Source organism: Triticum urartu, chromosome 7A (assembly GCF_056163025.1).
Source record: "Triticum urartu cultivar PI428250 chromosome 7A, HENAU_Tu73, whole genome shotgun sequence".
NCBI classification, from domain to species: domain Eukaryota; kingdom Viridiplantae; phylum Streptophyta; class Magnoliopsida; order Poales; family Poaceae; genus Triticum; species Triticum urartu.
In genome coordinates this window covers 40,313,396-40,457,574 of record NC_141879.1, presented here as the reverse complement: position 1 = coordinate 40,457,574, position 144,179 = coordinate 40,313,396, and the positions used below count along the sequence as shown (strand labels likewise).

The following is a 144,179-nucleotide window of genomic DNA, read 5'->3' as shown; positions in this document are numbered from 1 at the left end:
TGCTGCTCAGGAGAAGAAACCCAAGTCTGGACCTAAGCCTGAAACTGAGTGCTTCTACTACAAGCAGGCTGGTCACTGGAAGCGGAATTGCCCCGAGTATTTGGCGGATAAGAAGGATGGCAAGGTGAACAAAGGTATATGTGATATACATGTTATTGATGTGTACCTTACTAGAGCTCGCAGTAGCACCTGGGTATTTGATACTGGTTCTGTTGCTAATATTTGCAACTCGAAACAGGGACTACAGAATAAGTGGGCACTGGCATAGGACGAGGTGACGATGCGCGTGGGAAACGGTTCCAATGTCGATGTGATCGCGGTCGGCACGCTACCTCTACATCTACCTTCGGGATTAATATTAGACCTAAATAATTGTTATTTGGTGCCAGCGTTGAGCATGAACATTATATCTGGATCTTGTTTAATGCGAGACGGTTATTCATTTAAATCAGAGAATAATGGTTGTTCTATTTATATGAGTAATATCTTTTATGGTCATGCACCCTTAAAGAGTGGTCTATTCTTGTTGAATCTCGATAGTAGTAACACACATATTCATAATGTTGAAGCCAAAAGATGCAGAGTTGATAATGAGAGTGCAACTTATTTGTGGCACTGTCGTTTAGGTCATATCGGTGTAAAGCGCATGAAGAAACTCCATACTGATGGACTTTTGGAACCACTTGATTATGAATCACTTGGTACTCGCGAACCGTGCCTCATGGGCAAGATGACTAAAACACCGTTCTCCGGTACTATGGAGAGAGCAACAGATTTGTTGGAAATCATACATACCGATGTATGTGGTCCGATGAATATTGAGGCTCGTGGCGGATATCGTTATTTTCTCACCTTCACAGATGACTTAAGCAGATATGGGTATATCTACTTAATGAAACATAAATCTGAAACATTTGAAAAGTTCAAAGAATTTCAGAGTGAAGTTGAAAATCATCGTAACAAGAAAATAAAATTTCTATGATCTGATCATGGAGGAGAATATTTGAGTTACGAGTTTGGTGTACATTTGAAAAATTGTGGAATAGTTTCGCAACTCACGCCACCCGGAACACCACAGCGAAATGGTGTGTCCGAACGTCGTAATCGTACTTTACTAGATATGGTGCGATCTATGATGTCTCTTACTGATTTACCGCTATCGTTTTGGGGTTATGCTTTAGAGACGGCCGCATTCACGTTAAATAGGGCACCATCAAAATCCGTTGAGACGACGCCTTATGAACTGTGGTTTGGCAAGAAACCAAAGTTGTGTTTCTTAAAGTTTGGGGCTGCGATGCTTATGTGAAAAAGCTTCAACCTGATAAGCTCGAACCCAAATCGGAGAAATGTGTCTTCATAGGATACCCAAAGGAGACTGTTGGGTACACCTTCTATCACAGATCAGAAGGCAAGACGTTCGTTGCTAAGAATGGATCCTTTCTAGAGAAGGAGTTTCTCTTGAAAGAAGTGAGTGGGAGGAAAGTAGAACTTGACGAGGTAACTGTACCTGCTCCTTTATTGGAGAGTAGTACATCACAGAAATCTGTTTCTGCGACACCTACACCAATAAGTGAGGAAGCTAATGATGATGATCATGAAACTTCAGATCAAGATACTACTGAACCTCGTAGATCAACCAGAGTAAGATCCGCGCCAGAGTGGTACGGTAATCCTGTTCTGGAAATCATGCTACTAGATCATGATGAACCTACGAACTATGAAGAAGCGATGGTGAGCCCAGATTCCGCAAAGTGGCTTGAAGCCATGAAATCTGAGATGGGATCCATGTATGAGAACAAAGTATGGACTTTGGTTGACTTGCCCGATGATCGGCAAGCAATTGAGAATAAATGGATCTTCAAAAAGAAGACTGACGCTGATGGTAATGTTACTGTCTACAAAGCTCGACTTGTCGCAAAAGGTTTTCGACAAGTTCAAGGGGTTGACTACGATGAGACCTTCTCACCCGTAGCGATGCTTAAGTCTGTCCGAATCATGTTAGCAATTGCCGCATTTTATGATTATGAAATTTGGCAGATGGATGTCAAAACTGCATTCCCGAATGGATTTCTGGAAGAAGAGTTGTATATGATGCAACCGGAAGGTTTTGTCGATCCAAAGGGAGCTAACAAAGTGTGCAAGCTCCAGCGATCCATTTATGGACTGGTGCAAGCCTCTCGGAGTTGGAATAAATGTTTTGATAGTGTGATCAAAGCATTTGGTTTTATACAGACTTTCGGAGAAGCCTGTATTTACAAGAAAGTGAGCGGGAGCTCTGTAGCATTTCTGATATTATATGTGGATGACATATTGCTGATTGGAAATGATATAGAATTTCTGGATAGCATAAAGGGATACTTGAATAAGAGTTTTTCAATGAAAGGCCTCGGTGAAGCTGCTTACATATTAGGCATAAAAATCTATAGAGATAGATCAAGATGCTTAATTGGACTTTCACAAAGCACATACCTTGACAAGATTTTGAAGAAGTTCAAAATGGATCAAGCAAAGAAAGGGTTCTTGCCTGTGTTACAAGGTGTGAAGTTGAGTCAGACTCAATGCCCGACCACTGCAGAAGATAGAGAGAAAATGAAAGATGTTCCCTATGCTTCAGCCATAGGCTCTATCATGTATGCAATGCTGTGTACCAGACCTGATGTGTGCCTTGCTATAAGTTTAGCAGGGAGGTACCAAAGTAATCCCGGAGTGGATCACTGGACAGCGGTCAAGAACATCCTGAAATACCTGAAAAGGACTAAGGATATGTTTCTCGTATATGGAGGTGACAAAGAGCTCACCGTAAAAGGTTACGTTGATGCAAGCTTTGACACTGATCCGGACGATTCTAAATCGCAAACCGGATACGTGTTTACATTAAACGGTGGAGCTGTCAGTTGGTGCAGTTCTAAACAAAGCGTCGTAGCGGGATCTACATGTGAAACGGAGTACATAGCTGCTTCGGAAGCAGCGAACGAAGGAGTCTGGATGAAGGAGTTCATATCCGATCTAGGTGTCATACCTAGTGCATCGGGTCCAATGAAAATCTTTTGTGACAATACTGGTGCAATTGCCTTGGCAAAGGAATCCAGATTTCACAAAAGGACCAAACACATCAAGAGACGCTTCAATTCCATCTGGGATCTAGTCCAGGTGGGAGACATAGAAATTTGCAAGATACATACGGATCTGAATGTTGCAGACCCGTTGACTAAGCCTCTTCCACGAGCAAAACATGATCAGCACCAAAGCTCCATGGGTGTTAGAATCATTACAGTGTAATCTAGATTATTGACTCTAGTGCAAGTGGGAGACTGAAGGAAATATGCCCTAGAGGCAATAATAAAGTTATTATTTATTTCCTTATATCATGATTAAAGTTTATTATTCATGCTAGAATTGTATTAACCAGAAACATAATACATGTGTGAATACATAGACAAACAGAGTGTCACTAGTATGCCTCTACTTGACTAGCTCATTAATCAAAGATGGTTACATTTCCTAACCATGAACAAAGAGTTGTTATTTGATTAACAAGGTCACATCATTAGTTGAATGATCTGATTGACATGACCCATTCCATTAGCTTAGCACCCGATCGTTTAGTATGTTGCTATTGCTTTTCTTCATGACTTATACATGTTCCTATGACTATGAGATTATGCAACTCCCGTTTACCGGAGGAACACTTTGTGTGCTACCAAACGTCACAACGTAAATGGGTGATTATAAAGGAGCTCTACAGATGTCTCCAATGGTAGATGTTGGGTTGGCGTATTTCGAGATTAGGATTTGTCACTCCGATTGTCGGAGAGGTATCTCTGGGCCCTCTCGGTAATGCACATCACATAAGCCTTGCAAGCATTACAACTAATATGTTAGTTGTGAGATGATGTATTACGAAACGAGTAAAGAGACTTGCCGGTAACGAGATTGAGCTAGGTATTGGATACCGACGATCGAATCTCGGGCAAGTAACATACCGATGACAAAGGGAACAACGTATGTTGTTATGCGGTCTGACCGATAAAGATCTTCGTAGAATATGTAGGAGCCAATATGGGCATCCAGGTCCCGCTATTGGTTATTGACTGGAGACGTGTCTCGGTCATGTCTACATTGTTCTCGAACCCGTAGGGTCTGCACGCTTAAGGTTACGATGACAGTAATATTATGAGTTTATGCATTTTGATGTACCGAAGGTTGTTCGGAGTCCCGGATGTGATCACGGACATGACGAGGAGTCTCTAAATGGTCGAGACGTAAAGATTGATATATTGGAAGCCTATGTTTGGATATCGGAAGTGTTCCGAGTGAAATCGGGATTTTACCGGAGTACCGGGAGGTTACCGGAACCCCCCGGGAGCTATATGGGCCTTAGTGGGCTTTAGTGGAAAGGAGAAAGGGGCAGCCCAAGGTGGCTGTGCGCATCCCCCCTTCCCCTAGTCCTATTAGGACTAGGAGAGGTGGCCGGCCCCCTCTCTCTCTTTCCCCCCTCAAGGAATCCTATTCCAACTAGGATTGGGGGGGAATCCTACTCCCAGAGGGAGTAGGACTCTCCTGGCGCGCCCTCCCTTGGCCGGCCAGCCTCCCCCCCTCTAGTCCTTTATATACTGAGGTAGAGGCACCCTAGAACACACAAGTTGATCCACGTGATCTATTCCTTAGTCGTGTGCGGTGCCCCCAGCCACCATATTCCTCGATAATACTGTAGCGGAGTTTAGGCGAAGCCCTGCTGCTGTAGTACATCAAGATCGTCACCACGCCGTCGTGCTGACGGAACTCTTCCCCGACACTTTGCTGGATCGGAGTCCGGGGATCGTCATCGAGCTGAACGTGTGCTCAAACTCGGAGGTGCCGTAGTTTCGATGCTTGATCGGTTGGATCGTGAAGACGTACGACTACTTCCTCTACGTTGCGTCAACGCTTCCGCAGTCGGTCTGCGTGGGTACGTAGACAACACTCTCCCCTCTCGTTGCTATGCATCACATGATCTTGCGTGTGCGTAGGAAATTTTTTGAAATTACTACGAAACCCAACACCCACACCCTGCTCACGAGGGTGAGGGCGCGCCCCCCTCCTAGGGCACGCCCCCTACCTCGTGGGCCCCCTGGTGGGTCTCCGACATCCATCTTCTGCTATATGAAGTCTTTTGATGAGAAAAAAATCAGAGGGAACCTTTCGGGACGAGACTCCGCCGCCACGAGGCTGAACCAATCTAGAGCTCCGGCAGAGCTGTTCTGCCGGGGATACTTCCCTCCGGGAGGGGGAAATCATCACCATCGTCATCACCAACGTTCCTCTCATCGGGAGAGGGCAACCTCCATCAACATCTTCACCAGCACCATCTCATCTCCAAACCCTAGTTCATCTCTTGTGTCCAATTCTTGTCTCAAAGTCCGGGATTGGTGCTAGTAGGTTGCTAGTAGTGTTGATTATTCCTTGTAGTTGATGCTAGTTGGTTTATTTGGTGGAAGATCATATGTTCAGATCCTATATGCATATTATTACCCCTCTGATTATGAACATGAATATGCTTTGTGAGTAATTACGTTTGTTCCTGAGGACAAGGGAGAAGTCTTGCTATTAGTAGTCATGTGAATTTGGTATTCGTTTGATATTTTGATAAGATGTATGTTGTCTAGCCTCTAGTGGTGTTATGTGAACGTCGACTACATAACACTTCACCATTATTTGGGCCTAGAGGAAGGCATTGGGAAGTAATAAGTAGATGATGGGTTGCTAGAGTGAAAGAAGCTTAAACCCTAGTTTATGCGTTGCTTCGTAAGGGGCTGATTTGGATCCATATGTTTCATGCTATGGTTAGGTTTACCTTAATACTTTTGTTGTAGTTGCGGATGCTTGCAATAGAGGTTAATCATAAGTGGGATGCTTGTTCAAGTAAGAACAGCACCCAAGCACCGGTCCACCCACATATCAAATTATCAAAGTATCGAACGTGAATCATATGAACGTGATGTAAACTAGCTTGACGATATTCCCATGTGTCCTCGGGAGCGCTTTTCCTATTATAAGAGTTTGTTCCGGCTTGTCCTTTGCTACAAAAAGGATTGGGCCACCTTGCTGCACTTTATTTACTTTTGTTACTTGTTGCTCGTTACAATTTATCTTGTCACAAAACTATCTGTTACCACTTATTTCAGTACTTGCAGAGAATACCTTGCTGAAAACCGCTTATCATTTCCTTCTGCTCCTCGTTGGGTTCGACACTCTTACTTATCGAAAGGACTACGATAGATCCCCTATACTTGTGGGTCATCACAAGCCAGTTTTGCACACGCAGAATACTCAGGTTAAACTTGACGAGCCTAGCATATGTAGATATGGCCTCAGAACACTGAGACCGAAAGGTCGAGCGTGAATCGTATAGTAGATATGATCAACATAGTGATGGTCACCATTGAAAACTACTCCATTTCACGTGATGATCGGTTATGGTTTAGTTGATATGGATCACGTGATCACTTAGATGATTAGAGGGATGTCTATCTAAGTGGGAGTTCTTAAGTAATATGATTAATTGAACTTTAATTTATCATGAACTTAGTCCTGGTAGTATTAGCATATCTATGTTGTAGATCAATAGCTCGCGATGTTGCTCCCCATTTATTTTGATATGTTCCTAGAGAAAAATATGTTGAAAGATGATAGTAGCAATGATGTGGACTTGGTCCATGATCTGAGGTTTATCCTCATTGCTGCACAGAAGAATTATGTCCTTGATGCACCGCTAGGTGATAGAACTATTGCAGGAGCAGAAGCAGACGTTTTGAACGTTTGGACAAAAGCTCGGTATGATGACTACTTGATAGTTTAGTGCACCATGCTTTACGGCTTAGAACCGGAACTTCAAAAATGTTTTGAACGTCACAGAGCATATAAGATGTTCCAAGAGTTGAAATTGGTATTTCATACTCATACCCGTGTCAAGAGGTATGAGACCTCTGACATTACTTTGCCTACAAAGATGGAGGAGAATAGCTCAACCAGTGAGCATATGCTCAGATTGTCTGAGTACTACAATCACTTGAATCAGGTGGGAGTTAATCTTCCAGATAAGATAGTGATTGACAGAGTTCTCTAGTCACTATCACCAAGTTGCTAGAACTTCGTGATGAACTATAATATGCAAGGGATAACGGAAACGATTCCCAAGCTCTTCATGATGCTGAAATCGATGAAGGTAGAAATCAAGAAAAGCATCAAGTGTTGATGGTTGACAAGACCACTAGTTTCAAGAAAAGGGCAAAGGGAAGAAGGGGAACTTCAAAAAGAACGGAAAGCAAGTTGCTGCTCAAGTGAAGAAGCCTAAGTCTGGACCTAAGCCTGAGACTGAGTGCTTCTACTGCAAAGGGACTGGTCACTGGAAGCGGAACTGCCCCAAGTATTTGGCGGATAAGAAGGATGGCAAAGTAAACAAAGGTATATTGGATATACATGTTATTGATGTGTACTTTACTAGTGTTTATAGCAACCCCTCGGTATTTGATACTAGTTCAGTTGCTAAGAGTAGTAACTCGAAACGGGAGTTGCAGAATGAACAGAAACTAGTTAAGAGTGAAGTGACGATGTGTGTTGGAAACAGTTCCAAGATGATATGATCATCATCGCACACTCCCTATACTTTTGGGATTAGTGTTGAACCTAAATAAATGTTATTTGGTGTTTGCGTTGAGCATGAATATGATTTGATCATGTTTATTGCAATACGGTTATTCATTTAAATTGGAGAATAATTGTTGTTCTGTTTACATGAATAAAACCTTTTATGGTCATACACCCAATGAAAATGGTTTGTTGGATCTCGATTGTAGTGATACACATATTCATAATATTGAAGCCAAAAGATGCAAAGTTAATAATGATAGTGCAACTTATTTGTGGCACTGCCGTTTAGGTCATATTGGTGTAAAGCGCATGAAGAAACTCCATACTGATGGGCATTTGGAATCACTTGATTATGAATCACTTGATGCTTGCGAATCATGCCTCATGGGCAAGATGACTAAGACTCTGTTCTCCGGAACAATGGAGCGAGCAACTGACTTATTGGAAATAATACATACAGATGTATGCGGTCCGATGAGTGTTGAGGCTCGCGGCGGGTATCGTTATTTTCTGACCTTCACAGATGATTTGAGCAGATATGGTATATCTACTTAATGAAACATAAGTCTGAAACATTTGAAAAGTTCAAAGAATTTCAGAGTGAAGTGGAAAATCATCGTGACAAGAAAATAAAGTTTCTACGATCTGATCATGGAGACAAATATTTGAGTTACGAGTTTGGTCTTCAATTAAAACAATGTGGAATAGTTTCACAAATTCGTGCCACCTAGAACACCACAGCATAATGGTGTGTCCGAACGTCATAACCGTACTTTATTGGATATAGTGCAATCTATGATGCTTCTTACCGATTTACCATATAGTTTTGGGGTTATGCATTAGAGACAGCTGCATTCACGTTAAAAAGGGCACCATCTAAATCCGTTGAGATGACACAGTATGAACTGTGGTTTAGCAAGAAACCTAAGCTATCGTTTCTTAAAGTTTGGGGCGGCGATGCTTATGTGAAAAAGTTTCAAACTGATAAGCTCGGACCCAAATCGGAGAAGTGTGTCTTCATAGGATACCCAAAAGAAAATGTTGGGTACACCTTCTATCACAGATCCAAAGGCAAGATATTCGTTGCCAAGAATGGATCCTTTCTAGAGAAGGAGTTTCTCGCGAAAGAAGTGAGTGGGGGAAAAGTAGAACTTGATGAGGTAACTGTACCTGCTCCCTTATTGGAAAGTAGTTCATCACAGAAATTTGTTCATGTGACTCCTACACCAATTTGTGAGGAAGCTAATGATGATGATCATGTAACTTCAGATCAAGTTACTACCGAACCTCATAGGTCAACCAGAGTGAGATCCGCACCAGAGTGGTACGGTAATCCTATTCTGGAGGTCATGTTACTTGACCATGACGAACCTACGAACTATGAGGAAGCGATGATGAGCCCAGATTCCGCAAAAAAATGGCTTGAGGCCATGAAATCTGAGATGGGATCCATGTATGAGAACAAAGTGTGGACTTTGGTTGACTGCTTCCTCTTGAGCTTGCGTTGGATTTCCCCGAAGAGGAGAGGATGATGCAGCAGAGTACCGTAAGTATTTCCCTCAATTTTTGAGAACCTAGGTATCAATCCAGTAGGAGGCCATACTCAAGTCCCTCGTACCTGCACAAAACAATAGCTACTCGCAACCAACGCGATTAGGGGTTGTCAATCCCTTCACGGTCACTGACGAGAGTGAGATCTGATAGAGATAATATTTTTGGTATTTCTGGTATAAAGATGCAAAGTAAAAAGTAAAAGACAAATTAAAAAGCAAAGCAAGATTAAAGTGATGGAGATTGATATGATGAGAATAGACCCGGGGGCCATAGGTTTCACTAGTGGCTTCTCTCAAGAGCATAAGTATTCTACGGTGGGTGAACAAATTACTGTTGAGCAATTGACAGAATTGAGCATAGTTATGAGAATATCTAGGCATGATCATGTATATAGGCATCACGTCCGTGGCAAGTAGATCGAAATGATTCTGCATCTACTACTATTACTCCACTCATCGACCGCTATCCAGCATGCATCTAGAGTATTAAGTTAAAAACAGAGTAGTGCTTTAAGCAAGATGACATGATGTAGAGAGATAAATTCATGCAATATGAAATAAACCCCATCTTGTTATCCTTGATGGCACCGATACAATACGTGCCTTGTTGCCCCTTCTATCACTAGGAAAGGACACCGCAAGATCGAACCCAAAGCTAAGCACTTCTCCCATGGCAAGAACTACCAATCTAGTTGGCCAAACCAAACGGATAATTCGAAGAGACTTGCAAAGATAACCAATCATACATAAAAGAATTCAGAAAAGATTCAAATATTATTCATAGATAGACTTGATCATAAACCCACAATTCATCGGTCTCAACAAACATACCGCAAAAAGAAGAAGATTACATCGAATAGATCTCCACAAGAGAGGGGGAGAACATTGTATTGAGATCCAAAAAGAGAGAAGAAGCCATCTAGCTAATAACTATGGACCCGAAGGTCTGAGGTAAACCACTCACACTTCATCGGAGAGGCTATGATGATGTAGAAGCCCTCCGTGATGACGGCCCTCTCCGGCGGAGCTCCGGAACAGGCCCCAAGATGGGATCTCATGGATACAGAAAGTTGCGGCGGTGGAATTAGGTTTTTGGCTCCGTATCTGTTTGTTTGGGGGTACGTGGGTATATATAGGAGGAAGAAGTACATAGGTGGAGCTTCGGTGGTCCCACGAGGGTGGGGGCGCTCCTGGGGGTGTAGGGCGCGCCCCCCTACCTCGTGCCCACCTCGAAGCTTCCTTGGCGTAGGGTCCAAGTCTCCTGGGTCATATTCGGGAAGAAAATCACGTTCCAGAAAGGATTATTCCGTTTGGACTCCGTTTGATATTCCGTTTCTTCGAAACACTAAAATAGGCAAAAAAACAGCAATTCCGGGCTGGGCCTGCTGTTAATAGGTTAGTCCCAAAAATAATGTAAAAGTGGAAAATAAAGCCCAATATAGTCCAAAACAGTAGATAATATAGCATGGAGCAATCAAAAATTATAGATACGTTGGAGACGTATCAGGCATCCCCAAGCTTAATTCCTGCTCGTCCTCGAGTAGGTAAATGATAAAAAGAGAATTTTTTATGCGGAGTGCTACTTGGCATAATTTCAATGCAAAATTTCTTAATTGTGGTGTGAATATTCTGATTATAAAGATTCAAGACAAAAGTTCATATTGACATAAAGAATAATAATACTTCAAGCATACTAATAAAGCAATTATGTCTTCTCAAAATAACATGGCCAAAGAAAGTTATCCCTACAAAATCATATAGTCTGGTTATGCTCTATCTTCACCACACAAAGTATTTAAATCATGCACAACCCCGATGACAAGCCAAGCAATTGTAACTTTTTCAAAACTTTTTCAATCTTCACGCAATACATGAGCGTGAGCCATGGATATAGCACTATAGGTGGAATAGAATGGTGGTTGTGGAGAAGACAAAAAGGAGAAGATAGTCTCACATTGACTAGGCGTATCAATGGGCTATGGAGATGCCCATCAATAGATATCAATGTGAGTGAGTAGGGATTGCCATGCAACGGATGCACTAGAGCTATAAGTATATGAAAGCTCATCAAAAGAAACTAAGTGGGTGTGCATCCAACTTGCTTGCTCACAAAGACCTAGGGCAATTTTGAGGAAGCCCATCATTGGAATATACAAGCCAAGTTCTATAATGAAAAATTCCCACTAGTATATGAAAGTGACATAACAAGAGACTCTCTATCATGAAGATCATGGTGCTACTTTGAAGCACAAGTGTGGTAAAAGGATAGTAACATTGTCCCTTCTCTCTTTTTCTCTCATTTTTTTATTTGGGCATTTTCCTTTTTTTCATGGCCTCTTTTCTTATTATTTTTTTATTTTTCGTCCGGAGTCTCATCCCGACTTATGGGGGAATCATAGTCTCCATCATTCTTTCCTCACTTGGGACAATGCTCTAAAAAATGATGATCATCACACTTTTATTTTTCTTACAACTCGATACTTAGAACAAATATGACTCTATATGAATGCCTCCAGCAGTGTACCGGGATATGCAATGAATCAAGAGTGACATGTATGAGATAATTATGAATGGTGGCTTTGCCACAAATACGATGTCAACTACATGATCATGCTAGCAATATGACAATAATGGAGTGTGTCATGATAAACGGAACGGTGGAAAGTTGCATGACAATATATCTCGGAATGGCTATGGAAATGCCATGATAGGTAGGTATGGTGGTTGTTTTGAGGAAGGTATATGGTGGGTGTATGATACCGGCGAAATGTGCGCGGTATTAGAGAGGCTAGCAATGGTGGGAGGATGGGAAAACGTGTGTATAATCCATGGACTCAACATTAGTCATAAAGAACTCATATACTTATTGCAAAAATCTAGAAGTTATCAAAGCAAAGTATTACGCGCATGCTCCTAGGGGGATAGATTGGTAGGAAAAGTCCATCGCTCGTCCCCGACCGCCACTCATAAGGAAGACAATCAATAAATAAATCATGCTCCGACTTCATCACATAACGGTTCACCATACGTGCATGCTAAAGAATCATAAACTTTAACACAAGTATTCTTTAAATTCACAACTACTAAACTAGCATGACTCTAATATTATCACCTCCGTATCTCGAAACAATTATCATGCTTCAATCTTCTCTTAGTATTCAACACACTCAAAAGAAAGTTTCACAAATCTTGAATACCAAGCATATTATTATTAAGCAAATTACCATGCTATTAAGACTCTGAAAATAATTTAAGTGAAGCATGAGAGATCAATAGTTTCTTTAAAACAAACTACCACCGTGCTCTAAAAGATCTAAGTGAAGCACATAAAGCAAAATTATAACGCTCAAAAGATATAAGTGAAGCACATAGAGCAAAACTACATAGCTCAAAAGATATAAGTGAAGCACATAGAGTATTCTATCAAATTCCAATTCATGTATGGCTCTCTCAAAAGGTGTGTACAGCAAGGATGATTGTGGCACACTAACAAACAAAGACATAAATAATACAAGACGCTCCAAGAAAAACACATATCATGTTGGTGAATAAAAATATAGCTCCAAGTAAATTACCGATGGAAGTGGACGAAAGAGGGGATGCCTTCCGGGGCATCCCCAAGCTTTGACTTTTTGGTGTCCTTGGATTATCTTGGGAGTTCCATGGGAATCCCCAAGCTTAGGCTCTTGCCACTCCTTGTTCCATAATCCATCAAAAGAATTCACCCAAAACTTGAAAACTTCACAGCACAAAACTCAATAGAAATCTCGTGAGCTCTGTTAGAGAAAGAAAACAAAAGACCACTTCAAGGTACTGTAATGAACTCATTCTTTATTTATATTGGTGTTAAACCTACTGTATTCCAACTTCTCTATGGATTATAAACTATTTTACTAACCATAGATTCATCAAAATAAGCAAACAACACACGAAAAACAGAATCTGTCAAAATCAGAACAGTCTGTAGTAATCTGTAACTAATGCAAACTTCTGGAACTCCAAAAAATCTACCAAAATTAGACGACCTAGAAAATTTGTTTGTTGATCAGCAGCAATTGGAATCAGTATTTTATCACGTTCTGATGATTTTTAACAATTCTGGCACTGAACGCAAAGTTTCTGGAAATTACAGCAAGATCAAATAACTATTATCCAAGAAGATCCAATAGGTCTAGCTTGGCACAAACACTAATTAAAACACAAAAACACATCCAAACAGAAGGTAGATGGGTTATTTTTTCCCTAACAGAAGAAAAACACAAAAAACTAAAAATAAAATTGGGTTGCCTCCCAACAAGCGCTATCGTTTAACGCCCCTAGCTAGGCATAAAAGCGAGGATAGATCTAGGCATTGCCATCTTTGGAAGGCAATCCATAAGTGGCTCTCATGATACTTTAGTATGGCAATTTTATTTTCTTTCTTGGAAAGTGTTCCATGCCCTTTTTTAATGGAAATTGGAATCTAATATTCCCTTCCTTCATATCAATAATCGCACCAACCGTTCTAACGAAAAGTCTACCAAGAATAATAGGGCAAGAAGGATTGCAATATATATCAAGAACAATTTAATCTACGGGCACATAATTCCTATTTGCAACAATAAGAATATCATTAATCCTTCCCATAGGTTTCTTAATAGTAGAATCCGTGAGATGTAAGTTTAAAGAGCAATCATCAAGATCGCGGAAATCTAGCAAATCACACAAAGTTTTGGGGATGGTGGAGACACTAGCACCCAAATCACACAAAGCATAAAACTCATGATCTTTAATTTTAATTTTAATAGTTGGTTCCCACTCATCATAGAGTTTTCTAGGGATTTCATAAGATTGCATCAAGGCATCAACAATATGTTCGGTGAAGGCTTTCTTTTGACTATAAGCATGTGAAGAATTTAGCACGGATTGCAACAAGGAAATACAATCAATCAAAGAGCAACTTTAATAATTAAATTCCTTGAAATCCAATATAGTGGGTTCAGCAACATCTAGATTTTTATTTCCTTCAAATCCACTTTCATCAATTTCATCATAAAGATCTAAATACTCCAATTTTTTAGAACACCTTCTAGGTAAAGGAAGATCATATTCAGTTTCATCAAGATTCATATTGCAAAACAAAGATTTGATAGGGGACACATCAATAACTTTTAGATCTTCATCTTGATTTTCATAAGAATTGGAAGAACACGCTTTAATAAAGGCATCTTTGGAAGCACGCATCCTAGCAGTTCTTTCCTTGCACTCATCAATGGAAATTATCATGGCTTTGAGAGACTCATTGATATCATGCTTAGGAGGAATATATCTAAGCTTTAAAGAATCAACCTCAAGAGAAATTCTATCAACGTTCCTAGCCAAATCATCAACTTTAAGCAATTTCTCTTCAAGCAAAGCATTAAAATTCTTTTGTGAATTCATAAACTCTTTAACACTATTCTCAAATTCAGAGGGCATCTTATTATAATTTCCATAAGAGTTGTTGTAGGACTTTCCATAATTATTAGAAGGATTACTAGGATATGGCCTAGGATTAAAATTCCCTCTATACGCGTTGTTACCAAAATTATTCCTACCAACAAAATTCACATCCATAGATTCATTGTTATTCTCAATCAAAGTAGAAAAAGGCATATCATTAGGATCAGAAGAAACACTCTTAGTAGCAAATAATTTCGTAAGTTCATCCATCTTTCCACTCAAAACATTGATTTCTTCTATCGCATGCACTTTTTTATTAGAAGATCTTTCAGTATGCCATTGAGAATAATTAACCATAATATTATCTAGGAGTTTAGTAGCATCTCCTAAAGTGATTTCCATAAAAGTGCCTCCCGCGGCCGGGTCTAAAATATTTCTAGAAGCAAAATTCAATCCGGCATAAATTTTTTGTATAATCATCCACAAATTCAAACCATGAGTAGGGCAATTACGTATCATTAATTTCATTCTCCCAAGCTTGTGCAACATGTTCATGATCAAGTTTCTTAAAATTCATAATATCGTTTCTGAAAGTGCGTTATATCGACTAGGGGGGTGAATAGGCGATTTTTATGAAAGTCTTCAAAACGTGGAAGTTATGAAGACAAACAGTAGAGATATGCCTATCACTATGCAGCGAAAGTTAGATTACACTAGGCAAGACATGGTCAAGTATTCAATAGAGTGAAAGCACAATGACAAGTAGCTGTAGTGTAATAAGGATCAGGTAGGAAGAAGTTATGAAGCCAATCAAGTCATACAGTTACGTTGTGAAGACAAAAGATATAGCAAGCATGCAATGGCTTCACAATGAGTAACAGTAAGTAAAAGGAAGTGAAGATGAAACCAGTGACTCGTTGAAGACAATGATGTGTTGGACCAGTTCCAGTTGCTGTGGCAACTGTACGTCTGGTTGGAGCGGCTAGGTATTTAAACCTTAGGACACACAGTCCCGGACACCCAGTCCTGAACACGCAGCTCAGGACACCAAGTCCTCACCGTATTCTCCTTGAGCTAAGGTCACATAGTCCTCGCCCAATCACTCTGGTAAGTCTTCAAGGTAGACTCCCAAACCTTCACAGACTTCGTTCACTGGCAATCCACAATGTCTCTTGGATGCTCTGAACGCGACGCCTAACCGTCTGGAGGATGCACCGTCCTCAAGTGTAATAAGTCTTCAGATCACACAGACAAGAAGACTTAAGTGATGCCCAATTTACTCTGGCTCTGGGTGGTTAGGGCTTTCTCCTCGCTAGGAATTTTCTCTCAAAGGCTTCGAGGTGGGTTGCTCTCAAACGACAAAAACCGTGCACTGAAACCTGAGCAGCCAACCATTTATGGTTGTAGGGGGTGGGCTATTTATAGCCACTTGGCAACCCGACCTGATTTGTCCGAAATGACCCTGGGTCACTAAGGAACTGACACGTGTCTCAACGGTCAGATTTCAAACTCTCATGGCAACTTTACTTGGGCTACAAGCAAAGCTGACTTGTCCGGCTCTGGACAAGATTCGCTCTCATTGTCTTCACTCGAAGACATAGGTTTTTGATTTAGGCATCACTTCAGTCATTCTGACTGGTTCTCCTGGACCCCACTTAACCGTACGGTGGTTCCTATGACTCAACACAAAAGAAAAAGAACTACGAAAGATCTAAGTCTTCGAGCTCCATTGGCTTCATAACGTGTCTTCTTTTGTCATAGTCTTCAATGTGAATATCTTCATATACCACCTTTGACTTCAATGTCTTCATACATTTTTAGGGGTCATCTCTGGTAGTAAAACCGAATCAATGAGGGACTTCTACCTGTGTTATCCTGCAATTCTCACAAACACATTAGTCCCTCAACTAGGTTTGTCGTCAATACTCCAAAACCAACTAGGGGTGGCACTAGATGCACTTACAGTTTCTAAGAGAGATGATCTTAACGGGAGGAAAATACTTAGAGATAAAAGCATCTTTGCACTTGTTCCAAGAATCAATACTATTTTTAGGCAAAGACGAAAACCAAGCTTTAGCATGATCTCTAAGCGAAAAAGGAAATAGCTTCAATTTAACGACATCATTATCGACATCTTTTTTCTTTTGCATATCACATAAATCAATGAAGCTATTCAGATGAGTAGCGGCATCTTCACTAGGAAGGCCGGCGAATTCATCTTTCATAACAAGATTCAACAAAGCAGTATTGATTTCACAAGATTCAGTATTGGCAAGAGGAGCAATCGGAGTGCTAAGGAAATCATTATTGTTGCTATTGGTGAAGTCACACAATTTGGTAGTATCTTGAGCCATCGCGACAAACAAGCAATCCAACACACGAGCAAACAAAAGGCAAGCGAGAAAAAGGCAAACAGAGATGGAGAAGGAGAAGGAGAAGGAGAAGGAGAAAGAGAGGGCGAATAAAACGGCAAGGGTGAAGTGGGGGAGAGGAAAACGAGAGGCAAATGGCAACTAATGTAATGCGAGAGATAGGGATTGTGATGGGTACTTGGTATGTTGACTTTTTGCGTAGACTCCCCGGCAACGGCGCCAAAAATTCTTCTTGCTACCTCTTGAGCTTGCGTTGGATTTCCCCGAAGAGGAGAGGATGATGCAGCAGAGTAGCGTAAGTATTTCCCTCAGTTTTTGAGAACCAAGGTATCAATCCAGTAGGAGGCCACACTCAAGTCCCTCGTACCTGCACAAAACGATAGCTACTCGCAACCAACGCGATTAGGGGTTGTCAATCCCTTCACGGTCACTTACGAGAGTGACATCTGATAGAGATAATATTTTTGGTATTTTTGGTATAAAGATGCAAAGTAAAAAGTAAAAGACAAAGTAAAAAGCAAAGCAAGATTAAAGTGATGGAGATTGATATGATGAGAATAGACCCGGGGGCCATAGGTTTCACTAGTGGCTTCTCTCAAGAGCATAAGTATTCTACGGTGGGTAAACAAATTACTGTTGAGCAATTGACAGAATTGAGCATAGTTATGAGAATATCTAGGCATGATCATGTATATAGGCATCACGTCCGTGACAAGTAGATCGAAATGATTCTGCATCTACTACTATTACTCCACTCATTGACCGCTATCCGGCATGCATCTAGAGTATTAAGTTAAAAACAGAGTAACGCTTTAAGCAAGATGACATGATGTAGAGAGATAAATTCATGCAATATGAAATAAACCCCATCTTGTTACCCTCGATGGCAATGATAAAATACGTGCCTTGATGCTCCTTATGTCACTGGGAAAGGACACCGCAAGATCGAACTCAAAGCTAAGCACTTCTCCCATGGCAAGAACTACCAATCTAGTTGACCAAACCAAACAGATAATTCAAAGAGACTTGCAAAGTTAACCAATCATACATAAAAGAATTCAGAAAAGATTCAAATATTATTCATAGATAGACTTGATCATAAACCCACAATTCATCGGTCTCAACAAACACACCGCAAAAAGAAGAATCTTACATCGAATAGATCTCCACAAGAGAGGAGGAGAACATTGTATTGAGATCCAAAAAGAGAGAAGAAGCCATCTAGCTAATAACTATGGACCCGAAGGTCTGAGGTAAACTACTCACACTTCATCGGAGAGGCTATGATGATAAGCCCTCCGTGATGACGGCCCTCTCCGGCGGAGCTCCGGAACAGGCCCCAAGATGGGATCTCGTGGATACAGAAAGTTGCGGCGGTGGAATTAGGTTTTTGGCTCTGTATCTGTTCGTTTGGGGGTACGTGGGTATATATTGGAGGAAGAAGTATGTTGGTGGAGCTTCGGTGGGCCCACGAGGGTGGGGGCGCTCCTGGGGGTGTAGGGCGCGCCCCCCTACCTCGTGCCCACCTCGAAGCTTCCTTGGCGTAGGGTCCAAGTCTCCTGGGTCATATTCGGGAAGAAAATCACGTTCCAGAAAGGATTATTCCGTTTGGACTCCGTTTGATATTCCGTTTCTTCGAAACACTGAAATATGCAAAACACAGCAATTCTGGGTTGGGCCTCTGGTTAATAGGTTAGTCCCAAAAATAATATAAAAGTGGAAAATAAAGCCCAATATAGTCCAAAACAGTAGATAATATAGCATGGAGCAATCAAAAATTATAGATACGTTGGAGACGTATCATTGACTTGCCCGATGATCGGCAAGCCATAGAAAATAAATGGATCTTCAAGAGGAAGACGGACGCTGATAGTAGTGTTACTATCTACAAAGCTAGAATTGTCGCAAAAGGTTTTCGATAAATTCAAGGTGTTGACTACGATGAGAGTTTCTCACTCATGTCTATGCTTAAGTCTGTCCGAATCATGTTAGCAATTGCCGCATTTTATGAAATCTGGCAAATGGATAAACAAAACTGCATTCCTTAATGGATTTATTAAAGAAGAGTTGTATATGATGCAACCAGAAGGTTTTGTCAATCCTAAAGGTGTTAACAGAATATGCAAGCTCCAGCAATCCATCTATGGACTGGTGCAAGCATCTCGGAGTTGGAATATACGCTTTGATGAGTTGATCAAAGCATATAGTTTTATACAGACTTGCGGTGAAGACTATATTTACAAGAAAGTGAGTGGGAGCACTACAGCATTTCTGATAAGTATATGTGAATGACATATTGTTGATCGGAAATAATGTAGAATTTTCTGGAAAGCATAAAGGAGTATTTGAAAGGAGTTTTTTTAAATAAAGACCTCGGTGAAGCTGCTTACACATTGAGCATCAAGATCTATATAGATAGATCAAAATGCTTGATAAGATTTTTCAATGAGTACATACCTTGACAAAGATTTTGAAGTAGTTCAAAATGGAACAGTCAAAGAAGGAGTTCTTGCCTATGTTTTAAGGTGTGAAATTGAGTAAGACTCAAAGACCGACCACGGCAGAAGATAGAAAGAGAATGAAAGTCATTCCCTATGCCTCAGCCATAGGTTCTATAAAGTATGCCATGCTGTGTACCAGATCTATTGTACACTGAGTTAAGCAAGGGAGTACAATAGTGATCTAGGAGTAGATCACTGGACAGCGGTCAAAATTATCCTTAGTGGAATAAGAATATGTTTCTCGATTATGGAGGTGACAAAAGGTTCGTCATAAAGGGTTACGTCGATGCAAGTTTTGACACTGATCCGAATGACTCTAAGTCTCAATCTGGATGCATATTGAAAGTGGGAGCAATTAGCTAGAGTAGCTCTGTGTAGAGCATTGTTGACATAGAAATTTGCAAAATACATGCGGATCTGAATGTGGCAGACCCGTTGACTAAACTTCTCTCACAAGCAAAACATGATCACACCATAGTACTCTTCGGGTGTTAATCACATAACGATGTGAACTAGATTATTGACTCTAGTAAACCCTTTGGGTGTTGGTCACATGACGATGTGAACTATTTTTGTTAAATCACATGGCGATGTGAACTAGATTATTGACTCTAGTGCAAGTGGGAGACTGAACGAAATATGCCCTAGAGGCAATAATAAAGTTATTATTTATTTCCTTATATAATGATAAATGTTTATTATTCATGCTAGAATTGTATTAACCGGAAACATGGTACATGTGTGAATACATAGACAAACAGAGTGTCACTAGTATGCCTCTACTTGACTAGCTCGTTGATCAAAGATGGTTATGTTTCCTAGCCATAGACAAAGAGTTGTCATTTGATTAACGGGATCACATCATTAGGAGAATGATGTGATTGACTTGACCCATTCCGTTAGCTTAGCAATTGATCGTTTAGTATGTTGCTATTGCTTTCTTCATGACTTATACATGTTCCTATGACTATGAATTATGCAACTCCCGTTTACCGGAGGAACACTTTGTGTGCTACCAAACGTCACAACGTAACTGGGTGATTATAAAGGTGCTCTACAGGTGTCTCCGAAGGTACTTGTTGGGTTGGCGTATTTCGAGATTAGGATTTGTCACTCCGATTGTCGGAGAGGTATCTCTGGGCCCACTCGGTAATGCACATCACTATAAGCCTTGCAAGCATTGCAACTAATGAGTTAGTTGCGGGATGATGTATTACGGAACAAGTAAAGAGACTTGCCGGTAACGAGATTGAACTAGGTATTGAGATACCGACGATCGAATCTCGGGCAAGTAACATACCGATGACAAAGGGAACAACGTATGTTGTTATGCGGTCTGACTGATAAAGATCTTCGTAGAATATGTAGGAGCCAATATGAGCATCCAGGTTCCGCTATTGGTTATTGACCGGAGACGTGTCTTGGTCATGTCTACATAGTTCTTGAACCTGTAGGACTCCCCACATTTGGCGCGCCCCCTCTAGGGCCGGCCTCTCCCTTGCTCCTTTATATACGGGGGCAGGGGAGCACCCCATAGACACAACAATTGATCCCTTGGATCTCTTAGCCGTGTGCGGTGCCCCCCTCCACCATAATCCACCTCGGTCATATCATAGAGGTGCTTAGGCGAAGCCCTACGTCGGTAGAACATCATCATCGTCACCACGCCGTCGTGCTGGCGGAACTCTCCCTCAAAGCTCGGCTGGATCGGAGTTCGAGGGATGTCATCGAGTTGAACATGTGCTGAACTCGGAGGTGCCGTGCGTTCGATACTTGATCGGTCGGATCGTGAAGACGTACGACTACATCAACCGCGTTGTGCTAACGCTTCCGCTTTCGGTCTACGAGGGTACGTGGACACACTCTCCCCTCTCGTTGCTATGCATCACCATGATCTTGCGTGTGCGTAGGAAATTTTTTGAAATTACTACGTTCCCCAACAGTTTGATCCTTCAACTCATTCTTTTTTTCGCGCCTTACCAACATAGGTCGTTTTGGTGCCTACCAGTGGCCTAGCCCAGACATGAGCTATTGTGCGTTCCACGTGCTATTTGACGATAAAAGAGAATATATTGGTTGGCTATAATTAAAAGTAATTATGGGCAAGTGAGCGCTAAAATAATTAAAGAGAATACACCATGGTAAAATAAGGACTACATGGTTATGTGATGATTATGCCAATGAAATGGGATTTACTGCAATTAGTAACCCATCCGGTTACACCATCGTAGGAGAGATTGGTTGAAGCAACTTTGCCCCGAAGGTCGCCATGCAGCCACAAAGTGAGGAGGAAACCACAACCTCGACACAAAGGCAGACCTGGAGAAAAAAAGGCACAAGTTGGGTGGTGGCCGCCAGTCAGACCAACCCCACCACTATCCAGATCTCGCCGGGCAAACATGACCCGCGAGAACACCGCATCTCCTCGCTCTGTTGCCCCACCGCCGCTGAGACCGTTTTTATGGACACATCAATTATCTTTCCCGATGCTTCTTGCAAAAAAATATCTCTCCCTTTGCAATGCACAGGCATATATGCTAGTATATATAAATAGAAGTACCATCTGATCATGCACCCATCGCCATTGGATCGATGTCATCGCAACAAGAGTCAAATTTTCCATACTTGTGCTTCAAAGTAGCACCATGATCTTCATGATAAAGAGTTTCCTATGTTGTCACTTTCATATACTAGTGGGAATTTTTCATTATATAACTTGGCTTGTGTATTCCGACGATGGGCTTCCTCAAATTGCCCTAGGTCTTCATGAGCAAGCAAGTTGGATGCACACCCAGTTATTTTTCTTTTGAGCTTTCATACACTTATAGCTCTAGTGCATCCGTTACATGGCAATACCTACTCACTCACATTGATATCAATTGATGGACATCTCCATAGTCCATTAATTTGCCTAGTTGACGTGAGACTTTCTCCCTCCTTTTGTCCAGTACCACCTTCTATTCCATCCATAGTGCTATGTCCATGGCTCACGCTCATGTATTGCGTGAAGAGTTGAAAAAGCTGAATCACGTTACAAACTATGAAACAATTGCTTGGCTGACACCGATATGGGCATGATTTATACTTTGTGTTTAGAAGAGGGAGCATAACTAGACTATATGATTTTGTAGGGATAACTTTCTTTAGCCATGTTATTTTTGAAGCTTCATAATTTGCTTTTTAGTATGATTGAAGTATTATTGTTTTGATATTGATAAACTTTTGTTTTGAATCTTATGGATCTGAACATTCATGCCACAATAAATAAGAATTACATTGATAAATATGTTAGGTAGCATTCCACATCAAAAATTCTGTTTTTATCATTTACCTACTCGGGGATGAGCAGGAATTAAGCTTGGGGATGCATGATACGTCTCCAACGTATCTATAATTTTTTATTGTTATATTATCTGTTTTGGATGTTTTATATGCATTAATATGTTATTTTATATTATTTTTGGGACTAACTTATTAATGTAGAGCCCAGTGCCAGTTTCTGTTTTTTCCTTGTTTTTGAGTTTCGCAGAAAAGAAATATTAAACAGAGTCCAAACGGAATGAAACTTTACGATGATTTTTCTTAGACCAGAAGACACCTAGGGGACTTGAGATCCAAGTCAGAAGAGCCACGAGGCGGCGACAAGGGTGGAGGGCGCGCCCTAGGGGGGTGTGCGCGTCCCCCTGCCTTGTGCCCCCCCCCCCCCCATGACTCCACTGACCTACTTCTTTGTCCTATAAATTCAGAAATATTCCAAAACCCTCAGAAGCATCCACGAAAACACTTTTCTGCCGCTGCAACCTTCTGTACCCCGTGAGGTCCCATCTTGGGGCCTTTTCCAGCATCCTGCCGGAGGGGGATTCGATCATGGAGGGCATCTACATCAACTCTATTGCCCTTCCGATGTAGCGTGAGTAGTTTACCACAGACCTATGGGTCCATAGCTAGTAGCTAGATGGCTTCTTCTCTCTCTTTGATTCTCAATACCATGTTCTCCTCGATGTTCTTGGAGATCTATCCGATGTAATCTTATTTTGTGGTGTGTTTGTCGAGATCCGATGAATTGTGGATTTATGATCAGCTTATCTATGGATATTATTTGAATCTTCTCTGAATTCTTATATGCATGATTTGATATCCTTGTAATTCTCTTCGAATTATCGGTTTGGTTTGGCCAACTAGATTGGTTTTTCTTGCAATGGGAGAAGTGCTTGGCTTTGGGTTCAATCTTGCGGTGTCCTCACCCAGTGACAAAGTAGGGGTAGCGAGGCACGTATTGTATTGTTGCCATCAAGGATAAAAAGATGAGGTTTTCATCATATTGCTTGAGTTTATTCATCTACATCATGTCATCTTACTTAAGGTGTTACTCTGTTCTTTATGAACTTAATACTCTAGATGCAGGCAGGTGTCGGTCTACTTGACACGGATGTGATGCCTATATTACATAATCATTGCCTTGGATATCGTCATAACTTTGCGCTTTTCTATCAATTGCTCGGCAGTAATTTGTTCACCCACCGTATTATTTGCTATCATTAGAGAAGCCTCTAGTGAAACCTATGCCCCCCGGGTCTATTTTCTATCATATAAGTTTCTGATCTACTATTTTGCAATCTTTTACTTTCAGTTCTATAAATCAAAAACCCAAAAATATTTTACTTTTATTTATCTATCTCTATCAGATCTCACTTTTGCAAGTAACCGCGAAGGTATTGATAACCCCTTTATAGCGTTGGGTGCAAGTGTTTGATTGTTTGTGTAGGTATTAATTGGTGATTTGCGCGTTCTTCTCCTACTGTATTGATACCTTGGTTCTCAATTGAGGGAAATACTTATCTCTACTTTGCTGCATCACCCTTTCCTCTTCAAGGGAAAAACCAACGCAACCTCAAGAAGTAGCAATATCCCGCCCTCTGATATGCGCATGTGCCACGGGCGTCGGCCCAACGCTGAGTCAGCATGCCACCTTAGCGCCTGTTACGGCTGGAAACGGCAGAGTGACCAGTTTGCTCATAAAAGTGAGTGTTGTTACCGGTTCATCACATTTTGAGTGAGGAATGATCAATGTACTCATCTCACAAGAGTTCAATGACCAATGATGCGTTTATCTCCTAAAAGTATTAGTGAGGTATGGGATGGTGAGGTCCTTAAACTTACGTTTAGGAGAAACATTGATTACAGGCTCATGGAGCAATGGTACCAAATTGTAGAGATTGTTGGGGGGATCACCTTCAGAAATGACCCAGATGCCCTCATCTGGCAACTAGAAAACAAAAGGGGTTTATTCTTCTAGTTCTTTATATCATGTGATCAATTTTAGGGGTGTGCAGCCTTTGTTTCTGCCAGCTGTGTGGAAACTGGCAGTGCCCCCCAAGATTCATGTGTTTCTCTGGTTGTTTTCCCAAAATAAGCTGATGACCAGGGATCACCTGAGGAAAAGGCACATAATCAAATCCCTAGATTGTGTGTTCTGTGCTGATAATGAGTCAAATCACCATTTATTCTTTGATTGTGTAGTTGCCAGGAATGTATGGTCCTTTGTTAGCCATCATTTCCAAATCGAGATAGGCGCAAACTTTGAGTCTGTTGCTCGATTTTGGGTTTCTAACAAAAAGAACTTGGCTGTGAACATTATTAGCTCTGCTATCCTATGGTGTTTGCGGAAATATAGTAAATCTATGTTTTTTAACAACGCCGGTTGGACCTCTATTATTCATGTGTGGAGTCTGATCCTCGAAATGCTCAAATTCTGGATGATTTTGACCCTAGAGGCCGGCAAACCAAAGATTGAGGCGTTCATGAGTGCCCTGACAAAACTTCTCCAACAACCCTTGAGGATCTTGAGTGGCTGAAGATGAAGGCCACAAGATTTGAAGTTGATTCTGGCTGGAGTAACCTCAGGATCTCAGAAGAAAAAGGATGCTTCCAATCCCCTGTCACGAAGCGAGACAAATGACAAGGTCGCCATGACCAGCCTGGTGTCCACCCTCGCCATCTGCTAGTCACCCCAAGCTGCACTGGTGCCGCCATTCAAGTTCAGAAGGCGTGAAGATATGATCGCGCTGTGATAAGGGGCGGGTGCTCGCTGTACCCTGGCCCTCATGTCTCTGTATCACTCCCTGGCAGATCATTGGACTGCTCGAGGGTAATAACTTGATCTTCCCATGTTTTTCTTTTTCTACCGTTTAGCATCAGCTTAGCTATTGCGCGCATGTGTACTTCTAATAAGGAACCCTCAGACACAAGTGGGCTGTATTCGGATGGTTTCATTCTAGTTAATGGAACCGGGGAGAGGCCTCCCTGTTCATCTAAAAAATTGTGGGTATGGCGGATCCCTTTTACCACAAGGTAAGTTTTGTATGCAGATCAACTTGCAGCTTTCGATCCGTAGGTTTTGGTTTTGCAAAAGGTCTTCAATCTATAGTGTCTATTTTACTGTGTGATGACCCTGTTGAGGTAACTTTTGACTAATTGCCATTTATCATACCATCATCGAGCCCTTCATATCAGAAATAAGTGACCTTTTACGCATGTTGTACTCAAACTTGTAGACTTTGAATACGAATATCGTTTTATTTATTCAGACTGAAGATGCACACACTATCTTCGTAAGTCAGTTTGACCTAAGTGCGTATGAACAATGTAACCACACCACGTCATGACATGTCTAGTCTATTTAATGGTTGATGCATCTTATTCCTGACACTTATGATAAGGACTGTTACCCTTTTACCTTGATCGGCGAGGCCGAAACCACTCGTTCGTCCTGGCCGGCGAGGCTAGTACTCTGTATTGTTTCCTTTAACTGTATTTTGGTTGTGCCTGCTCTCCTCAACTGTATTTTGTTTGGATCTGTCTGCACTGTTAATTTGGAGCATTGAATGTTATGCCTAAAATTGGTACTCACTATAGTCTTTTTTTTTGACATCACGGTACTCACTAAAGTCTGTTGTATGCACGTGTCTAAATTAATTAATAGGGCACGTATATATCTTTTGGATTAAGATGAGTCTAAATTCATTTGCAATATGGACGCCGATATCCATCACACGTGTGGCATTTAGAAGGCATGTGCCGCACGCCCCGTGTGGCATCGACACAGGCTCGTCCGCACCCGCGCGTCCGGACACACCCCGCCACAGCCCGCACGTCCGGTGTTCGTCACGTTCGCCCACACGTCCGGGTGAGCGACCCCACGGCCTGCACGACCTCTCTCGGCCGTCGTCCCTCCCCGCTTGCGAGCCACACGCCCCACGTGACAGTCACCACACGTCCCCGCAGTTGTCATGGTCCGAACCTTTTTTCATGTTCGTTTAACTGCAGTTGCCATGTTGCTGAGCTACAGTTGCCATGTCTGACAACTACAGTTGCCATGGTTGCTCAACTGCAGTTGCCATCTCAGGTCAAGTGCCAGATGCCATTTTTGGACAACTACAGATGTTGTCATGTATGGTCTGGTCTACAACAATTGTCATGATTTGAAAATTTTAGGAGTTGCTACCTACTAACACTAGGCAGTTGCCATGTAGCACTATAAAAAGACATGGCAAAATAACATGTTCGGGTAAAGAGAGAGTTGTCATCTGCTTAAAAGCACACTAGGGCAGTTGCCATGTACCCTGCAAAACACATGGGGCGTGTTTGGTTTCATGCATAGCCTCACGCTGCATTGCATCCACTATCCTGGGTGAGTCTAGCCTGGCTAAGCTGATGGAAAAATGGGTTGAGATGTATGTTTGGTTGTGTGCATGTTGAGGGACAGGTCAATGTGAGATGGCGTTTGGAAGCTTGTATGAGAAATCAGCCAGCTCCTGCACCACCAGCTCCCCATGAGGCCATGACGCCGCCGCGACCACGGACAGTCTGGCCGAGCCGTCGCAGGCGCGCCTCCCCTTCCGAAGCAAGTCTTGCCAAGTAGATGCATCCAGGCGCCGGCCGGCGAGGGGCATGGAACTCCAGCGGCGGAGTCGCCACGGACTATGGAGCTCGGAGCGATGGCGAAAGAGGGAGCTAGGGTGGCGGGGTCGAGGACGAGGGAGCTCTGACAGTTGCGGACGAGGTAGTCCTGACCGGTGGCACAAGAAGGAGCTCCCGACGGCGGCGGCGGCGATTGGTTTGGGTCCTCGATCTGATCTGAGAGGAGATGAAAGAGAGTTGCGGTGGCACTTTTGAAATAATTCTGGTAAATATCAGGGCCTATCCCGTGTACCGGTTCGTTTTAAGTGGAAGCGCGGGTGCAGGCACGAGGCTGCATCGCAGGAACGCCCGATTCCTGTGTTCCTCTCAGCCTGGCTGACGGGCCTCTGTTTGCATCAGTTGGGCCAGGCTGAGGAGGCCACACAGGACACCAAACAGGCCAGATTATGCATGTGTGGTGCGATGCAGGTGCGAGCCGACAAACCAAACACGCCTATGGCAACTGACAACTTGATGTGTGAGAGGAGACGAGCGTGTGGATGAAGGTGGTATTTTTAGGAGTTGTCACCTACTAACACTAGGCAGTTGTCATATAACACTAAAAAAACACGGCAAAAATAAAATGTTTGGGTAAAGAGAGAGTTGTCATCTGCTTACAAGCACACTAGGACAGTTGTCATGTACCCTGCAAAACACATGGCAACTGACAGCTTTGGGTGTGGGAGAGGAGACGGACGTGTGGGCGAACTGATAAACACCCATACACCAGCCCCTCTGCGTACATGAAAACCGACGTGTGGGCGAACTGCTAAACGCGCACATACCAGCCCCTTCACGTGCTGAAACGGACGTATGGGCGACCGGACGTATGCCTACACACCAGCCTAGTCTTACGTAGCATAAAAAAATCTAACAAAACATACCAAGATTCATGCAAATACAAATAAACGTTGATCCATGCGTATAGACGAGATGTAAACGCCCACATATATGGACGTTAGTGTAAAGATGAGTCTAAATTAGTGATTTAGTACTAACTTTCCCTGGCCTCGGCGCAGCTATAAATTGCGCTCTCTAAGACTCAAGAAAGACCCCGGTCGAAAGCTTTCCTCTTCAGTTTTCTAGCCGCGGCCGTCGCGATGAAGTCACGCGCCGGCACGCCGCCCGTCCTGTACTCGTACGCGTCGATGCAGCAGCGGAGCGGCGGCGGCATGAAGTGGCGCGAGTGCGTTGCCGTGCTGGGCGCCGCGGCCATGGTGGTGTTCGTCGTCACCCACTCGCTCCTCCCAGGGGCCAGGGTGGGGGGTCTGGGCAACGTGGTTAGCCCGGTGCTCCGTCTCCGGAGAGCCAGGCGGGAGGAGGCGGCCGTGCCGTCGTCGGAGAAGACGGTGGGGGAAATCGGCGATGAGGCCGATGGCTTCCCGTGGAGCAACGCCATGCTGCAGTGGCAGCGCACCGGTTACCATTTCCAGCCGGAGAAGAACTACATGAACGGTATGGAATCCATTACTTCCGATCATGGAATTTTTAGATGCAAATCCTCCTGTGTTCTTTCTCCTCGCCTTGCTCTATGTTTGGAGGAAGAAACTGACTGGCAATGGCTAGCTGCCTTTTTTGCTATCGTTTTGTTTGTTTGCTTGGCGGAGAAAGAAACTGACCACCTTTTGCTTACGTGCTCCGGCGACATGCATGCATGTATGCATGCAGATCCAAACGGTGAGTGAGTAGGATCCTCATCACTTTTAATCCTGACCAGCTGTCGTCTCTCTCTATGTCTAATGTCTATCCATTGGCAAGGAACTAGGAGTACTGATTAATTGAAACACGAATAACATGCAGCTCCAATGTACTACCGTGGATGGTACCACTTCTTTTACCAGTACAACCCGGAGGGTGTCACGTGGGGAAACATCTCGTGGGGCCACGCCGTGTCGCGAGACATGGTCCACTGGCACCACCTACCCCTAGCCATGATGCCTGACCAATGGTACGACATTAACGGCGTTTTGACGGGCTCCGCCACCATACTTCCCGACGGCAAGGTCGTCCTGCTCTACACAGGGAACACCGACACGCTCGCCCAGGTACAGTGCGTCGCCGAACCTGCAGACCCTCATGACCCTCTCCTCCGCACCTGGATCAAGCACCCCGCCAACCCGGTCCTCTTCCCGCCCCCTGGGACATACAAAAAGGACTTCCGTGACCCCATGACCGCATGGTTTGACAAGTCCGACAACACATGGCGCACCATGATCGGGTCCAAGGACAACAACGGGCATGCTGGCATCGCCCTCATGTACAAGACAAAAGACTTCGTCAAGTTCGAGCTCATCCCGCGTCCGGTCCACCGCGTCGAGGGCACCGGCATGTGGGAGTGCATCGACTTCTACCCTGTTGGGGGCAATAGCAACTCATCACAGGAAGAGTTGTACGTCCTGAAGGCGAGCATGGACGATGAACGACATGACTACTACGCATTGGGAAAGTATGACGCAGTGACCAACACATGGACACCGCTGGACCCAGAAGCAGATGTGGGAATCGGACTGAGGTACAATTGGGGAAAGTTATTTGCGTCCACGACATTCTATGATCCTACAAAGCGGCAACGTGTGATGTGGGCGTATGTTGGTGAGACAGATTCCAACCGGACCGACCTCGCCAAGGGATGGGCAAACCTCCAGGTATCTTTATTGTACATACATTTGATCTGTTTTACCACGTGTTTAGCATCTATCATCAGTTCCATTCGCTATTTATGCATGCTCGATATATATATATATATATATATATATATATATATATATATATATATATATATATATATATATATATATATATATACATGTTTGATAGATTATTTGTATGTTTGATAGATAGATTCTCGCTTCGTTCATTATTATAAGATGTTCAAAAATTTCCTGATTCAGATGTATGTAGACATGTAGTAATTATTTGTATTTGTGACTTCAAAAATATTTTGGCTATGCTTTTTCTCCGACTCATTTCACTATTAGGCTCTCTGAGAAGATCGAATCTAACTCAAAAAGGTTGAGATTGAGCATTTCCATCACGTTTGTGTTATAAGCCAGCTTGTACTTTTTCGCACATAAGAGAACCTTTTAAGTTGCCTGCTGAATCCATGAGCAGGCAAGAGATCATCTGACGAACAGAAACATCTTATTAGCTAGAAGAAAAGGTTGTGGTTCTTGATATCAAAGTGCCATCATGATCACCGGAATTACCTAGCTTGAAATTAAATTAACTCTCTAATTAATGGTGTATGATGTAGGCGATTCCGAGGACGGTGGCGCTGGACGAGAAGACCCGGACGAACCTCCTCCAATGGCCGGTGGAGGAGATTGAGACCCTCCGTCATAATGCAACTGACCTCAGTGGCATCACCATCGGCACTGGCTCCATCTTCCCCCTGCATCTCCGGCAAGCCGCTCAGCTCGACATAGAGGCCTCCTTCTGCCTCAACACTTCTGACATCGCAGCCCACAACGAAGCCGACATCGGCTACAACTGCAGCACTAGCGGTGGTGCCACCAACCGGGGTGCGCTCGGCCCCTTCGGCCTCCTCCTCACCAACGGTCACAGTGAACAAATGGCAATGTACTTCTACATGTCTAGGAGCCTTGACGGGGACCTCCGGACCCACTTCTGCCATGACGAGTCCCAGTCATCGCTGGCCAGGAATGTTGTGAAGCGTGTGGTGGGCAGCACTGTTCCGGTGCTCAACGGAGAGGCCTTATCCGCTAGGATTCTTGTGGACCATTCCATTGTGGAGAGCTTCGTTATGGGCGGGAGATTGACGGCGACGTCCCGAGTGTACCCGACTGAGGCCATCTATGAGGCGGCTGGGCTGTACGTTTTCAACAATGCTACCGGCTCCACTCTCATCGTCGATAAGCTCGTGGTGCATGAGATGCATTCAACACCGATGCAACTAGATCTTTTTGCACGAGATTAACTTCCAACCGGTTTCTCTTTACTAAGTTTGTTTTCTGATTATTTTTTTCTAGTTCTGTCAGACGGATCATACATTGTTACTGTCTGCTCGTTTATGCAGCAGATCATAATATTTTGCATTGTCCAGTGGGTAGCAAGCTGGGCAGTACACGAGTCCATCCCGTAGGGTGAGGCCGGAAACTCCATTAGCTCGTATGTAGCCTGGTAGCTTGACTCGGCGCTGTTCTCAAAAAACAAAACTAGACTCGACACATTGGCCTGGCCCAAGCTGAAGTGGAGCCCCTCACCTGTATGTCAATCCTTTACCATTTCTTTTCCGAACAGTTTCTGAGCTAGAGGTTTAATCATGTGTAACTCAAGTTGGCTTTTCTGCAAGATCTCTGTGATTATTTCACTACCTACAACCTGCAGATCAATATGACATATAAGAGGTCTATTATTTTGCATACATATTAAAAATTGAAGTATACATATACCATAACACATCACTTAGAAACTTGCAGCCCAGATTCTGATCGGAATTTCTGATTTTAGGTGTATACATTATACGAGACACGAGGAAATATCGATCACTGAAATTGTCCTCCAAAAGAATGATACAACTTGCTTGCAGTTGCAGAATTTTTTGAGGCATCAAAACTTATGTATGCAACCCAACTTGCACCTTCAATCGGTACATTTTGGCTTTGTTAAACATTTGTTGTGCATGTTTAAACCTGCAGTGTCTATTTTGTTCTGTGATGACCATGCTGAATTCAGACTTGCCTTTTTCCTTGCTATCTACCTTATCATCAGCACTACTCCCTCTGTATCATAAATATGTCACTTTTTGAACATGGTTGTCAAAATTTCAAAATTATTTTTTCACTAAAAAACTATAGTTTTTGTTTGGGTTGAAAAATTGAAAAATCATACATAGATATTTGTATATATAAAAAGCCAAGTGGTGAACATTCTCCATTTCACCACAAAATAAAGAGGCTAAGTCCTCAATATATATTATGTATCTTACCTAATTTATCTCTATTCGAAAACTGGTCATTAGCAACAGGCAATTCAAACATGAAAGTTGGGAGGAATAGGAATCTTCCAGAACCACTTCCAAAAAGGGGCAAAAACCCCACCAAAATTAATCATATCTAGAAGGATTTGGTGGTATATGTTCTGGATGCTTCCACCAGCCATATAAGTTGGTCGGCGTTAAAATTGGGAACAAAACGTTTCACCGTAAGCCCAAACATGTGAGATAGAGCAATTATGTGAAGGAAATATGCCCTAAAGGCAATAATAACGTTATTATTTATTTCCATGTTCATAATTACTGTTTATCTTTCTATGCTATAGTTGCAATGGTCCTGGCACAAAAATGAGATTCAGAGGAAAATCTCATTAGCATGTGTAAAATAATAAACACCAACTAGATCCCTAGTCTCAGTTTTAAAACTATACCATGTATTGTTGACGATCATGTTTTCCTGATCATGCGCATTGTCAAAGTAAGAATGGATGTCGGGAATAATGTAAACACATTGTTGGTGGAACAATGGTGTTGACATACCCAACTTAATGATATACTTCTCGATCACATCGTCATATTTTTATAAGTATAATCATGCAAATGTTTACGTATACTCACTTACTTAGACCATGATAATATCAATGTACCTTCGTGTCGGACAGAGACTTTGGGGTTCGTGCAACGTTACCCGTAACAGGGTGATCATAACGGCAACTTTGGGGTGCATCAAAAAAGTATCTCAATGACTCGATAGCTAAAGATTGAGATTTGCTCCTTTGGCGATGGAGAGAGATTCTCCGTGCCCTCTCTGTATTATGATATCAATCATCGTCTATCTAGATACAACGTGATATGATCACGGGGACGCTAGAATACGGAAACAAGAAAAGAAAAGAAATAAAATTGGTAACAAGGATTACTTGGTTTAATGATCAAGACTTGCTTCACATGGATACCGATACGCCTCGCATCAAGTTTTGTAAAGTATCACGAAGAAAAGGAATTTTGTACGGGAAACTAAAGTTCAGTCGAATAATAATTCATACAAGTGTAGGGGTCAATATGGATGTCCAAGGTTTCGCTATTGATCATTTACCGATGGAGTTCCGGGTCATTTCTGCACTTTACGAAACCTGCAGGGTCATCTGCTTAAGGTTCACTACTTTGTTAGTACTATAAGTGTTAACTTCTTGAGCAATTCACCGAGAAAGTTTCGAGCAGATAAAAATCTTTCGGCGAAGAACAAAAAATGTTTCGGAGCAAAACTAAAGTGTTCCACAGAAAACTGGAGAAGTTTTGGAAAACCAGGAAAGTCCAGGAAGACTGAAAAATCACCGGAAAATCAAGGAGGGTTTCAAAGTGTTCTGGGACCTCCCAGATAAATATATATGGTGTCATGGATTTGTCAACTTGGCAAGCCCAAGTGGGGGGGGGGGGGGGGCACATGGCCCTAAAAGGCCCAAATAGTGGGTGCCCCTTTTTGCCTAGGGGCCAAGCCACTTGGACGGCTAGGCTTTGGTAGGGCACCCACCTCTTGGTTCGCCGGCCCAATGAGGAGGTGCATCCTCCTCCAATGCAGCCCCACCTCCCACGCTCCTATATATATGTGAGGGGCAACCCCTAGATTGCATCCAATGTGGCTCAAGGGCTCCCACTCTCTCTCTCTCTCTCTCTCTCTCTCCATGGAAATTGCTTGACCGTCGAAAGGCTACTCCACCCTATCTCTATTTCTTCGGCATAGCTTAGCTTTGGAAGATGAATCTCTATTGAACTGTAAATTTTGTATGCGTTGACACTTGATACTGACAGAGATATCATGCTTTTGATATTTGTTCGAGGTGGGAAATTCTCATGGTTGGGAGGTTGTAAATCATAACTATGGGAGTCTACACCAACGATCTACGCGAGCACATCTTTCGTCGCACTCTTGTTTGTAAATATCAGATCCAATCTAACTTGAATCTTCATACTTATCTTGGGAGTATGATTCGTAGGACGAAACAATACTTTCTACTACATTTCGCAACATTATGTTATTGATAGTTCTCAAAAACTTCCCAAAACTAAGTTTTCAAAGTAGTATCACAAGCTGAAATGTCATGCCAAAAACTAATGCCATTTCCATTACCAAGGTCTAACAATAGGAAAAGCCTGCCCTTGTAAATTCCTTCCAAATGGAGAACCAACACCCTGTTTGCACCAAACAATGTTGGTATTAAAAGTGCTATATTTATGATCCACAAGAATCTACTAGTTCTATTTCCACAAAATATATTTTGGCCCAAGAAGCTAATAAAGAAAAAAATTCTCTCAAATTAGGCAGATCCAATCCCCAAAAAGCTTTTCTCTGAGACACCAACACCATATTTTTCAAGTGGTATCTATGATTATTGCCACTGTTTTCGCAAAGAAAGTGAGCCATCTGGGAAGTAATGGCATTAATATCCCATTTAGGGAACCTAATGATAAGCATCAAATACATGGGAATACTTGATGCATGTCCTTAGTAAAATAAGTTTGGCCTCCTAACTGAGCAGTTTACCCCCATTAGTGCAGAATTGGGCTTTAGCACCGGTTCGTGAGGCCCTTTAGTGTCGGTTCTATAACCAGCACTGAAGGGTGGGGACTAAATCCCCCCCCCCCCTTTAGTCCTGGTTCAACATGAACAGCCACTAAAGGGTCACCACGTGGCTGTTGGGGAACGTAGTAATTTCAAAAAAATTCCTACGCACACACAGGATCATGGTGATGCATAGCAACGAGAGGGAAGAGTGTGTCCACGTACCCTCAACCCTTGTAAACCGAAAGCGGAAGCGTTAGCACAACGCGGTTGATGTAGTCGTACGTCTTCACGATCCGACCGATCAAGTACCGAACGCACGGCACCTCCGAGTTCAGCACACGTTCAGCCCGATGACGTCCCTCGAACTCCGATCCAGCCGAGTGTTGAGGGAGAGTTTCGTCAGCACGACGGTGTGGTGACGATGATGATGTTCTACCGACGCAGGGCTTCGCCTAAGCACTGCTACAGTATTATCGAGGTGGACTATGGTGGAGGGGGCACCGCACACGGCTAAAAGATCAAACGATCAATTGTTGTGTTTCTAGGGTGCCCCCCTGCCCCCGTATATAAAGGAGCAAGGGGGAGGTGCGGCCGGCCAGGAGGAGGCGCGCCAGGAGGAGTCCTACTCCCACAGGGAGTAGGACTCCCTCCCTTCCTTGTTGGAATAGGAGAAGGGGGAAAAGAAGTGGAGGAGAAGGAAAGGGGGGGCGCCGCCCCCTTCTCCTTGTCCTATTCGGACTAGGGGGAGGGGCACGCGGCCCTTGCCCTGGCCGCCTCTCCTCTTCTCCACTAAGGCCCACTATGGCCCATTAACCCCCCGGGGGGTTCCGGTAACCCCTCGGTACTCAGGTAAAATCTCGATTTCACCTGGAACACTTCCGATATCCAAATATAGGCTTCCAATATATCAATCTTCATGTCTCGACCATTTTGAGACTCCTCGTCATGTTCGTGACCACATTCGGGACTCCGAACAACCTTTGGTACATCAAAACTCATAAACTCGTAATATAACTGTCATCGAAACTTTAAGTGTGTGGACCCTACGGGTTCGAGAACTATGTAGACATGACCGAGACACGTCTCTGGTCAATAACCAATTGCGGAACCTGGATGCTCATATTGGCTCCTACATATTCTACGAAGATCTTTATTGGTCAGACCGCATAACAACATACGTTGTTCCCTTTGTCATCGGTATGTTACTTGCCCGAGATTCGATCATCGGTATCTCAATACCTTGTTCAATCTCGTTACCGGTAAGTCTCTTTACTCGTTCTACAATACATCATCCCGCAACTAACTCATTAGTTGCAATGCTTGCAAGGCTTATAGTGATGTGCATTACCGAGTGGGCCCAGAGATACCTCTCCGACGATCGGAGTGACAAATCCTAATCTCGAAATACGCCAACCCAACAAGTACCTTTGGAGACACCTGTAGAGCACCTTTATAATCACCCAGTTACGTTGTGATGTTTGGTAGTACACAAAGTGTTCCTCCGGTAAACGGGAGTTGCATAATCTCATAGTCATAGGAACATGTATAAGTCATGAAGAAAGCATTAGCAGAATACTAAACGATCGTGTGCTAAGCTAATGGAATGGGTCAAGTGAATCACATCATTCTCCTAATGATGTGATCCCATTAGTCAAATGACAACTCATGTCAATGGCTAGGAAACATAACCATCTTTGATCAACGAGCTAGTCAAGTAGAGGCATACTAGTGACACTTTGTTTGTCTATGTATTCACACAAGTATTATGTTTCCGGTTAATACAATTCTAGCATGAATAATAAACATTTATCATGATATAAGGAAATAAATAATAACTTATTATTGCCTCTAGGGCATATTTCCTTCAGTGGCACGAGCCAGCGCCGGGGGCTGGGAGACCTTTAGTACCGGTTGGTAACACCAACCGGTACTGAAAGGTTTAGGGGTTTTGGTTTTATGATTTATTTTTCCTTTAATTTTTTTCCATTTAATTTTTTTCATTTGCTGGTATTTTATGATATTACATATTGTACACGTTATGCATATATATAAATAGAATTTCTCATAGAACCGATCATATATATATATATATATATATATATATATATATATCATCGAATGTCTCGCACCACCATTCACACATACACATGTATATATACAATTTGGTATATACAATTTCTCCTACAATTTGCAGATCATTACATGGAGGCATTATAGCGGTAGCGGGTAATAGAATTCTCCTTTGGGATCTATAACCTGGCCGAGCAAAAATCCCGCTATTTCCTTTTGAAGTGCTCGTACGCGAGTATCCGGTAGGACCTGATCCTGCATCTCCTTCATCTTTAAAGAAGAGATCAAAGTATACATGTATTATTAGTTGTGTGTATATATAGTAGGTAATGATGTAAAAATTATGAATAGTGTTCTGGCAAACGTACCCATTGGTCTCTATCAGTTCTAGTCCTTTCGGTAGTCATCATGCGAATGTTCTCGCAAACATAGAATACACATAAATCAGTCCCATGCACCTGCTTCAGGGCCTTTACAAGAATAGAATTCAATCAGATAATAATTAGTTAAGCATGATAATTAATGGTATTGAAATTAGAATTAAAGATATGCATGGTAGCTAGCTGGTACTAGCTACTTAATTAATTACCTTGGGTCGGATCAATTTCAGCTCTTTTATCCGTGGGCCTTCAACCTGTTTGATGAACTTTTGTCAAGCCCTGCCCGCCGGCAAATAAAATGAATGAAGGAGTTTTTTTTTAAACTGGCATAAAGGAGTTATTAATTAGTTGGTATCAGGAAATGACGACCTAAAAAGAGGCCGACATATAGTTGGATAATGATTGAAATTACCTGTTGACCATCCCCTTCACGATTTCGTAGTTAGCAGCTTTTTTAAGTAGTGAGTCCAGTACTTGAACTTTTCCTTTGTCAACTTCAATGATTAACAAGATCCAGTGAAAACTGCATGCGCACACGTTTGCATATATAATTAAGCGGACATGTGCATATATAACTCATCAAAAAATTGTGGAGAGTCATTGCTGAAGTTTTTCAGTTTATTTCCCCTACTAATATATCTGAATTACCTGATCTGTGGAATTGAAGTAATAACTTGATTGGTATGGCATGTATTGCATCCATCTGGAGCTTATGGACATTGCGAAATGATTTGTGTTTTCAAGGAGTAGTGTGGAAAGATATATGGATTCTTCTGGAAAAGCAAGTGTGTCGCTTCATCAATGGAAGATTCTCTGCTCGGACACTCAATCAAAATTGATGAAGGAACACATGCTTCTGCTAGATCGGAGAAGAGGATTACCTCGAGATGAAGAATAAAGTGAACACCAGAATTGATCAACATGGCATCTATCTGAGGTCCCATTCCAGCTGATGTTGATGCTTATGTGATAGTTAGCTCCTGTATGAATTTCCTTATGCTCATGATGTCGGTCGGTCTGAGAACTTACTAGCTCAGGTACTTCGGTTTAGCCCCAGCGTTGTGAATAGTCATTATGTGTTTCTTTTTTGCCTCGTTTTTAATCAAAAGGGGCGGGGGACCCCTTTCGATCAAAAAAAAAACTTAAAAGAAGAGATAGAGCAACCTACAGCGATTGCATAGGTGTCTACGAGCACCGAGGACAACCAACAAGGAGCTATGCCACAACTAAACAAAATACCAAGCGATACATACATACATACATACATATATACATACATACATGCATGCATGCATGCATACATATGAGTATTCCACATATGTGCAATGGTGGTGCAATGAACATAATACTAAGATAAGACAACAAAGTGGCACCACTACTAACTAGTAACTACTCCCTCTGTCCCATAATATAAGACGTTACTACATCCAATATACTCACATGTTGAATGAGATAACATCTTATATTACGGAAGGACTAATTCATGGGAACCTCACGCTTGATACTTAGGAGTATTCCACAAGATACGTGCATCATCAAAGGACAGACGCGGCAGTGACCCCCCGTGCTGTCGGCCACATCACGAGCAGGTATACGATAGAGCATGGACTGGCCCCATTATCTATACCTAATTAATAATAAAGGGGCTATTGCTTCTTGAAATACGTCATGGAAATGGCCCCCAAAATTGTAAAATATTACCCACCAACGCCACCTATAAGTGATAAAAAAACGCCTCACAAAGGGAATCCCTCGCCTGGGTCGGCCCATGCAGTAGGGACCTCCTATACTGCGCCTGCGCACTAGGAGAAGACGCAGCGCACCCATTTGGGCCGGCACATGTCCATGCGGCCTGTTTTTAAAATTTTATTTTTATACTTTAAATAACTTTGGGCTTCAAAAAATTTCAAAAATTAAAAAAATGAGAATTTTGAATAAAATATTTAATAAACCATACAATGTTTGTTGATTCACAAAATGTTCGTGTTTTATGTAAAAACTTTGCTTATTCAAAAAAGTTCGAAATTTTGAAAACAATTTTTGGGAAATCCGAAAATGTTCATGGGTTTTATAAAATTCATGTATTAAATAAATTTTAATGAAATTGAACAAAATTTTGCCAATTCAAAGAATGTTCATGAACAGAAGAATATCCTAAAAATTCAAAAATTGTTCGTGACTTACAAAATAGTGTACTCATTCGTAAAATATTCGCTGATTCAAAAAATGATCATGCATTTCAAAAAATGTTCATGAAATTAAAAAATGTTCGTTAAATCAAAAAAATGATCATAAATTTCAAAAATTGTTCCACCAATTTCCAAAACAATGTTCGTCCATTCTAGAATTGTTCGCCGATTCAAGAAAATTGTTTTAAAAAATGCAAATAGTATAAAATGTTCATGAATTCAAAAAATGCTCTTGATTTTAGAAAATGTCAAAAATTCGTAGAAGTGTCCATGAAATTGAAAAATGTTGACGATTTGCCCAATACTGACAAGTGCTGCTCAAGCGATGATAGTAGTGCGTGATAGTGATGGAGATGCCCGTGCGGCTGGTGCCGGAAGGATTGCTCATGTACGTATTGTTTACAAGACACAAGGACACAAGGACACATTTCCTGTCCTGCATTCACATGATAAACAAAAACATTGCACGACTAAATGAATGAATGGCCGACTGAAAACGAAGCTCTGGCTACGCAGAGCCAGAAATGAAACCAATGGACATCCATAACACATTGTGCAAACAAACAGCCGGATGGTACTTTGCCACACACACACACACACACACAAAGAAAAAGGACGGTTGCGATTATTCCAACACAAGTCCATTGACGTTCATCTGGGGAACTGTCGGGGGCGATTCTCAAGGATTGCTGGTCTTATGCATCTCACGGGGGGAGGCATACAACACAAGAAGGGAAAGCGAGCAAATTCGTTCTTTCCACTAGATAGATGCTAATTCTGCTACGGCTGCTGCTTACGGACAGTAGTAGCGTGGCGCGGCGTGGGTCGGTCACATGGCGTTGATCATCCGCTTCATCTCCGCAGTCCTCCTCGGGTCAGGGTCCGCAATCGCCCGCTCCGTCAGCACGTGCTTGATCTGGCACATCGATCTCTTCACCTGAAACAAACAAACAAACAAACAATAGCGGGGCGAGTCAGGTTCTGCCGCCTAAGGAACAGAAAAGATGAATTGGAAATAAGACGACACTCATGTGCGCGCTGGTAAGTAACTTTCAAGTCCTGTTGTTGACTCTTGGCAAGAATCAAATGGGGGCCGCGGTACCCTATGAAAGCAGGTCATATCTCCATACTGAAAAGATCACCAACAACATACTGTTGACTAACTGTTTACTCACTATTTCCTGAAAATCATGTACCCAGCGCTAAACAGAGTCCTAACAGAAAAGATGTCTTGAACAAAAAAATATGCTCATGACAAGAAAGAACGGGTCACGTCGACACTTAACAAGAACCACGTGGAAGTTATGAAGACAAACAGTAGAGATATGCCTATCACTATGCAGCGAAAGTTAGATTACACTAGGCAAGCCATGGTCAAGTATTCAATAGAGTGAAAGCACAATGACAAGTAGCTGCAGTGTAATAAGGATCAGGTACGAAGAAGTTATGAAGCCAATCAAGTCATATAGTTACGTTGTGTAGACAAAAGATATAGCAAGCATGTGATGGCTTCACAATGAGTAACAGTAAGTAAAAGGAAGTGAAGATGAAACCAGTGACTCGTTGAAGACAATGATGTGTTGGACCAGTTCCAGTTGCTCTGGCAACTGTACGTCTGGTTGGAGCGGCTAGGTATTTAAACCTTAGGACACACAGTCCGGGACACCCAGTCCTGAACACGCAGCTCAGGACACCAAGTCCTCACCGTATTCTCCTTGAGCTAAGGTCACATAGTCCTCGCCCAATCACTCTGGTAAGTCTTCAAGGTAGACTCCCAAACCTTCACAGACTTCGTTCACTGGCAATCCACAATGTCTCTTGGATGCTCTGAACGCGACGCCTAACCGTCTGGAGGATGCACCGTCCTCAAGTGTAATAAGTCTTCAGATCACACAGACAAGAAGACTTAAGTGATGCCCAATTTACTCTGGCTCTGGGTGGTTAGGGCTTTCTCCTCGCTAGGAATTTTCTCTCAAAGGCTTCGAGGTGGGTTGCTCTCAAATGACAAAAACCGTGCACTGAAACCTGAGCAGCCAACCGTTTATGGTTGTAGGGGGTGGGCTATTTATAGCCACTTGGCAACCCGACCTGATTTGTCCGAAATGACCCTGGGTCACTAAGGAACTGACACGTGTCTCAACGGTCAGATTTCAAACTCTCATGGCAACTTTACTTGGGCTACAAGCAAAGCTGACTTGTCCGGCTCTGGACAAGATTCGCTCTCATTGTCTTCACTCGAAGACATAGGTTTTTGATTTAGGCATCACTTCAGTCATTCTGACTGGTTCTCCTGGACCCCACTTAACCGTACGGTGGTTCCTATGACTCAACACAAAAGAAAAAGAACTACGAAAGATCTAAGTCTTCGAGCTCCATTGGCTTCATAACGTGTCTTCTTTTGTCATAGTCTTCAATGTGAATATCTTCATATACCACCTTTGACTTCAATGTCTTCATACATTTTTAGGGGTCATCTCTGGTAGTAAAACCGAATCAATGAGGGACTTCTACCTGTGTTATCCTGCAATTCTCACAAACACATTAGTCCCTCAACTAGGTTTGTCGTCAATACTCCAAAACCAACTAGGGGTGGCACTAGATGCACTTACAGTTTCTAAGAGAGATGATCTTAACGGGAGGAAAATACTTAGAGATAAAAGCATCTTTGCACTTGTTCCAAGAATCAATACTATTTTTAGGCAAAGACGAAAACCAAGCTTTAGCACGATCTCTAAGCGAAAAAGGAAATAGCTTCAATTTAACGACATCATTATCGACATCTTTTTTCTTTTGCATATCACATAAATCAATGAAGCTATTCAGATGAGTAGCGGCATCTTCACTAGGAAGGCCGGCGAATTCATCTTTCATAACAAGATTCAACAAAGCAGTATTGATTTCACAAGATTCAGTATTGGCAAGAGGAGCAATCGGAGTGCTAAGGAAATCATTATTGTTGCTATTGGTGAAGTCACACAATTTGGTAGTATCTTGAGCCATCGCGACAAACAAGCAATCCAACACACGAGCAAACAAAAGGCAAGCGAGAAAAAGGCAAACAGAGATGGAGAAGGAGAAGGAGAAGGAGAAGGAGAAAGAGAGGGCGAATAAAACGGCAAGGGTGAAGTGGGGGAGAGGAAAACGAGAGGCAAATGGCAACTAATGTAATGCGAGAGATAGGGATTGTGATGGGTACTTGGTATGTTGACTTTTTGCGTAGACTCCCCGGCAACGGCGCCAAAAATTCTTCTTGCTACCTCTTGAGCTTGCGTTGGATTTCCCCGAAGAGGAGAGGATGATGCAGCAGAGTAGCGTAAGTATTTCCCTCAGTTTTTGAGAACCAAGGTATCAATCCAGTAGGAGGCCACACTCAAGTCCCTCGTACCTGCACAAAACGATAGCTACTCGCAACCAACGCGATTAGGGGTTGTCAATCCCTTCACGGTCACTTACGAGAGTGACATCTGATAGAGATAATATTTTTGGTATTTTTGGTATAAAGATGCAAAGTAAAAAGTAAAAGACAAAGTAAAAAGCAAAGCAAGATTAAAGTGATGGAGATTGATATGATGAGAATAGACCCGGGGGCCATAGGTTTCACTAGTGGCTTCTCTCAAGAGCATAAGTATTCTACGGTGGGTAAACAAATTACTGTTGAGCAATTGACAGAATTGAGCATAGTTATGAGAATATCTAGGCATGATCATGTATATAGGCATCACGTCCGTGACAAGTAGATCGAAATGATTCTGCATCTACTACTATTACTCCACTCATTGACCGCTATCCGGCATGCATCTAGAGTATTAAGTTAAAAACAGAGTAACGCTTTAAGCAAGATGACATGATGTAGAGAGATAAATTCATGCAATATGAAATAAACCCCATCTTGTTACCCTCGATGGCAATGATAAAATACGTGCCTTGATGCTCCTTATGTCACTGGGAAAGGACACCGCAAGATCGAACTCAAAGCTAAGCACTTCTCCCATGGCAAGAACTACCAATCTAGTTGACCAAACCAAACAGATAATTCAAAGAGACTTGCAAAGTTAACCAATCATACATAAAAGAATTCAGAAAAGATTCAAATATTATTCATAGATAGACTTGATCATAAACCCACAATTCATCGGTCTCAACAAACACACCGCAAAAAGAAGAATCTTACATCGAATAGATCTCCACAAGAGAGGAGGAGAACATTGTATTGAGATCCAAAAAGAGAGAAGAAGCCATCTAGCTAATAACTATGGACCCGAAGGTCTGAGGTAAACTACTCACACTTCATCGGAGAGGCTATGATGATAAGCCCTCCGTGATGACGGCCCTCTCCGGCGGAGCTCCGGAACAGGCCCCAAGATGGGATCTCGTGGATACAGAAAGTTGCGGCGGTGGAATTAGGTTTTTGGCTCTGTATCTGTTCGTTTGGGGGTACGTGGGTATATATTGGAGGAAGAAGTATGTTGGTGGAGCTTCGGTGGGCCCACGAGGGTGGGGGCGCTCCTGGGGGTGTAGGGCGCGCCCCCCTACCTCGTGCCCACCTCGAAGCTTCCTTGGCGTAGGGTCCAAGTCTCCTGGGTCATATTCGGGAAGAAAATCACGTTCCAGAAAGGATTATTCCGTTTGGACTCCGTTTGATATTCCGTTTCTTCGAAACACTGAAATATGCAAAACACAGCAATTCTGGGTTGGGCCTCTGGTTAATAGGTTAGTCCCAAAAATAATATAAAAGTGGAAAATAAAGCCCAATATAGTCCAAAACAGTAGATAATATAGCATGGAGCAATCAAAAATTATAGATACGTTGGAGACGTATCATTGACTTGCCCGATGATCGGCAAGCCATAGAAAATAAATGGATCTTCAAGAGGAAGACGGACGCTGATAGTAGTGTTACTATCTACAAAGCTAGAATTGTCGCAAAAGGTTTTCGATAAATTCAAGGTGTTGACTACGATGAGAGTTTCTCACTCATGTCTATGCTTAAGTCTGTCCGAATCATGTTAGCAATTGCCGCATTTTATGAAATCTGGCAAATGGATAAACAAAACTGCATTCCTTAATGGATTTATTAAAGAAGAGTTGTATATGATGCAACCAGAAGGTTTTGTCAATCCTAAAGGTGTTAACAGAATATGCAAGCTCCAGCAATCCATCTATGGACTGGTGCAAGCATCTCGGAGTTGGAATATACGCTTTGATGAGTTGATCAAAGCATATAGTTTTATACAGACTTGCGGTGAAGACTATATTTACAAGAAAGTGAGTGGGAGCACTACAGCATTTCTGATAAGTATATGTGAATGACATATTGTTGATCGGAAATAATGTAGAATTTTCTGGAAAGCATAAAGGAGTATTTGAAAGGAGTTTTTTTAAATAAAGACCTCGGTGAAGCTGCTTACACATTGAGCATCAAGATCTATATAGATAGATCAAAATGCTTGATAAGATTTTTCAATGAGTACATACCTTGACAAAGATTTTGAAGTAGTTCAAAATGGAACAGTCAAAGAAGGAGTTCTTGCCTATGTTTTAAGGTGTGAAATTGAGTAAGACTCAAAGACCGACCACGGCAGAAGATAGAAAGAGAATGAAAGTCATTCCCTATGCCTCAGCCATAGGTTCTATAAAGTATGCCATGCTGTGTACCAGATCTATTGTACACTGAGTTAAGCAAGGGAGTACAATAGTGATCTAGGAGTAGATCACTGGACAGCGGTCAAAATTATCCTTAGTGGAATAAGAATATGTTTCTCGATTATGGAGGTGACAAAAGGTTCGTCATAAAGGGTTACGTCGATGCAAGTTTTGACACTGATCCGAATGACTCTAAGTCTCAATCTGGATGCATATTGAAAGTGGGAGCAATTAGCTAGAGTAGCTCTGTGTAGAGCATTGTTGACATAGAAATTTGCAAAATACATGCGGATCTGAATGTGGCAGACCCGTTGACTAAACTTCTCTCACAAGCAAAACATGATCACACCATAGTACTCTTCGGGTGTTAATCACATAACGATGTGAACTAGATTATTGACTCTAGTAAACCCTTTGGGTGTTGGTCACATGACGATGTGAACTATTTTTGTTAAATCACATGGCGATGTGAACTAGATTATTGACTCTAGTGCAAGTGGGAGACTGAACGAAATATGCCCTAGAGGCAATAATAAAGTTATTATTTATTTCCTTATATAATGATAAATGTTTATTATTCATGCTAGAATTGTATTAACCGGAAACATGGTACATGTGTGAATACATAGACAAACAGAGTGTCACTAGTATGCCTCTACTTGACTAGCTCGTTGATCAAAGATGGTTATGTTTCCTAGCCATAGACAAAGAGTTGTCATTTGATTAACGGGATCACATCATTAGGAGAATGATGTGATTGACTTGACCCATTCCGTTAGCTTAGCAATTGATCGTTTAGTATGTTGCTATTGCTTTCTTCATGACTTATACATGTTCCTATGACTATGAATTATGCAACTCCCGTTTACCGGAGGAACACTTTGTGTGCTACCAAACGTCACAACGTAACTGGGTGATTATAAAGGTGCTCTACAGGTGTCTCCGAAGGTACTTGTTGGGTTGGCGTATTTCGAGATTAGGATTTGTCACTCCGATTGTCGGAGAGGTATCTCTGGGCCCACTCGGTAATGCACATCACTATAAGCCTTGCAAGCATTGCAACTAATGAGTTAGTTGCGGGATGATGTATTACGGAACAAGTAAAGAGACTTGCCGGTAACGAGATTGAACTAGGTATTGAGATACCGACGATCGAATCTCGGGCAAGTAACATACCGATGACAAAGGGAACAACGTATGTTGTTATGCGGTCTGACTGATAAAGATCTTCGTAGAATATGTAGGAGCCAATATGAGCATCCAGGTTCCGCTATTGGTTATTGACCGGAGACGTGTCTTGGTCATGTCTACATAGTTCTTGAACCTGTAGGACTCCCCACATTTGGCGCGCCCCCTCTAGGGCCGGCCTCTCCCTTGCTCCTTTATATACGAGGGCAGGGGAGCACCCCATAGACACAACAATTGATCCCTTGGATCTCTTAGCCGTGTGCGGTGCCCCCCTCCACCATAATCCACCTCGGTCATATCATAGAGGTGCTTAGGCGAAGCCCTACGTCGGTAGAACATCATCATCGTCACCACGCCGTCGTGCTGGCGGAACTCTCCCTCAAAGCTCGGCTGGATCGGAGTTCGAGGGATGTCATCGAGTTGAACATGTGCTGAACTCGGAGGTGCCGTGCGTTCGATACTTGATCGGTCGGATCGTGAAGACGTACGACTACATCAACCGCGTTGTGCTAACGCTTCCGCTTTCGGTCTACGAGGGTACGTGGACACACTCTCCCCTCTCGTTGCTATGCATCACCATGATCTTGCGTGTGCGTAGGAAATTTTTTGAAATTACTACGTTCCCCAACAGTTTGATCCTTCAACTCATTCTTTTTTTCGCGCCTTACCAACATAGGTCGTTTTGGTGCCTACCAGTGGCCTAGCCCAGACATGAGCTATTGTGCGTTCCACGTGCTATTTGACGATAAAAGAGAATATATTGGTTGGCTATAATTAAAAGTAATTATGGGCAAGTGAGCGCTAAAATAATTAAAGAGAATACACCATGGTAAAATAAGGACTACATGGTTATGTGATGATTATGCCAATGAAATGGGATTTACTGCAATTAGTAACCCATCCGGTTACACCATCGTAGGAGAGATTGGTTGAAGCAACTTTGCCCCGAAGGTCGCCATGCAGCCACAAAGTGAGGAGGAAACCACAACCTCGACACAAAGGCAGACCTGGAGAAAAAAAGGCACAAGTTGGGTGGTGGCCGCCAGTCAGACCAACCCCACCACTATCCAGATCTCGCCGGGCAAACATGACCCGCGAGAACACCGCATCTCCTCGCTCTGTTGCCCCACCGCCGCTGAGACCGTTTTTATGGACACATCAATTATCTTTCCCGATGCTTCTTGCAAAAAAATATCTCTCCCTTTGCAATGCACAGGCATATATGCTAGTATATATAAATAGAAGTACCATCTGATCATGCACCCATCGCCATTGGATCGATGTCATCGCAACAAGAGTCAAATTTTCCATACTTGTGCTTCAAAGTAGCACCATGATCTTCATGATAAAGAGTTTCCTATGTTGTCACTTTCATATACTAGTGGGAATTTTTCATTATATAACTTGGCTTGTGTATTCCGACGATGGGCTTCCTCAAATTGCCCTAGGTCTTCATGAGCAAGCAAGTTGGATGCACACCCAGTTATTTTTCTTTTGAGCTTTCATACACTTATAGCTCTAGTGCATCCGTTACATGGCAATACCTACTCACTCACATTGATATCAATTGATGGACATCTCCATAGTCCATTAATTTGCCTAGTTGACGTGAGACTTTCTCCCTCCTTTTGTCCAGTACCACCTTCTATTCCATCCATAGTGCTATGTCCATGGCTCACGCTCATGTATTGCGTGAAGAGTTGAAAAAGCTGAATCACGTTACAAACTATGAAACAATTGCTTGGCTGACACCGATATGGGCATGATTTATACTTTGTGTTTAGAAGAGGGAGCATAACTAGACTATATGATTTTGTAGGGATAACTTTCTTTAGCCATGTTATTTTTGAAGCTTCATAATTTGCTTTTTAGTATGATTGAAGTATTATTGTTTTGATATTGATAAACTTTTGTTTTGAATCTTATGGATCTGAACATTCATGCCACAATAAATAAGAATTACATTGATAAATATGTTAGGTAGCATTCCACATCAAAAATTCTGTTTTTATCATTTACCTACTCGGGGATGAGCAGGAATTAAGCTTGGGGATGCATGATACGTCTCCAACGTATCTATAATTTTTTATTGTTATATTATCTGTTTTGGATGTTTTATATGCATTAATATGTTATTTTATATTATTTTTGGGACTAACTTATTAATGTAGAGCCCAGTGCCAGTTTCTGTTTTTTCCTTGTTTTTGAGTTTCGCAGAAAAGAAATATTAAACAGAGTCCAAACGGAATGAAACTTTACGATGATTTTTCTTAGACCAGAAGACACCTAGGGGACTTGAGATCCAAGTCAGAAGAGCCACGAGGCGGCGACAAGGGTGGAGGGCGCGCCCTAGGGGGGTGTGCGCGTCCCCCTGCCTTGTGCCCCCCCCCCATGACTCCACTGACCTACTTCTTTGTCCTATAAATTCAGAAATATTCCAAAACCCTCAGAAGCATCCACGAAAACACTTTTCTGCCGCTGCAACCTTCTGTACCCCGTGAGGTCCCATCTTGGGGCCTTTTCCAGCATCCTGCCGGAGGGGGATTCGATCATGGAGGGCATCTACATCAACTCTATTGCCCTTCCGATGTAGCGTGAGTAGTTTACCACAGACCTATGGGTCCATAGCTAGTAGCTAGATGGCTTCTTCTCTCTCTTTGATTCTCAATACCATGTTCTCCTCGATGTTCTTGGAGATCTATCCGATGTAATCTTATTTTGTGGTGTGTTTGTCGAGATCCGATGAATTGTGGATTTATGATCAGCTTACCTATGGATATTATTTGAATCTTCTCTGAATTCTTATATGCATGATTTGATATCCTTGTAATTCTCTTTGAATTATCGGTTTGGTTTGGCCAACTAGATTGGTTTTTCTTGCAATGGGAGAAGTGCTTGGCTTTGGGTTCAATCTTGCGGTGTCCTCACCCAGTGACAAAGTAGGGGTAGCGAGGCACGTATTGTATTGTTGCCATCAAGGATAAAAAGATGAGGTTTTCATCATATTGCTTGAGTTTATTCATCTACATCATGTCATCTTACTTAAGGTGTTACTCTGTTCTTTATGAACTTAATACTCTAGATGCAGGCAGGTGTCGGTCTACTTGACACGGATGTGATGCCTATATTACATAATCATTGCCTTGGATATCGTCATAACTTTGCGCTTTTCTATCAATTGCTCGGCAGTAATTTGTTCACCCACCGTATTATTTGCTATCATTAGAGAAGCCTCTAGTGAAACCTATGCCCCCCGGGTCTATTTTCTATCATATAAGTTTCTGATCTACTATTTTGCAATCTTTTACTTTCAGTTCTATAAATCAAAAACCCAAAAATATTTTACTTTTATTTATCTATCTCTATCAGATCTCACTTTTGCAAGTAACCGCGAAGGTATTGATAACCCCTTTATAGCGTTGGGTGCAAGTGTTTGATTGTTTGTGTAGGTATTAATTGGTGATTTGCGCGTTCTTCTCCTACTGTATTGATACCTTGGTTCTCAATTGAGGGAAATACTTATCTCTACTTTGCTACATCACCCTTTCCTCTTCAAGGGAAAAACCAACGCAACCTCAAGAAGTAGCAATATCCCGCCCTCTGATATGCGCATGTGCCACGGGCGTCGGCCCAACGCTGAGTCAGCATGCCACCTTAGCGCCTGTTACGGCTGGAAACGGCAGAGTGACCAGTTTGCTCATAAAAGTGAGTGTTGTTACCGGTTCATCACATTTTGAGTGAGGAATGATCAATGTACTCATCTCACAAGAGTTCAATGACCAATGATGCGTTTATCTCCTAAAAGTATTAGTGAGGTATGGGATGGTGAGGTCCTTAAACTTACGTTTAGGAGAAACATTGATTACAGGCTCATGGAGCAATGGTACCAAATTGTAGAGATTGTTGGGGGGATCACCTTCAGAAATGACCCAGATGCCCTCATCTGGCAACTAGAAAACAAAAGGGGTTTATTCTTCTAGTTCTTTATATCATGTGATCAATTTTAGGGGTGTGCAGCCTTTGTTTCTGCCAGCTGTGTGGAAACTGGCAGTGCCCCCCAAGATTCATGTGTTTCTCTGGTTGTTTTCCCAAAATAAGCTGATGACCAGGGATCACCTGAGGAAAAGGCACATAATCAAATCCCTAGATTGTGTGTTCTGTGCTGATAATGAGTCAAATCACCATTTATTCTTTGATTGTGTAGTTGCCAGGAATGTATGGTCCTTTGTTAGCCATCATTTCCAAATCGAGATAGGCGCAAACTTTGAGTCTGTTGCTCGATTTTGGGTTTCTAACAAAAAGAACTTGGCTGTGAACATTATTAGCTCTGCTATCCTATGGTGTTTGCGGAAATATAGTAAATCTATGTTTTTTAACAACGCCGGTTGGACCTCTATTATTCATGTGTGGAGTCTGATCCTCGAAATGCTCAAATTCTGGATGATTTTGACCCTAGAGGCCAGCAAACCAAAGATTGAGGCGTTCATGAGTGCCCTGACAAAACTTCTCCAACAACCCTTGAGGATCTTGAGTGGCTGAAGATGAAGGCCACAAGATTTGAAGTTGATTCTGGCTGGAGTAACCTCAGGATCTCAGAAGAAAAAGGATGCTTCCAATCCCCTGTCACGAAGCGAGACAAATGACAAGGTCGCCATGACCAGCCTGGTGTCCACCCTCGCCATCTGCTGGTCACCCCAAGCTGCACTGGTGCCGCCATTCAAGTTCAGAAGGCGTGAAGATATGATCGCGCTGTGATAAGGGGCGGGTGCTCGCTGTACCCTGGCCCTCATGTCTCTGTATCACTCCCTGGCAGATCATTGGACTGCTCGAGGGTAATAACTTGATCTTCCCATGTTTTTCTTTTTCTACCGTTTAGCATCAGCTTAGCTATTGCGCGCATGTGTACTTCTAATAAGGAACCCTCAGACACAAGTGGGCTGTATTCGGATGGTTTCATTCTAGTTAATGGAACCGGGGAGAGGCCTCCCTGTTCATCTAAAAAATTGTGGGTATGGCGGATCCCTTTTACCACAAGGTAAGTTTTGTATGCAGATCAACTTGCAGCTTTCGATCCGTAGGTTTTGGTTTTGCAAAAGGTCTTCAATCTATAGTGTCTATTTTACTGTGTGATGACCCTGTTGAGGTAACTTTTGACTAATTGCCATTTATCATACCATCATCGAGCCCTTCATATCAGAAATAAGTGACCTTTTACGCATGTTGTACTCAAACTTGTAGACTTTGAATACGAATATCGTTTTATTTATTCAGACTGAAGATGCACACACTATCTTCGTAAGTCAGTTTGACCTAAGTGCGTATGAACAATGTAACCACACCACGTCATGACATGTCTAGTCTATTTAATGGTTGATGCATCTTATTCCTGACACTTATGATAAGGACTGTTACCCTTTTACCTTGATCGGCGAGGCCGAAACCACTCGTTCGTCCTGGCCGGCGAGGCTAGTACTCTGTATTGTTTCCTTTAACTGTATTTTGGTTGTGCCTGCTCTCCTCAACTGTATTTTGTTTGGATCTGTCTGCACTGTTAATTTGGAGCATTGAATGTTATGCCTAAAATTGGTACTCACTATAGTCTTTTTTTTTGACATCACGGTACTCACTAAAGTCTGTTGTATGCACGTGTCTAAATTAATTAATAGGGCACGTATATATCTTTTGGATTAAGATGAGTCTAAATTCATTTGCAATATGGACGCCGATATCCATCACACGTGTGGCATTTAGAAGGCATGTGCCGCACGCCCCGTGTGGCATCGACACAGGCTCGTCCGCACCCGCGCGTCCGGACACACCCCGCCACAGCCCGCACGTCCGGTGTTCGTCACGTTCGCCCACACGTCCGGGTGAGCGACCCCACGGCCTGCACGACCTCTCTCGGCCGTCGTCCCTCCCCGCTTGCGAGCCACACGCCCCACGTGACAGTCACCACACGTCCCCGCAGTTGTCATGGTCCGAACCTTTTTTCATGTTCGTTTAACTGCAGTTGCCATGTTGCTGAGCTACAGTTGCCATGTCTGACAACTACAGTTGCCATGGTTGCTCAACTGCAGTTGCCATCTCAGGTCAAGTGCCAGATGCCATTTTTGGACAACTACAGATGTTGTCATGTATGGTCTGGTCTACAACAATTGTCATGATTTGAAAATTTTAGGAGTTGCTACCTACTAACACTAGGCAGTTGCCATGTAGCACTATAAAAAGACATGGCAAAATAACATGTTCGGGTAAAGAGAGAGTTGTCATCTGCTTAAAAGCACACTAGGGCAGTTGCCATGTACCCTGCAAAACACATGGGGCGTGTTTGGTTTCATGCATAGCCTCACGCTGCATTGCATCCACTATCCTGGGTGAGTCTAGCCTGGCTAAGCTGATGGAAAAATGGGTTGAGATGTATGTTTGGTTGTGTGCATGTTGAGGGACAGGTCAATGTGAGATGGCGTTTGGAAGCTTGTATGAGAAATCAGCCAGCTCCTGCACCACCAGCTCCCCATGAGGCCATGACGCCGCCGCGACCACGGACAGTCTGGCCGAGCCGTCGCAGGCGCGCCTCCCCTTCCGAAGCAAGTCTTGCCAAGTAGATGCATCCAGGCGCCGGCCGGCGAGGGGCATGGAACTCCAGCGGCGGAGTCGCCACGGACTATGGAGCTCGGAGCGATGGCGAAAGAGGGAGCTAGGGTGGCGGGGTCGAGGACGAGGGAGCTCTGACAGTTGCGGACGAGGTAGTCCTGACCGGTGGCACAAGAAGGAGCTCCCGACGGCGGCGGCGGCGATTGGTTTGGGTCCTCGATCTGATCTGAGAGGAGATGAAAGAGAGTTGCGGTGGCACTTTTGAAATAATTCTGGTAAATATCAGGGCCTATCCCGTGTACCGGTTCGTTTTAAGTGGAAGCGCGGGTGCAGGCACGAGGCTGCATCGCAGGAACGCCCGATTCCTGTGTTCCTCTCAGCCTGGCTGACGGGCCTCTGTTTGCATCAGTTGGGCCAGGCTGAGGAGGCCACACAGGACACCAAACAGGCCAGATTATGCATGTGTGGTGCGATGCAGGTGCGAGCCGACAAACCAAACACGCCTATGGCAACTGACAACTTGATGTGTGAGAGGAGACGAGCGTGTGGATGAAGGTGGTATTTTTAGGAGTTGTCACCTACTAACACTAGGCAGTTGCCATATAACACTAAAAAAACACGGCAAAAATAAAATGTTTGGGTAAAGAGAGAGTTGTCATCTGCTTACAAGCACACTAGGACAGTTGTCATGTACCCTGCAAAACACATGGCAACTGACAGCTTTGGGTGTGGGAGAGGAGACGGACGTGTGGGCGAACTGATAAACACCCATACACCAGCCCCTCTGCGTACATGAAAACCGACGTGTGGGCGAACTGCTAAACGCGCACATACCAGCCCCTTCACGTGCTGAAACGGACGTATGGGCGACCGGACGTATGCCTACACACCAGCCTAGTCTTACGTAGCATAAAAAAATCTAACAAAACATACCAAGATTCATGCAAATACAAATAAACGTTGATCCATGCGTATAGACGAGATGTAAACGCCCACATATATGGACGTTAGTGTAAAGATGAGTCTAAATTAGTGATTTAGTACTAACTTTCCCTGGCCTCGGCGCAGCTATAAATTGCGCTCTCTAAGACTCAAGAAAGACCCCGGTCGAAAGCTTTCCTCTTCAGTTTTCTAGCCGCGGCCGTCGCGATGAAGTCACGCGCCGGCACGCCGCCCGTCCTGTACTCGTACGCGTCGATGCAGCAGCGGAGCGGCGGCGGCATGAAGTGGCGCGAGTGCGTTGCCGTGCTGGGCGCCGCGGCCATGGTGGTGTTCGTCGTCACCCACTCGCTCCTCCCAGGGGCCAGGGTGGGGGGTCTGGGCAACGTGGTTAGCCCGGTGCTCCGTCTCCGGAGAGCCAGGCGGGAGGAGGCGGCCGTGCCGTCGTCGGAGAAGACGGTGGGGGAAATCGGCGATGAGGCCGATGGCTTCCCGTGGAGCAACGCCATGCTGCAGTGGCAGCGCACCGGTTACCATTTCCAGCCGGAGAAGAACTACATGAACGGTATGGAATCCATTACTTCCGATCATGGAATTTTTAGATGCAAATCCTCCTGTGTTCTTTCTCCTCGCCTTGCTCTATGTTTGGAGGAAGAAACTGACTGGCAATGGCTAGCTGCCTTTTTTGCTATCGTTTTGTTTGTTTGCTTGGCGGAGAAAGAAACTGACCACCTTTTGCTTACGTGCTCCGGCGACATGCATGCATGTATGCATGCAGATCCAAACGGTGAGTGAGTAGGATCCTCATCACTTTTAATCCTGACCAGCTGTCGTCTCTCTCTATGTCTAATGTCTATCCATTGGCAAGGAACTAGGAGTACTGATTAATTGAAACACGAATAACATGCAGCTCCAATGTACTACCGTGGATGGTACCACTTCTTTTACCAGTACAACCCGGAGGGTGTCACGTGGGGAAACATCTCGTGGGGCCACGCCGTGTCGCGAGACATGGTCCACTGGCACCACCTACCCCTAGCCATGATGCCTGACCAATGGTACGACATTAACGGCGTTTTGACGGGCTCCGCCACCATACTTCCCGACGGCAAGGTCGTCCTGCTCTACACAGGGAACACCGACACGCTCGCCCAGGTACAGTGCGTCGCCGAACCTGCAGACCCTCATGACCCTCTCCTCCGCACCTGGATCAAGCACCCCGCCAACCCGGTCCTCTTCCCGCCCCCTGGGACATACAAAAAGGACTTCCGTGACCCCATGACCGCATGGTTTGACAAGTCCGACAACACATGGCGCACCATGATCGGGTCCAAGGACAACAACGGGCATGCTGGCATCGCCCTCATGTACAAGACAAAAGACTTCGTCAAGTTCGAGCTCATCCCGCGTCCGGTCCACCGCGTCGAGGGCACCGGCATGTGGGAGTGCATCGACTTCTACCCTGTTGGGGGCAATAGCAACTCATCACAGGAAGAGTTGTACGTCCTGAAGGCGAGCATGGACGATGAACGACATGACTACTACGCATTGGGAAAGTATGACGCAGTGACCAACACATGGACACCGCTGGACCCAGAAGCAGATGTGGGAATCGGACTGAGGTACAATTGGGGAAAGTTATTTGCGTCCACGACATTCTATGATCCTACAAAGCGGCGACGTGTGATGTGGGCGTATGTTGGTGAGACAGATTCCAACCGGACCGACCTCGCCAAGGGATGGGCAAACCTCCAGGTATCTTTATTGTACATACATTTGATCTGTTTTACCACGTGTTTAGCATCTATCATCAGTTCCATTCGCTATTTATGCATGCTCGATATATATATATATATATATATATATATATATATATATATATATATATATATATACATGTTTGATAGATTATTTGTATGTTTGATAGATAGATTCTCGCTTCGTTCATTATTATAAGATGTTCAAAAATTTCCTGATTCAGATGTATGTAGACATGTAGTAATTATTTGTATTTGTGACTTCAAAAATATTTTGGCTATGCTTTTTCTCCGACTCATTTCACTATTAGGCTCTCTGAGAAGATCGAATCTAACTCAAAAAGGTTGAGATTGAGCATTTCCATCACGTTTGTGTTATAAGCCAGCTTGTACTTTTTCGCACATAAGAGAACCTTTTAAGTTGCCTGCTGAATCCATGAGCAGGCAAGAGATCATCTGACGAACAGAAACATCTTATTAGCTAGAAGAAAAGGTTGTGGTTCTTGATATCAAAGTGCCATCATGATCACCGGAATTACCTAGCTTGAAATTAAATTAACTCTCTAATTAATGGTGTATGATGTAGGCGATTCCGAGGACGGTGGCGCTGGACGAGAAGACCCGGACGAACCTCCTCCAATGGCCGGTGGAGGAGATTGAGACCCTCCGTCATAATGCAACTGACCTCAGTGGCATCACCATCGGCACTGGCTCCATCTTCCCCCTGCATCTCCGGCAAGCCGCTCAGCTCGACATAGAGGCCTCCTTCTGCCTCAACACTTCTGACATCGCAGCCCACAACGAAGCCGACATCGGCTACAACTGCAGCACTAGCGGTGGTGCCACCAACCGGGGTGCGCTCGGCCCCTTCGGCCTCCTCCTCACCAACGGTCACAGTGAACAAATGGCAATGTACTTCTACATGTCTAGGAGCCTTGACGGGGACCTCCGGACCCACTTCTGCCATGACGAGTCCCAGTCATCGCTGGCCAGGAATGTTGTGAAGCGTGTGGTGGGCAGCACTGTTCCGGTGCTCAACGGAGAGGCCTTATCCGCTAGGATTCTTGTGGACCATTCCATTGTGGAGAGCTTCGTTATGGGCGGGAGATTGACGGCGACGTCCCGAGTGTACCCGACTGAGGCCATCTATGAGGCGGCTGGGCTGTACGTTTTCAACAATGCTACCGGCTCCACTCTCATCGTCGATAAGCTCGTGGTGCATGAGATGCATTCAACACCGATGCAACTAGATCTTTTTGCACGAGATTAACTTCCAACCGGTTTCTCTTTACTAAGTTTGTTTTCTGATTATTTTTTTCTAGTTCTGTCAGACGGATCATACATTGTTACTGTCTGCTCGTTTATGCAGCAGATCATAATATTTTGCATTGTCCAGTGGGTAGCAAGCTGGGCAGTACACGAGTCCATCCCGTAGGGTGAGGCCGGAAACTCCATTAGCTCGTATGTAGCCTGGTAGCTTGACTCGGCGCTGTTCTCAAAAAACAAAACTAGACTCGACACATTGGCCTGGCCCAAGCTGAAGTGGAGCCCCTCACCTGTATGTCAATCCTTTACCATTTCTTTTCCGAACAGTTTCTGAGCTAGAGGTTTAATCATGTGTAACTCAAGTTGGCTTTTCTGCAAGATCTCTGTGATTATTTCACTACCTACAACCTGCAGATCAATATGACATATAAGAGGTCTATTATTTTGCATACATATTAAAAATTGAAGTATACATATACCATAACACATCACTTAGAAACTTGCAGCCCAGATTCTGATCGGAATTTCTGATTTTAGGTGTATACATTATACGAGACACGAGGAAATATCGATCACTGAAATTGTCCTCCAAAAGAATGATACAACTTGCTTGCAGTTGCAGAATTTTTTGAGGCATCAAAACTTATGTATGCAACCCAACTTGCACCTTCAATCGGTACATTTTGGCTTTGTTAAACATTTGTTGTGCATGTTTAAACCTGCAGTGTCTATTTTGTTCTGTGATGACCATGCTGAATTCAGACTTGCCTTTTTCCTTGCTATCTACCTTATCATCAGCACTACTCCCTCTGTATCATAAATATGTCACTTTTTGAACATGGTTGTCAAAATTTCAAAATTATTTTTTCACTAAAAAACTATAGTTTTTGTTTGGGTTGAAAAATTGAAAAATCATACATAGATATTTGTATATATAAAAAGCCAAGTGGTGAACATTCTCCATTTCACCACAAAATAAAGAGGCTAAGTCCTCAATATATATTATGTATCTTACCTAATTTATCTCTATTCGAAAACTGGTCATTAGCAACAGGCAATTCAAACATGAAAGTTGGGAGGAATAGGAATCTTCCAGAACCACTTCCAAAAAGGGGCAAAAACCCCACCAAAATTAATCATATCTAGAAGGATTTGGTGGTATATGTTCTGGATGCTTCCACCAGCCATATAAGTTGGTCGGCGTTAAAATTGGGAACAAAACGTTTCACCGTAAGCCCAAACATGTGAGATAGAGCAATTATGTGAAGGAAATATGCCCTAAAGGCAATAATAACGTTATTATTTATTTCCATGTTCATAATTACTGTTTATCTTTCTATGCTATAGTTGCAATGGTCCTGGCACAAAAATGAGATTCAGAGGAAAATCTCATTAGCATGTGTAAAATAATAAACACCAACTAGATCCCTAGTCTCAGTTTTAAAACTATACCATGTATTGTTGACGATCATGTTTTCCTGATCATGCGCATTGTCAAAGTAAGAATGGATGTCGGGAATAATGTAAACACATTGTTGGTGGAACAATGGTGTTGACATACCCAACTTAATGATATACTTCTCGATCACATCGTCATATTTTTATAAGTATAATCATGCAAATGTTTACGTATACTCACTTACTTAGACCATGATAATATCAATGTACCTTCGTGTCGGACAGAGACTTTGGGGTTCGTGCAACGTTACCCGTAACAGGGTGATCATAACGGCAACTTTGGGGTGCATCAAAAAAGTATCTCAATGACTCGATAGCTAAAGATTGAGATTTGCTCCTTTGGCGATGGAGAGAGATTCTCCGTGCCCTCTCTGTATTATGATATCAATCATCGTCTATCTAGATACAACGTGATATGATCACGGGGACGCTAGAATACGGAAACAAGAAAAGAAAAGAAATAAAATTGGTAACAAGGATTACTTGGTTTAATGATCAAGACTTGCTTCACATGGATACCGATACGCCTCGCATCAAGTTTTGTAAAGTATCACGAAGAAAAGGAATTTTGTACGGGAAACTAAAGTTCAGTCGAATAATAATTCATACAAGTGTAGGGGTCAATATGGATGTCCAAGGTTTCGCTATTGATCATTTACCGATGGAGTTCCGGGTCATTTCTGCACTTTACGAAACCTGCAGGGTCATCTGCTTAAGGTTCACTACTTTGTTAGTACTATAAGTGTTAACTTCTTGAGCAATTCACCGAGAAAGTTTCGAGCAGATAAAAATCTTTCGGCGAAGAACAAAAAATGTTTCGGAGCAAAACTAAAGTGTTCCACAGAAAACTGGAGAAGTTTTGGAAAACCGGGAAAGTCCAGGAAGACTGAAAAATCACCGGAAAATCAAGGAGGGTTTCAAAGTGTTCTGGGACCTCCCAGATAAATATATATGGTGTCATGGATTTGTCAACTTGGCAAGCCCAAGTGGGGGGGGGGGGGCACATGGCCCTAAAAGGCCCAAATAGTGGGTGCCCCTTTTTGCCTAGGGGCCAAGCCACTTGGACGGCTAGGCTTTGGTAGGGCACCCACCTCTTGGTTCGCCGGCCCAATGAGGAGGTGCATCCTCCTCCAATGCAGCCCCACCTCCCACGCTCCTATATATATGTGAGGGGCAACCCCTAGATTGCATCCAATGTGGCTCAAGGGCTCCCACTCTCTCTCTCTCTCTCTCTCTCTCCATGGAAATTGCTTGACCGTCGAAAGGCTACTCCACCCTATCTCTATTTCTTCGGCATAGCTTAGCTTTGGAAGATGAATCTCTATTGAACTGTAAATTTTGTATGCGTTGACACTTGATACTGACAGAGATATCATGCTTTTGATATTTGTTCGAGGTGGGAAATTCTCATGGTTGGGAGGTTGTAAATCATAACTATGGGAGTCTACACCAACGATCTACGCGAGCACATCTTTCGTCGCACTCTTGTTTGTAAATATCAGATCCAATCTAACTTGAATCTTCATACTTATCTTGGGAGTATGATTCGTAGGACGAAACAATACTTTCTACTACATTTCGCAACATTATGTTATTGATAGTTCTCAAAAACTTCCCAAAACTAAGTTTTCAAAGTAGTATCACAAGCTGAAATGTCATGCCAAAAACTAATGCCATTTCCATTACCAAGGTCTAACAATAGGAAAAGCCTGCCCTTGTAAATTCCTTCCAAATGGAGAACCAACACCCTGTTTGCACCAAACAATGTTGGTATTAAAAGTGCTATATTTATGATCCACAAGAATCTACTAGTTCTATTTCCACAAAATATATTTTGGCCCAAGAAGCTAATAAAGAAAAAAATTCTCTCAAATTAGGCAGATCCAATCCCCAAAAAGCTTTTCTCTGAGACACCAACACCATATTTTTCAAGTGGTATCTATGATTATTGCCACTGTTTTCGCAAAGAAAGTGAGCCATCTGGGAAGTAATGGCATTAATATCCCATTTAGGGAACCTAATGATAAGCATCAAATACATGGGAATACTTGATGCATGTCCTTAGTAAAATAAGTTTGGCCTCCTAACTGAGCAGTTTACCCCCATTAGTGCAGAATTGGGCTTTAGCACCGGTTCGTGAGGCCCTTTAGTGTCGGTTCTATAACCAGCACTGAAGGGTGGGGACTAAATCCCCCCCCCCCTTTAGTCCTGGTTCAACATGAACAGCCACTAAAGGGTCACCACGTGGCTGTTGGGGAACGTAGTAATTTCAAAAAAATTCCTACGCACACACAGGATCATGGTGATGCATAGCAACGAGAGGGAAGAGTGTGTCCACGTACCCTCAACCCTTGTAAACCGAAAGCGGAAGCGTTAGCACAACGCGGTTGATGTAGTCGTACGTCTTCACGATCCGACCGATCAAGTACCGAACGCACGGCACCTCCGAGTTCAGCACACGTTCAGCCCGATGACGTCCCTCGAACTCCGATCCAGCCGAGTGTTGAGGGAGAGTTTCGTCAGCACGACGGTGTGGTGACGATGATGATGTTCTACCGACGCAGGGCTTCGCCTAAGCACTGCTACAGTATTATCGAGGTGGACTATGGTGGAGGGGGCACCGCACACGGCTAAAAGATCAAACGATCAATTGTTGTGTTTCTAGGGTGCCCCCCTGCCCCCGTATATAAAGGAGCAAGGGGGAGGTGCGGCCGGCCAGGAGGAGGCGCGCCAGGAGGAGTCCTACTCCCACAGGGAGTAGGACTCCCTCCCTTCCTTGTTGGAATAGGAGAAGGGGGAAAAGAAGTGGAGGAGAAGGAAAGGGGGGGCGCCGCCCCCTTCTCCTTGTCCTATTCGGACTAGGGGGAGGGGCACGCGGCCCTTGCCCTGGCCGCCTCTCCTCTTCTCCACTAAGGCCCACTATGGCCCATTAACCCCCCGGGGGGTTCCGGTAACCCCTCGGTACTCAGGTAAAATCTCGATTTCACCCGGAACACTTCCGATATCCAAATATAGGCTTCCAATATATCAATCTTCATGTCTCGACCATTTTGAGACTCCTCGTCATGTTCGTGACCACATTCGGGACTCCGAACAACCTTTGGTACATCAAAACTCATAAACTCGTAATATAACTGTCATCGAAACTTTAAGTGTGTGGACCCTACGGGTTCGAGAACTATGTAGACATGACCGAGACACGTCTCTGGTCAATAACCAATTGCGGAACCTGGATGCTCATATTGGCTCCTACATATTCTACGAAGATCTTTATTGGTCAGACCGCATAACAACATACGTTGTTCCCTTTGTCATCGGTATGTTACTTGCCCGAGATTCGATCATCGGTATCTCAATACCTTGTTCAATCTCGTTACCGGTAAGTCTCTTTACTCGTTCTACAATACATCATCCCGCAACTAACTCATTAGTTGCAATGCTTGCAAGGCTTATAGTGATGTGCATTACCGAGTGGGCCCAGAGATACCTCTCCGACGATCGGAGTGACAAATCCTAATCTCGAAATACGCCAACCCAACAAGTACCTTTGGAGACACCTGTAGAGCACCTTTATAATCACCCAGTTACGTTGTGATGTTTGGTAGTACACAAAGTGTTCCTCCGGTAAACGGGAGTTGCATAATCTCATAGTCATAGGAACATGTATAAGTCATGAAGAAAGCATTAGCAGAATACTAAACGATCGTGTGCTAAGCTAATGGAATGGGTCAAGTGAATCACATCATTCTCCTAATGATGTGATCCCATTAGTCAAATGACAACTCATGTCAATGGCTAGGAAACATAACCATCTTTGATCAACGAGCTAGTCAAGTAGAGGCATACTAGTGACACTTTGTTTGTCTATGTATTCACACAAGTATTATGTTTCCGGTTAATACAATTCTAGCATGAATAATAAACATTTATCATGATATAAGGAAATAAATAATAACTTATTATTGCCTCTAGGGCATATTTCCTTCAGTGGCACGAGCCAGCGCCGGGGGCTGGGAGACCTTTAGTACCGGTTGGTAACACCAACCGGTACTGAAAGGTTTAGGGGTTTTGGTTTTATGATTTATTTTTCCTTTAATTTTTTTCCATTTAATTTTTTTCATTTGCTGGTATTTTATGATATTACATATTGTACACGTTATGCATATATATAAATAGAATTTCTCATAGAACCGATCATATATATATATATATATATATATATATATATATATCATCGAATGTCTCGCACCACCATTCACACATACACATGTATATATACAATTTGGTATATACAATTTCTCCTACAATTTGCAGATCATTACATGGAGGCATTATAGCGGTAGCGGGTAATAGAATTCTCCTTTGGGATCTATAACCTGGCCGAGCAAAAATCCCGCTATTTCCTTTTGAAGTGCTCGTACGCGAGTATCCGGTAGGACCTGATCCTGCATCTCCTTCATCTTTAAAGAAGAGATCAAAGTATACATGTATTATTAGTTGTGTGTATATATAGTAGGTAATGATGTAAAAATTATGAATAGTGTTCTGGCAAACGTACCCATTGGTCTCTATCAGTTCTAGTCCTTTCGGTAGTCATCATGCGAATGTTCTCGCAAACATAGAATACACATAAATCAGTCCCATGCACCTGCTTCAGGGCCTTTACAAGAATAGAATTCAATCAGATAATAATTAGTTAAGCATGATAATTAATGGTATTGAAATTAGAATTAAAGATATGCATGGTAGCTAGCTGGTACTAGCTACTTAATTAATTACCTTGGGTCGGATCAATTTCAGCTCTTTTATCCGTGGGCCTTCAACCTGTTTGATGAACTTTTGTCAAGCCCTGCCCGCCGGCAAATAAAATGAATGAAGGAGTTTTTTTTTAAACTGGCATAAAGGAGTTATTAATTAGTTGGTATCAGGAAATGACGACCTAAAAAGAGGCCGACATATAGTTGGATAATGATTGAAATTACCTGTTGACCATCCCCTTCACGATTTCGTAGTTAGCAGCTTTTTTAAGTAGTGAGTCCAGTACTTGAACTTTTCCTTTGTCAACTTCAATGATTAACAAGATCCAGTGAAAACTGCATGCGCACACGTTTGCATATATAATTAAGCGGACATGTGCATATATAACTCATCAAAAAATTGTGGAGAGTCATTGCTGAAGTTTTTCAGTTTATTTCCCCTACTAATATATCTGAATTACCTGATCTGTGGAATTGAAGTAATAACTTGATTGGTATGGCATGTATTGCATCCATCTGGAGCTTATGGACATTGCGAAATGATTTGTGTTTTCAAGGAGTAGTGTGGAAAGATATATGGATTCTTCTGGAAAAGCAAGTGTGTCGCTTCATCAATGGAAGATTCTCTGCTCGGACACTCAATCAAAATTGATGAAGGAACACATGCTTCTGCTAGATCGGAGAAGAGGATTACCTCGAGATGAAGAATAAAGTGAACACCAGAATTGATCAACATGGCATCTATCTGAGGTCCCATTCCAGCTGATGTTGATGCTTATGTGATAGTTAGCTCCTGTATGAATTTCCTTATGCTCATGATGTCGGTCGGTCTGAGAACTTACTAGCTCAGGTACTTCGGTTTAGCCCCAGCGTTGTGAATAGTCATTATGTGTTTCTTTTTTGCCTCGTTTTTAATCAAAAGGGGCGGGGGACCCCTTTCGATCAAAAAAAAAACTTAAAAGAAGAGATAGAGCAACCTACAGCGATTGCATAGGTGTCTACGAGCACCGAGGACAACCAACAAGGAGCTATGCCACAACTAAACAAAATACCAAGCGATACATACATACATACATACATATATACATACATACATGCATGCATGCATGCATACATATGAGTATTCCACATATGTGCAATGGTGGTGCAATGAACATAATACTAAGATAAGACAACAAAGTGGCACCACTACTAACTAGTAACTACTCCCTCTGTCCCATAATATAAGACGTTACTACATCCAATATACTCACATGTTGAATGAGATAACATCTTATATTACGGAAGGACTAATTCATGGGAACCTCACGCTTGATACTTAGGAGTATTCCACAAGATACGTGCATCATCAAAGGACAGACGCGGCAGTGACCCCCCGTGCTGTCGGCCACATCACGAGCAGGTATACGATAGAGCATGGACTGGCCCCATTATCTATACCTAATTAATAATAAAGGGGCTATTGCTTCTTGAAATACGTCATGGAAATGGCCCCCAAAATTGTAAAATATTACCCACCAACGCCACCTATAAGTGATAAAAAAACGCCTCACAAAGGGAATCCCTCGCCTGGGTCGGCCCATGCAGTAGGGACCTCCTATACTGCGCCTGCGCACTAGGAGAAGACGCAGCGCACCCATTTGGGCCGGCACATGTCCATGCGGCCTGTTTTTAAAATTTTATTTTTATACTTTAAATAACTTTGGGCTTCAAAAAATTTCAAAAATTAAAAAAATGAGAATTTTGAATAAAATATTTAATAAACCATACAATGTTTGTTGATTCACAAAATGTTCGTGTTTTATGTAAAAACTTTGCTTATTCAAAAAAGTTCGAAATTTTGAAAACAATTTTTGGGAAATCCGAAAATGTTCATGGGTTTTATAAAATTCATGTATTAAATAAATTTTAATGAAATTGAACAAAATTTTGCCAATTCAAAGAATGTTCATGAACAGAAGAATATCCTAAAAATTCAAAAATTGTTCGTGACTTACAAAATAGTGTACTCATTCGTAAAATATTCGCTGATTCAAAAAATGATCATGCATTTCAAAAAATGTTCATGAAATTAAAAAATGTTCGTTAAATCAAAAAAATGATCATAAATTTCAAAAATTGTTCCACCAATTTCCAAAACAATGTTCGTCCATTCTAGAATTGTTCGCCGATTCAAGAAAATTGTTTTAAAAAATGCAAATAGTATAAAATGTTCATGAATTCAAAAAATGCTCTTGATTTTAGAAAATGTCAAAAATTCGTAGAAGTGTCCATGAAATTGAAAAATGTTGACGATTTGCCCAATACTGACAAGTGCTGCTCAAGCGATGATAGTAGTGCGTGATAGTGATGGAGATGCCCGTGCGGCTGGTGCCGGAAGGATTGCTCATGTACGTATTGTTTACAAGACACAAGGACACAAGGACACATTTCCTGTCCTGCATTCACATGATAAACAAAAACATTGCACGACTAAATGAATGAATGGCCGACTGAAAACGAAGCTCTGGCTACGCAGAGCCAGAAATGAAACCAATGGACATCCATAACACATTGTGCAAACAAACAGCCGGATGGTACTTTGCCACACACACACACACACACAAAGAAAAAGGACGGTTGCGATTATTCCAACACAAGTCCATTGACGTTCATCTGGGGAACTGTCGGGGGCGATTCTCAAGGATTGCTGGTCTTATGCATCTCACGGGGGGAGGCATACAACACAAGAAGGGAAAGCGAGCAAATTCGTTCTTTCCACTAGATAGATGCTAATTCTGCTACGGCTGCTGCTTACGGACAGTAGTAGCGTGGCGCGGCGTGGGTCGGTCACATGGCGTTGATCATCCGCTTCATCTCCGCAGTCCTCCTCGGGTCAGGGTCCGCAATCGCCCGCTCCGTCAGCACGTGCTTGATCCGGCACATCGATCTCTTCACCTGAAACAAACAAACAAACAAACAATAGCGGGGCGAGTCAGGTTCTGCCGCCTAAGGAACAGAAAAGATGAATTGGAAATAAGACGACACTCATGTGCGCGCTGGTAAGTAACTTTCAAGTCCTGTTGTTGACTCTTGGCAAGAATCAAATGGGGGCCGCGGTACCCTATGAAAGCAGGTCATATCTCCATACTGAAAAGATCACCAACAACATACTGTTGACTAACTGTTTACTCACTATTTCCTGAAAATCATGTACCCAGCGCTAAACAGAGTCCTAACAGAAAAGATGTCTTGAACAAAAAAATATGCTCATGACAAGAAAGAACGGGTCACGTCGACACTTAACAAGAACCACGTGGAAGTTATGAAGACAAACAGTAGAGATATGCCTATCACTATGCAGCGAAAGTTAGATTACACTAGGCAAGCCATGGTCAAGTATTCAATAGAGTGAAAGCACAATGACAAGTAGCTGCAGTGTAATAAGGATCAGGTACGAAGAAGTTATGAAGCCAATCAAGTCATATAATTACGTTGTGTAGACAAAAGATATAGCAAGCATGTGATGGCTTCACAATGAGTAACAGTAAGTAAAAGGAAGTGAAGATGAAACCAGTGACTCGTTGAAGACAATGATGTGTTGGACCAGTTCCAGTTGCTCTGGCAACTGTACGTCTGGTTGGAGCGGCTAGGTATTTAAACCTTAGGACACACAGTCCGGGACACCCAGTCCTGAACACGCAGCTCAGGACACCAAGTCCTCACCGTATTCTCCTTGAGCTAAGGTCACATAGTCCTCGCCCAATCACTCTGGTAAGTCTTCAAGGTAGACTCCCAAACCTTCACAGACTTCGTTCACTGGCAATCCACAATGTCTCTTGGATGCTCTGAACGCGACGCCTAACCGTCTGGAGGATGCACCGTCCTCAAGTGTAATAAGTCTTCAGATCACACAGACAAGAAGACTTAAGTGATGCCCAATTTACTCTGGCTCTGGGTGGTTAGGGCTTTCTCCTCGCTAGGAATTTTCTCTCAAAGGCTTCGAGGTGGGTTGCTCTCAAATGACAAAAACCGTGCACTGAAACCTGAGCAGCCAACCGTTTATGGTTGTAGGGGGTGGGCTATTTATAGCCACTTGGCAACCCGACCTGATTTGTCCGAAATGACCCTGGGTCACTAAGGAACTGACACGTGTCTCAACGGTCAGATTTCAAACTCTCATGGCAACTTTACTTGGGCTACAAGCAAAGCTGACTTGTCCGGCTCTGGACAAGATTCGCTCTCATTGTCTTCACTCGAAGACATAGGTTTTTGATTTAGGCATCACTTCAGTCATTCTGACTGGTTCTCCTGGACCCCACTTAACCGTACGGTGGTTCCTATGACTCAACACAAAAGAAAAAGAACTACGAAAGATCTAAGTCTTCGAGCTCCATTGGCTTCATAACGTGTCTTCTTTTGTCATAGTCTTCAATGTGAATATCTTCATATACCACCTTTGACTTCAATGTCTTCATACATTTTTAGGGGTCATCTCTGGTAGTAAAACCGAATCAATGAGGGACTTCTACCTGTGTTATCCTGCAATTCTCACAAACACATTAGTCCCTCAACTAGGTTTGTCGTCAATACTCCAAAACCAACTAGGGGTGGCACTAGATGCACTTACAGTTTCTAAGAGAGATGATCTTAACGGGAGGAAAATACTTAGAGATAAAAGCATCTTTGCACTTGTTCCAAGAATCAATACTATTTTTAGGCAAAGACGAAAACCAAGCTTTAGCACGATCTCTAAGCGAAAAAGGAAATAGCTTCAATTTAACGACATCATTATCGACATCTTTTTTCTTTTGCATATCACATAAATCAATGAAGCTATTCAGATGAGTAGCGGCATCTTCACTAGGAAGGCCGGCGAATTCATCTTTCATAACAAGATTCAACAAAGCAGTATTGATTTCACAAGATTCAGTATTGGCAAGAGGAGCAATCGGAGTGCTAAGGAAATCATTATTGTTGCTATTGGTGAAGTCACACAATTTGGTAGTATCTTGAGCCATCGCGACAAACAAGCAATCCAACACACGAGCAAACCAAAGGCAAGCGAGAAAAAGGCAAACAGAGATGGAGAAGGAGAAGGAGAAGGAGAAGGAGAAAGAGAGGGCGAATAAAACGGCAAGGGTGAAGTGGGGGAGAGGAAAACGAGAGGCAAATGGCAACTAATGTAATGCGAGAGATAGGGATTGTGATGGGTACTTGGTATGTTGACTTTTTGCGTAGACTCCCCGGCAACGGCGCCAAAAATTCTTCTTGCTACCTCTTGAGCTTGCGTTGGATTTCCCCGAAGAGGAGAGGATGATGCAGCAGAGTAGCGTAAGTATTTCCCTCAGTTTTTGAGAACCAAGGTATCAATCCAGTAGGAGGCCACACTCAAGTCCCTCGTACCTGCACAAAACGATAGCTACTCGCAACCAACGCGATTAGGGGTTGTCAATCCCTTCACGGTCACTTACGAGAGTGACATCTGATAGAGATAATATTTTTGGTATTTTTGGTATAAAGATGCAAAGTAAAAAGTAAAAGACAAAGTAAAAAGCAAAGCAAGATTAAAGTGATGGAGATTGATATGATGAGAATAGACCCGGGGGCCATAGGTTTCACTAGTGGCTTCTCTCAAGAGCATAAGTATTCTACGGTGGGTAAACAAATTACTGTTGAGCAATTGACAGAATTGAGCATAGTTATGAGAATATCTAGGCATGATCATGTATATAGGCATCACGTCCGTGACAAGTAGATCGAAATGATTCTGCATCTACTACTATTACTCCACTCATTGACCGCTATCCGGCATGCATCTAGAGTATTAAGTTAAAAACAGAGTAACGCTTTAAGCAAGATGACATGATGTAGAGAGATAAATTCATGCAATATGAAATAAACCCCATCTTGTTACCCTCGATGGCAATGATAAAATACGTGCCTTGATGCTCCTTATGTCACTGGGAAAGGACACCGCAAGATCGAACTCAAAGCTAAGCACTTCTCCCATGGCAAGAACTACCAATCTAGTTGACCAAACCAAACAGATAATTCAAAGAGACTTGCAAAGTTAACCAATCATACATAAAAGAATTCAGAAAAGATTCAAATATTATTCATAGATAGACTTGATCATAAACCCACAATTCATCGGTCTCAACAAACACACCGCAAAAAGAAGAATCTTACATCGAATAGATCTCCACAAGAGAGGAGGAGAACATTGTATTGAGATCCAAAAAGAGAGAAGAAGCCATCTAGCTAATAACTATGGACCCGAAGGTCTGAGGTAAACTACTCACACTTCATCGGAGAGGCTATGATGATAAGCCCTCCGTGATGACGGCCCTCTCCGGCGGAGCTCCGGAACAGGCCCCAAGATGGGATCTCGTGGATACAGAAAGTTGCGGCGGTGGAATTAGGTTTTTGGCTCTGTATCTGTTCGTTTGGGGGTACGTGGGTATATATTGGAGGAAGAAGTATGTTGGTGGAGCTTCGGTGGGCCCACGAGGGTGGGGGCGCTCCTGGGGGTGTAGGGCGCGCCCCCCTACCTCGTGCCCACCTCGAAGCTTCCTTGGCGTAGGGTCCAAGTCTCCTGGGTCATATTCGGGAAGAAAATCACGTTCCAGAAAGGATTATTCCGTTTGGACTCCGTTTGATATTCCGTTTCTTCGAAACACTGAAATATGCAAAACACAGCAATTCTGGGTTGGGCCTCTGGTTAATAGGTTAGTCCCAAAAATAATATAAAAGTGGAAAATAAAGCCCAATATAGTCCAAAACAGTAGATAATATAGCATGGAGCAATCAAAAATTATAGATACGTTGGAGACGTATCATTGACTTGCCCGATGATCGGCAAGCCATAGAAAATAAATGGATCTTCAAGAGGAAGACGGACGCTGATAGTAGTGTTACTATCTACAAAGCTAGAATTGTCGCAAAAGGTTTTCGATAAATTCAAGGTGTTGACTACGATGAGAGTTTCTCACTCATGTCTATGCTTAAGTCTGTCCGAATCATGTTAGCAATTGCCGCATTTTATGAAATCTGGCAAATGGATAAACAAAATTGCATTCCTTAATGGATTTATTAAAGAAGAGTTGTATATGATGCAACCAGAAGGTTTTGTCAATCCTAAAGGTGTTAACAGAATATGCAAGCTCCAGCAATCCATCTATGGACTGGTGCAAGCATCTCGGAGTTGGAATATACGCTTTGATGAGTTGATCAAAGCATATAGTTTTATACAGACTTGCGGTGAAGACTATATTTACAAGAAAGTGAGTGGGAGCACTACAGCATTTCTGATAAGTATATGTGAATGACATATTGTTGATCGGAAATAATGTAGAATTTTCTGGAAAGCATAAAGGAGTATTTGAAAGGAGTTTTTTTAAATAAAGACCTCGGTGAAGCTGCTTACACATTGAGCATCAAGATCTATATAGATAGATCAAAATGCTTGATAAGATTTTTCAATGAGTACATACCTTGACAAAGATTTTGAAGTAGTTCAAAATGGAACAGTCAAAGAAGGAGTTCTTGCCTATGTTTTAAGGTGTGAAATTGAGTAAGACTCAAAGACCGACCACGGCAGAAGATAGAAAGAGAATGAAAGTCATTCCCTATGCCTCAGCCATAGGTTCTATAAAGTATGCCATGCTGTGTACCAGATCTATTGTACACTGAGTTAAGCAAGGGAGTACAATAGTGATCTAGGAGTAGATCACTGGACAGCGGTCAAAATTATCCTTAGTGGAATAAGAATATGTTTCTCGATTATGGAGGTGACAAAAGGTTCGTCATAAAGGGTTACGTCGATGCAAGTTTTGACACTGATCCGAATGACTCTAAGTCTCAATCTGGATGCATATTGAAAGTGGGAGCAATTAGCTAGAGTAGCTCTGTGTAGAGCATTGTTGACATAGAAATTTGCAAAATACATGCGGATCTGAATGTGGCAGACCCGTTGACTAAACTTCTCTCACAAGCAAAACATGATCACACCATAGTACTCTTCGGGTGTTAATCACATAACGATGTGAACTAGATTATTGACTCTAGTAAACCCTTTGGGTGTTGGTCACATGACGATGTGAACTATTTTTGTTAAATCACATGGCGATGTGAACTAGATTATTGACTCTAGTGCAAGTGGGAGACTGAACGAAATATGCCCTAGAGGCAATAATAAAGTTATTATTTATTTCCTTATATAATGATAAATGTTTATTATTCATGCTAGAATTGTATTAACCGGAAACATGGTACATGTGTGAATACATAGACAAACAGAGTGTCACTAGTATGCCTCTACTTGACTAGCTCGTTGATCAAAGATGGTTATGTTTCCTAGCCATAGACAAAGAGTTGTCATTTGATTAACGGGATCACATCATTAGGAGAATGATGTGATTGACTTGACCCATTCCGTTAGCTTAGCAATTGATCGTTTAGTATGTTGCTATTGCTTTCTTCATGACTTATACATGTTCCTATGATTATGAATTATGCAACTCCCGTTTACCGGAGGAACACTTTGTGTGCTACCAAACGTCACAACGTAACTGGGTGATTATAAAGGTGCTCTACAGGTGTCTCCGAAGGTACTTATTGGGTTGGCGTATTTCGAGATTAGGATTTGTCACTCCGATTGTCGGAGAGGTATCTCTGGGCCCACTCGGTAATGCACATCACTATAAGCCTTGCAAGCATTGCAACTAATGAGTTAGTTGCGGGATGATGTATTACGGAACAAGTAAAGAGACTTGCCGGTAACGAGATTGAACTAGGTATTGAGATACCGACGATCGAATCTCGGGCAAGTAACATACCGATGACAAAGGGAACAACGTATGTTGTTATGCGGTCTGACTGATAAAGATCTTCGTAGAATATGTAGGAGCCAATATGAGCATCCAGGTTCCGCTATTGGTTATTGACCGGAGACGTGTCTTGGTCATGTCTACATAGTTCTTGAACCTGTAGGACTCCCCACATTTGGCGCGCCCCCTCTAGGGCCGGCCTCTCCCTTGCTCCTTTATATACGGGGGCAGGGGAGCACCCCATAGACACAACAATTGATCCCTTGGATCTCTTAGCCGTGTGCGGTGCCCCCCTCCACCATAATCCACCTCGGTCATATCATAGAGGTGCTTAGGCGAAGCCCTACGTCGGTAGAACATCATCATCGTCACCACGCCGTCGTGCTGGCGGAACTCTCCCTCAAAGCTCGGCTGGATCGGAGTTCGAGGGATGTCATCGAGTTGAACATGTGCTGAACTCGGAGGTGCCGTGCGTTCGATACTTGATCGGTCGGATCGTGAAGACGTACGACTACATCAACCGCGTTGTGCTAACGCTTCCGCTTTCGGTCTACGAGGGTACGTGGACACACTCTCCCCTCTCGTTGCTATGCATCACCATGATCTTGCGTGTGCGTAGGAAATTTTTTGAAATTACTACGTTCCCCAACAGTTTGATCCTTCAACTCATTCTTTTTTTCGCGCCTTACCAACATAGGTCGTTTTGGTGCCTACCAGTGGCCTAGCCCAGACATGAGCTATTGTGCGTTCCACGTGCTATTTGACGATAAAAGAGAATATATTGGTTGGCTATAATTAAAAGTAATTATGGGCAAGTGAGCGCTAAAATAATTAAAGAGAATACACCATGGTAAAATAAGGACTACATGGTTATGTGATGATTATGCCAATGAAATGGGATTTACTGCAATTAGTAACCCATCCGGTTACACCATCGTAGGAGAGATTGGTTGAAGCAACTTTGCCCCGAAGGTCGCCATGCAGCCACAAAGTGAGGAGGAAACCACAACCTCGACACAAAGGCAGACCTGGAGAAAAAAAGGCACAAGTTGGGTGGTGGCCGCCAGTCAGACCAACCCCACCACTATCCAGATCTCGCCGGGCAAACATGACCCGCGAGAACACCGCATCTCCTCGCTCTGTTGCCCCACCGCCGCTGAGACCGTTTTTATGGACACATCAATTATCTTTCCCGATGCTTCTTGCAAAAAAATATCTCTCCCTTTGCAATGCACAGGCATATATGCTAGTATATATAAATAGAAGTACCATCTGATCATGCACCCATCGCCATTGGATCGATGTCATCGCAACAAGAGTCAAATTTTCCATACTTGTGCTTCAAAGTAGCACCATGATCTTCATGATAAAGAGTTTCCTATGTTGTCACTTTCATATACTAGTGGGAATTTTTCATTATATAACTTGGCTTGTGTATTCCGACGATGGGCTTCCTCAAATTGCCCTAGGTCTTCATGAGCAAGCAAGTTGGATGCACACCCAGTTATTTTTCTTTTGAGCTTTCATACACTTATAGCTCTAGTGCATCCGTTACATGGCAATACCTACTCACTCACATTGATATCAATTGATGGACATCTCCATAGTCCATTAATTTGCCTAGTTGACGTGAGACTTTCTCCCTCCTTTTGTCCAGTACCACCTTCTATTCCATCCATAGTGCTATGTCCATGGCTCACGCTCATGTATTGCGTGAAGAGTTGAAAAAGCTGAATCACGTTACAAACTATGAAACAATTGCTTGGCTGACACCGATATGGGCATGATTTATACTTTGTGTTTAGAAGAGGGAGCATAACTAGACTATATGATTTTGTAGGGATAACTTTCTTTAGCCATGTTATTTTTGAAGCTTCATAATTTGCTTTTTAGTATGATTGAAGTATTATTGTTTTGATATTGATAAACTTTTGTTTTGAATCTTATGGATCTGAACATTCATGCCACAATAAATAAGAATTACATTGATAAATATGTTAGGTAGCATTCCACATCAAAAATTCTGTTTTTATCATTTACCTACTCGGGGATGAGCAGGAATTAAGCTTGGGGATGCATGATACGTCTCCAACGTATCTATAATTTTTTATTGTTATATTATCTGTTTTGGATGTTTTATATGCATTAATATGTTATTTTATATTATTTTTGGGACTAACTTATTAATGTAGAGCCCAGTGCCAGTTTCTGTTTTTTCCTTGTTTTTGAGTTTCGCAGAAAAGAAATATTAAACAGAGTCCAAACGGAATGAAACTTTACGATGATTTTTCTTAGACCAGAAGACACCTAGGGGACTTGAGATCCAAGTCAGAAGAGCCACGAGGCGGCGACAAGGGTGGAGGGCGCGCCCTAGGGGGGTGTGCGCGTCCCCCTGCCTTGTGCCCCCCCCATGACTCCACTGACCTACTTCTTTGTCCTATAAATTCAGAAATATTCCAAAACCCTCAGAAGCATCCACGAAAACACTTTTCTGCCGCTGCAACCTTCTGTACCCCGTGAGGTCCCATCTTGGGGCCTTTTCCAGCATCCTGCCGGAGGGGGATTCGATCATGGAGGGCATCTACATCAACTCTATTGCCCTTCCGATGTAGCGTGAGTAGTTTACCACAGACCTATGGGTCCATAGCTAGTAGCTAGATGGCTTCTTCTCTCTCTTTGATTCTCAATACCATGTTCTCCTCGATGTTCTTGGAGATCTATCCGATGTAATCTTATTTTGTGGTGTGTTTGTCGAGATCCGATGAATTGTGGATTTATGATCAGCTTATCTATGGATATTATTTGAATCTTCTCTGAATTCTTATATGCATGATTTGATATCCTTGTAATTCTCTTCGAATTATCGGTTTGGTTTGGCCAACTAGATTGGTTTTTCTTGCAATGGGAGAAGTGCTTGGCTTTGGGTTCAATCTTGCGGTGTCCTCACCCAGTGACAAAGTAGGGGTAGCGAGGCACGTATTGTATTGTTGCCATCAAGGATAAAAAGATGAGGTTTTCATCATATTGCTTGAGTTTATTCATCTACATCATGTCATCTTACTTAAGGTGTTACTCTGTTCTTTATGAACTTAATACTCTAGATGCAGGCAGGTGTCGGTCTACTTGACACGGATGTGATGCCTATATTACATAATCATTGCCTTGGATATCGTCATAACTTTGCGCTTTTCTATCAATTGCTCGGCAGTAATTTGTTCACCCACCGTATTATTTGCTATCATTAGAGAAGCCTCTAGTGAAACCTATGCCCCCCGGGTCTATTTTCTATCATATAAGTTTCTGATCTACTATTTTGCAATCTTTTACTTTCAGTTCTATAAATCAAAAACCCAAAAATATTTTACTTTTATTTATCTATCTCTATCAGATCTCACTTTTGCAAGTAACCGCGAAGGTATTGATAACCCCTTTATAGCGTTGGGTGCAAGTGTTTGATTGTTTGTGTAGGTATTAATTGGTGATTTGCGCGTTCTTCTCCTACTGTATTGATACCTTGGTTCTCAATTGAGGGAAATACTTATCTCTACTTTGCTGCATCACCCTTTCCTCTTCAAGGGAAAAACCAACGCAACCTCAAGAAGTAGCAATATCCCGCCCTCTGATATGCGCATGTGCCACGGGCGTCGGCCCAACGCTGAGTCAGCATGCCACCTTAGCGCCTGTTACGGCTGGAAACGGCAGAGTGACCAGTTTGCTCATAAAAGTGAGTGTTGTTACCGGTTCATCACATTTTGAGTGAGGAATGATCAATGTACTCATCTCACAAGAGTTCAATGACCAATGATGCGTTTATCTCCTAAAAGTATTAGTGAGGTATGGGATGGTGAGGTCCTTAAACTTACGTTTAGGAGAAACATTGATTACAGGCTCATGGAGCAATGGTACCAAATTGTAGAGATTGTTGGGGGGATCACCTTCAGAAATGACCCAGATGCCCTCATCTGGCAACTAGAAAACAAAAGGGGTTTATTCTTCTAGTTCTTTATATCATGTGATCAATTTTAGGGGTGTGCAGCCTTTGTTTCTGCCAGCTGTGTGGAAACTGGCAGTGCCCCCCAAGATTCATGTGTTTCTCTGGTTGTTTTCCCAAAATAAGCTGATGACCAGGGATCACCTGAGGAAAAGGCACATAATCAAATCCCTAGATTGTGTGTTCTGTGCTGATAATGAGTCAAATCACCATTTATTCTTTGATTGTGTAGTTGCCAGGAATGTATGGTCCTTTGTTAGCCATCATTTCCAAATCGAGATAGGCGCAAACTTTGAGTCTGTTGCTCGATTTTGGGTTTCTAACAAAAAGAACTTGGCTGTGAACATTATTAGCTCTGCTATCCTATGGTGTTTGCGGAAATATAGTAAATCTATGTTTTTTAACAACGCCGGTTGGACCTCTATTATTCATGTGTGGAGTCTGATCCTCGAAATGCTCAAATTCTGGATGATTTTGACCCTAGAGGCCGGCAAACCAAAGATTGAGGCGTTCATGAGTGCCCTGACAAAACTTCTCCAACAACCCTTGAGGATCTTGAGTGGCTGAAGATGAAGGCCACAAGATTTGAAGTTGATTCTGGCTGGAGTAACCTCAGGATCTCAGAAGAAAAAGGATGCTTCCAATCCCCTGTCACGAAGCGAGACAAATGACAAGGTCGCCATGACCAGCCTGGTGTCCACCCTCGCCATCTGCTGGTCACCCCAAGCTGCACTGGTGCCGCCATTCAAGTTCAGAAGGCGTGAAGATATGATCGCGCTGTGATAAGGGGCGGGTGCTCGCTGTACCCTGGCCCTCATGTCTCTGTATCACTCCCTGGCAGATCATTGGACTGCTCGAGGGTAATAACTTGATCTTCCCATGTTTTTCTTTTTCTACCGTTTAGCATCAGCTTAGCTATTGCGCGCATGTGTACTTCTAATAAGGAACCCTCAGACACAAGTGGGCTGTATTCGGATGGTTTCATTCTAGTTAATGGAACCGGGGAGAGGCCTCCCTGTTCATCTAAAAAATTGTGGGTATGGCGGATCCCTTTTACCACAAGGTAAGTTTTGTATGCAGATCAACTTGCAGCTTTCGATCCGTAGGTTTTGGTTTTGCAAAAGGTCTTCAATCTATAGTGTCTATTTTACTGTGTGATGACCCTGTTGAGGTAACTTTTGACTAATTGCCATTTATCATACCATCATCGAGCCCTTCATATCAGAAATAAGTGACCTTTTACGCATGTTGTACTCAAACTTGTAGACTTTGAATACGAATATCGTTTTATTTATTCAGACTGAAGATGCACACACTATCTTCGTAAGTCAGTTTGACCTAAGTGCGTATGAACAATGTAACCACACCACGTCATGACATGTCTAGTCTATTTAATGGTTGATGCATCTTATTCCTGACACTTATGATAAGGACTGTTACCCTTTTACCTTGATCGGCGAGGCCGAAACCACTCGTTCGTCCTGGCCGGCGAGGCTAGTACTCTGTATTGTTTCCTTTAACTGTATTTTGGTTGTGCCTGCTCTCCTCAACTGTATTTTGTTTGGATCTGTCTGCACTGTTAATTTGGAGCATTGAATGTTATGCCTAAAATTGGTACTCACTATAGTCTTTTTTTTTGACATCACGGTACTCACTAAAGTCTGTTGTATGCACGTGTCTAAATTAATTAATAGGGCACGTATATATCTTTTGGATTAAGATGAGTCTAAATTCATTTGCAATATGGACGCCGATATCCATCACACGTGTGGCATTTAGAAGGCATGTGCCGCACGCCCCGTGTGGCATCGACACAGGCTCGTCCGCACCCGCGCGTCCGGACACACCCCGCCACAGCCCGCACGTCCGGTGTTCGTCACGTTCGCCCACACGTCCGGGTGAGCGACCCCACGGCCTGCACGACCTCTCTCGGCCGTCGTCCCTCCCCGCTTGCGAGCCACACGCCCCACGTGACAGTCACCACACGTCCCCGCAGTTGTCATGGTCCGAACCTTTTTTCATGTTCGTTTAACTGCAGTTGCCATGTTGCTGAGCTACAGTTGCCATGTCTGACAACTACAGTTGCCATGGTTGCTCAACTGCAGTTGCCATCTCAGGTCAAGTGCCAGATGCCATTTTTGGACAACTACAGATGTTGTCATGTATGGTCTGGTCTACAACAATTGTCATGATTTGAAAATTTTAGGAGTTGCTACCTACTAACACTAGGCAGTTGCCATGTAGCACTATAAAAAGACATGGCAAAATAACATGTTCGGGTAAAGAGAGAGTTGTCATCTGCTTAAAAGCACACTAGGGCAGTTGCCATGTACCCTGCAAAACACATGGGGCGTGTTTGGTTTCATGCATAGCCTCACGCTGCATTGCATCCACTATCCTGGGTGAGTCTAGCCTGGCTAAGCTGATGGAAAAATGGGTTGAGATGTATGTTTGGTTGTGTGCATGTTGAGGGACAGGTCAATGTGAGATGGCGTTTGGAAGCTTGTATGAGAAATCAGCCAGCTCCTGCACCACCAGCTCCCCATGAGGCCATGACGCCGCCGCGACCACGGACAGTCTGGCCGAGCCGTCGCAGGCGCGCCTCCCCTTCCGAAGCAAGTCTTGCCAAGTAGATGCATCCAGGCGCCGGCCGGCGAGGGGCATGGAACTCCAGCGGCGGAGTCGCCACGGACTATGGAGCTCGGAGCGATGGCGAAAGAGGGAGCTAGGGTGGCGGGGTCGAGGACGAGGGAGCTCTGACAGTTGCGGACGAGGTAGTCCTGACCGGTGGCACAAGAAGGAGCTCCCGACGGCGGCGGCGGTGATTGGTTTGGGTCCTCGATCTGATCTAAGAGGAGATGAAAGAGAGTTGCGGTGGCACTTTTGAAATAATTCTGGTAAATATCAGGGCCTATCCCGTGTACCGGTTCGTTTTAAGTGGAAGCGCGGGTGCAGGCACGAGGCTGCATCGCAGGAACGCCCGATTCCTGTGTTCCTCTCAGCCTGGCTGACGGGCCTCTGTTTGCATCAGTTGGGCCAGGCTGAGGAGGCCACACAGGACACCAAACAGGCCAGATTATGCATGTGTGGTGCGATGCAGGTGCGAGCCGACAAACCAAACACGCCTATGGCAACTGACAACTTGATGTGTGAGAGGAGACGAGCGTGTGGATGAAGGTGGTATTTTTAGGAGTTGTCACCTACTAACACTAGGCAGTTGCCATATAACACTAAAAAAACACGGCAAAAATAAAATGTTTGGGTAAAGAGAGAGTTGTCATCTGCTTACAAGCACACTAGGACAGTTGTCATGTACCCTGCAAAACACATGGCAACTGACAGCTTTGGGTGTGGGAGAGGAGACGGACGTGTGGGCGAACTGATAAACACCCATACACCAGCCCCTCTGCGTACATGAAAACCGACGTGTGGGCGAACTGCTAAACGCGCACATACCAGCCCCTTCACGTGCTGAAACGGACGTATGGGCGACCGGACGTATGCCTACACACCAGCCTAGTCTTACGTAGCATAAAAAAATCTAACAAAACATACCAAGATTCATGCAAATACAAATAAACGTTGATCCATGCGTATAGACGAGATGTAAACGCCCACATATATGGACGTTAGTGTAAAGATGAGTCTAAATTAGTGATTTAGTACTAACTTTCCCTGGCCTCGGCGCAGCTATAAATTGCGCTCTCTAAGACTCAAGAAAGACCCCGGTCGAAAGCTTTCCTCTTCAGTTTTCTAGCCGCGGCCGTCGCGATGAAGTCACGCGCCGGCACGCCGCCCGTCCTGTACTCGTACGCGTCGATGCAGCAGCGGAGCGGCGGCGGCATGAAGTGGCGCGAGTGCGTTGCCGTGCTGGGCGCCGCGGCCATGGTGGTGTTCGTCGTCACCCACTCGCTCCTCCCAGGGGCCAGGGTGGGGGGTCTGGGCAACGTGGTTAGCCCGGTGCTCCGTCTCCGGAGAGCCAGGCGGGAGGAGGCGGCCGTGCCGTCGTCGGAGAAGACGGTGGGGGAAATCGGCGATGAGGCCGATGGCTTCCCGTGGAGCAACGCCATGCTGCAGTGGCAGCGCACCGGTTACCATTTCCAGCCGGAGAAGAACTACATGAACGGTATGGAATCCATTACTTCCGATCATGGAATTTTTAGATGCAAATCCTCCTGTGTTCTTTCTCCTCGCCTTGCTCTATGTTTGGAGGAAGAAACTGACTGGCAATGGCTAGCTGCCTTTTTTGCTATCGTTTTGTTTGTTTGCTTGGCGGAGAAAGAAACTGACCACCTTTTGCTTACGTGCTCCGGCGACATGCATGCATGTATGCATGCAGATCCAAACGGTGAGTGAGTAGGATCCTCATCACTTTTAATCCTGACCAGCTGTCGTCTCTCTCTATGTCTAATGTCTATCCATTGGCAAGGAACTAGGAGTACTGATTAATTGAAACACGAATAACATGCAGCTCCAATGTACTACCGTGGATGGTACCACTTCTTTTACCAGTACAACCCGGAGGGTGTCACGTGGGGAAACATCTCGTGGGGCCACGCCGTGTCGCGAGACATGGTCCACTGGCACCACCTACCCCTAGCCATGATGCCTGACCAATGGTACGACATTAACGGCGTTTTGACGGGCTCCGCCACCATACTTCCCGACGGCAAGGTCGTCCTGCTCTACACAGGGAACACCGACACGCTCGCCCAGGTACAGTGCGTCGCCGAACCTGCAGACCCTCATGACCCTCTCCTCCGCACCTGGATCAAGCACCCCGCCAACCCGGTCCTCTTCCCGCCCCCTGGGACATACAAAAAGGACTTCCGTGACCCCATGACCGCATGGTTTGACAAGTCCGACAACACATGGCGCACCATGATCGGGTCCAAGGACAACAACGGGCATGCTGGCATCGCCCTCATGTACAAGACAAAAGACTTCGTCAAGTTCGAGCTCATCCCGCGTCCGGTCCACCGCGTCGAGGGCACCGGCATGTGGGAGTGCATCGACTTCTACCCTGTTGGGGGCAATAGCAACTCATCACAGGAAGAGTTGTACGTCCTGAAGGCGAGCATGGACGATGAACGACATGACTACTACGCATTGGGAAAGTATGACGCAGTGACCAACACATGGACACCGCTGGACCCAGAAGCAGATGTGGGAATCGGACTGAGGTACAATTGGGGAAAGTTATTTGCGTCCACGACATTCTATGATCCTACAAAGCGGCGACGTGTGATGTGGGCGTATGTTGGTGAGACAGATTCCAACCGGACCGACCTCGCCAAGGGATGGGCAAACCTCCAGGTATCTTTATTGTACATACATTTGATCTGTTTTACCACGTGTTTAGCATCTATCATCAGTTCCATTCGCTATTTATGCATGCTCGATATATATATATATATATATATATATATATATATATATATATATATATATATATATATATATATATATATATATATACATGTTTGATAGATTATTTGTATGTTTGATAGATAGATTCTCGCTTCGTTCATTATTATAAGATGTTCAAAAATTTCCTGATTCAGATGTATGTAGACATGTAGTAATTATTTGTATTTGTGACTTCAAAAATATTTTGGCTATGCTTTTTCTCCGACTCATTTCACTATTAGGCTCTCTGAGAAGATCGAATCTAACTCAAAAAGGTTGAGATTGAGCATTTCCATCACGTTTGTGTTATAAGCCAGCTTGTACTTTTTCGCACATAAGAGAACCTTTTAAGTTGCCTGCTGAATCCATGAGCAGGCAAGAGATCATCTGACGAACAGAAACATCTTATTAGCTAGAAGAAAAGGTTGTGGTTCTTGATATCAAAGTGCCATCATGATCACCGGAATTACCTAGCTTGAAATTAAATTAACTCTCTAATTAATGGTGTATGATGTAGGCGATTCCGAGGACGGTGGCGCTGGACGAGAAGACCCGGACGAACCTCCTCCAATGGCCGGTGGAGGAGATTGAGACCCTCCGTCATAATGCAACTGACCTCAGTGGCATCACCATCGGCACTGGCTCCATCTTCCCCCTGCATCTCCGGCAAGCCGCTCAGCTCGACATAGAGGCCTCCTTCTGCCTCAACACTTCTGACATCGCAGCCCACAACAGCCGACATCGGCTACAACTGCAGCACTAGCGGTGGTGCCACCAACCGGGGTGCGCTCGGCCCCTTCGGCCTCCTCCTCACCAACGGTCACAGTGAACAAATGGCAATGTACTTCTACATGTCTAGGAGCCTTGACGGGGACCTCCGGACCCACTTCTGCCATGACGAGTCCCAGTCATCGCTGGCCAGGAATGTTGTGAAGCGTGTGGTGGGCAGCACTGTTCCGGTGCTCAACGGAGAGGCCTTATCCGCTAGGATTCTTGTGGACCATTCCATTGTGGAGAGCTTCGTTATGGGCGGGAGATTGACGGCGACGTCCCGAGTGTACCCGACTGAGGCCATCTATGAGGCGGCTGGGCTGTACGTTTTCAACAATGCTACCGGCTCCACTCTCATCGTCGATAAGCTCGTGGTGCATGAGATGCATTCAACACCGATGCAACTAGATCTTTTTGCACGAGATTAACTTCCAACCGGTTTCTCTTTACTAAGTTTGTTTTCTGATTATTTTTTTCTAGTTCTGTCAGACGGATCATACATTGTTACTGTCTGCTCGTTTATGCAGCAGATCATAATATTTTGCATTGTCCAGTGGGTAGCAAGCTGGGCAGTACACGAGTCCATCCCGTAGGGTGAGGCCGGAAACTCCATTAGCTCGTATGTAGCCTGGTAGCTTGACTCGGCGCTGTTCTCAAAAAACAAAACTAGACTCGACACATTGGCCTGGCCCAAGCTGAAGTGGAGCCCCTCACCTGTATGTCAATCCTTTACCATTTCTTTTCCGAACAGTTTCTGAGCTAGAGGTTTAATCATGTGTAACTCAAGTTGGCTTTTCTGCAAGATCTCTGTGATTATTTCACTACCTACAACCTGCAGATCAATATGACATATAAGAGGTCTATTATTTTGCATACATATTAAAAATTGAAGTATACATATACCATAACACATCACTTAGAAACTTGCAGCCCAGATTCTGATCGGAATTTCTGATTTTAGGTGTATACATTATACGAGACACGAGGAAATATCGATCACTGAAATTGTCCTCCAAAAGAATGATACAACTTGCTTGCAGTTGCAGAATTTTTTGAGGCATCAAAACTTATGTATGCAACCCAACTTGCACCTTCAATCGGTACATTTTGGCTTTGTTAAACATTTGTTGTGCATGTTTAAACCTGCAGTGTCTATTTTGTTCTGTGATGACCATGCTGAATTCAGACTTGCCTTTTTCCTTGCTATCTACCTTATCATCAGCACTACTCCCTCTGTATCATAAATATGTCACTTTTTGAACATGGTTGTCAAAATTTCAAAATTATTTTTTCACTAAAAAACTATAGTTTTTGTTTGGGTTGAAAAATTGAAAAATCATACATAGATATTTGTATATATAAAAAGCCAAGTGGTGAACATTCTCCATTTCACCACAAAATAAAGAGGCTAAGTCCTCAATATATATTATGTATCTTACCTAATTTATCTCTATTCGAAAACTGGTCATTAGCAACAGGCAATTCAAACATGAAAGTTGGGAGGAATAGGAATCTTCCAGAACCACTTCCAAAAAGGGGCAAAAACCCCACCAAAATTAATCATATCTAGAAGGATTTGGTGGTATATGTTCTGGATGCTTCCACCAGCCATATAAGTTGGTCGGCGTTAAAATTGGGAACAAAACGTTTCACCGTAAGCCCAAACATGTGAGATAGAGCAATTATGTGAAGGAAATATGCCCTAAAGGCAATAATAACGTTATTATTTATTTCCATGTTCATAATTACTGTTTATCTTTCTATGCTATAGTTGCAATGGTCCTGGCACAAAAATGAGATTCAGAGGAAAATCTCATTAGCATGTGTAAAATAATAAACACCAACTAGATCCCTAGTCTCAGTTTTAAAACTATACCATGTATTGTTGACGATCATGTTTTCCTGATCATGCGCATTGTCAAAGTAAGAATGGATGTCGGGAATAATGTAAACACATTGTTGGTGGAACAATGGTGTTGACATACCCAACTTAATGATATACTTCTCGATCACATCGTCATATTTTTATAAGTATAATCATGCAAATGTTTACGTATACTCACTTACTTAGACCATGATAATATCAATGTACCTTCGTGTCGGACAGAGACTTTGGGGTTCGTGCAACGTTACCCGTAACAGGGTGATCATAACGGCAACTTTGGGGTGCATCAAAAAAGTATCTCAATGACTCGATAGCTAAAGATTGAGATTTGCTCCTTTGGCGATGGAGAGAGATTCTCCGTGCCCTCTCTGTATTATGATATCAATCATCGTCTATCTAGATACAACGTGATATGATCACGGGGACGCTAGAATACGGAAACAAGAAAAGAAAAGAAATAAAATTGGTAACAAGGATTACTTGGTTTAATGATCAAGACTTGCTTCACATGGATACCGATACGCCTCGCATCAAGTTTTGTAAAGTATCACGAAGAAAAGGAATTTTGTACGGGAAACTAAAGTTCAGTCGAATAATAATTCATACAAGTGTAGGGGTCAATATGGATGTCCAAGGTTTCGCTATTGATCATTTACCGATGGAGTTCCGGGTCATTTCTGCACTTTACGAAACCTGCAGGGTCATCTGCTTAAGGTTCACTACTTTGTTAGTACTATAAGTGTTAACTTCTTGAGCAATTCACCGAGAAAGTTTCGAGCAGATAAAAATCTTTCGGCGAAGAACAAAAAATGTTTCGGAGCAAAACTAAAGTGTTCCACAGAAAACTGGAGAAGTTTTGGAAAACCGGGAAAGTCCAGGAAGACTGAAAAATCACCGGAAAATCAAGGAGGGTTTCAAAGTGTTCTGGGACCTCCCAGATAAATATATATGGTGTCATGGATTTGTCAACTTGGCAAGCCCAAGTGGGGGGGGGCACATGGCCCTAAAAGGCCCAAATAGTGGGTGCCCCTTTTTGCCTAGGGGCCAAGCCACTTGGACGGCTAGGCTTTGGTAGGGCACCCACCTCTTGGTTCGCCGGCCCAATGAGGAGGTGCATCCTCCTCCAATGCAGCCCCACCTCCCACGCTCCTATATATATGTGAGGGGCAACCCCTAGATTGCATCCAATGTGGCTCAAGGGCTCCCACTCTCTCTCTCTCTCTCTCTCTCTCTCCATGGAAATTGCTTGACCGTCGAAAGGCTACTCCACCCTATCTCTATTTCTTCGGCATAGCTTAGCTTTGGAAGATGAATCTCTATTGAACTGTAAATTTTGTATGCGTTGACACTTGATACTGACAGAGATATCATGCTTTTGATATTTGTTCGAGGTGGGAAATTCTCATGGTTGGGAGGTTGTAAATCATAACTATGGGAGTCTACACCAACGATCTACGCGAGCACATCTTTCGTCGCACTCTTGTTTGTAAATATCAGATCCAATCTAACTTGAATCTTCATACTTATCTTGGGAGTATGATTCGTAGGACGAAACAATACTTTCTACTACATTTCGCAACATTATGTTATTGATAGTTCTCAAAAACTTCCCAAAACTAAGTTTTCAAAGTAGTATCACAAGCTGAAATGTCATGCCAAAAACTAATGCCATTTCCATTACCAAGGTCTAACAATAGGAAAAGCCTGCCCTTGTAAATTCCTTCCAAATGGAGAACCAACACCCTGTTTGCACCAAACAATGTTGGTATTAAAAGTGCTATATTTATGATCCACAAGAATCTACTAGTTCTATTTCCACAAAATATATTTTGGCCCAAGAAGCTAATAAAGAAAAAAATTCTCTCAAATTAGGCAGATCCAATCCCCAAAAAGCTTTTCTCTGAGACACCAACACCATATTTTTCAAGTGGTATCTATGATTATTGCCACTGTTTTCGCAAAGAAAGTGAGCCATCTGGGAAGTAATGGCATTAATATCCCATTTAGGGAACCTAATGATAAGCATCAAATACATGGGAATACTTGATGCATGTCCTTAGTAAAATAAGTTTGGCCTCCTAACTGAGCAGTTTACCCCCATTAGTGCAGAATTGGGCTTTAGCACCGGTTCGTGAGGCCCTTTAGTGTCGGTTCTATAACCAGCACTGAAGGGTGGGGACTAAATCCCCCCCCCCCTTTAGTCCTGGTTCAACATGAACAGCCACTAAAGGGTCACCACGTGGCTGTTGGGGAACGTAGTAATTTCAAAAAAATTCCTACGCACACACAGGATCATGGTGATGCATAGCAACGAGAGGGAAGAGTGTGTCCACGTACCCTCAACCCTTGTAAACCGAAAGCGGAAGCGTTAGCACAACGCGGTTGATGTAGTCGTACGTCTTCACGATCCGACCGATCAAGTACCGAACGCACGGCACCTCCGAGTTCAGCACACGTTCAGCCCGATGACGTCCCTCGAACTCCGATCCAGCCGAGTGTTGAGGGAGAGTTTCGTCAGCACGACGGTGTGGTGACGATGATGATGTCCTACCGACGCAGGGCTTCGCCTAAGCACTGCTACAGTATTATCGAGGTGGACTATGGTGGAGGGGGCACCGCACACGGCTAAAAGATCAAACGATCAATTGTTGTGTTTCTAGGGTGCCCCCCTGCCCCCGTATATAAAGGAGCAAGGGGGAGGTGCGGCCGGCCAGGAGGAGGCGCGCCAGGAGGAGTCCTACTCCCACAGGGAGTAGGACTCCCTCCCTTCCTTGTTGGAATAGGAGAAGGGGGAAAAGAAGTGGAGGAGAAGGAAAGGGGGGGCGCCGCCCCCTTCTCCTTGTCCTATTCGGACTAGGGGGAGGGGCACGCGGCCCTTGCCCTGGCCGCCTCTCCTCTTCTCCACTAAGGCCCACTATGGCCCATTAACCCCCCGGGGGGTTCCGGTAACCCCTCGGTACTCAGGTAAAATCTCGATTTCACCCGGAACACTTCCGATATCCAAATATAGGCTTCCAATATATCAATCTTCATGTCTCGACCATTTTGAGACTCCTCGTCATGTTCGTGACCACATTCGGGACTCCGAACAACCTTTGGTACATCAAAACTCATAAACTCGTAATATAACTGTCATCGAAACTTTAAGTGTGTGGACCCTACGGGTTCGAGAACTATGTAGACATGACCGAGACACGTCTCTGGTCAATAACCAATTGCGGAACCTGGATGCTCATATTGGCTCCTACATATTCTACGAAGATCTTTATTGGTCAGACCGCATAACAACATACGTTGTTCCCTTTGTCATCGGTATGTTACTTGCCCGAGATTCGATCATCGGTATCTCAATACCTTGTTCAATCTCGTTACCGGTAAGTCTCTTTACTCGTTCTACAATACATCATCCCGCAACTAACTCATTAGTTGCAATGCTTGCAAGGCTTATAGTGATGTGCATTACCGAGTGGGCCCAGAGATACCTCTCCGACGATCGGAGTGACAAATCCTAATCTCGAAATACGCCAACCCAACAAGTACCTTTGGAGACACCTGTAGAGCACCTTTATAATCACCCAGTTACGTTGTGATGTTTGGTAGTACACAAAGTGTTCCTCCGGTAAACGGGAGTTGCATAATCTCATAGTCATAGGAACATGTATAAGTCATGAAGAAAGCATTAGCAGAATACTAAACGATCGTGTGCTAAGCTAATGGAATGGGTCAAGTGAATCACATCATTCTCCTAATGATGTGATCCCATTAGTCAAATGACAACTCATGTCAATGGCTAGGAAACATAACCATCTTTGATCAACGAGCTAGTCAAGTAGAGGCATACTAGTGACACTTTGTTTGTCTATGTATTCACACAAGTATTATGTTTCCGGTTAATACAATTCTAGCATGAATAATAAACATTTATCATGATATAAGGAAATAAATAATAACTTATTATTGCCTCTAGGGCATATTTCCTTCAGTGGCACGAGCCAGCGCCGGGGGCTGGGAGACCTTTAGTACCGGTTGGTAACACCAACCGGTACTGAAAGGTTTAGGGGTTTTGGTTTTATGATTTATTTTTCCTTTAATTTTTTTCCATTTAATTTTTTTCATTTGCTGGTATTTTATGATATTACATATTGTACACGTTATGCATATATATAAATAGAATTTCTCATAGAACCGATCATATATATATATATATATATATATATATATATCATCGAATGTCTCGCACCACCATTCACACATACACATGTATATATACAATTTGGTATATACAATTTCTCCTACAATTTGCAGATCATTACATGGAGGCATTATAGCGGTAGCGGGTAATAGAATTCTCCTTTGGGATCTATAACCTGGCCGAGCAAAAATCCCGCTATTTCCTTTTGAAGTGCTCGTACGCGAGTATCCGGTAGGACCTGATCCTGCATCTCCTTCATCTTTAAAGAAGAGATCAAAGTATACATGTATTATTAGTTGTGTGTATATATAGTAGGTAATGATGTAAAAATTATGAATAGTGTTCTGGCAAACGTACCCATTGGTCTCTATCAGTTCTAGTCCTTTCGGTAGTCATCATGCGAATGTTCTCGCAAACATAGAATACACATAAATCAGTCCCATGCACCTGCTTCAGGGCCTTTACAAGAATAGAATTCAATCAGATAATAATTAGTTAAGCATGATAATTAATGGTATTGAAATTAGAATTAAAGATATGCATGGTAGCTAGCTGGTACTAGCTACTTAATTAATTACCTTGGGTCGGATCAATTTCAGCTCTTTTATCCGTGGGCCTTCAACCTGTTTGATGAACTTTTGTCAAGCCCTGCCCGCCGGCAAATAAAATGAATGAAGGAGTTTTTTTTAAAACTGGCATAAAGGAGTTATTAATTAGTTGGTATCAGGAAATGACGACCTAAAAAGAGGCCGACATATAGTTGGATAATGATTGAAATTACCTGTTGACCATCCCCTTCACGATTTCGTAGTTAGCAGCTTTTTTAAGTAGTGAGTCCAGTACTTGAACTTTTCCTTTGTCAACTTCAATGATTAACAAGATCCAGTGAAAACTGCATGCGCACACGTTTGCATATATAATTAAGCGGACATGTGCATATATAACTCATCAAAAAATTGTGGAGAGTCATTGCTGAAGTTTTTCAGTTTATTTCCCCTACTAATATATCTGAATTACCTGATCTGTGGAATTGAAGTAATAACTTGATTGGTATGGCATGTATTGCATCCATCTGGAGCTTATGGACATTGCGAAATGATTTGTGTTTTCAAGGAGTAGTGTGGAAAGATATATGGATTCTTCTGGAAAAGCAAGTGTGTCGCTTCATCAATGGAAGATTCTCTGCTCGGACACTCAATCAAAATTGATGAAGGAACACATGCTTCTGCTAGATCGGAGAAGAGGATTACCTCGAGATGAAGAATAAAGTGAACACCAGAATTGATCAACATGGCATCTATCTGAGGTCCCATTCCAGCTGATGTTGATGCTTATGTGATAGTTAGCTCCTGTATGAATTTCCTTATGCTCATGATGTCGGTCGGTCTGAGAACTTACTAGCTCAGGTACTTCGGTTTAGCCCCAGCGTTGTGAATAGTCATTATGTGTTTCTTTTTTGCCTCGTTTTTAATCAAAAGGGGCGGGGGACCCCTTTCGATCAAAAAAAAACTTAAAAGAAGAGATAGAGCAACCTACAGCGATTGCATAGGTGTCTACGAGCACCGAGGACAACCAACAAGGAGCTATGCCACAACTAAACAAAATACCAAGCGATACATACATACATACATACATACATACATACATACATACATACATACATGCATGCATGCATGCATACATATGAGTATTCCACATATGTGCAATGGTGGTGCAATGAACATAATACTAAGATAAGACAACAAAGTGGCACCACTACTAACTAGTAACTACTCCCTCTGTCCCATAATATAAGACGTTACTACATCCAATATACTCACATGTTGAATGAGATAACATCTTATATTACGGAAGGACTAATTCATGGGAACCTCACGCTTGATACTTAGGAGTATTCCACAAGATACGTGCATCATCAAAGGACAGACGCGGCAGTGACCCCCCGTGCTGTCGGCCACATCACGAGCAGGTATACGATAGAGCATGGACTGGCCCCATTATCTATACCTAATTAATAATAAAGGGGCTATTGCTTCTTGAAATACGTCATGGAAATGGCCCCCAAAATTGTAAAATATTACCCACCAACGCCACCTATAAGTGATAAAAAAACGCCTCACAAAGGGAATCCCTCGCCTGGGTCGGCCCATGCAGTAGGGACCTCCTATACTGCGCCTGCGCACTAGGAGAAGACGCAGCGCACCCATTTGGGCCGGCACATGTCCATGCGGCCTGTTTTTAAAATTTTATTTTTATACTTTAAATAACTTTGGGCTTCAAAAAATTTCAAAAATTAAAAAAATGAGAATTTTGAATAAAATATTTAATAAACCATACAATGTTTGTTGATTCACAAAATGTTCGTGTTTTATGTAAAAACTTTGCTTATTCAAAAAAGTTCGAAATTTTGAAAACAATTTTTGGGAAATCCGAAAATGTTCATGGGTTTTATAAAATTCATGTATTAAATAAATTTTAATGAAATTGAACAAAATTTTGCCAATTCAAAGAATGTTCATGAACAGAAGAATATCCTAAAAATTCAAAAATTGTTCGTGACTTACAAAATAGTGTACTCATTCGTAAAATATTCGCTGATTCAAAAAATGATCATGCATTTCAAAAAATGTTCATGAAATTAAAAAATGTTCGTTAAATCAAAAAAATGATCATAAATTTCAAAAATTGTTCCACCAATTTCCAAAACAATGTTCGTCCATTCTAGAATTGTTCGCCGATTCAAGAAAATTGTTTTAAAAAATGCAAATAGTATAAAATGTTCATGAATTCAAAAAATGCTCTTGATTTTAGAAAATGTCAAAAATTCGTAGAAGTGTCCATGAAATTGAAAAATGTTGACGATTTGCCCAATACTGACAAGTGCTGCTACGATGAGAGTTTCTCACTCATGTCTATGCTTAAGTCTGTCCGAATCATGTTAGCAATTGCCGCATTTTATGAAATCTGGCAAATGGATAAACAAAACTGCATTCCTTAATGGATTTATTAAAGAAGAGTTGTATATGATGCAACCAGAAGGTTTTGTCAATCCTAAAGGTGTTAACAGAATATGCAAGCTCCAGCAATCCATCTATGGACTGGTGCAAGCATCTCGGAGTTGGAATATACGCTTTGATGAGTTGATCAAAGCATATAGTTTTATACAGACTTGCGGTGAAGACTATATTTACAAGAAAGTGAGTGGGAGCACTACAGCATTTCTGATAAGTATATGTGAATGACATATTGTTGATCGGAAATAATGTAGAATTTTCTGGAAAGCATAAAGGAGTATTTGAAAGGAGTTTTTTTAAATAAAGACCTCGGTGAAGCTGCTTACACATTGAGCATCAAGATCTATATAGATAGATCAAAATGCTTGATAAGATTTTTCAATGAGTACATACCTTGACAAAGATTTTGAAGTAGTTCAAAATGGAACAGTCAAAGAAGGAGTTCTTGCCTATGTTTTAAGGTGTGAAATTGAGTAAGACTCAAAGACCGACCACGGCAGAAGATAGAAAGAGAATGAAAGTCATTCCCTATGCCTCAGCCATAGGTTCTATAAAGTATGCCATGCTGTGTACCAGATCTATTGTACACTGAGTTAAGCAAGGGAGTACAATAGTGATCTAGGAGTAGATCACTGGACAGCGGTCAAAATTATCCTTAGTGGAATAAGAATATGTTTCTCGATTATGGAGGTGACAAAAGGTTCGTCATAAAGGGTTACGTCGATGCAAGTTTTGACACTGATCCGAATGACTCTAAGTCTCAATCTGGATGCATATTGAAAGTGGGAGCAATTAGCTAGAGTAGCTCTGTGTAGAGCATTGTTGACATAGAAATTTGCAAAATACATGCGGATCTGAATGTGGCAGACCCGTTGACTAAACTTCTCTCACAAGCAAAACATGATCACACCATAGTACTCTTCGGGTGTTAATCACATAACGATGTGAACTAGATTATTGACTCTAGTAAACCCTTTGGGTGTTGGTCACATGACGATGTGAACTATTTTTGTTAAATCACATGGCGATGTGAACTAGATTATTGACTCTAGTGCAAGTGGGAGACTGAACGAAATATGCCCTAGAGGCAATAATAAAGTTATTATTTATTTCCTTATATAATGATAAATGTTTATTATTCATGCTAGAATTGTATTAACCGGAAACATGGTACATGTGTGAATACATAGACAAACAGAGTGTCACTAGTATGCCTCTACTTGACTAGCTCGTTGATCAAAGATGGTTATGTTTCCTAGCCATAGACAAAGAGTTGTCATTTGATTAACGGGATCACATCATTAGGAGAATGATGTGATTGACTTGACCCATTCCGTTAGCTTAGCAATTGATCGTTTAGTATGTTGCTATTGCTTTCTTCATGACTTATACATGTTCCTATGATTATGAATTATGCAACTCCCGTTTACCGGAGGAACACTTTGTGTGCTACCAAACGTCACAACGTAACTGGGTGATTATAAAGGTGCTCTACAGGTGTCTCCGAAGGTACTTGTTGGGTTGGCGTATTTCGAGATTAGGATTTGTCACTCCGATTGTCGGAGAGGTATCTCTGGGCCCACTCGGTAATGCACATCACTATAAGCCTTGCAAGCATTGCAACTAATGAGTTAGTTGCGGGATGATGTATTACGGAACAAGTAAAGAGACTTGCCGGTAACGAGATTGAACTAGGTATTGAGATACCGACGATCGAATCTCGGGCAAGTAACATACCGATGACAAAGGGAACAACGTATGTTGTTATGCGGTCTGACTGATAAAGATCTTCGTAGAATATGTAGGAGCCAATATGAGCATCCAGGTTCCGCTATTGGTTATTGACCGGAGACGTGTCTTGGTCATGTCTACATAGTTCTTGAACCTGTAGGACTCCCCACATTTGGCGCGCCCCCTCTAGGGCCGGCCTCTCCCTTGCTCCTTTATATACGGGGGCAGGGGAGCACCCCATAGACACAACAATTGATCCCTTGGATCTCTTAGCCGTGTGCGGTGCCCCCCTCCACCATAATCCACCTCGGTCATATCATAGAGGTGCTTAGGCGAAGCCCTACGTCGGTAGAACATCATCATCGTCACCACGCCGTCGTGCTGGCGGAACTCTCCCTCAAAGCTCGGCTGGATCGGAGTTCGAGGGATGTCATCGAGTTGAACATGTGCTGAACTCGGAGGTGCCGTGCGTTCGATACTTGATCGGTCGGATCGTGAAGACGTACGACTACATCAACCGCGTTGTGCTAACGCTTCCGCTTTCGGTCTACGAGGGTACGTGGACACACTCTCCCCTCTCGTTGCTATGCATCACCATGATCTTGCGTGTGCGTAGGAAATTTTTTGAAATTACTACGTTCCCCAACAGTTTGATCCTTCAACTCATTCTTTTTTTCGCGCCTTACCAACATAGGTCGTTTTGGTGCCTACCAGTGGCCTAGCCCAGACATGAGCTATTGTGCGTTCCACGTGCTATTTGACGATAAAAGAGAATATATTGGTTGGCTATAATTAAAAGTAATTATGGGCAAGTGAGCGCTAAAATAATTAAAGAGAATACACCATGGTAAAATAAGGACTACATGGTTATGTGATGATTATGCCAATGAAATGGGATTTACTGCAATTAGTAACCCATCCGGTTACACCATCGTAGGAGAGATTGGTTGAAGCAACTTTGCCCCGAAGGTCGCCATGCAGCCACAAAGTGAGGAGGAAACCACAACCTCGACACAAAGGCAGACCTGGAGAAAAAAAGGCACAAGTTGGGTGGTGGCCGCCAGTCAGACCAACCCCACCACTATCCAGATCTCGCCGGGCAAACATGACCCGCGAGAACACCGCATCTCCTCGCTCTGTTGCCCCACCGCCGCTGAGACCGTTTTTATGGACACATCAATTATCTTTCCCGATGCTTCTTGCAAAAAAATATCTCTCCCTTTGCAATGCACAGGCATATATGCTAGTATATATAAATAGAAGTACCATCTGATCATGCACCCATCGCCATTGGATCGATGTCATCGCAACAAGAGTCAAATTTTCCATACTTGTGCTTCAAAGTAGCACCATGATCTTCATGATAAAGAGTTTCCTATGTTGTCACTTTCATATACTAGTGGGAATTTTTCATTATATAACTTGGCTTGTGTATTCCGACGATGGGCTTCCTCAAATTGCCCTAGGTCTTCATGAGCAAGCAAGTTGGATGCACACCCAGTTATTTTTCTTTTGAGCTTTCATACACTTATAGCTCTAGTGCATCCGTTACATGGCAATACCTACTCACTCACATTGATATCAATTGATGGACATCTCCATAGTCCATTAATTTGCCTAGTTGACGTGAGACTTTCTCCCTCCTTTTGTCCAGTACCACCTTCTATTCCATCCATAGTGCTATGTCCATGGCTCACGCTCATGTATTGCGTGAAGAGTTGAAAAAGCTGAATCACGTTACAAACTATGAAACAATTGCTTGGCTGACACCGATATGGGCATGATTTATACTTTGTGTTTAGAAGAGGGAGCATAACTAGACTATATGATTTTGTAGGGATAACTTTCTTTAGCCATGTTATTTTTGAAGCTTCATAATTTGCTTTTTAGTATGATTGAAGTATTATTGTTTTGATATTGATAAACTTTTGTTTTGAATCTTATGGATCTGAACATTCATGCCACAATAAATAAGAATTACATTGATAAATATGTTAGGTAGCATTCCACATCAAAAATTCTGTTTTTATCATTTACCTACTCGGGGATGAGCAGGAATTAAGCTTGGGGATGCATGATACGTCTCCAACGTATCTATAATTTTTTATTGTTATATTATCTGTTTTGGATGTTTTATATGCATTAATATGTTATTTTATATTATTTTTGGGACTAACTTATTAATGTAGAGCCCAGTGCCAGTTTCTGTTTTTTCCTTGTTTTTGAGTTTCGCAGAAAAGAAATATTAAACAGAGTCCAAACGGAATGAAACTTTACGATGATTTTTCTTAGACCAGAAGACACCTAGGGGACTTGAGATCCAAGTCAGAAGAGCCACGAGGCGGCGACAAGGGTGGAGGGCGCGCCCTAGGGGGGTGTGCGCGTCCCCCTGCCTTGTGCCCCCCCCCCATGACTCCACTGACCTACTTCTTTGTCCTATAAATTCAGAAATATTCCAAAACCCTCAGAAGCATCCACGAAAACACTTTTCTGCCGCTGCAACCTTCTGTACCCCGTGAGGTCCCATCTTGGGGCCTTTTCCAGCATCCTGCCGGAGGGGGATTCGATCATGGAGGGCATCTACATCAACTCTATTGCCCTTCCGATGTAGCGTGAGTAGTTTACCACAGACCTATGGGTCCATAGCTAGTAGCTAGATGGCTTCTTCTCTCTCTTTGATTCTCAATACCATGTTCTCCTCGATGTTCTTGGAGATCTATCCGATGTAATCTTATTTTGTGGTGTGTTTGTCGAGATCCGATGAATTGTGGATTTATGATCAGCTTATCTATGGATATTATTTGAATCTTCTCTGAATTCTTATATGCATGATTTGATATCCTTGTAATTCTCTTCGAATTATCGGTTTGGTTTGGCCAACTAGATTGGTTTTTCTTGCAATGGGAGAAGTGCTTGGCTTTGGGTTCAATCTTGCGGTGTCCTCACCCAGTGACAAAGTAGGGGTAGCGAGGCACGTATTGTATTGTTGCCATCAAGGATAAAAAGATGAGGTTTTCATCATATTGCTTGAGTTTATTCATCTACATCATGTCATCTTACTTAAGGTGTTACTCTGTTCTTTATGAACTTAATACTCTAGATGCAGGCAGGTGTCGGTCTACTTGACACGGATGTGATGCCTATATTACATAATCATTGCCTTGGATATCGTCATAACTTTGCGCTTTTCTATCAATTGCTCGGCAGTAATTTGTTCACCCACCGTATTATTTGCTATCATTAGAGAAGCCTCTAGTGAAACCTATGCCCCCCGGGTCTATTTTCTATCATATAAGTTTCTGATCTACTATTTTGCAATCTTTTACTTTCAGTTCTATAAATCAAAAACCCAAAAATATTTTACTTTTATTTATCTATCTCTATCAGATCTCACTTTTGCAAGTAACCGCGAAGGTATTGATAACCCCTTTATAGCGTTGGGTGCAAGTGTTTGATTGTTTGTGTAGGTATTAATTGGTGATTTGCGCGTTCTTCTCCTACTGTATTGATACCTTGGTTCTCAATTGAGGGAAATACTTATCTCTACTTTGCTGCATCACCCTTTCCTCTTCAAGGGAAAAACCAACGCAACCTCAAGAAGTAGCAATATCCCGCCCTCTGATATGCGCATGTGCCACGGGCGTCGGCCCAACGCTGAGTCAGCATGCCACCTTAGCGCCTGTTACGGCTGGAAACGGCAGAGTGACCAGTTTGCTCATAAAAGTGAGTGTTGTTACCGGTTCATCACATTTTGAGTGAGGAATGATCAATGTACTCATCTCACAAGAGTTCAATGACCAATGATGCGTTTATCTCCTAAAAGTATTAGTGAGGTATGGGATGGTGAGGTCCTTAAACTTACGTTTAGGAGAAACATTGATTACAGGCTCATGGAGCAATGGTACCAAATTGTAGAGATTGTTGGGGGGATCACCTTCAGAAATGACCCAGATGCCCTCATCTGGCAACTAGAAAACAAAAGGGGTTTATTCTTCTAGTTCTTTATATCATGTGATCAATTTTAGGGGTGTGCAGCCTTTGTTTCTGCCAGCTGTGTGGAAACTGGCAGTGCCCCCCAAGATTCATGTGTTTCTCTGGTTGTTTTCCCAAAATAAGCTGATGACCAGGGATCACCTGAGGAAAAGGCACATAATCAAATCCCTAGATTGTGTGTTCTGTGCTGATAATGAGTCAAATCACCATTTATTCTTTGATTGTGTAGTTGCCAGGAATGTATGGTCCTTTGTTAGCCATCATTTCCAAATCGAGATAGGCGCAAACTTTGAGTCTGTTGCTCGATTTTGGGTTTCTAACAAAAAGAACTTGGCTGTGAACATTATTAGCTCTGCTATCCTATGGTGTTTGCGGAAATATAGTAAATCTATGTTTTTTAACAACGCCGGTTGGACCTCTATTATTCATGTGTGGAGTCTGATCCTCGAAATGCTCAAATTCTGGATGATTTTGACCCTAGAGGCCGGCAAACCAAAGATTGAGGCGTTCATGAGTGCCCTGACAAAACTTCTCCAACAACCCTTGAGGATCTTGAGTGGCTGAAGATGAAGGCCACAAGATTTGAAGTTGATTCTGGCTGGAGTAACCTCAGGATCTCAGAAGAAAAAGGATGCTTCCAATCCCCTGTCACGAAGCGAGACAAATGACAAGGTCGCCATGACCAGCCTGGTGTCCACCCTCGCCATCTGCTGGTCACCCCAAGCTGCACTGGTGCCGCCATTCAAGTTCAGAAGGCGTGAAGATATGATCGCGCTGTGATAAGGGGCGGGTGCTCGCTGTACCCTGGCCCTCATGTCTCTGTATCACTCCCTGGCAGATCATTGGACTGCTCGAGGGTAATAACTTGATCTTCCCATGTTTTTCTTTTTCTACCGTTTAGCATCAGCTTAGCTATTGCGCGCATGTGTACTTCTAATAAGGAACCCTCAGACACAAGTGGGCTGTATTCGGATGGTTTCATTCTAGTTAATGGAACCGGGGAGAGGCCTCCCTGTTCATCTAAAAAATTGTGGGTATGGCGGATCCCTTTTACCACAAGGTAAGTTTTGTATGCAGATCAACTTGCAGCTTTCGATCCGTAGGTTTTGGTTTTGCAAAAGGTCTTCAATCTATAGTGTCTATTTTACTGTGTGATGACCCTGTTGAGGTAACTTTTGACTAATTGCCATTTATCATACCATCATCGAGCCCTTCATATCAGAAATAAGTGACCTTTTACGCATGTTGTACTCAAACTTGTAGACTTTGAATACGAATATCGTTTTATTTATTCAGACTGAAGATGCACACACTATCTTCGTAAGTCAGTTTGACCTAAGTGCGTATGAACAATGTAACCACACCACGTCATGACATGTCTAGTCTATTTAATGGTTGATGCATCTTATTCCTGACACTTATGATAAGGACTGTTACCCTTTTACCTTGATCGGCGAGGCCGAAACCACTCGTTCGTCCTGGCCGGCGAGGCTAGTACTCTGTATTGTTTCCTTTAACTGTATTTTGGTTGTGCCTGCTCTCCTCAACTGTATTTTGTTTGGATCTGTCTGCACTGTTAATTTGGAGCATTGAATGTTATGCCTAAAATTGGTACTCACTATAGTCTTTTTTTTTGACATCACGGTACTCACTAAAGTCTGTTGTATGCACGTGTCTAAATTAATTAATAGGGCACGTATATATCTTTTGGATTAAGATGAGTCTAAATTCATTTGCAATATGGACGCCGATATCCATCACACGTGTGGCATTTAGAAGGCATGTGCCGCACGCCCCGTGTGGCATCGACACAGGCTCGTCCGCACCCGCGCGTCCGGACACACCCCGCCACAGCCCGCACGTCCGGTGTTCGTCACGTTCGCCCACACGTCCGGGTGAGCGACCCCACGGCCTGCACGACCTCTCTCGGCCGTCGTCCCTCCCCGCTTGCGAGCCACACGCCCCACGTGACAGTCACCACACGTCCCCGCAGTTGTCATGGTCCGAACCTTTTTTCATGTTCGTTTAACTGCAGTTGCCATGTTGCTGAGCTACAGTTGCCATGTCTGACAACTACAGTTGCCATGGTTGCTCAACTGCAGTTGCCATCTCAGGTCAAGTGCCAGATGCCATTTTTGGACAACTACAGATGTTGTCATGTATGGTCTGGTCTACAACAATTGTCATGATTTGAAAATTTTAGGAGTTGCTACCTACTAACACTAGGCAGTTGCCATGTAGCACTATAAAAAGACATGGCAAAATAACATGTTCGGGTAAAGAGAGAGTTGTCATCTGCTTAAAAGCACACTAGGGCAGTTGCCATGTACCCTGCAAAACACATGGGGCGTGTTTGGTTTCATGCATAGCCTCACGCTGCATTGCATCCACTATCCTGGGTGAGTCTAGCCTGGCTAAGCTGATGGAAAAATGGGTTGAGATGTATGTTTGGTTGTGTGCATGTTGAGGGACAGGTCAATGTGAGATGGCGTTTGGAAGCTTGTATGAGAAATCAGCCAGCTCCTGCACCACCAGCTCCCCATGAGGCCATGACGCCGCCGCGACCACGGACAGTCTGGCCGAGCCGTCGCAGGCGCGCCTCCCCTTCCGAAGCAAGTCTTGCCAAGTAGATGCATCCAGGCGCCGGCCGGCGAGGGGCATGGAACTCCAGCGGCGGAGTCGCCACGGACTATGGAGCTCGGAGCGATGGCGAAAGAGGGAGCTAGGGTGGCGGGGTCGAGGACGAGGGAGCTCTGACAGTTGCGGACGAGGTAGTCCTGACCGGTGGCACAAGAAGGAGCTCCCGACGGCGGCGGCGGTGATTGGTTTGGGTCCTCGATCTGATCTGAGAGGAGATGAAAGAGAGTTGCGGTGGCACTTTTGAAATAATTCTGGTAAATATCAGGGCCTATCCCGTGTACCGGTTCGTTTTAAGTGGAAGCGCGGGTGCAGGCACGAGGCTGCATCGCAGGAACGCCCGATTCCTGTGTTCCTCTCAGCCTGGCTGACGGGCCTCTGTTTGCATCAGTTGGGCCAGGCTGAGGAGGCCACACAGGACACCAAACAGGCCAGATTATGCATGTGTGGTGCGATGCAGGTGCGAGCCGACAAACCAAACACGCCTATGGCAACTGACAACTTGATGTGTGAGAGGAGACGAGCGTGTGGATGAAGGTGGTATTTTTAGGAGTTGTCACCTACTAACACTAGGCAGTTGCCATATAACACTAAAAAAACACGGCAAAAATAAAATGTTTGGGTAAAGAGAGAGTTGTCATCTGCTTACAAGCACACTAGGACAGTTGTCATGTACCCTGCAAAACACATGGCAACTGACAGCTTTGGGTGTGGGAGAGGAGACGGACGTGTGGGCGAACTGATAAACACCCATACACCAGCCCCTCTGCGTACATGAAAACCGACGTGTGGGCGAACTGCTAAACGCGCACATACCAGCCCCTTCACGTGCTGAAACGGACGTATGGGCGACCGGACGTATGCCTACACACCAGCCTAGTCTTACGTAGCATAAAAAAATCTAACAAAACATACCAAGATTCATGCAAATACAAATAAACGTTGATCCATGCGTATAGACGAGATGTAAACGCCCACATATATGGACGTTAGTGTAAAGATGAGTCTAAATTAGTGATTTAGTACTAACTTTCCCTGGCCTCGGCGCAGCTATAAATTGCGCTCTCTAAGACTCAAGAAAGACCCCGGTCGAAAGCTTTCCTCTTCAGTTTTCTAGCCGCGGCCGTCGCGATGAAGTCACGCGCCGGCACGCCGCCCGTCCTGTACTCGTACGCGTCGATGCAGCAGCGGAGCGGCGGCGGCATGAAGTGGCGCGAGTGCGTTGCCGTGCTGGGCGCCGCGGCCATGGTGGTGTTCGTCGTCACCCACTCGCTCCTCCCAGGGGCCAGGGTGGGGGGTCTGGGCAACGTGGTTAGCCCGGTGCTCCGTCTCCGGAGAGCCAGGCGGGAGGAGGCGGCCGTGCCGTCGTCGGAGAAGACGGTGGGGGAAATCGGCGATGAGGCCGATGGCTTCCCGTGGAGCAACGCCATGCTGCAGTGGCAGCGCACCGGTTACCATTTCCAGCCGGAGAAGAACTACATGAACGGTATGGAATCCATTACTTCCGATCATGGAATTTTTAGATGCAAATCCTCCTGTGTTCTTTCTCCTCGCCTTGCTCTATGTTTGGAGGAAGAAACTGACTGGCAATGGCTAGCTGCCTTTTTTGCTATCGTTTTGTTTGTTTGCTTGGCGGAGAAAGAAACTGACCACCTTTTGCTTACGTGCTCCGGCGACATGCATGCATGTATGCATGCAGATCCAAACGGTGAGTGAGTAGGATCCTCATCACTTTTAATCCTGACCAGCTGTCGTCTCTCTCTATGTCTAATGTCTATCCATTGGCAAGGAACTAGGAGTACTGATTAATTGAAACACGAATAACATGCAGCTCCAATGTACTACCGTGGATGGTACCACTTCTTTTACCAGTACAACCCGGAGGGTGTCACGTGGGGAAACATCTCGTGGGGCCACGCCGTGTCGCGAGACATGGTCCACTGGCACCACCTACCCCTAGCCATGATGCCTGACCAATGGTACGACATTAACGGCGTTTTGACGGGCTCCGCCACCATACTTCCCGACGGCAAGGTCGTCCTGCTCTACACAGGGAACACCGACACGCTCGCCCAGGTACAGTGCGTCGCCGAACCTGCAGACCCTCATGACCCTCTCCTCCGCACCTGGATCAAGCACCCCGCCAACCCGGTCCTCTTCCCGCCCCCTGGGACATACAAAAAGGACTTCCGTGACCCCATGACCGCATGGTTTGACAAGTCCGACAACACATGGCGCACCATGATCGGGTCCAAGGACAACAACGGGCATGCTGGCATCGCCCTCATGTACAAGACAAAAGACTTCGTCAAGTTCGAGCTCATCCCGCGTCCGGTCCACCGCGTCGAGGGCACCGGCATGTGGGAGTGCATCGACTTCTACCCTGTTGGGGGCAATAGCAACTCATCACAGGAAGAGTTGTACGTCCTGAAGGCGAGCATGGACGATGAACGACATGACTACTACGCATTGGGAAAGTATGACGCAGTGACCAACACATGGACACCGCTGGACCCAGAAGCAGATGTGGGAATCGGACTGAGGTACAATTGGGGAAAGTTATTTGCGTCCACGACATTCTATGATCCTACAAAGCGGCGACGTGTGATGTGGGCGTATGTTGGTGAGACAGATTCCAACCGGACCGACCTCGCCAAGGGATGGGCAAACCTCCAGGTATCTTTATTGTACATACATTTGATCTGTTTTACCACGTGTTTAGCATCTATCATCAGTTCCATTCGCTATTTATGCATGCTCGATATATATATATATATATATATATATATATATATATATATATATATATATATATATACATGTTTGATAGATTATTTGTATGTTTGATAGATAGATTCTCGCTTCGTTCATTATTATAAGATGTTCAAAAATTTCCTGATTCAGATGTATGTAGACATGTAGTAATTATTTGTATTTGTGACTTCAAAAATATTTTGGCTATGCTTTTTCTCCGACTCATTTCACTATTAGGCTCTCTGAGAAGATCGAATCTAACTCAAAAAGGTTGAGATTGAGCATTTCCATCACGTTTGTGTTATAAGCCAGCTTGTACTTTTTCGCACATAAGAGAACCTTTTAAGTTGCCTGCTGAATCCATGAGCAGGCAAGAGATCATCTGACGAACAGAAACATCTTATTAGCTAGAAGAAAAGGTTGTGGTTCTTGATATCAAAGTGCCATCATGATCACCGGAATTACCTAGCTTGAAATTAAATTAACTCTCTAATTAATGGTGTATGATGTAGGCGATTCCGAGGACGGTGGCGCTGGACGAGAAGACCCGGACGAACCTCCTCCAATGGCCGGTGGAGGAGATTGAGACCCTCCGTCATAATGCAACTGACCTCAGTGGCATCACCATCGGCACTGGCTCCATCTTCCCCCTGCATCTCCGGCAAGCCGCTCAGCTCGACATAGAGGCCTCCTTCTGCCTCAACACTTCTGACATCGCAGCCCACAACGAAGCCGACATCGGCTACAACTGCAGCACTAGCGGTGGTGCCACCAACCGGGGTGCGCTCGGCCCCTTCGGCCTCCTCCTCACCAACGGTCACAGTGAACAAATGGCAATGTACTTCTACATGTCTAGGAGCCTTGACGGGGACCTCCGGACCCACTTCTGCCATGACGAGTCCCAGTCATCGCTGGCCAGGAATGTTGTGAAGCGTGTGGTGGGCAGCACTGTTCCGGTGCTCAACGGAGAGGCCTTATCCGCTAGGATTCTTGTGGACCATTCCATTGTGGAGAGCTTCGTTATGGGCGGGAGATTGACGGCGACGTCCCGAGTGTACCCGACTGAGGCCATCTATGAGGCGGCTGGGCTGTACGTTTTCAACAATGCTACCGGCTCCACTCTCATCGTCGATAAGCTCGTGGTGCATGAGATGCATTCAACACCGATGCAACTAGATCTTTTTGCACGAGATTAACTTCCAACCGGTTTCTCTTTACTAAGTTTGTTTTCTGATTATTTTTTTCTAGTTCTGTCAGACGGATCATACATTGTTACTGTCTGCTCGTTTATGCAGCAGATCATAATATTTTGCATTGTCCAGTGGGTAGCAAGCTGGGCAGTACACGAGTCCATCCCGTAGGGTGAGGCCGGAAACTCCATTAGCTCGTATGTAGCCTGGTAGCTTGACTCGGCGCTGTTCTCAAAAAACAAAACTAGACTCGACACATTGGCCTGGCCCAAGCTGAAGTGGAGCCCCTCACCTGTATGTCAATCCTTTACCATTTCTTTTCCGAACAGTTTCTGAGCTAGAGGTTTAATCATGTGTAACTCAAGTTGGCTTTTCTGCAAGATCTCTGTGATTATTTCACTACCTACAACCTGCAGATCAATATGACATATAAGAGGTCTATTATTTTGCATACATATTAAAAATTGAAGTATACATATACCATAACACATCACTTAGAAACTTGCAGCCCAGATTCTGATCGGAATTTCTGATTTTAGGTGTATACATTATACGAGACACGAGGAAATATCGATCACTGAAATTGTCCTCCAAAAGAATGATACAACTTGCTTGCAGTTGCAGAATTTTTTGAGGCATCAAAACTTATGTATGCAACCCAACTTGCACCTTCAATCGGTACATTTTGGCTTTGTTAAACATTTGTTGTGCATGTTTAAACCTGCAGTGTCTATTTTGTTCTGTGATGACCATGCTGAATTCAGACTTGCCTTTTTCCTTGCTATCTACCTTATCATCAGCACTACTCCCTCTGTATCATAAATATGTCACTTTTTGAACATGGTTGTCAAAATTTCAAAATTATTTTTTCACTAAAAAACTATAGTTTTTGTTTGGGTTGAAAAATTGAAAAATCATACATAGATATTTGTATATATAAAAAGCCAAGTGGTGAACATTCTCCATTTCACCACAAAATAAAGAGGCTAAGTCCTCAATATATATTATGTATCTTACCTAATTTATCTCTATTCGAAAACTGGTCATTAGCAACAGGCAATTCAAACATGAAAGTTGGGAGGAATAGGAATCTTCCAGAACCACTTCCAAAAAGGGGCAAAAACCCCACCAAAATTAATCATATCTAGAAGGATTTGGTGGTATATGTTCTGGATGCTTCCACCAGCCATATAAGTTGGTCGGCGTTAAAATTGGGAACAAAACGTTTCACCGTAAGCCCAAACATGTGAGATAGAGCAATTATGTGAAGGAAATATGCCCTAAAGGCAATAATAACGTTATTATTTATTTCCATGTTCATAATTACTGTTTATCTTTCTATGCTATAGTTGCAATGGTCCTGGCACAAAAATGAGATTCAGAGGAAAATCTCATTAGCATGTGTAAAATAATAAACACCAACTAGATCCCTAGTCTCAGTTTTAAAACTATACCATGTATTGTTGACGATCATGTTTTCCTGATCATGCGCATTGTCAAAGTAAGAATGGATGTCGGGAATAATGTAAACACATTGTTGGTGGAACAATGGTGTTGACATACCCAACTTAATGATATACTTCTCGATCACATCGTCATATTTTTATAAGTATAATCATGCAAATGTTTACGTATACTCACTTACTTAGACCATGATAATATCAATGTACCTTCGTGTCGGACAGAGACTTTGGGGTTCGTGCAACGTTACCCGTAACAGGGTGATCATAACGGCAACTTTGGGGTGCATCAAAAAAGTATCTCAATGACTCGATAGCTAAAGATTGAGATTTGCTCCTTTGGCGATGGAGAGAGATTCTCCGTGCCCTCTCTGTATTATGATATCAATCATCGTCTATCTAGATACAACGTGATATGATCACGGGGACGCTAGAATACGGAAACAAGAAAAGAAAAGAAATAAAATTGGTAACAAGGATTACTTGGTTTAATGATCAAGACTTGCTTCACATGGATACCGATACGCCTCGCATCAAGTTTTGTAAAGTATCACGAAGAAAAGGAATTTTGTACGGGAAACTAAAGTTCAGTCGAATAATAATTCATACAAGTGTAGGGGTCAATATGGATGTCCAAGGTTTCGCTATTGATCATTTACCGATGGAGTTCCGGGTCATTTCTGCACTTTACGAAACCTGCAGGGTCATCTGCTTAAGGTTCACTACTTTGTTAGTACTATAAGTGTTAACTTCTTGAGCAATTCACCGAGAAAGTTTCGAGCAGATAAAAATCTTTCGGCGAAGAACAAAAAATGTTTCGGAGCAAAACTAAAGTGTTCCACAGAAAACTGGAGAAGTTTTGGAAAACCGGGAAAGTCCAGGAAGACTGAAAAATCACCGGAAAATCAAGGAGGGTTTCAAAGTGTTCTGGGACCTCCCAGATAAATATATATGGTGTCATGGATTTGTCAACTTGGCAAGCCCAAGTGGGGGGGGGGGCACATGGCCCTAAAAGGCCCAAATAGTGGGTGCCCCTTTTTGCCTAGGGGCCAAGCCACTTGGACGGCTAGGCTTTGGTAGGGCACCCACCTCTTGGTTCGCCGGCCCAATGAGGAGGTGCATCCTCCTCCAATGCAGCCCCACCTCCCACGCTCCTATATATATGTGAGGGGCAACCCCTAGATTGCATCCAATGTGGCTCAAGGGCTCCCACTCTCTCTCTCTCTCTCTCTCTCTCTCTCTCTCCATGGAAATTGCTTGACCGTCGAAAGGCTACTCCACCCTATCTCTATTTCTTCGGCATAGCTTAGCTTTGGAAGATGAATCTCTATTGAACTGTAAATTTTGTATGCGTTGACACTTGATACTGACAGAGATATCATGCTTTTGATATTTGTTCGAGGTGGGAAATTCTCATGGTTGGGAGGTTGTAAATCATAACTATGGGAGTCTACACCAACGATCTACGCGAGCACATCTTTCGTCGCACTCTTGTTTGTAAATATCAGATCCAATCTAACTTGAATCTTCATACTTATCTTGGGAGTATGATTCGTAGGACGAAACAATACTTTCTACTACATTTCGCAACATTATGTTATTGATAGTTCTCAAAAACTTCCCAAAACTAAGTTTTCAAAGTAGTATCACAAGCTGAAATGTCATGCCAAAAACTAATGCCATTTCCATTACCAAGGTCTAACAATAGGAAAAGCCTGCCCTTGTAAATTCCTTCCAAATGGAGAACCAACACCCTGTTTGCACCAAACAATGTTGGTATTAAAAGTGCTATATTTATGATCCACAAGAATCTACTAGTTCTATTTCCACAAAATATATTTTGGCCCAAGAAGCTAATAAAGAAAAAAATTCTCTCAAATTAGGCAGATCCAATCCCCAAAAAGCTTTTCTCTGAGACACCAACACCATATTTTTCAAGTGGTATCTATGATTATTGCCACTGTTTTCGCAAAGAAAGTGAGCCATCTGGGAAGTAATGGCATTAATATCCCATTTAGGGAACCTAATGATAAGCATCAAATACATGGGAATACTTGATGCATGTCCTTAGTAAAATAAGTTTGGCCTCCTAACTGAGCAGTTTACCCCCATTAGTGCAGAATTGGGCTTTAGCACCGGTTCGTGAGGCCCTTTAGTGTCGGTTCTATAACCAGCACTGAAGGGTGGGGACTAAATCCCCCCCCCTTTAGTCCTGGTTCAACATGAACAGCCACTAAAGGGTCACCACGTGGCTGTTGGGGAACGTAGTAATTTCAAAAAAATTCCTACGCACACACAGGATCATGGTGATGCATAGCAACGAGAGGGAAGAGTGTGTCCACGTACCCTCAACCCTTGTAAACCGAAAGCGGAAGCGTTAGCACAACGCGGTTGATGTAGTCGTACGTCTTCACGATCCGACCGATCAAGTACCGAACGCACGGCACCTCCGAGTTCAGCACACGTTCAGCCCGATGACGTCCCTCGAACTCCGATCCAGCCGAGTGTTGAGGGAGAGTTTCGTCAGCACGACGGTGTGGTGACGATGATGATGTTCTACCGACGCAGGGCTTCGCCTAAGCACTGCTACAGTATTATCGAGGTGGACTATGGTGGAGGGGGCACCGCACACGGCTAAAAGATCAAACGATCAATTGTTGTGTTTCTAGGGTGCCCCCCTGCCCCCGTATATAAAGGAGCAAGGGGGAGGTGCGGCCGGCCAGGAGGAGGCGCGCCAGGAGGAGTCCTACTCCCACAGGGAGTAGGACTCCCTCCCTTCCTTGTTGGAATAGGAGAAGGGGGAAAAGAAGTGGAGGAGAAGGAAAGGGGGGGCGCCGCCCCCTTCTCCTTGTCCTATTCGGACTAGGGGGAGGGGCACGCGGCCCTTGCCCTGGCCGCCTCTCCTCTTCTCCACTAAGGCCCACTATGGCCCATTAACCCCCCGGGGGGTTCCGGTAACCCCTCGGTACTCAGGTAAAATCTCGATTTCACCCGGAACACTTCCGATATCCAAATATAGGCTTCCAATATATCAATCTTCATGTCTCGACCATTTTGAGACTCCTCGTCATGTTCGTGACCACATTCGGGACTCCGAACAACCTTTGGTACATCAAAACTCATAAACTCGTAATATAACTGTCATCGAAACTTTAAGTGTGTGGACCCTACGGGTTCGAGAACTATGTAGACATGACCGAGACACGTCTCTGGTCAATAACCAATTGCGGAACCTGGATGCTCATATTGGCTCCTACATATTCTACGAAGATCTTTATTGGTCAGACCGCATAACAACATACGTTGTTCCCTTTGTCATCGGTATGTTACTTGCCCGAGATTCGATCATCGGTATCTCAATACCTTGTTCAATCTCGTTACCGGTAAGTCTCTTTACTCGTTCTACAATACATCATCCCGCAACTAACTCATTAGTTGCAATGCTTGCAAGGCTTATAGTGATGTGCATTACCGAGTGGGCCCAGAGATACCTCTCCGACGATCGGAGTGACAAATCCTAATCTCGAAATACGCCAACCCAACAAGTACCTTTGGAGACACCTGTAGAGCACCTTTATAATCACCCAGTTACGTTGTGATGTTTGGTAGTACACAAAGTGTTCCTCCGGTAAACGGGAGTTGCATAATCTCATAGTCATAGGAACATGTATAAGTCATGAAGAAAGCATTAGCAGAATACTAAACGATCGTGTGCTAAGCTAATGGAATGGGTCAAGTGAATCACATCATTCTCCTAATGATGTGATCCCATTAGTCAAATGACAACTCATGTCAATGGCTAGGAAACATAACCATCTTTGATCAACGAGCTAGTCAAGTAGAGGCATACTAGTGACACTTTGTTTGTCTATGTATTCACACAAGTATTATGTTTCCGGTTAATACAATTCTAGCATGAATAATAAACATTTATCATGATATAAGGAAATAAATAATAACTTATTATTGCCTCTAGGGCATATTTCCTTCAGTGGCACGAGCCAGCGCCGGGGGCTGGGAGACCTTTAGTACCGGTTGGTAACACCAACCGGTACTGAAAGGTTTAGGGGTTTTGGTTTTATGATTTATTTTTCCTTTAATTTTTTTCCATTTAATTTTTTTCATTTGCTGGTATTTTATGATATTACATATTGTACACGTTATGCATATATATAAATAGAATTTCTCATAGAACCGATCATATATATATATATATATATATATATATATATATATATATCATCGAATGTCTCGCACCACCATTCACACATACACATGTATATATACAATTTGGTATATACAATTTCTCCTACAATTTGCAGATCATTACATGGAGGCATTATAGCGGTAGCGGGTAATAGAATTCTCCTTTGGGATCTATAACCTGGCCGAGCAAAAATCCCGCTATTTCCTTTTGAAGTGCTCGTACGCGAGTATCCGGTAGGACCTGATCCTGCATCTCCTTCATCTTTAAAGAAGAGATCAAAGTATACATGTATTATTAGTTGTGTGTATATATAGTAGGTAATGATGTAAAAATTATGAATAGTGTTCTGGCAAACGTACCCATTGGTCTCTATCAGTTCTAATCCTTTCGGTAGTCATCATGCGAATGTTCTCGCAAACATAGAATACACATAAATCAGTCCCATGCACCTGCTTCAGGGCCTTTACAAGAATAGAATTCAATCAGATAATAATTAGTTAAGCATGATAATTAATGGTATTGAAATTAGAATTAAAGATATGCATGGTAGCTAGCTGGTACTAGCTACTTAATTAATTACCTTGGGTCGGATCAATTTCAGCTCTTTTATCCGTGGGCCTTCAACCTGTTTGATGAACTTTTGTCAAGCCCTGCCCGCCGGCAAATAAAATGAATGAAGGAGTTTTTTTTAAAACTGGCATAAAGGAGTTATTAATTAGTTGGTATCAGGAAATGACGACCTAAAAAGAGGCCGACATATAGTTGGATAATGATTGAAATTACCTGTTGACCATCCCCTTCATGATTTCGTAGTTAGCAGCTTTTTTAAGTAGTGAGTCCAGTACTTGAACTTTTCCTTTGTCAACTTCAATGATTAACAAGATCCAGTGAAAACTGCATGCGCACACGTTTGCATATATAATTAAGCGGACATGTGCATATATAACTCATCAAAAAATTGTGGAGAGTCATTGCTGAAGTTTTTCAGTTTATTTCCCCTACTAATATATCTGAATTACCTGATCTGTGGAATTGAAGTAATAACTTGATTGGTATGGCATGTATTGCATCCATCTGGAGCTTATGGACATTGCGAAATGATTTGTGTTTTCAAGGAGTAGTGTGGAAAGATATATGGATTCTTCTGGAAAAGCAAGTGTGTCGCTTCATCAATGGAAGATTCTCTGCTCGGACACTCAATCAAAATTGATGAAGGAACACATGCTTCTGCTAGATCGGAGAAGAGGATTACCTCGAGATGAAGAATAAAGTGAACACCAGAATTGATCAACATGGCATCTATCTGAGGTCCCATTCCAGCTGATGTTGATGCTTATGTGATAGTTAGCTCCTGTATGAATTTCCTTATGCTCATGATGTCGGTCGGTCTGAGAACTTACTAGCTCAGGTACTTCGGTTTAGCCCCAGCGTTGTGAATAGTCATTATGTGTTTCTTTTTTGCCTCGTTTTTAATCAAAAGGGGCGGGGGACCCCTTTCGATCAAAAAAAAACTTAAAAGAAGAGATAGAGCAACCTACAGCGATTGCATAGGTGTCTACGAGCACCGAGGACAACCAACAAGGAGCTATGCCACAACTAAACAAAATACCAAGCGATACATACATACATACATACATACATACATACATGCATGCATGCATGCATACATATGAGTATTCCACATATGTGCAATGGTGGTGCAATGAACATAATACTAAGATAAGACAACAAAGTGGCACCACTACTAACTAGTAACTACTCCCTCTGTCCCATAATATAAGACGTTACTACATCCAATATACTCACATGTTGAATGAGATAACATCTTATATTACGGAAGGACTAATTCATGGGAACCTCACGCTTGATACTTAGGAGTATTCCACAAGATACGTGCATCATCAAAGGACAGACGCGGCAGTGACCCCCCGTGCTGTCGGCCACATCACGAGCAGGTATACGATAGAGCATGGACTGGCCCCATTATCTATACCTAATTAATAATAAAGGGGCTATTGCTTCTTGAAATACGTCATGGAAATGGCCCCCAAAATTGTAAAATATTACCCACCAACGCCACCTATAAGTGATAAAAAAACGCCTCACAAAGGGAATCCCTCGCCTGGGTCGGCCCATGCAGTAGGGACCTCCTATACTGCGCCTGCGCACTAGGAGAAGACGCAGCGCACCCATTTGGGCCGGCACATGTCCATGCGGCCTGTTTTTAAAATTTTATTTTTATACTTTAAATAACTTTGGGCTTCAAAAAATTTCAAAAATTAAAAAAATGAGAATTTTGAATAAAATATTTAATAAACCATACAATGTTTGTTGATTCACAAAATGTTCGTGTTTTATGTAAAAACTTTGCTTATTCAAAAAAGTTCGAAATTTTGAAAACAATTTTTGGGAAATCCGAAAATGTTCATGGGTTTTATAAAATTCATGTATTAAATAAATTTTAATGAAATTGAACAAAATTTTGCCAATTCAAAGAATGTTCATGAACAGAAGAATATCCTAAAAATTCAAAAATTGTTCGTGACTTACAAAATAGTGTACTCATTCGTAAAATATTCGCTGATTCAAAAAATGATCATGCATTTCAAAAAATGTTCATGAAATTAAAAAATGTTCGTTAAATCAAAAAAATGATCATAAATTTCAAAAATTGTTCCACCAATTTCCAAAACAATGTTCGTCCATTCTAGAATTGTTCGCCGATTCAAGAAAATTGTTTTAAAAAATGCAAATAGTATAAAATGTTCATGAATTCAAAAAATGCTCTTGATTTTAGAAAATGTCAAAAATTCGTAGAAGTGTCCATGAAATTGAAAAATGTTGACGATTTGCCCAATACTGACAAGTGCTGCTCAAGCGATGATAGTAGTGCGTGATAGTGATGGAGATGCCCGTGCGGCTGGTGCCGGAAGGATTGCTCATGTACGTATTGTTTACAAGACACAAGGACACAAGGACACATTTCCTGTCCTGCATTCACATGATAAACAAAAACATTGCACGACTAAATGAATGAATGGCCGACTGAAAACGAAGCTCTGGCTACGCAGAGCCAGAAATGAAACCAATGGACATCCATAACACATTGTGCAAACAAACAGCCGGATGGTACTTTGCCACACACACACACACACACACAAAGAAAAAGGACGGTTGCGATTATTCCAACACAAGTCCATTGACGTTCATCTGGGGAACTGTCGGGGGCGATTCTCAAGGATTGCTGGTCTTATGCATCTCACGGGGGGAGGCATACAACACAAGAAGGGAAAGCGAGCAAATTCGTTCTTTCCACTAGATAGATGCTAATTCTGCTACGGCTGCTGCTTACGGACAGTAGTAGCGTGGCGCGGCGTGGGTCGGTCACATGGCGTTGATCATCCGCTTCATCTCCGCAGTCCTCCTCGGGTCAGGGTCCGCAATCGCCCGCTCCGTCAGCACGTGCTTGATCTGGCACATCGATCTCTTCACCTGAAACAAACAAACAAACAAACAATAGCGGGGCGAGTCAGGTTCTGCCGCCTAAGGAACAGAAAAGATGAATTGGAAATAAGACGACACTCATGTGCGCGCTGGTAAGTAACTTTCAAGTCCTGTTGTTGACTCTTGGCAAGAATCAAATGGGGGCCGCGGTACCCTATGAAAGCAGGTCATATCTCCATACTGAAAAGATCACCAACAACATACTGTTGACTAACTGTTTACTCACTATTTCCTGAAAATCATGTACCCAGCGCTAAACAGAGTCCTAACAGAAAAGATGTCTTGAACAAAAAAATATGCTCATGACAAGAAAGAACGGGTCACGTCGACACTTAACAAGAACCACATGGAGGAAATGCTAGCCTATAAAGCAGGTCATAGACCCAGATTGAAAAGATCATCAACAAGATGTAGTTGACTAACTCTTCCCCCATTATGTCTTGAAAAGTAAGCACCCAGTGCTCAACGCAAAATAACATTAACAAGTGACCAGGCTGCACCAACGTTTTGAACACTACCAATGAATTATCATTTTGAAGAAAAAAAAGTAGTTACCGTCCCCACGACACCATGGTTTCATAAATTTTCCCTAAAATTCTGCAAAAACAAATTGTTTTTCAGCATGTCCATGCACCTTATTATTTCACTGATGCAAAAGAGGTACTTCTGTGCTTCAATTTATCACGAAGGCCAATATTTGGGAGCAAAAAACACTAGGTGCAGACTACACGGCTTCTTTGGTTACACAGTTTGGTTGTCTGAACCAAGGATATTCAAGGACAATAAAGTTAAATGAAGACTCAAAAAGACCGCAATGGAGTAACTTAACAGGACCTGTAGAATAACCAATGGTATATCTGACTTTTAATCCATCATGAAACTAGAGCCACCAAATTGTAATTCTATTAACTAGCAAAAAATGTGCAAGTATCATAAATATGTGATTAGATAGAGATAGCAGGGGTTCCGAAATACAACAATTTGACTTGCAGTGGGCATAGCTTGCCATCCACAGGTGGAATGAGCAAAACAAAAAGTATGTTACAATTATTTGATTAAATCAAAATTCGTTGCACATGGACATGGTTATGTGGACTGAGAACCAAAATATGCAGTGACCAATGTTCAGCACTATGACCAAGACACCCGTGATTTCATTAAATTTTCTCCAATTCTGCAAAACTGATTTGTTTTCCAGTATGTACGTGCAGCATAATTTACAAAACAGGCGAAATAAAAATATTCTGTTAGCCGCAAAAATAGCAATTCTGTAGTTTAGTTTATCACAAAGCCCATTGTTTCTGCGCACTAGACAGTATCTTTGATGACAAGGTTTGGTTATCAGAACCAATGATATTCAAGGACAGTAAAGTTCATGAAGAATCGAGAATATAGCACAACTTATTTAGGTCACTCCATGGAACAACTTGACAGGGCCAGTAGAACAGCCAATGTGACTTTTAATTCATCATGAAACTAGAGCCAACTGCAGTTCTATTAACTAGCAGAAAATGTGCAAGTATGTAAAATATTTGATTAAATAGAGATGTCAGAGGTTCAGAAATACACCAGTTTTATTTGGCAGTGGGCATATATAGTTTGCCATCCACACATGGGGTGAGAAAACATCTTACAAAAAGTATGATAAAATTAGTTGATTAAATCACAAATTGTTGCAGGTGGACATGGTTATGTTGACAGAGAACCAAAATATGCAGTAATAAGCAGTTAACTGCTTGAGGAATGGTGTTAGGTTGTGGCAGCAGATATACCTTGGAAATGCGCTCCGGATTTGGGAAACGCATGCTCTCAGAAGCCAGCATCTGGCGTTGAGACATGAGCATGTTCTTTTCCTTTAGAAGGACATACCACAGCTTATGAAGGTCATCCCAAGACTTGAGGCGCAGTTCAGAAGCCTTCCAGCCACGACCTGCCAATTAATGAAACAAAAGGGGACACCCATAAGCTTTCTTGACAAGAATGACATCACACCTCCTTTCAAAAATAAAAGAAAAAAGAAAACATCACACCTGAGAGACGCAAAAATCCTAGTGCTATGGCATGACCTTACACACCACCATGACAAAATTTAGAATCATCGCAAAGTACCAGACACTATGGACGGTGCCTGTCTCATACCTTTGTAACGTAATCTGATCTGATTACATTGTTAACTGATACGGTTAAAACATGTTTGTTTTGGCTACTCTGTAATTAATCTAATAACATGGTATGAGACCCCAGCCTGATACAAATTCGATTCCGCTGGAAATCCTCTGTGATGGATGATAACGCTACAGCGGCTATCTATCTATCTATCTATCTGCCTGCCTCCCCATCTCCGGTTCTCCTGTCCAGCCGCCGCCGATGGACCCACCCAACGCTAGCGGCGGCGCGAGCGAGCAGAGCCGCCTTCCAGTATGTCGCCATCGTTTCCGGCGCTCTATATGGCCACCGCGCAGACCGCGGCCGCAACGCCACGTGAGAAGAGATACATGAGCATCAAACTCCGGTACTGATTGGCGTTACAGAGTGGGTACCCACTAAGCAAACAAACTAGAGTCTCTGCCCATTCCGTCTACACTACAACACTGGGGTGGAAAAGTGAGTTGGGGGCGAGCGGGAGGGAGGGACACACGTACCGTAGTGGGGCGCGGGCTGGTCGTCCTGGGTGCTCCGCTCGACCTCGAAGAACTCCTCGAGGGGGTTCTGCGCCTTCCTCGCCAGCGGCGTCGAGGCGGCGGCGGCGGCGGTGGAGAAGAGCCGCCTCGCGAGCGTCCTCGACAGGGAGAGCATCGCGGCGGGGCTGGATCGAGGGCTCGGGCGGATACGGGGGAGGAGAGAGCACGCGCGCGCGCGCTGGTATATTCTTCGGTGAGTCGGGCGGCGGCGGCGAGCGGACAGGGTGACTGGGGAAGGGAATGGGAAGGAGGAGAGGGTTCGTCGCCCGCCAACAGGCTAACTGGGCCGGGCCTAATAAAATAAGGTGATAACTTGTACAGGGGTCAGTTCGTAATTCATACAGTAGATTCAGACTGAGATTCGCAGTGATTTTTCTTTTTGTTCGTTGTTGCTGTGAACTAAATATATTAGAGATTTCAACAAGGGACTGCATACGGAGCAAAATGAATGAATCCGCAATTTAAAATATGTCTATATATAGTTTATATTGAAATTTTTAAAAAAGACTTATATGTATTTAAAAACGGAGGTAGTATAAGACCAAAATACGATATGTTATACTCCCTCTGTCCGGTAATATAAGATCGTTTTGCGAGCTAAGGGATGATTTGAAGACGGGACCACAGCATGCCCATCTCGTCGGGCCTGAAAGCTTCTCGAGTTGAAGAAATCTTAGAATCTTCTCAAGGGAGTCCCCGTTTCGAGATATAGGAGAGCAAATTTATGGGAATTATTGCCCTTACCCTCTCGACCGTGTGGTCGTGCTCCGAATAAGTCCCCACGTCTCGCCCCTCTACATGATTCCTCCTTTTGACGTTTGCTTCATGCGTTGTGCTACAATTAGTCATAGGAATTTATCATTTGGAATATACTTCCTCCGTCCCAAAATAAGTGACTCAGCTCTGTACTAATTTTGTATTGACGGAGGGAGTACATTTTTTAGCAATAGCTGGTTGGAATGCATACATCTGGAAAGGAGAAGATTATCGATCGTCTCCCAACACAAACTACTATATTCAAGATCATGGGACCCAAGTGTAGCTGTTGTTTTATTGTACAAACAATTAATTAAAGGATCTAGAGATTATAATTAATATTCTAAACATGACAAGATTGACTCAATCTCGAGACATTCATCTGGTCTTACCCGGGGGTGTTACGCCAGGAAGTTCCTCAATTATGCATCTATTCTAGAGCGGTTGGTTCTTCCGTTGTCGTAAAATACATGATTTTCCGGTAAATCAAAGTATCAAAGCACATGTGTTTTAATTTTTCCTTTTTACAATTTTAAAGTACTTTAATGATTATTTTTTACCATTTTCGTAGAACCGAACACCAGCGTTTACCTAATCTTTTGTTGGAGAAACATGATCATGCATAGTTAGTTGGTTCCTTTAATGTAGGAGCAAACTATAATTTGCAACCAATCAATTATTTATTTGTTTTCATAAGCTTTTCAACTTTTGCATATCATGAGAATATTGTGGATAATATGTTGGAATTGGGCTATCACTTTAGTCCTTAATGTGTTGTCATTTTATTGCAATTATGAAACAAACACACTAACACGCACACGAAGGGAGAGAGGGGGGAGGGGAGAAGACCTCATGGTGTTGTGTTGAAATAGATTATGTGGACCTGTGGGGTGACGACGTCTTGAGTCATGCTCAAGGGGTGTGCGATTTTTTACAACAATATACTTTTGAAAAGTCAAAAGAGTGCAAGTTTGATCGAGTTTTTAGAAAAATATATCAACATTCACAATACAAAATTTATATCATTTTATCCATCATAAAAAGTAGTTTCATATTTTATCTACTAGGTATTGCAGATATTGTTATTTTATTCTATAATCTTGGTCAACATTCAAATGATTGACTTGCACGGAAATCTATACAGCTTATATTCTGAAACAGATGGAGTACTATATATTTGAAAGGTTATTATTAGTTTTATCACTAAAATATTCACGTAATTGTAAAATTATATAGAAACAAAAAATAAAAAATGTTAAAAGACATATAGAAAATAAAAATGGAAAAGCAAAAAAGGTAAACGTAAATAGAAATCATAAAAATACATAAAACAAGAAAAGGAAAGGAGAATAATTAATTAAACAAAAACATAAATTTAAATTAAATACAAACTTAAACAAAGATACAACCATGAGCAGCTGGATCTTGCAGTAAGCGAGATATAGCCTTTGCGGATTGGAAAGAAGGATTCAGATGCGAAAGGAATTTTGCCAGGATTTGAAGATAAAACCCTCAGCAGCTATATCTTGCAATCAGATAGTCTTTGAGGATTGAGAAGTGGGGTTTGCGGATTGGGAAGAAGGGTTTAGATGCGAAGAAAATGGATTTTGGTAGGGATTTGGTGAAGGAAATGTCTGTGTCTGCAACACCGAAGGCTGATAGCCCAGGCACACTGCTAGGTCTTTATATATTTTATTTTTGTAATAAAACACATGTTTTTCTTTAAATCGGCAGCGCCATGTATGGTTGGGCTCACCTCACAATATTATTTGTATCCCTTTAGTTATGAGCTTCGATCAATAAAGCATGTTATTTCTTAAAATAAAATAGGATTATATGCATTTTTAGATGCAGAAGTTTTTTCCCCAAGTGGTTAACACGAGAATAGTTTTATCTCCCAACACTTATTCAACACACGAACCATGGGACACCGCACCATCTCAAACGTGCAACAACCATAGCATTATAGGCCATAGCAAGGATCCAGCATATACGAATGAACACAAGCAGAATCACAGAAAACTCAACATGCCATCTTCTCTCTTTGGAAGTTAACATGTAACCAGGCCAGACAGAGAACAGGGTAATTCTGTGCCATGGTTCTTCTCATCAAAAAGCCATCCAGAATTCCTACCAAACCATATAATGAAACATCAGTCAAAATTTCTCGCTGGCAAACTTTTGGAAGCACTATCCTAACTCTTACGTAAAAGCGGGATACGGTTTTACACTGATCAGGGGATTACAAGGTGTGTGCCAGGAGGGCCGTTCAATGTCGCAGCGATGTGCCTCGGGATTTCAATATCTCACGCCATCTTGGTGTTTTCGACAGCCGAAATGTCGCAGCGACCTTCAAGTGGGTCATGCAAACAGAGGGTGCTCAGTCCCTACCCCTTCCTCTGCTCCTGCCCCCTCCCCTACCCCTACTCATACCCCTGCCCCTGCCTCTGCCACCGCCCCTACCACCACCTCTGCCTCCAAATTCACTTCCGCCCCCAAAATCACCACCACCTCCACTTCTGCCTCCACCTCCCCTGCCACGCCCGCCCCCGCCCCTCCTACCACGATCGCCTCCGCCTCCCCTGCCGCGACCACCCCCGCCTCCTCTGCCTCCACGTCCGCCGAATAAATAGAACTCGGCTTTGTTCTGCTTCAACCCCAGGGACTGCACGCTTCTCCTCTTGTAGTCTTTCTGCTCTTCTTCGCTGTGCTCGTCTTCTTCGGTGCGCCTTCTTGAGCTCCTAGGGTTGAAGGAGATCTCCCGTGAGCCACCGGGCCCGTACTTCACCTTGTCGAGTGCACGCGAGTTCTGTTTCCTTTCGAGTGCGGCTACCCTGTCCCCAATGGGCACAGCTTCCTCATTGCCAAGGGAGACACTGTTCAAAAATGCCTCGGCATGGCGTCCATCCTTCACTTCATACAACCTGTAAGATTTCCGCATTAGCATGTTTCTGGTGAGCAAGAATTCAGCAAATAAGAGTATATGACAGACAGTACAGCCAATTTAGTAGGGATGGATTCATACATACATTCTGGATACTCTGAGGTAATCTAAAATTGACACTCCCAGAAGCTTTCCGCAAAAAGAAAAAAGCTTACATACAACACAGTTCACCGTAACCAAAATGAGATGAGATCTCACCTTATACGCTTTGAATTATGCGTGTCATTGTCACTGTCAGACTCCGCTGACGCATCAGATGAATCAGCATCTTGTTCTTCTTCGTCTTCACTAACACTCTCGAAATGTTCCTCGATTAGATGAGGTTCCTTTGTAGCCAGTTGAGGATGGATTGCTTGATATTCTCTTGAATTTACATCAATTTCATAATCCTGCACATAAGATCGATGAATTAGAAAATCACACATGATTACCAATTTAGGAACAATTAGCTTAAAATGTGATTTGTAGTTAAAAAGCAGAGACAGGACATGATTCATGCTGTGGAGCACTGGGCACTGTAAACAAAGTTATGATAATGTACTGGTTTTAGCCTCTTTTCTTAAACCATGTGTTGGTTTTAGCTGAACCTCTCTTCTACACTCAGTTTCTCATACATAGTACTGTGGATGAGGAACAATTGTGTACAGAATACACAAATCCAAGGATATTATGTTATCAACAATGCTAGCATGCATACAGATATACAAGCTTTCAGTTTCAAATGAAACAGTGACATAGCTGAATAAGCATCAAGACAGTACACGATCAGGAAAACATCAAGGTACAAACATGAAATGCATAATAGAGTTGACCTGACAAAACTTTGTCACGGCTTAGAACTACCACAAAAACATCACATTATCAGGGTACCATGAAAGGATGGAGTAGCAACAAAAGATCTGACATCTACATTGCCTAAGAAAAGAGTAATTTCTTTTAGATATACACACTACCACACGTTTAAGAATTTGTTCTGCAAAATTACACTTTTTTTGCAAAGATTGCAGATAGCCATACTAGATCTGATGGGATTAGGCTCTTTGACACGCTTGTAAGAAAATGGTATTTTGGCCAAAAACAAGCAAGTGATACTGTCATGGTTTTGAAAGAGAAATTTGGGTATGAGAAATTTGATTCAAAAATCAAGTTGGAAACTGGAATGCATACCTTATTTTCAAACATTTTTTGGAAACGCGGATCAGTCAACAATGCCTTTTTCATATCTAGTTTCATTTTCTTCTTCCTGATGCTTGATTTACTAGCATTCTCCACATCAGCATCTATTTCCTCTTCCGCTGTCCGTATATCGTCCAAAAGTTGCCGGTTAGCCTTTGGTATTTTAACAACTTGCTGCACGAGTAAATTAATATTGGCACTCATTAGGTATGGTAAGGATCACACACTGACAGATGCCAGATATAATACATACAAGGAACAGATGAGCAAACATTACCGTTATACGAGATTTCCTTAGGTCTGCTAGTTTCTTGGCCTTCATGTCATTTTGAAGAGTCTCATAATCAGCAATATGAAGTTTAGCCCGTTGCTGGAGAGAAATACAGATCCTAGTAAATAGCATGTATGAAGTGTTCTTTTCTTCGATCCATCCACCGACAACAAATAGATATAGGAAGTCCACATTTATGTTAAACTATGTTGTCAGACTTATATATAGAAACTATTTTTACAAAGACAAACTGTGTACAGAATAAAATGTCCTCATGTTGGAAATTCAGGTGGGTAGTTGACAGCAACCCTACCTGAACTGTTCAAGTAAATTGCAGTACCATGAATATATGAACAGAAAGGTACCTTCTTATATAGATCGTAGCGTATCACGTATCCATGTAAATGTGCTCTGACAGCATCACTGTTTTTGTACTCAGAGAGACCCAATCGTTCCATCTCTTCTTCAGTCAAAAACTTGTAATCATCATATAATGTGTTTTCTTGTTTCTCTTCCATCTCCTCCTGTTTGAGTATATATGACACAAGGAAATGTCAAGGCAAGGTTTACTACACTAGCCAAAAGACTAATGGGGAGAATTCACTCACAGTTAAGTTATCAAGATGTGAGCACCACTTTGGAGCAGGGCCAAGTGCAGGAATGAAGTGGGCAGGTATCTGGCTGTTGTCCAGAGCTAATAGCATTAAACCACTATTCGGGAAGATGCAAACATCATTGATAGAGCCATTATCAGGTTCAATGCTAGTCATGTTGTTTCCCTAAAAAGGAAATAGTGAGATGAGGCCATCATCATCTAACAAAGAAGTCAATGCCACCCACGAAAAAATGAGGTCTAGCACTACTCAGAGAAGGATGGAACTCACTGTATTAGGATCCCAAACTCTCACTATATGCTTATCAGCAGTTATCAGTTTAGGTTCCGAAGAATTAAGTGTCTGGTGCCACTTGATATTCAAAATTGGACTGCCATACCTGCAATAAATAAAAAACACCTGTTACATGCTTAGTGAAGAGTACAATATCTAACAAAAGAATGATCAGCTATTTAGGATTTAATCGAGCTTGATATCCTTCTGTATAAAGCCTATTCTGATCTGGAGTTGCAAGATTCCAATGAACACAGAATACACATTTAGAAGGCATAGAGGTGTATTTATATCAGCTCCAAGTGGTACTGTTCTGTATGACCGGGATAACATGATATTAGAAATATAAGGTCCCATTTGGAATGAAGGATCACAGGGGAATCTCGTCAGAAACCCAACATGTAGTGATATGGATGTTTTCTTTCCTTCAATCCGATAAATTCACACATTCCTAATGGAATCTAAAGAAAAAAATGTTTGAAACTGATCTTGCATAACAAGCAAACAAATTTCTTCCCGTAATAAAAATATACAGATCTTACATGTGATCCTTGACTCGCAGAGGCGAAGACATGCGTATATCATATATAGATACCTGCAGGAAATCCAACCGCAGCAAACAAATTGAATATCGTAATTTTTAGAAATTAGATTATCAGCATTATTAGTTTGTTAGACAGGATGATCCTTTCATCCAGCCAATGAGTACACAACAAAATCAGCAGTCATCACATGACTTCGGGGAAAAAAAAAGAGGCTACCAAGCCACAATTACCTTTAAACTCGTAGTAAGATAATCAATGGCAGATCATATTTTTTGAAATAAAAGATACCAAGTACTCACTCCGTCCGGAAATACTTGTCGGAAAAATCGATGTATCCAGAACTAAATACGTCTAGATACATCCATTTCTCCAACGAGTATTTCCAGATGGAGGGAGTAGCTATCAGAAGCAAGTGCACAATTTGAACAAATATTACATGTTTAGCACAGTAACATAAGACAAATGAAGTAAAACTACATGAATCATTCTAGAAATAGAAATAACGCCAAATTTTCTATGCATTGCAAATCAATGAGATCACTGCTTGTTAGTTCTGACTGGATAATGTCAGATGGAATAATAAAAACTTCAAATGTTTCCTGCTGTAAAAATCAAATAATAAGAACATAGCAGATGATGAATCGAACCTTTCCTATGCTGCTCCCTACTGCCAGAAGGTACCCTTGATTTTCATCGAACTGCAAAGACGTGACCTCCTGCAGTTTTGAAGCATAAGAATCACCAATACAATGTCAAAAAGTTGCAGTATTAGTGTATTATTACTAGCAAGTTGCTGATAAGGCACAATAAGATACCTGGTCAACATCTTCAGAAGAAGAAGCTGTATTAATTCTGCCAACAGAAGACTTCCTCCTCATATCAAAGCATTCAACCGCACCGTCCTCACCACCACAAGCAACAAGCCCATGTATCATACTGGGAGTACCACCGAAAACAATGATAGGTTAACAATACTCAATAAGAATTTCACTCCAAAGACAAGAGTCCATAAAAAAGAACTACCTCCGTGTAACCACATTTATTGCCGGAGATTGGGAAGAAAGGGATGCGAGGAACCTTCCCTGCAAAATTTACAATTTTAAAATGTGTGCATGTTTATTCTAGAAAGACTGGAAGCATAACAAGAAAAGGCATCATTGCGGCTCTATGCACAGTGGCTTTATATTCAAAATAACCTGCTTATACTTACTTAATATTAGTTGTGTACTAGCAGTGTCACGTAAATTATGTGAGAGACTATGGATAACCAAATAACTCTATATTCATGAATAATCAAGGACTCAAATCTGACCTGCTCTAAGTTGATTCTATACAGATCTGATGACGAAGCAGCACATAGCAAGTCGCAAGACCAGCAATCATAGGCCAAGTCCCTTCCCATTCTGTTAATATGGATAATAATATCAGTATGTAAATTTAATATTAGGACAAGCAAGGACTATATACAAACTCCTCATCGCCATGGTATCACTGGCTGTTATCATCCAACACAGAACTTCTCTGTTCAAACCAAACAACACATACTTACAAAACTATTGGTGGATAAACCTTGACGAGCTCAAGTCAAAGACAACAGGCAAAAACTTACAAATGGAGGGAGTACTAGTAGTAGCATACATCAAACAATATGTTGTAACTAAAAATGATATATAACAGGACAAGCTATATATATATCAGAAAAGCAATGAAATGAAAACTAAAGAAATATTAGATGACAGAACAAACTAACCTTGGAATTCTCACGCTATAATGGCTTCCGTACTTCGCATGCAAGCATACAGAACGATCAGCACACAGGAACGCAAGTTTTGAGTAGTCATCACCAAGGACCTAAAGAAAGATACAATCAAGTTTGTTACGTCGAAAACATTAAAGCAGCTAAATAACGCGTGACCTGTGTTTTCAAGAATAGAATATTAAAGAAGACTGCCCAGCAGTTGAGAAGACATATGTTTCACTATATTAAACTATAAGTACCTCGAAATCAATAATTTCTGAGATCATGTGCCTCTCAAACTTCATTGACAATTCCTTCAACTCAAAGACTTTCATTTGTGGGGGGTAAATACCTGGAAAATACAAGGCATGAGAATTACATATGGATAATTTTTAAAGCTATAAGTTACAAAGAGTGAACTACATATGGATAATTTCCTTACCACCTTATGACTAGCACGACTATCCAGAGCTGGAATCGCTTTGCGTTCTTAGAAGCAAACAAATTAAACTATTCCGACCCACACCAGCAAGTCTTATATTTCAAGCTCGGTTCGCTCTGCTGGGCTAACTCCTCCAGGTGAAGAGAGGACCAAATCTCAATTGCAGATGGTGGGTTGGGTGCTGAAGGCATGCCGCATAAAGACTACACCTTCACACAATCTATGTTGAGTTGAGTTGGCAAACTAATTCCTTCAACGTTTGTTAGGCTAACGTGGCACTCTATTTATCATCCTTCTGAATTACATTACTTAGCATTTTTTTTCTTCATATCACGGCAACATTGACACCGACTGGAAACAAGGAGTGCTTTGGTTGCGTGTATACCTGAGGCGATGACGTACTGGCCGTCGGGGGTGACCTTGATCCTGGTGGTGGCGGTCTCGAACCTGAGGTCATGGATCAGCTCCAGCCGGCGCTGGTACTCTGAGAGAAATCAAGCAAGCAAGCAGCAACGGCACCATGAGTGAATCGATAAAAAGCAGACAGAGAGAGGAGCAAGCAAGGACCAGGGGGGGGGGGGGGGGGGGATTTCTGAAGTCGGGGGCGGTGGCTTGCCTGCGTCCTTGCGGAGGGAGCGCTTCTTCTTGGCGAGGACCCATGGGGCGACGTAGTTCCTGCCGGTGACGGAGTAGAGCTTGACGCCGTTGATGGAGGTCGACTTGAGCGTCCCCACCCCGCCGCCGCCGCCGCCCTTGGCGGCCATGCCCACCCTCGAGCGCGCGCGCCTGGCGCTGGCGGCAAGTGGGCGGGGTTTGGGGAGGCTTGGAGGGGGCGGGGGTGCTGGAGGAAGAAGACTGCGGCGACGGCGGGAGAGCGAGCTGTGGGGAGAAAAGGAGGAGGAGATGGGATGGGCTGGGCCTTAGGGTTTAGGTGCGGTTGCGGCGGCTGGGTTTCGCTGGCTCGGCTCGCTGGGCCTAGGGTTTCGACTCTGCTGTTTTTGTTTTTGTTTTTGTTTTTCTTCCGGGCAAGCTCGTGGCTAACAGGATCCTTGCTCACGCATCATAGCCTTCCCCTGAACCTTTCCTATCTCCTCTAACCAGAGTTTTTATCTCGAACACGGATTTGGTCTTTTTTGTCCATTTAGCTCAGCTGTAGGAGCGACTCGTCCGCCCTCGTCTGTGTTTTTACCCAAATTCTTCCATGTGCACGCGCATCATTTGGGCATCTATGTGTTAATTTTTTGTCTTCTAATGTATGTGGCTGTTAGTATTAAATGCAAACACACTGATTACCCCATTCCAAAAAGAACAGATCCGTACACATTTATTTTGGAGTTCTAAATTTTAAAAAGTCATATCTTTCAAACCGCTCATCGAAATTTAGATCCATTTTCACTGCTGAAACTCTTGCGACGAGATCTTTGAAAGTAGATCCCCCATGGGTATATTTCGACGAAATTTTTTCTATGCCAACTTTAATGCTATATGGTGCAACTTTAGTACTGCATCGTGCAACTTTTTCCAAAACTATTTTGACTTCCTATGAGATTGCAATCTAGCAACCACGATAACTTTGTTGTGCAACTAGTCTACTGTCCCGACTAACTACCTAGTAGTCGATGTGCAACCCTCGTTCGTTGGCTTGTAATGTAGTCTAGTTGCACACACATATGCTCAGTTGGCTTGTAATGTAATCTAGTTGCACATACATTAATGTTTAGTTGGCAGGGCTATTGGCACACGCATATGCTTAGTTGGCGCGGCAATGTAGTATAGTTGCACACACATTGATATTTAGTTGGCAGGATTATTGGCACACACATATGCTCAGTTGGCGCGGCAATGTACTCTAGTTGCACATATATTGGTGTTTAGTTGGCAGGAAGATTAGTTTGTCGAAACATCCACATGCGGGATCTACTTTTGAAGAGCACGTCGTGAAGGTTTCAACAGTGAAAACGGATCTGAATTCCGACACGCGGTTTAGAAGGTATATTTTTTATAATTTTGAAAACCAAAAATTAATACACGAAGGACAAACACGAGAAACATTAATGCAGCAATATGTGGGCATTCATCGCGTGAGAAAAGACCATATAAGGGTGATTAATTAGCAGTGTCTTTTTTAGCACTTTTGAATTACAGTAATTTTAGAATCAGGTTTCCTAATTGGGACAAAGGAACAGAAAGTCTTCTGAAAAGCAGGCCGCCCAGAAGCGCTAGTGGGCGCCCAGCCGCCCGCTAGATGCGTCCGTGTTTTCATGGCTACTAGTAGTGCATCCAATCGGTCGATGCACCTGGTCCGTTTGGTCGGTTTTTGCCAATTTTTTACAATTTAGACAATCTATGCATATAAATACAAAAAATAAAAGGTCACATAGTTTTTACATCACAATAAATAGCTTACAACCACAACCAAATGAATTTCAAGCTGTCCAAAAATACATTGGAAGAAAAAGAGTCAACAGATCTATTGGTTGACTACGTGAGACCGCATATTGATGGAGTCATGGATCAGGAGGTACTCGGCATTTCGGTTACCGGTCCTTTGGGTTGGGCCAAGGTCCTAAGACTTGGCGTGTATCCAAGGTTTTGAGATAATCTCCGTTATCTTTTGGAGTAGTTTGGATTGCTTATCACATGTGTCACATGGTATAGTCTTTATTATCTTTGATCCTAGATACAACTGACTTATTTGTAACCCTAGACATCACCGGTATCTATATAAACCGAGGTGCTAGGGTCGTAGAGGACGGATTCATTCACATACAATCTCGCGGTAGATCATTTGTACTTTGTACACCATGCAAATCACTGCAAACAAAGCAGGACGTAGCGTATTACCTCTTCGAGAGAGTCCAAACCTAGGTAAACACCGCGTCTACTACTACTAGTAGAATGCCCGTCCGTTGCTATGGGCTAAGAATCATTAAGGTCGTCTCTAAGGAGGTCATTTCTCCCTCATACGTCCGGGCATGTATGGGTGTCCAGTGGGCTCCCCAAAATTCAACCATCTAGGCAGTTTGAGCTCCCCCAAACCCAGACCATATGTGATGGAGAAATATGGTTGTCCGAACTATCCTCCATGTCATCTCCAGCGTGCGGGCCCAACACAAAACCCCACCCCACGACGCACCCTTCTCTCTTCCTATCGCCTTCTCCCCTTCCCGCCCAGTTCCTGACGTAGCGGGACATTTCTTGTTGGAGCGCTCTCCTTAAAACTAGATGACTCACACCTAAACTTCACCATGGTGCCCTCTATCCTTCACACCGTACTTCCCCACAGACCTCCAAGGACGAATCCCCCGCAACCGCCCCGCTCTGACCCCCTCCCCCAATGTTAGTGTCGATCCACCACCGCTTTAAGGGGAGGCGTGCACCGGTTCCACCACCACAAGTGCAAAGGCCCATGTGTAACACCCACGATGCGGCTATATCTCCCACGTGTCGAAGCACGACTTAGAGGCATAACCGCATTGTAGGCATGTCGCAAGATGGGTAATCTTTACACATCCCATGTACTGAATAAGAAAGAGATACAGAGTTGGCTTACAATCGCCACTTCACACAATACATAAGAATAGCATTACATCAACCAGATACAATCAAGGTCCGACTACGGAACCAAAATAAAAGAAAGACTACCCCTAATGCAAAAGATCCCTGATCGCCCCGACTGGGCTCCACTACTGATCAAATGGAAACGAAACAACACAACGAACACGATCTTCATCGAGCTCCTCCTTGAGCTCGGTTGCGTCACCTTCACTGGTATCATCGGCACCTGCAACTATTTGGAAGTATCTGTGAGTCACGAGGACTCAGCAATCTCACACCCGCAAGATCAAGACTATTTAAGCTTATGGGTAGGAAAAGGTAGTGAGGTGGAGCTGCAGCAAGCACTAGCATATATGGTGGCTAACTTACGCAAATGAGAGCGAGAAGAGAAGGCAAAGCACGTTCGAGAATCTATGATCAAGAAGTGATCCTAGACTACTTACGTTCAAGCATAACTCCAACACCATGTTCACTTCCCGGACTCCGCCGGAAAGAGACCATCACGGCTACACACGCGGTTGATGCATTTTAATTAAGTTAAGTGTCAAGTTTTCTACAACCGGACATTAACAAATTCCCATCTGCCCATAACTGCAGGCACGACTTTCAAAAGTTCATAACCCTGCAGGGGTGTCCCAACTTAGCCCATCACAAGCTCTCACGGTCAACGAAGGATATTCCTTCTCCCAGGAAGACCCGATCAGGCTCGGAATCCCGGTTACAAGACATTTCGACAATGGTAAAACAAGACCAGCAAAGCCGCCCGATGCACCGACATCCTGATAGGAGCTGCACATATCTCGTTCTCAGGGCAACACCGGATAGGTCAACCTACGAGTAAAACCAACTCTCAAGTTTCCCCGAGGTGGCCCCGTGGGCTGCCCATTTCGGACCAACACTTAGAGAAGCACTGGCCCGGGGGGTTAAAATAAAGATGACCCTTGAGTCCGCAGAACCCAAGGGAAGGTGATAGGTTGTTAGTGCAAATGGTAAAACCAAGGTTGGGCCTTGCTGGAGGAGTTTTATTCAAAGCGAATTGTCAAGGGGTTCCCATTATAACCCAACCACGTAAGGAACGCAAAATCAAGGAACATAACACCGGTATGACGGAAACTAGGGCGGCAAGAGTGGAACAAAACACCAGGCATAAGGTCGAGCCTTCCATCCTTTACCAAGTATATAGATGCATTAATTAAATAAGAGATATTGTGATATCCCAACAAAATATCCATGTTCCAACATGGAACAAACTCCATCATCACCTGCAACTAGCAACGCTATAAAAGGGGCTGAGCAAAGCGGTAACATAGCCAAACAACGGTTTGCTAGGACAAGGTGGGTTAGAGGTTTGACATGGCAATATGGGAGGCATGATATATCAAGTGGTAGGTATCGCAGCATAGGCATAGCAATAGAGCGAGCAACTAGCAAGCAAAGATAGGAGTGATTTCGAGGGTATGGTCATCTTGCTTGAGATCCAACAAGGAAGAAGAACGAGTCCATGAAGAAGACAAATGGACGTAGTCGAACGAATCCTCACAAACGCGACGTTATCGGAACCAACCCGAAGAAGCAACACCGGAAAGAAGCAAACAACCATCACATAAACATGGCATGATGCACAACCAAGTATGATGCATGTCCGGTTTAAATATGCATGGCATGGCAAAGTGCAACAAACAACACTACAAATTAAGTGAAGCTCAATATGCAACGAGTTGCATATTGACGAAGCACCACATTTGTTTATTTAGTTCGATCTCGTTTATGTACCCAACAATATTAAATGTTGATTAACATGGCAAGAGGTGAAGCAAAGTAAAACTACCTATCTAGGCAAGTTTAAATGAGGCCGGAACAATAAGCAACAAGTCCAGAAAATACTCATGTGCATATTTATGGATTTGGTACTGTTCTGCCCTAAACCATATTTTAGAGTTATTAAACATGCAAACTAATGCCACCTTGTTAAACTAGGCATTTTTCTACCCCATTTACATATAAAGTTTGTTTAAATCCGAGCTACGGTTGATTAGTTATGAATTAAATCATTTTAACATGACAATTAAGCAAAACTTAAACAAACAACATTTTTAACATGCATGAAAGTGGCATATTATTAATCTACACAAAATTCTAAGCATTTTTCATATAAAGTTTGTTTTAAACCGATGCATGGTTGTGAAGTTAGGATATGCATGAAGTTTAGGGGCTATACTGTAAAACGGCATTCTCTGGAATATTAGGAAATTCGCTGAAAGGAAAAAAACAACACTGGGCCGAATCTGGGACAAGCCCAACAGTGCACAGGGGCTGGAGGGGGCTGCTTACATCGGGCCACTTGGCCAGAAGCGGAGAAGCGGCTGGGCTTCGGGAGGCTGGGTCGGTTCGCTGGGTCTGGCTGGAGCGATGGGCCGGCCCACGCACGGCCAACGGGTAAGTGCGGATCGGGGACCTCCCGATCGAGCGAGGCGGCGACAACTCCAGTGCTCCGGCGAGCAGGTGGCGGCGGGGCCGAGCGAAGGGCGTCGGAGGACAACGGATCCGGAGGTGGCGGCTCCGTTTCCGGGCGAAACCAGCGAGGGGAGGCGAGGGCGGCGCCGAGAGAGCTTCGCTCCGGTGAACTCCCATGGCGGCGGTGGTTCCTGTAGGGCGGCGGCACTGGTGAGGAGCAGAGAGAGGGAGAAACAGAGGCAGAAGAAAGGAGAAGGGGCGCGGTGGCACTGGCCTGCTGGATCTGGCGCCGTCGGGCGACTCCGGTGGTGGGGCTGGACGGAGAGAGGAGCCAGGCCTCCTCCCGATGCTGCAAGCACAGTGTTGCGGGCACTACAGCAAAGCGACGGCGGCGCGGTGCGGGCGTCTCGGGCCCAGATCGGCCCGGGACGGGCCGTGGATGGGCTCCGGCGGGCCTGGCGCGGTGGGGGTGGCTGAAGGGCGACGTGGCCTCTCGTGAGTGGCTGCACGCGGCGGCGCAGGCGGCGGTTGGCGAGCGGGGCGGCGCCAAGTGGCCGAGATGGGTTCAGCCGGTGCTGAAAACGAGGAAGGAGAGGGGGGTTTCCAAAACTGGTGGTCTAGGCCTTCCTTATATAGCAGGGAGGCTAGGGTTTGGATCTAGGGGGTGATTTGGAGCCCTCCGATTGCGATTGGATGGTTCCAGATGCGCGGAGGATTAGGTTAGGCCTAGGTGGGGCTAGAGGGCTGTGCAGATAGGTTGGACTGAGAGGAAAGAGGATGAATGCAGCCCGGCGTCTGTTTCCGGAGATCGAAAACGTCCGACGATAGACCGGCTATACTGCCGCTATAGTTTAACGGTTGGGCTATCAAACGAACTCCGAATGCGATGAAACTTGGCAGGCGACCTACTAACAACATAACAACACCGCACGCCAACTTTCATCCCATTCCGAGAAAAATTTTCCGGCCACTTATAAAATAATATTTCGGAGGTGTCACGGGCGCGTTCAAGTGTGTCTGGGCTCAGAACGGACAGCGGAGAGAACAGGGGAACCCAGACGATGCAAGTTTCAAAAACATGATGATGCAATGCACATGATGCAATGACAATATGCACACGCAAGCGAATGACATGGCAACGACGGCGAATAACTGGAAGACACCTGGAGCATCGGTCTCGGGGCGTCACAACACTCCACCACTATGAGAGGATCTCGTCCCGAGATCTAGGATGGCACCGGAGGGAAACGGAAGAGGAAGAGAAGAAGTAAAACTAAGTTGCTTCTTTGACAAATGAGTGAAACCAAAGAACCTTGAGAGGTTAAACAATTGAAAGACAGAATAGACCAAAGATGAACAAAGTTGAAAACCTCCGTTAGAAAAGAGGAACAAGGAACATTGCGAAAAACCTTGAGGTTGAAGGGCAAGATATATATTGAAACCGCTCCGGTTAAAACAAGATAGAGAAGGATTAAGAATGATATAATTTGGACAGCACTCTGGTTGAGAAGGGAGGCAAAACTTAACAGAATGGGAAGAACTTGAGAAGAGGGTATGACACTCCGGTTAAAAGGATAAGCACGAGAAGAACATGGTCCTGACAATCCGAGATGATGAGTGAAGAGAGCAACATCACAATGCCTCCAAAACAAATGAATGGAAAACTAGATGGTTGGAAAGAAAAAGAACGGAGAAGACGAATGACAACTCTCGCAAATAAAATCAAAAGAGCATGCTTACGACGAAAAAGTTGAACGGAGTTGTTGGAAAACCAACAACGAAAAGAGTAAGCTTGTTGTGGGCTTATGGAAAACATCTCGAAAACTTGAGGTGAAATTCTGCCACTAACGGAAACAATAGATTGAATTGACATCAACAAGGAGATGAGAAGCTTATCTCACCAGAAGGATAAATGAAGAACTTGGGTCATTTATAAGTACCATAAATAGCAACGATCCTTAGGGAAAGCTTTAGGTGAAATATAACCCGAGATAACTCCAATGAAGAGATTGATGGGTTTAAATATCTCATTCCTGACAAATTTTTAATCATGAAACATGAAGGGAAATTGTCAAGAAAGACATAACACCATCTCAAAAGATAAGTTAGAAAGAATTGCACTTTGAAATGCAAGATAAAGAGTACTTGAGCTCCTCTGAAAAGAACCTCGATGAACACTTCGAGAAGGAATTAAATCCTTGATGAACCACCATGTTGAGCCTCCATGAAGAACTCCGGAAATAAAAGGATGATCAAAAGGAAGTGAATGATGAAAATAATAAGATTTGAAGCCTTGCAATTATAGGATGGAGCTTTGCGATGAGATAAAGTGGAAACTTGGAACTTCGGAAGAAAAGATAAAGCATCTCGAACCGAGAATGTGATATGATGAACCACTCCGGAAAGCAGAAAATAGAATGCTTGGATGAAACAAGAATAAGAATTATGTTATGCGTATCCTTCACCAATTTAGATTGATGACAAGCAATGGATTTGGCATACTACTTATTCTCATAGAAAGGATTAAGATAGAAATAGCGCAAACTTGGGAAAATCTTCAACGAACCACCGGTAGGATTGGAAAGAACGAATGAATTGATATGATAACCATGGGAGAGAATCTTGAGCAAACCACCGGTAGGATTGAAACAACGAATAAATTGATATGAAAACGAAGGAAGAAGAATCTTGAATAGCCACCGTAAGAATTGAAAATGAAAGAAGTAAAGATAAAGAATCACCGGGAAGAATTAGAGAACGAATGAAAATACTTGAGAGAATTTAGATACATAAGAACGAAGAGATCACGAGCTGATTAGAGAATATTTGAATGAAGCACCGGTAAGATTTAGAGAATGAGAGCTGAAAGCTGGAATGAATAAATCTGAGATGATGGGCTCCGGAGAATCAAACTGAAAAGACTCTTGAATTGCTCCGGAAGGGTGAAAAGCATTCTCACAATCGAAAACAATTATGAGAGGATGGCATCAAGCTAGAATCACGAATCTTCGAGAGAATGGACAAGATTTAGAGAGAAATCTTCTTCGGGCTTCAAATCCGAGAATGACCATGATAAACACCACCATGAATTGTTGAGATACTCCGGGATGACGAATAGGAAGGTTGAGCCAACGGTGAAAAGAATTTGAAAGATCTTGGAGAAGGCATTTGACTGATGATAATTCATTCTTACGTCAAACTTGGAGAAGAATCTGTGAGTACCCTGGGAAAAATAGAAGAGTCAGATAAGATCCTGGAAAAAGACCTGTGGGTTAGGGCCCACTCAAGAGAAACACCGTTGAAATGATTTGAAGAGAGATTGCACCGGTTGAGTTAAATGGCTTGAATGAGATAACAACCTCGAAATAACTTGAACGGATTGGGAATGGAAACGTGAATCTTCCGAGATATCTTCGGCACTCCGGAACAATTGAATAGCAAGCGGGGAATGATTATGAGGTGCACCGGCATGGGAAAAGCATTAGAAACGAGGAGAAGGGATATGATCAACACCAAAAACTAGATTTGAATCTACCAGAGAAGATAAAAGAAACGAAGAATGATGAACTTGAAGCTCCGTTAGTATCTTCATGAGAATCACCGGATAAGAACATTGACGGAAAAGAATGGAGAGATCTTGCATCCATAAGATGGATACTTGATTAAGAAAGCCAAGTCCTTAAAGAAAAAGGGTGGGAGGGCGGGAAAAACAAAGGCAGCTTGGGACGAATGAAACAAACACCGTTGAGAATACTTAGAGTTGATCTTGCGGATGTTGAAAAAGATCGGATCCACTTGAAGAGAAACACGCCGGTTGAAAAGGATTGACATGACAATCTCGATTATCATGAAGGATTGGTACTCCCATAGGAATACGAGAACACCACTTGGAAGAGGTATGGAATCAACATTTGACTTCGAAGCAACTCGAATACCACAACTCAAAACATAACAAAGGATTGGCTTGCAGAATAAGCCAGAACAAACATATGATAGAGATTTCGTCCGAAGTTTTCGTGGTGGTGCCCACACGGGCTCGACCGTACAACACCATCATGTACAAGGCAGTGCACATGACATACGAAGCGTCCCCGAGTCAGCATACCCAAGGACTCTTTAAGACACAACGAGACCACTATAAAACCAACCATGGATAGGCGGACCACTAGACGTCGAACCCCAATTTCATATCATACATCTGTCGGAAAGGTATCCTAAGAGCTACTTGAATTCCCACTTATAAACTCCTGAAACTTTCCAGTTATGCAATCAGGTGTTGGGGATACATGGGAAGCATAATATCTCACCCAAAACTAGCAAATCCTACATCCAAATGTATCCATCCTTCAACACATAACCAAGAAACCTTCGGAAATCATTTACCTCAACCTTCGAAAAGCATCTGTTATACGAGTTATGGCGATACTCCCGAACTCCCGCCCTAGTACTGGGTGGCGTCGAGGTTATCTCACCAACAACCGCATAAAGGAGATTTTCGATGTCGGTGAAACTCAGGTATTCCAGAACTGCAACGATAAAATTGTGACGACCACACCTCGGAGCTCAACTCCCCGGGACACTTCCACAACCCCTAAATGTCAGGAGGCACCAAGAACAATGTTCTCGTCACAAAACCATCGGAACGATTCCAAGATACCCGCGTGATCCTAAAAAAATTCGTGAAATTTGAGAATAGAAGAGTCAAAACTCTACGTCAGGATGCCTCACCAGAGCGACGAAGGAACTGGGAAGTAAAAATAATCCTACTCTCCGATATATATAATCCTATAAGACTCAAAACATTTTTCTAGACTCAACAACGCCAGTGATTCGATCAAGCAGGGGGCTCCTAAGTCGGGGAAGGCTCTAATACCAACTTGTAACACCCACGATGTGGCTATATCTCCCACGTGTCGGAGCACGACTTAGAGGCATAACCACATTGTAGGCATGTCGCAAGAGGGGTAATTTTTACACATCCCATGTACTGAATAAGAAAGAGATACAGAGTTGGCTTACAATCGCCACTTCACACAATACATAAGAATAGCATTACATCAACCAGATACAATCAAGGTCCGACTACGGAACCAAAATAAAAGAAGACTACCCCTAATGCAAAAGATCCCCGATCGCCCTGACTGGGCTCCACTACTGATCAAATGGAAACGAAACAACACAACGAACACGATCTTCATCGAGCTCCTCCTTGAGCTCGGTTGCGTCACCTTCACTGGTATCATCGGCACCTGTAACTATTTGGAAGTATCTGTGAGTCACGAGGACTCAGCAATCTCACACCCGCAAGATCAAGACTATTTAAGCTTATGGGTAGGAAAAGGTAGTGAGGTGGAGCTGCAGCAAGCACTAGCATATATGGTGGCTAACTTACGCAAATGAGAGCGAGAAGAGAAGGCAAAGCACGTTCGAGAATCTATGATCAAGAAGTGATCCTAGACTACTTACGTTCAAGCATAACTCCAACACCATGTTCACTTCCCGGACTCCGCCGGAAAGAGACCATCACGGCTACACACGCGGTTGATGCATTTTAATTAAGTTAAGTGTCAAGTTTTCTACAACCGGACATTAACAAATTCCCATCTGCCCATAACTGCAGGCACGACTTTCAAAAGTTCATAACCCTGCAGGGGTGTCCCAACTTAGCCCATCACAAGCTCTCACGGTCAACGAAGGATATTCCTTCTCCCAGGAAGACCCGATCAGGCTCGGAATCCCGGTTACAAGACATTTCGACAATGGTAAAACAAGACCAGCAAAGCCGCCCGATGCACCGACATCCTGATAGGAGCTGCACATATCTCGTTCTCAGGGCAACACCGGATAGGTCAACCTACGAGTAAAACCAACCCTCAAGTTTCCCCGAGGTGGCCCCGCGGGCTGCCCATTTCGAACCAACACTTAGAGAAGCACTGGCCCGGGGGGTTAAAATAAAGATGACCCTTGAGTCCGCAGAACCCAAGGGAAGGTGATAGGTTGTTAGTGCAAATGGTAAAACCAAGGTTGGGCCTTGCTGGAGGAGTTTTATTCAAAGCGAACTGTCAAGGGGTTCCCATTATAACCCAACCACGTAAGGAACGCAAAATCAAGGAACATAACACCGGTATGACGGAAACTAGGGCGGCAAGAGTGGAACAAAACACCAGGCATAAGGTCGAGCCTTCCATCCTTTACCAAGTATATAGATGCATTAATTAAATAAGAGATATTGTGATATCCCAACAAAATATCCATGTTCCAACATGGAACAAACTCCATCTTCACCTGCAACTAGCAACGCTATAAAAGGGGCTGAGCAAAGCGGTAACATAGCCAAACAACGGTTTGCTAGGACAAGGTGGGTTAGAGGTTTGACATGGCAATATGGGAGGCATGATATATCAAGTGGTAGGTATCGCAGCATAGGCATAGCAATAGAGCGAGCAACTAGAAAGCAAAGATAGGAGTGATTTCGAGGGTATGGTCATCTTGCTTGAGATCCAACAAGGAAGAAGAACGAGTCCATGAAGAAGACAAATGGACGTAGTCGAACGAATCCTCACAAACGCGACGTTATCGGAACCAACCCGAAGAAGCAACACCGGAAAGAAGCAAACAACCATCACATAAACATGGCATGATGCACAACCAAGTATGATGCATGTCCGGTTTAAATATGCATGGCATGGCAAAGTGCAACAAACAACACTACAAATTAAGTGAAGCTCAATATGCAACGAGTTGCATATTGACGAAGCACCACATTTGTTTATTTAGTTCGATCTCGTTTATGTACCCAACAATATTAAATGTTGATTAACATGGCAAGAGGTGAAGCAAAGTAAAACTACCTATCTAGGCAAGTTTAAATGAGGCCGGAACAATAAGCAACAAGTCCAGAAAATACTCATGTGCATATTTATGGATTTGGTACTGTTCTGCCCTAAACCATATTTTAGAGTTATTAAACATGCAAACTAATGCCACCTTGTTAAACTAGGCATTTTTCTACCCCATTTACATATAAAGTTTGTTTAAATCCGAGCTACGGTTGATTAGTTATGAATTAAATCATTTTAACATGACAATTAAGCAAAACTTAAACAAACAACATTTTTAACATGCATGAAAGTGGCATATTATTAATCTACACAAAATTCTAAGCATTTTTCATATAAAGTTTGTTTTAAACCGATGCATGGTTGTGAAGTTAGGATATGCATGAAGTTTAGGGGCTATACTGTAAAACGGCATTCTCTGGAATATTAGGAAATTCGCTGAAAGGAAAAAAACAACACTGGGCCGAATCTGGGACAAGCCCAACAGTGCACAGGGGCTGGACGGGGCTGCTTACATCGGGCCACTTGGCCAGAAGCGGAGAAGCGGCTGGGCTTCGGGAGGCTGGGTCGGTTCGCTGGGTCTGGCTGGAGCGATGGGCCGGCCCACGCACGGTCAACGGGCAGGTGCGGATCGGGGACCTCCCGATCGAGCGAGGCGGCGGCAACTCCGGTGCTCCGGCGAGCAGGTGGCGGCGGGGCCGAGCGAAGGGCGTCGGAGGACGACGGATCCGGAGGTGGCGGCTCCGTTTCTGGGCGAAACCAGCGACGGGAGGCGAGGGCGGCGCCGAGAGAGCTCCGCTCCGGCGAACTCCCATGGCGGTGGTGGTTCCTGTTGGGCGGCGGCACTGGTGAGGAGCAGAGAGAGGGAGAAACGGAGGGAGAAGAAAGGAGAAGGGGCGCGGTGGCATTGGCCTGCTGGATCTGGCGCCGTTGGGCGACTCCGGTGGCCTGCCGGCCGGTGGCGGGGTTGGACGGAGAGAGGAGCTTGGCCTCCTCCCGATGCTGCGAGCACAGTGCTGCAGGCACTGCAGCGAAGCGACAGCGGCGTGGTGAGGGCGTCTCGGGCCCAGATCGGCCCGGGCCGGGCCGCGGATGGGCTCCGGCGGGCCTGGCGCGGTGGGGGTGGTTGAAGGGCGACGTGGCCTCTCGTGAGTGGCTGCACGCGGTGGCGCAGGCGGCGGTTCGCGAGCAGGGCGGCGCCAGGTGGCCGAGATGGGTTCAGCCGGCACTGAAAACGAGGAAGGAGAGGGGGGTTTCCAAAACTGGTGGTCTAGGCCTTCCTTATATAGCAGGGAGGCTAGGGTTTGGGTCTAGGGGGTGATTTGGAGCCCTCTGATTGCGATCGGATGGTTCCGGACGCGCGGAGGATTATGTTAGGCCTAGGTGGGGCTAGAGGGCTGTGCAGATGGGTTGGACTGAGAGGAAAGAGGATGAATGCAGCCCGGCGTCTGTTTCCGGAGATCGAAAACGTCCGACGATAGACCGGCTATACTGCCGCTATAGTTTAACGGTTGGGCTATCAAACGAACTCCGAATGCGATGAAACTTGGCAGGCGACCTACTAATAACATAACAACACCGCACGCCAACTTTCATCCCATTCCGAGAACATTTTTCCGGCCACTTATAAAATAATATTTCGGAGGTGTCACGGGCGCGTGCAAGTGTGTGTGGGCTCAGAATGGACAGCGGAGAGAATGGGGGAACCCGGACGATGCAAGTTTCAAAAACATGATGATACAATGCACATGATGCAATGACAAGATGCACACGCAAGCGAATGACATGGCAACGACGACGAATAACTGGAAGACACCTGGCGCATCGGTCTCGGGGCGTCACACCATGCAATTTAAGACTTCGGCCCAAACAATCTTGACACCTTCTCGCATCACTCTTGCAGCCACCACATCTCATTCAATTTTTTCTCCATTCCAAGTGCCTCCTTCTCAAATGCACAAACCTTAACAAGACAAGGCATTGTATTTGTCCTCCCAAGTTCTCATCCTTCTTACCGATCAAATTGTCTCTGACCAAGTGCCTCCTCGAATGCACAACCTTGAACAAGACAAGGCATTGTATTTGTCCTCCCTTGTTTTCATTCTTCTTACTTCTCAAATTGTATCCACTACACATTGTGTTATCTCTTCTTATCTTCCGATAAATCATATTATTGAGATAGTAAACCATACAATAAGAACAAATGACATTGGTAACAAAGTGTGTCCATGACTGCAATCAGTTTCATAGGATGGTCATGCGTTGCAACGGAAGCATACACATTCTCATGTTCTAGTGGCTCAACACTAATTGTGTATTACAAACGGTCTTATGCACACCAGGAGACAATGCTGACCTCTTTTTACAACATCTCTCCCTCCCTCTACAGCCCGTTCTTCAAAGTTGCAGCCACTATACGAAATGAATCTCTCCCTCTCTTAGTTTCGATAGTTCATTCTTCGAAGTAACACACACTCTCCCTCTCCCTCCCTCCCTCAGTAATAGAAAGTTACTCTCTCTCTCCCTCTCTCTCTCTCCTAGTTTCAACAACTTGTTCTTCGAAGTTGCAGCCACTATTCTACGAAATGAATCAAAAGGCCCATTCCACTTTGCATGCATGTCATGAAAAATGAGATTTGGGTTTGTCAAAATTATCACATGAAAATTTGGGAAAGAAAATCATCAACTCGCCATATGAGATCAATGGACTTCTTGTTGGCAGCTATAATTAGAGTCGTGGTGCAATTAGTAAAACAAATAAGAAGCTAATGTTATATACACTCTCATTATGGCCTTTTCAGTATGGGCGCAATAGCTTTGGAAAGCAAATAGTGACAACTCAGCAACACGAAGTTACTCTCATTAGAAAGGTAGTCACATATTAACCGAGAATCAAATTATTTTCTCCTTCTTGAACATGCACTAAAAGCAAAAGCATGTCATTGTGTATAGAATAACAAATATATACTTCCAAACAATAGTCTTCTAGTTTGGTCAACCATGTGCAACAATCAGTATAACTATATTGCTACAAAAATGGGCTAAAGATAAAAAAAAAGAAAATTTACATGGAAAGGGAGATCAACAACAGAATTACTATATGCAGACCTACATAGAAAGGAGGGTAAGTATAAGTTCAAAAGTGCTACTGCATCCAAGGAAGATCATATCCCAGAGCAAGATGCACTCTTCTACTAATTCGTACAGAAAAGAACACAAGCTATCGTGCTAGCTATCACCCAAGATGTCAGCATTACTCATTTCCTTAAAGTATATTATGAACATCATAATTTAATCTGAAGATACATGATACTTTTGAGTAGACATTAAAGCATGGGTTTTAATCGCTTTTCAGCATAGAAAATAAATAATAACACAATTAACCCATGGTGACGAGGCAGCGAAAAGTGTTTGCTCCGAGATTGAATCTGGTGCTAAGACGATGGCGTCTGTGGGATCCTCGGGCTAGTCTAACACCCAGCCTGAAAAAAGCAAGCTCGCCATGAGAATCCATGGCATACTACGGATTCCCAAACCTGATGTTTGGCATGTGGGAAAGTTTTCGACCTGGCCGAGATGACCGGTTGAATCTATGTGCAGCATGATGCTGCCGAAGGTCAAGAGCTGGCCGGAGACAAAGGCACTCCCACAACCGTTGTCTTCATTGATTCTAAGATGAGCCATCAGGCCTTCGTGACGGCACAACGGGACCTATATGGGCCATCAATGTCAGTGCTAAAATCGGCGGATCTCGGGTCGGGAGGCCCGAGTTGCTGATCTTGGCACGATGGTGAATAGGAAGTAAAGGGGACACAATTTTATCCAGGTTGGAGCCCTCTCTAAGAGATAAAACCGTACATCATGCTTGTATTGTATTGATTGTGGATGTGGTACAAAGTACAGATGATCTACCTTGAGATCATATGAGTGGGTTCTAACCTCTGAGTCTTGGAAAATGTGTCTCTACAGACTAAACCCCTCGGCTTATATAGGCACCGCGGGTATATATATAGGGTTTACACATGGTCGGTCACAATCTAGGGATAAACATGTCGAGCATTCAAATACGTCTTGAAGTGTACGCCAAGTCTTCGGAAGATTCATCTTGTATACGCCAAGGGCTAGGGCATGTGTGGCCCATTCTTTAGTTGTGGATGGGTCCTCGGCCCGACACATGATTAGAAGGTCGACATGGTGTGCACCCACTAGTCTAGGACACCGTTACCAGCCACCTATCAAGGCAATGAACGTAAGTCGATGAATCATGGCGAAAATAACTTGACGATATTCACGTGTGTCCTCAAGGGCATTTTAATCACTGTAAAAGTTACCACTGGCTTGTCCGTTGCACAATTAAGGTTTTGGCTACTTGCTGCACCTTGCTACCTTGTTACTTATTACCTTGCTACAGATTATCTTACTATCAAATTACCTATCAAAATTATCTTACATAACTCGTAGAGAAATTCTTGCTAAAAATCGTCTATTAATTCCTTCCGCTCCTAATTGGGTTTGACACTCTTACTTATCAAAGGGATTATGATTAATCTCCTATACGTGGGTGTCATCAGTTCACTACTGGAATGCTTTACAAGCCGAACTCTTAGCTCGCATGGAGGTGCTAGCATATGTGTTACAACGGAAGGATCGTCCCATTTTAATTCAGTTAGACTGCTTGATGGCTTTCAAGCTATCTACCGCTATAGGCCACGACCGAACGCGATACACAAGTCTAATTCAGGAAGTGAAGAACCTCGCTTCTCAAAGAGAGACTCATTTCATGAAGAATATGTTTAGTCACAACCCTGCTTGTCATCCCAAGACTAATCTTCGCACATCATGTTGGCTTCATAGTAGTCCTGTAGATGTCCCTTATAATGAAGGGCTTGTTGTAAAATGATGACCCACAAGTATAGGGGATCTATCGTAGTCTTTTGATAAGTAAAAGTGTCGAACCCAACGAGGAGCAGAAGGAAATGACAAGCGGTTTTCATTAAGGTATTCTCTGCAAGCACTGAAATTATCGGTAACAGATAGTTTGTGATAAGGTAATTCATAACGGGTAACAAGTAACAAAAATAAGCAATGTGCAGCAAGGTGGCCCAATCCTTTTTGTAGCAAAGAACATGCCTGGACAAACTCTTATATAAAGGAAAGCGCTTCCCAGGACACATGTGAATTATCATCAAGCTAGTTTTCATCATGCTCATATGATTCGTGTTCGTTACTTTGATAATTTGATATGTGGGTGGACCGGTGCTTGGGTACTGCCCTTCCTTGGACAAGCATCCCACTTATGATTAACCCCTCTCGCAAGCATCCGCAACTACGAAGGAAGAATTAAGGTAAACCTAACCATATCATGAAACATGTGGATCCAAATCAGCCCCTTACGAAGCAACACATAAATTGGGGTTTAAGCTTCTGTCACTCTAGCAACCCATCATCTACTTATTACTTCCCAATGCCTTCCCCTAGGCCCAAACAATGGTGAAGTGTCATGTAGTCGACGTTCACATAACACCACTAGAGGAAAGACAACATACATCTCATCAAAATATCGAACGAATACCAAATTCACACGACTACTTATAACAAGACTTCTCCCATGTCCTCAGGAACAAATGTAACTACTCACAAATCATATTCATGTTCATAATCAGAGGGGTATTAATATGCATAAAGGATCTGAACATATAATCTTCCACCGTATAAACCAACTATCATCAACTACAAGGAATAATCAACACTACTAGCAACCCACAGGTACCAATCTGAGGTTTTGAGACAAAGATCGGATACAAGAGATGAACTAAGGTTTGGGAGGAGATGGTGTTGGTGAAGATGTTGATGGAGATTGACCCCCTCCCGATGAGAGGATCGATGGTGATGACGATGCTGACGATTTCCCCCTCCTAGAGGGATGTTTCCTGACAGAACAGCTCTGCCGAAGCCCTAGATTGGTTCTGCACAGGTTCCGCCTCGAGACGGTGGCGCTTCGTCCCGAAAGCTTCCTCCTGATTTTTTCCAGGTCAAAAGACACCTTATACCAGAAGATGGGCATCGGGGGGCTTCCAGGTGGCCCACGAGGCAGGGGGCGCGCCCTCCACCCTCGTGGACAGGGAGTGGCGCCCCTCTAGTGCTTTCTTCACCCAATATTTTTAATATATTCCAAAACTAACTTCCGTGGAGTTTCAGGACTTTTGGAGTTCTGCAGAATAGGTCTCTAATATTTGCTCCTTTTCCAGCCCAGAATTCCAACTGCCGGCATTCTCCCTCTTCATGTAAACCTTGTAAAATAAGAGAGAAAAGGCATAAGTATTGTGACATAATGTAAAGTAATAGCCCATAATTCAATAAATATCTATATAAAAGCATGATGCAAAATGGACGTATCAACTCCCCCAAGCCTCGCTTGTCCTCAAGCGGAAGCCGATATCGAAAAATATGTCCACATGTTTAGAGATAGAGGTGTCGATAAAATAAAATACGGACATGAGGGCATCATGATCATTCTTAGAATATCAACATATATATACTGTCATATGATTTCTTATGCTGAAGTACCAATCTATTCACAATGTAAAGTATGAATCAGAAACTTCATTGAAAACTAACAAACTATGATCTCAGTCAATGAAGCAATTGAAATTTATCATAACATCAGAAAGAGTCAATATAAGAGCTTTTCAGCACGCCCACATACTCAACTATCATCTAGTCTTTCACAATTGCTAACACTCACGCAATACTTATGGGTATGAAGTTTTAATCAGACACAGAGAAAGATAGGGGTTTATAGTTCTGCCTCCCAACCTTTTACCTCAAGGGTAACGTCAACAATAATGCTTTATGAAAACCCCACATCCAATTGGATATATATATCAGGATCTTTCCAACACATAGTGCTTGCCAAAGGATAAAGTGTAAAAAGGAAAGGTGAAGATCACCATGACTCTTGTATAAGGTACAAGGCAAAAATAAAAGATAGGCCCTTCGCAGAGGGAAGCAGAGGTTGTCATGTGCTTTTATGGTTGGATGCAGAAAATCTTAATGCAAAAGAACGTCACTTTATATTGCCACGTGTGATAGGGACCTTTATTATGCAGTTCATCGCTTTTATTTCTTCCATATCACAAGCTCATAT

At 43.2% G+C, this 144,179-nt stretch overlaps 5 protein-coding genes and 1 pseudogene across 9 annotated transcripts; 4 read left to right on the top strand and 2 right to left on the bottom strand.

Annotated features, from left to right (window-relative positions):
• Positions 1 to 28,362: 28,362 nt before the first annotated feature.
• Positions 28,363 to 31,483, top strand: LOC147957460 (sucrose:sucrose 1-fructosyltransferase-like). 2 transcript variants are annotated; one of them, XM_087531382.1, is made up of 3 exons: positions 28,363 to 29,112; positions 29,236 to 30,080; positions 30,689 to 31,483. In XM_087531382.1, exons 1-3 carry the CDS (start codon positions 28,536 to 28,538, stop codon positions 31,370 to 31,372), a joined length of 2,106 nt encoding a protein of 701 aa, XP_087387508.1. In that variant the 5' UTR covers positions 28,363 to 28,535; the 3' UTR covers positions 31,373 to 31,483. The 2 variants fall into 2 exon arrangements, with proteins under 2 accessions (XP_087387508.1, XP_087387509.1); XM_087531383.1 differs by having other exon boundaries at positions 28,368 to 28,890.
• Positions 31,484 to 53,999: 22,516 nt separating this feature from the next.
• On the top strand, positions 54,000 to 57,093 carry LOC147957459 (sucrose:sucrose 1-fructosyltransferase-like). 2 transcript variants are annotated; one of them, XM_087538173.1, is made up of 3 exons: positions 54,000 to 54,742; positions 54,866 to 55,710; positions 56,299 to 57,093. In XM_087538173.1, exons 1-3 carry the CDS (start codon positions 54,166 to 54,168, stop codon positions 56,980 to 56,982), a joined length of 2,106 nt encoding a protein of 701 aa, XP_087394299.1. In that variant the 5' UTR covers positions 54,000 to 54,165; the 3' UTR covers positions 56,983 to 57,093. The 2 variants fall into 2 exon arrangements, with proteins under 2 accessions (XP_087394299.1, XP_087394300.1); XM_087538174.1 differs by having other exon boundaries at positions 54,006 to 54,520.
• Positions 57,094 to 65,606: 8,513 nt separating this feature from the next.
• LOC125523946 (ribosomal protein L29 family protein) lies at positions 65,607 to 115,707 on the bottom strand. Of its 2 annotated transcripts, none has more exons than XM_087535914.1 (3): positions 115,384 to 115,707; positions 114,514 to 114,671; positions 65,607 to 66,130 (listed from the first exon to the last, which is right to left on the bottom strand). In XM_087535914.1, the coding sequence occupies exons 1-3, from the start codon at positions 115,535 to 115,537 to the stop codon at positions 66,023 to 66,025; spliced, it is 420 nt and encodes a 139-aa protein (XP_087392040.1). In that variant the 5' UTR covers positions 115,538 to 115,707; the 3' UTR covers positions 65,607 to 66,022. The 2 variants fall into 2 exon arrangements, with proteins under 2 accessions (XP_087392040.1, XP_048544976.2); XM_048689019.2 differs by lacking the exon at positions 65,607 to 66,130 and adding an exon at positions 112,284 to 112,729.
• LOC147957458 (sucrose:sucrose 1-fructosyltransferase-like) lies at positions 79,598 to 82,713 on the top strand (annotated as a pseudogene).
• On the top strand, positions 100,592 to 103,687 carry LOC125525028 (sucrose:sucrose 1-fructosyltransferase-like). 2 transcript variants are annotated; one of them, XM_087538176.1, is made up of 3 exons: positions 100,592 to 101,334; positions 101,458 to 102,302; positions 102,893 to 103,687. In XM_087538176.1, the coding sequence occupies exons 1-3, from the start codon at positions 100,758 to 100,760 to the stop codon at positions 103,574 to 103,576; spliced, it is 2,106 nt and encodes a 701-aa protein (XP_087394302.1). In that variant the 5' UTR covers positions 100,592 to 100,757; the 3' UTR covers positions 103,577 to 103,687. The 2 variants fall into 2 exon arrangements, with proteins under 2 accessions (XP_087394302.1, XP_087394303.1); XM_087538177.1 differs by having other exon boundaries at positions 100,598 to 101,112.
• Positions 115,708 to 118,190: 2,483 nt separating the features above from the next.
• On the bottom strand, positions 118,191 to 125,094 carry EDA7 (embryo sac development arrest 7). Its single transcript, XM_048685574.2, has 16 exons — positions 124,798 to 125,094; positions 124,567 to 124,665; positions 124,000 to 124,091; positions 123,752 to 123,852; positions 123,314 to 123,404; positions 123,025 to 123,083; positions 122,817 to 122,937; positions 122,649 to 122,717; positions 121,999 to 122,051; positions 121,454 to 121,562; positions 121,178 to 121,348; positions 120,935 to 121,093; positions 120,576 to 120,668; positions 120,290 to 120,472; positions 119,321 to 119,511; positions 118,191 to 119,102 (listed from the first exon to the last, which is right to left on the bottom strand). The coding sequence occupies exons 1-16, from the start codon at positions 124,943 to 124,945 to the stop codon at positions 118,559 to 118,561; spliced, it is 2,283 nt and encodes a 760-aa protein (XP_048541531.2). The 5' UTR covers positions 124,946 to 125,094; the 3' UTR covers positions 118,191 to 118,558.
• Positions 125,095 to 144,179: the final 19,085 nt, after the last annotated feature.

Coding starts and splice junctions, on each gene's coding strand:
- LOC147957460 (XM_087531382.1), top strand. CDS start 28,536: ATGAAGTCACGCGCCGGCACGCCGCCCGTCCTGTACTCGTACGCGTCG. Junction 29,113..29,235: donor TATGCATGCAGATCCAAACG/GTGAGTGAGTAG, acceptor AATAACATGCAG/CTCCAATGTACTACCGTGGA. Junction 30,081..30,688: donor AGGGATGGGCAAACCTCCAG/GTATCTTTATTG, acceptor TGTATGATGTAG/GCGATTCCGAGGACGGTGGC.
- LOC147957459 (XM_087538173.1), top strand. CDS start 54,166: ATGAAGTCACGCGCCGGCACGCCGCCCGTCCTGTACTCGTACGCGTCG. Junction 54,743..54,865: donor TATGCATGCAGATCCAAACG/GTGAGTGAGTAG, acceptor AATAACATGCAG/CTCCAATGTACTACCGTGGA. Junction 55,711..56,298: donor AGGGATGGGCAAACCTCCAG/GTATCTTTATTG, acceptor TGTATGATGTAG/GCGATTCCGAGGACGGTGGC.
- LOC125525028 (XM_087538176.1), top strand. CDS start 100,758: ATGAAGTCACGCGCCGGCACGCCGCCCGTCCTGTACTCGTACGCGTCG. Junction 101,335..101,457: donor TATGCATGCAGATCCAAACG/GTGAGTGAGTAG, acceptor AATAACATGCAG/CTCCAATGTACTACCGTGGA. Junction 102,303..102,892: donor AGGGATGGGCAAACCTCCAG/GTATCTTTATTG, acceptor TGTATGATGTAG/GCGATTCCGAGGACGGTGGC.
- LOC125523946 (XM_087535914.1), bottom strand. CDS start 115,537: ATGCTCTCCCTGTCGAGGACGCTCGCGAGGCGGCTCTTCTCCACCGCC. Junction 114,672..115,383: donor CCAGCCCGCGCCCCACTACG/GTACGTGTGTCC, acceptor ATTAATTGGCAG/GTCGTGGCTGGAAGGCTTCT. Junction 66,131..114,513: donor ATCCGGAGCGCATTTCCAAG/GTATATCTGCTG, acceptor TGTTTGTTTCAG/GTGAAGAGATCGATGTGCCG.
- EDA7 (XM_048685574.2), bottom strand. CDS start 124,945: ATGGCCGCCAAGGGCGGCGGCGGCGGCGGGGTGGGGACGCTCAAGTCG. Junction 123,084..123,313: donor ATAGAATCAACTTAGAGCAG/GTCAGATTTGAG, acceptor TAAATTTTGCAG/GGAAGGTTCCTCGCATCCCT. Junction 122,052..122,648: donor TAGGGAGCAGCATAGGAAAG/GTTCGATTCATC, acceptor GATTTCCTGCAG/GTATCTATATATGATATACG.